The sequence below is a fragment of the Falco peregrinus genome, chromosome 2, assembly GCF_023634155.1.
Source record: "Falco peregrinus isolate bFalPer1 chromosome 2, bFalPer1.pri, whole genome shotgun sequence".
In the NCBI taxonomy this organism is placed as follows: domain Eukaryota; kingdom Metazoa; phylum Chordata; class Aves; order Falconiformes; family Falconidae; genus Falco; species Falco peregrinus.
The window spans coordinates 38,464,422-38,605,287 of NC_073722.1; the positions used below are offsets into that span (position 1 = coordinate 38,464,422).

Below are 140,866 nucleotides of genomic sequence, written 5' to 3' on the forward strand. Positions count from 1 at the left end.
TTCCCTGCTTTGTCTCCCCTTCACCGAAGGCTTTAGGGTGATAACCACGCTTTCTTCCCAAGCCTGTAGCTCTTGCTTTAAAAGAAGCGGCTTTTCCTAGACTTGATGCTCGGAAATCACCTGAGATGCCAGCAGCTCTGCAGTTTTAGATGCTACTCCGAGGGCAAGGTGTTGGCAAATGAAGAAAAAATTTGTTTGTTAATTGACTTGAGCCCTGCACAGCCTCCCCAGGTACACCCCGTCAATGGGGCTGGGGGCAGCTCTGGGTGCCCAAGGTGGGTGAGGGCAGCAGCTTGGGGGGCTTCATCTTGGCTGAGGCCCTGATGCCCACTCGTTGCCTGCCTGCTCCCAGCCCAGAGCTGGAGGCTTCCTGTGACCAGGAAGATGGGATCCAGCACCAGCTGCCATCTGGCTGCGCGGCAGTGTGGCTCTGGAGGATGGCAAGGGCTGTGGATGGGGACTTGGTCAGTAAATCCTATTTCTGCTCTGCATCTGCTTCCTCTTCGCTCGCAGCTCCCCGGACCCTGTTTGTGCCTGGCCGAGAGACACCAGAATAAAGACACCAGACGTTTATCCATCCTAGATAAAGCCAGGTAAGTGCTGCAGCATCCCAGGAAAAGATGCAGGAGTGGTGAGGGCTACTTAACTGGGAATTTTGAGGAAAAAAACATCCTGTCCCTCTCAGGGTGATATGGAAAAAAAAGTAGGAAAAATGAGATAAACCTCCCCAAACAGAATTACAGCACGAGCTATTATGGGTTTTCTGAAGTTTGCTTCCCAAAACGTGTGGTGCTGCACTTCATCCTGGGCCAACCAGTGCTGCAAACTGAGGTTATTTTAGAGCTGCTGGTAATTAAACTGGCCACGTGCTGTGTGCCCTGTCCACTTGGCACATCCATAGGGACGCTGCCGCAGGCGTCTTGGCTGCGGGTGCCTTGAGTAAAATCTACGAAGCTTTTGCAGCAGCGGTTTTTTTTTTTTCAGGATTTTTTTTCCCTCCCACTGGGCATCGCTGAGCTCAGCCCAGTGCTCACGGGGCGCCCAGCCAGGCGAGCTTATTTGAGGGTCTTGGAAAAGAAATAGTCCTTGTAGGGCTGGGATGGTGGGGTCTGTGGGTCTCTTGGGGCACCAGGATGGGGACTTAGATGCTCCTGGAGCCAAGATGGATGGACAAGGGACAAAGTGGCTTTTTCAAGGGATTTGTGCTAAATATCAGAGGGATGCAAAAGGAGGGAGGGATGGAGCGGCGGGAGGGGGATATGGGTACTGGGGGGGCCCTGCGGCTGGGCCACGCTGCCTCCTGTGAGTGCGCTCGGCTTTAATCACCACTGATAATTAAATTTCAGCTAAATATGATAACTCTGCTGCTTCCGGAAGGTTTCTGCTTTGGTGGTCAATCCCTGTGCTGGTGTCCCGCCAGGCATCGGTTGTTGGTGCAGTGGTTAGTGCCTCAGCAGTGCGAAACAGGTTTCAGGTTTAGATAATGTGAAAGAGGGTAAAGGGGAGTGATGCGGGTCAGCAGCCAGGGGGGTGCAGAGTGGGAAGAGGGGTCCTGGCCTGCCTGGGAGGGAGGGACCTCATTGAGCCCCTTGCTGGGAAACCCAGGGGTAAAAATAGCCTCCCTGAAATAGCCGGGTGCCGTAGCTGTCCCCACCTGTCACTGCACGGCTGATCACAGCTGTGCCAAAATGGGACACGTCCTTCTGGGGAAACTGAGGCAGGGGACGGCACGTGGGGAGGGTCCCCCCCCACCCATGGGTGCTGCTCAGCGCAGGGGTGGACTGCTTGCGGCGGCACCCCCGGACTGGGGGTTTGCTCTCATGGGAGGGACCCAGCTTTGTGCCCGGCTGAGGGGTGCCGCAGGGTTCACACTGAATATCCCTCGGCTCCCCCGAAGAGCCCACTTTCCCACCCCAGAGCTAATGTTGACCCCCCGGCCCTGGCCTCAGGGTGAGGGGCTGGGGCTGCACCTGGAGGCTCCCCAACCCGCTGCTTGGTGGGGGGGACCAGCCCTAAGCCCCCCCCCCGCCCTCCATCCTCCGGGGTCTCTGCCAGCCGCCCCAAGGAGCGTGTGTGTGGGGTCTCCCCCACGCCGCCCCGCCTGCGGGGCCGCATCCAGCCCCGGCCGCAGCCGTTCCCCTTTAAGAGGGGCGGGTCCCGGGGGAGGGGGGCGGTGGGTCCCGGGCGGGGGCCGGCGGGGCGGGAGGCGGCCGGGCCGGAGCGATGCTCCGCGTCTTCATCCTCCACGCGGAAAATGTCCGCACGCCGGACGCGGACATCAGCGATGCCTACTGCTCCGCCGGCTTCGGAGGTGCGGGGAGGGGGGGTCGCGTTGGGGGGGTGGTGGGGGTTGCATCGGGTTCTGTCCAGTCGGCGGGGACGGTGCTGGAAGGGGTGGGGTGGGGTCCTGCGTCTTCATCCATCCCGTGCCCGCCCCGCCCCGATCTGATGCGCCCCCCTCCCGCAATGTGTGGTGCACGCAGCCCCCCACTCCCGTGGGTCCCGTTGCCCCCCTGCTCTGTGCGGAGTGGATGCGTGGGGAGTCCCCCCTGGGATCCTTCCTTACTTGAGGGGGAGAGGGGGGCAGAGTCGCGGGGGGGCATAGCTGAGCGGTGACGGCACCCGCCAGCCGGGGCTATTTCTGGCCTCTGCTCGGCGCTGGGAGTGCTGATGGGCAGGCGGGTGCTGCCACGCTTGCCCGTGACCCCCATGGGCGAGGGTCCCACGGGTGCGTGGGGCTGGTTACATGTTGGGAACCTGCCGGACACCCACTTCCCCGGCCCCCCACCCCTCTGCCTGCACCCCCGCAGTTCTGACCCCCCCAGCCCTCTCCCTGGGCCGGGTGGGGGGGGTCCCTTTGCCCGGGGATTCATTCACAGCGCACCCACATCGCAGCGGGCCCTATCCTGCGGCACCCCACGGCTGAGCTGTTGCTTTGCCGGGCTCGGGGGGCTCTGCCGTGGCTCCCCATGAGATGATGGGGCTGGGCAGGGTGCGGGAGGGGGGGGCAGTGCTGGGCCGCTGTCTGTCCCTGGTCCCCTGGGTGGTGGCAGTGGCCGCAGGGGAGCCAGCCTAGGCTGGCTCCCAAACCCTCCCCGTGAGGGGTGGCAGGAGACTGAGATACCCACTGGCCCCTCGTGGCTTGTTTATAATGCTCTGGATATCTTTAGGGTGAAAAAGCACCTTTTTGGGGCTGTGTGTCAGCAGCTGTGCCTGGCTCTGTGGCTGGGGGGGGACTGTGACCTTCCTTCGTGGCACAGAGGTCCCTGCCCCACTGTCACAGTGTCCCTGTCTGTGGTCACGGCTGTGGGAAGCCTCTTGCCCACCGGGCTGAGCACCAGCTTTTCCCTCCCTGTGACAGAGGGACAGTCCCTGCCTCTGCTCCTGGGGACAGGGAAGGGGGTGACAGCAGGAATGTGTCCCCCGCAACCACTGGTGTCAGCTCAGCCCAAGGGTGCTGATGCTCTGCAGCCCTGTGGTGTGTCACCCTCACAGTCCCAGTGCTCCAGTGTTACCAGGGGCTTGTGTGTGTGTGGCATCACCCACATCCTGCTGCCTCAGCATCCCTGGAGGTGTTCCATCCCCAGGGTCCACTGCTTGGGCATTCCTGCAGCTCACAGTGCTCCCTGGTCCAGGTACTTGGTCACCCTGAACTTGCAGCATCCCCAGAAGCTTGTGCTTTTGCACCCTTGGGCCTTGCAGTACCCCTGGGTCTGGATGATTCACCATCCCCAGGGCTTGCAGCGTCCTTGGGGCCCCATGCTCAGGCACCCCCAGGTCCCACAGCACCCCAAAGCTTGCAGCATTCCCAGTCCTGGTGATTTACCATCCCCAGGGCATCCCTGGATCCCGGTGATTTGTTTACCATCCCTGGGGTTCACAGCATCCCTGGATCCTGGTGCTTGGGCGTCCTCGGGGTTCACAGCATCCCTGGGTCCTGATGATTTAATTTACCATCTCAGGGGCTTGCAGCATCTCCAGATCCCAGTGCTCAGCCATCCTCGAATTCTGCAGCATCCCTGGGTGTCACTAATTTATTTACCATCCCCGGATCCCGGTTCTTGGACATCCTCAGAGCCTGCAGTACCCCTGGATCCTGGTGCTCGGGCATCCTCGGATCCTTGCAGCATCCTTGGGTGTCATTCATTTATTTACCACTCCGGGAGCTCGCAGCATCCCTGACTCCCGGTGATTTAATTCACCGTCCCCGGGTCTCTCAGCATACCCGGCTCCCGCGTCTTTGGTAGCCCCGTGGCTCGCAGCATCCCGCCTCTTGCAACCTCGGGAGCCACCGCGCTGAGGCGCTCCGTGTCGCCGTCCGGGCAGCTCCTCCGGCCGCCGGGGGGTGGGGATGGGGGGTGGGTGGGAGGCGGTGAATGGGGGGCCGGATCGTGCCCGGGGCCGAGCCCTCTTTGGCTTCACCGTGCCCTGCTCCATCGTCCAGCCATGCTGCGTTGCTTGCTCCAACGAGCCAGCCACCTCCCCAACTTGGACAAGGGGGACAAACAAAGCGACCCTGTGGCCAGCCTGACTTTCCGAGGTGAGGGGACCCCAAATCTTGGGAGTGGGCAGGATTATTGCCTTGCTAGATTCTTGTTTGGTTTTACAGCTTCCTCCAGCAAAGCCCGGCTTATGCGGGGCGCCCGGCCAGGATGTATGTCCTGGCTGGATGCCCCGCAGAAGCCGGGCTTTGCTAAACCCCATCCTTGTCCTAAATCCTTGCAAAATTCCACCCCCTCACCCATATTGCCCACTCCACTACCCAGTGCACCGTAACCCCCTCCATCCCCACCTTCTGATGCATCCCGTGCTGACACGCATGATGCATCCCAGGGTCCCTGGGGTGGACTGTGATTTTTAATGCTCTTCCTCCGTGATTTTGGGGGTGTGCAGGGTTGTGGGGGACAGTGAGAAATGCTGTTGCCTCAGTGGGGATTTTTCCTGGGGGACGACGACAGTCATTTAGTACTGCCACCCAGTGTCACGGCATCTAAAAGGGGGTGAGCCGCGGCAAAGAGCAGGACCTGGCTTTGCTGCAGGGTGTCGCGCCTTTGGGTGCTCTCAGTCGCTCTTGTACTTTGCTCTCGTTAAGGTCTTCTAATTAATAATATGAGATTGACAAAAAGAAAGCTTTATCTAGGGGGTTATGGCATTGCTGTGGGTGTTGGAGGATGAAGGTCGGGGAAGGGAGCGCTGCATTTGCACCTCGAAAGTCCTCACATGAGGATGTCACTATTTTTTTTTTCTTTCTTGACAGCCATTTCCTGGTGGTGGAAAATGTCCATTTTTAGAAAAAAAAAAATAAAGAAAGGAAAGGGATGAGTGGCTTCTGACCTAGCCTTTCCTGTGCTGTGTGGGGTGGGTGGGGGGAATGGTGCTGCTGCCAGCCCCTTCCCTGCCGGCTCCGGGACCCCTCGTGTGTTCCACCCCACCGTGGGTGCTGGGTGCTCGACCAGAGTGGGCTCCATCCATCCCCCGCCAAGGTGCAAAGCAGCTCTTGGTGGCCAAATCACAGTCCTGGGAATGTGGGGGGAATTCCAGGGCTCTGCATCCCATGGGCATGAGGCATAAGCAGAAGACGTGCCTTACATCGAGGGTGTTATCTCTCAGGCTCGGTGACATTGTCCAGAGGTGCCGTGTTGGGGCGATGGCAGCTCTGCCTGCCCCCGGCCCCAGCCTGGCTCCCGCGGCCACTCCAGCTCCGGGCTGGGAGATGGAGAAGAGACTGGAAATCTTTTATCTGAAATGAGAGAAATCTTAAAATCTGAAACAGGAAAAGATTCATTTAGTGATGTGAAAACAACAACAACAACGAAAAAGGAGAATATTTTGAATGAGCGCCTCAGGCTCCCCGTCAGTCCTGTGTGCCATACCCACAGCCTGGGGTACCTATATATATCTATAGGGCGCTGCAGGGCGCCTGGCTGGTGTCCCCCGGGGTTTGAGTCACCGCTATTGTTCGGCTCTTCCTTTTCCTCTTCCCCCAGTCCCTCCCGTGATGTGGCCCCTTGGGGCCGGCGTTTGGCTGGTTTTCAGTGTAATGTGAAGGTCGCGGTTTCAGGGTGCAGCTGTTGTGGGGGGCTGCTCTGGCAGGGCTGGAGACCCCCAGCACCACGGCTCCTCAGGATGTTGGGTTTGTGCTGCTTTTAACTGCTGCTGCCCGACTCTGCGCCCTGGAATGGCTGCGGTCCCACACCTGGGGACCAGGTGACAGTACCCCCATCTGCGTCTTTTGGGGATGTTAGTGGGCCAGCCCCCCCCAGCCTGTTCAGTGTGCAGGCATCCAGCTGGTGGTCGCAGGGGAACCTGCCTGGGACTGTACTGAGGTCTGGTGTGGGGGAGGAGGATGTTTGGGTCCCCTGTGACATTTTCCAGCCCAAAATCCCACACAGCAGCCTTTGGGAGCCTCCTCTCCGCCCTGCTCATGGGGAATCTGAGGCACGGTGCATTGAAATGACTCCCTCAGGGTTTTCCAGCAAGGTTTGTGGCAGGGCTGGAGCTCAAAGTGGGGCTCCAGAGCCTATGTGTGCAAGGAGCAGGGCCTAATCCTGCTCCTGGGAGCTGCGGGTATCACTGGAGGCTTCCAGCCTCACATGCATGTGGTGGATGGAGTTTAATTTTGGGGTCTTGCCCCACAGTTAGGCAGGGAAGCTGGTCTGACCTGTCTGTGTTCCTTCCTGCAGGTGTGAAGAAGAGGACTAAAGTCATCAAGAACAACGTGAACCCCGTATGGAACGAGGTGAGTGTGTCTCCATCCTTGTCCCCATCCCCACAGGGACCAGCCTGGGCATGGAGGGTGCTGTGGGACTTGGGTGCAAGCCCAGCCAGGTGACCCAGGCACAAGGGGCTTGGGGGACCTGGTGATGCCCCGGGATTGTCACCTCATGGAGGGGGTTGGGGTCGGTCCCCATCACCCCACCGTGGACAGCTTCATGTCCAAGATTCTGGGCAGCAGAGGAGCGGAATTGAGCCAGCTCCATGCAGCCCTTTGCTCCTGCCTCTTCCCCTTCCATCAAGATCTTATCGGGGCTAGGCACGCACATTAAAAGAAGCTGTTTAAAAATATTGCAGCTCAAAGGGAAAACAAGTGTGTTTTATTCATCAGTCTGGCCCAGGGGAGGATATTTTTTTCACGAACCTTCTTCCTTCTAACCCTGACCTGTTCTTACATGGCTCAAAATTAAAAAAAAAAAGGGTTTTTGGTGAGCAATTAACACTGTTTTGGTGCAGAAATGCTGTGTGCCAGCTCCTGTTTTTTGCTCCTTCACTTTTAATCCATGATGAGGGGAAGGTGTTTGCCTGGGGCATCATTTTTCTGTGGGTCTGCTGGGAAATTTTGCTCCAGGCATGTGCAGTGCTGAGACTTGTGCTGTCAGTATAGTGACAGTGAAATGGGTCTGGTGTTTTGGTTCTCCACTTTCAAAAGACCCCGGAGGTGCTGGAGCCGCTGGAAGCTGGCATTGAGCATCGTGGCCTCGGCTGGCCACTGACCCTGGCTCCTTTCTTATCCCTTCCAGGGCTTCGAGTGGGATTTGAAGGGAACTCCCCTGGACCCGGGTGCTGAGCTGACCGTCGTTGTGAAAGACCATGAGACTGTGGGGCGGAACAGGTGGGTTTCTGGGTCAGATGCTGGGTGTGAGCCCCCTGCCCTGCTCCCACCACCAGCACAGCCTGTGCATGCACAAGGCTTTGCACAACAGGGCTGGGGAGGGGGCTTGGGCTCTTCCCTGGCTCCGCATGTTGCACCCCAGTGCCGGCTGCCCTTTGCCACGGTGGCGGCTGGTGGGAGGCGAGAGCTGCATTTCTGGGCTGCTTCGCTCAAGGGCTGGGGAGAAAAAAACAGTATTTGAGGGCCAGGAGCACATAAGGGACCCTTGTGCCCACCACCGCCCCCGGGCTGTCGCACCAGCACAGCTGCCTGTCCCAGGAGCAGTGCTGGTGCTGTGAGGCCATGGTGATGGGCACTTGGCTGGGGACTTGTGAGACGGCAGCCAAGCTCCTTTCCCAAGCATGCTGTGCCGGCAGAGCTGGAAAGGGCGGCGTTTGCAAAACAAACAGCCCAGGGCGGCTTCCTTTCTCACAGCAGTTCCTGGTGCCCCTCACGCCAGGGACAGCAGAGGTTTCCCCATGGATCTGGGGTCTCCCTCCTTGCAGTGATGGCGTTAGGAAGAAGGGTGAGAGCAGGTGGTGATGCCGCCTCCAGCCCCGGGGTACTCAGCCGGCAACCCACGTCTGCATGTCGGGCTCCTTTGGTCAGGATCAGTGCTTGCACAGGATAAAAAATAAAGGAAGGAAGTTATTTTTGGGCAGCGGAAGGTGGGAACCTGCTGTCCTGCTCTGGCTGGGATGGGGTGGATGGCCCTGGCGTGAAGTATACCATTTCCATGTCTGGAGCCGATGCTGGATTTGCTCTTGGGCTGGAGGCCAGCGGAGGTGGAAATTGGGTCTGGTCCAGTTCGGTGGCGTTGTGTGTCTTTATAAATAGCGAGGGGAGGATGGGAGAAGGGTTCCGGCTCCCAGCACAGGGAGATGGTGTCTACCAGTGTGGGGAGCAGCCACTCCGTTGTGACCCATGGGGACTGAGATGCTCTTGCGAGTGGTCCCCTCTCCATCACAAAGGTGACAGTGGAATTTCGCTTTTACTTCCTTTGGGAGAAAATACTGGCCTGACCACCCACATGGATGCTGCAATACCCAAATGGGGCAATTACCTGGTGACTGGCAATTAACGCTTGCTGTCTGAAGTCACAGAATCACAGCACGGTTTGGGTTGGAAGGGACCTTAAAGCCCACCCAGTCCCACCCCTGCCATGGGCAGGGACACCTCCCAGCAGCCCAGGCTGCTCCAAGCCCCATCCAGCCTGGCCTGGGACGCTGCCAGGGATGGGGCATCCACAGCTGCTCTGGGCAGCCTGTGCCAGCGCCTCGCCACCCTCACAGGGAAGAATTTCTTCCTAATATCTGATCTGAATCTCCCCTCTTTCAGTGCAAAGCCATTCCCCTTTGTCCTATTCCTACATGCCCTTGTGAAAAGCCCCTCCAGCTTTCTTGCAGCCCCTTCAGGCACTGGGAGGTGCTCTGAGGTCTCCCCACAGCCTTCCCTTCTCCAGGCTGAACCCCCCCAACTCTCCCAGCCTGTCCCCACAGCAGAGCTGCTCCAGCCTCTGACCATCCCCGTGGTCCCCTCTGGCCCCGCTCCAACAGCTCCACGTCTCTCCTGTGCTGAGGACCCCCGAGCTGGAGGCAGCGCTGCAGGGGGGTCTCACCAGAGCGGGGCAGCGGGGCAGAGGGGCAGAGCCCCCTCCCTTGCCAGGCCGGCCACGCTGCAGGGGATGCAGCCCAGGGCACGGGTGGCTCTCTGGGCTGCGAGCGCACAGTGCTGGGTCATGCCCAGCTTCTCATCCACCAGCACCTCCAGGTTCTTCTGGGTAGGGCTGCTCTCCATCCCTTCATCCCCCCAGCTGTGCTGGGGTGGGGGATTGCACCAGCCCAGGTGCAGGACGTTGCACTTGGCCTTGTTGAACCTCATGAAGTTCACATGGGCCCATTTCTTGTGCTTCTCCAGGTACCTCCTCTGGACAGCATCCCTTCCCTTGAGTGAATCACCTGCATCACTCAGCTTGGTGCCATCTCCAAGTGGCTGAGGGTGCACTCAATTCCACTGTCTATGTCCATGGAGAAGATACTAAATATTATTGGTCCCACTATGGACCCTTGAGGAACACCACTCATTCCTGGTTTCCACTTGGGCATTGACTGTAACTCTTCAGAAGTGGCCATCCAGTCAATTCCTTACCTAACAATCAATCCATCAAACCTGTGTCTCTCCAATTTAGAGTTATGAAGGTTCTTGAAGACCGTACCAAAGGCCTTAGAGAAGTCCAGGTAGATGTCATCCGTAGCTCTTCCCTTGCCCACTGATGTGGCCAGTAGAAGGTCACCAGATTAATCAGGCACAATTTGCCCATGGCGAGGGCACGTTGGTCATCTCTAATCACCTCCCCGCCTTCCATGCCTTTCGACATGTCTTCCTGGAGGATCTGCTCCACGATCTTGTCGTGCTGTTAGGACAGGAAAAAGTGGTCTGGGGGCTTTCCTGGCTCTGGGTGGCAGGAGCTGGGCAGCAGCACTGGTCCCACTCTGCAGCCAGCCCTGGTTTGTGGGGGAACTGGCACTGCTGGCTGGGGTGGGAGGTGGCATGGTGCAGGAAGGGTTGACCAGAAGCGGAGCACCAGGGAGATGCTGAAACTCAGTAGGGGAAAATCGGTTTTATGGTGGTTTAAAATCCTTCTGGATGATGGTGGCATAGGGATACCAGCCTTGGCTGCCAGCTTGGATCTCACCCACCCCTGGGGAAACTCCTGCCCCTGGCAGCTCTGCTTTCTCCGCTGGCAAAGGAAGATCCATCAGCGCTTTGGGCTGGGGCTCCTGGTGCCTCAGTGTGGACTTTTAATGCTTTTCCTTGCTAAAAAGTGGACAAAGCCCCTGGAGATGCTTGCCCCTGTTGTTTCATCTGGGCTGGCTCTGAGTCACCAAATGTCCCCTCGGGCAGCTGCCAGCAAGTGTCCCCCCCTGCCCCTCCCCTGTGGGTTGGTGGTGCGTGCTGGGTTGGCAGCATCTGCAACTCCTCAGCCCCTTCCCCCGCCCATGTCCCTGGTGCTCTTTGCCCCCAGGTTTTTGGGAGAAGCCCGAGTGCCCCTGCGAGATGTCCTCTCCTCCCCCAGCCTGGCAGCCTCCTACAACCTCCCCTTGCTGGACACCAAGAAGCAGAGCACTGGGGTGAGTCCATGCGCCCGAACCAGTATGAGCCATGTCCCTGCCAGCTACAGCTCCCAGTTGGAGACCAGTCTGAGCCATGTCCCTACCGGCTGTAGCTCCCAGTTGGAGACCAGTGTGAGCAATGCCCCTGCCAGTTGCAGCTCCCAGTTGGAGACCAGTGTGAGCAATGCCCCTGCCAGTTGCAGCTCCCAGTTGGAGACCAGTGTGAGCAATGTCCCTGCTGTGTAGCCACGGGACGGGGATGTTCCCGCTGGGTGTCCAGCAGGCTCTGCAGGGGAGCGCCAGGACCACCCCTTGCAGCCACTTAAATCTTGCATCTCCCTTTCCGCAGCTCCCCTCTCCCCGAGGGTTTCCCTGCCTCTGCCTCAGCATCTCCCTCCCACTCCCTTCCCAGAATCCAGCCCTGGCTCAACCCAGCCTGGGGCTGCCATCTACCGGGATAGGGGCTGGGTGGCCACAGTGCTGGGACCTTGCACCCCATGAGCCCTGGGGCACGTTTCCCTGCTGTCCCCCTCCTCCATCCCTTTTTCCCGGTATTTATCTAGCTGCTGCGGCTGTTTCGACTGCATCCTCCATGTCTGGGCAGAACATCATGGGTGGCATCTGGCATCGAGGCTCAGACCCCGGGAGAGCATTTCTGGACACTGTATAACAATTATTTCTTTTTTTCCAGGCTTTTCTCATCCTGCAGGTGTCCTACATCCCCCCACCAGGAGCTGTCCCCCTGTTTCCCCCACCAGCCCCTCCTGAGCCAGCACCGGCCACTGCTGAGCCCGACACGGTCACTGGTAACGAGAAATCTTCACGTGTGACACCAGGGCGGGGATGCATCCCGCCGTAGCATCACAGTTTTTGCAGCTATACCCCTCCCCCTGCGGTTCTGTGATGCCTGGCCCCACTTCGCTCAGTCCTTCATCTCCCTTCTCGCCCTGTGCAGAGACGACTGGAGAGGAGGAGACAGAGGATCAGGCAGCGACGGGGGATGAGACTGAGCCCTCCTCCTCCTCGGGGCCACCGGGGTCTGAGCTGCCCTCGCTGCCCCGCAAGCCCCCCGTGCACCATGTCCAGGGGCTGAAGCGAAGGAGGAGCTCACCCAAAAAGCCTCTATCCAACAAGCCGCAGGACTTCCAGGTGGGGATGAGATGCTCCCCTTGAACCCCCCCTCCTCATGTGCCCCCAGTGTGTCCCTATGGGGGGTTCATCACCTGCGAGGTGCCCCCCTGAGGTGCACATCCCAGGGTAGGACCAAGCCCATAGACCCCTGCCCTGTCGTCTTTCCCATCCCAGATCAGGGTGAGGGTCATTGAGGGCCGGCAGCTCCCCGGGGTCAACATCAGGCCTGTGGTGAAGGTGACGGCCACTGGGCAGACCAAGAGGACGAGGATACGCAAAGGCAACAGCCCCTTCTTTGATGAGGTGAGGGTTGGTCCCTGCTCCAAGTGTGGCTGGGGGCACCAGGAAAGGCTTGGAAAGGTTATGGGTCGGGGTCCTGAGTGATGGAAATTCCAGTGCAGCCCAGAGGCTGGGGTGTGGTGATGGAGACTGTAAAGGGAGAGCAGCAACAGCAGCAGGAAGCCACAGCGAGCTCTTCGGCAGGGCAGCATCCCCTGCCTTTGTGCAGGGCTTGTCTTGGTCACCTTCCCAAGGTGACTTGTGTCCCAGAGCTGCTGGTAGCATCCTGGTGACATGTTCTGGGCAGGGCTGCACAGGGTTGGGCAACACAGGGATGGGCATGCTTAGAGAGCTGCAGGCGACTTGCACTGGGGACAAGGCTGGGGACTTCAATCCCACCTTTTGGGATGTCCCCAAAGCCTGCTTCAACCTGCAGCTGTGCTTTATTTGGATACCCTCTAGGGGAACTGGTCTGGATGTGCTTTTGCAAACCAGCCCTGCAAAAGCAAACCGGAGGGCGATGCTCACCCAGGTGCACCAAAGTCACCCAGCACAGCCCCTTCGGAGGCTGTTGCTATTAACGGGGTAGGGTCTCACCTAACCGGAGGGGAAGAGGCTCCAGCCTGCGGAGTCAGGGACATGGGAGGTGTGGACAAGCCCTGGTGGGGAAGGCTGGGGCAGACCTTCACCTTGCACCCTCACCCCTCTTCCCTGCAGACCTTCTTCTTCAATGTCTTCGAGTCACCATCTGAACTTTTTGACACACCCATCTTCATCACGGTGAGCTTCAGAAAACGTTGGTCCTGCCCCTTGGGAGGGCTGGGGTGATGCCTGGGGCCATTGCCCTGTCTCCCCTCCCTGCAGCACCCTGGAAAACATCCCCCTATTTCTCATGCGGGCATGCAGCGGGGTCCTCCATCCTAGGAGGATTTGGGCTGGATTTACTGTTTTTCCTTATTTTCATCCTGCAGGTTGTGGACTCTCGGTCTTTCCGGACGGACTCAGTGATCGGGGAGTTTCGGGTAAGGCCACTTTCTCCCCTCTCTTGCCCTGTTTTCTGCCTCATTAATCCACGGGGTGAACACTGGCATTTCTTTTTCATTTATTACACAGATGGATGTCGAGACCATTTACTCCGAGCCAAGTGAGCACAGCGGGCAGTTGGGGTCTGGGCCAGGGTCACTGTGGGAGGTTGCTTTGGGAAACACTTTTTTGGGGGCCAAAAATTCAGGAAATGCACACACGTCACAGCTCTCCCATGTATGAACCTGTGTCCATCACCACCACCCATTTATCTTCCCTTTCCCGAGACATGTGTCCTTCAGGCTTTCGTGTCATTGTGCCACCGACTCGCTGGCAGAAAGCCCCACCAGTTCACTTTTTTTGTCTTGAGTCTGGCTCATTATTTTATCATTTAACTATTATTTTATCTCAAAGAAGATAAAAGAATGCTTCTAAAAAATGTCCTACCCTAATCACTGCAGAGAACAACTTGGTAATTTTGGCTGTAAAGATGGAGAACTATAAGGCAAATCCCTTGATAATGTGGTTTAACTTTTGGTCAGCCCTGAAGCGGTCAGGCAGTTGGACTAGATGATCATTGTAGGTCCCTTCCAACTGACATTATTCCATCCCATTCTATTCCATTCTGTTTTCATTCTATATTCTATTCTATTCTGTATAAAAGGAATGTAGTATTTATTATCAAAAATAACACCCAATGGCATCCTTGGAGCCATCTCCCTGCCCATGTGAGGACCAGCACGTAGGTCTCCATCTCTTTTCTCTCCCAGAACATGCTTTCCTCAGAAAATGGCTGTTGCTTTCTGACCCAGAGGACTTCTCCGCGGGGGCCAAGGGCTACCTGAAAGTCAGCCTGTTTGTGCTGGGGCCTGGAGATGAAGCTCCTGTGAGTACCACCCTGGCTGCGGTGGGGGGACCTTCCACCCGTGGTACTTTCCACTGCCCTGGGCCACCAAACCTCACGCCTGTTCCCAGGGAAGCTGCAGCTTTGATCTTTCTCCATTCTGGGGCCTAGGTGCAGGGATTTTGGGGTTTTGCTGCTCATCTCAGGACTTTTAGGAAGATGGGTAGTGTTTTCCTCTTGTCCTTTGTCCTGCAGCTGGAGAAGAAGGAGGTCTCTGAAGACAAGGAAGACATCGAGGGCAACCTCCTGCGCCCCACCGGGGTCACCCTGAGAGGAGCTCACTTCTGCCTGAAAATCTTCAAAGCTGAAGACTTGCCCCAGAGTAAGTGTTTCCTTTGCTGGGCAGGAGTGTGCCAGGTCCAGCCCCTGGCATTGCAGCGCGTTGCAATGTGCTGGAGAGGGATAGAGTCACAGTTAAGGAAACTTTATCCATAGCCTTGATCCAAAGGCCTTGCAGATACTGCTCAGCCATAATGTACTGGGAGATAAGTCTCTTACTGGTGCAAACTGGTTTTACCGTCCTGCTCGTCCCCACCTGGCTTGATGGAGATGCGTAGCCTGCTTGGTGGGGCAGCCTGTCTGGAACCGGGGCGTCCAGATGCTGCGCACTTCCGTGAGCTTTCAGCATCTCCTTCTCCTCCCAGTGGATGATGCCGTCATGGACAATGTCAGGCAGATCTTTGGCTTCGAGAGCAACAAGAAGAACCTGGTCGATCCTTTCGTGGAAGTCAGCTTTGCAGGCAAGACGGTGAGCAGCCAGAGCAGGGCAGCTCCTCCGGGTCCCTGGGGCTGGGATGGTGGCCGTGCACGGGGAAAATTTGGTGCTTTGCTGGAGCATTTGCAAAGGTCCCATCAGTCCTTGTCACGCCTGGTTTTCTTTCCCTCTGCAATGACACGTGCTGCAGCCCAGCTCATGTCCCCAGCCCTGTCCTCAGGTGTGTGCGGCAGGAGCGGTGCCACCAGACACGGTGTGCCGGGCTGCACTGGAGTAGTTTCTTTGCTGGGCTCTTCGTGGTGCTGTTGCATCAAAAATGGGGACGGGGAGGCCGAGCTGCTGGGGGAGGGCGGGTACTGCAGCAGTGGAGGGTTGTGCTGCTCTTCTTGGCACTGCCTGAAGTGGCCGGCTGGCTGTCCCCAGTGCCGCTGAATGTCCCCCCATGACCATCCAGGGTGTGGAGGTGGCTCTGCTGGCTTTGCAGAGCCGCAGCCTGCTCCCTTTGAATCCGGGTCTCCTCCAGCAATATGCCCAGGAGCTGCTGCTTGTCTTTTGATCCACAGCAGCACTGAAGGGCTCAGAGTCTCCTCTGCCCATAATTCTTTCCCTGGGGACAGTGTTGGGGTGGTGCCAGGGGCTTGGGACATTATTTTGAGCAACCACAGTGGGAAGGGGGTGAGTTTCTGGTGGTCCCAGGGTGGGGGGTGGGAGTGAGATCCCCAAGCAGCCCATAGCATCCTCTGCCTCCTGCACAGAGGGGTTTACCAACGCGATGCAGAGCGAATGGAGTGTGTATTTTGGGGAACCTGAGGCTTTCCAGCTGCGTGGATAGGGCATGTGGCAGCCTTGCTTTTCTGAAGTGAGCTGTGAGCACTGGGGCAGCACTGACTTTTCACCCCCCATCTCCCATCTCCAGCTCTACTCGAGGATCCTGGAGAAGAACGCCAACCCGCAGTGGAACCAGCGCCTGACGCTGCCAGCGATGGTAAGTGGGGGTGCCCCCCCCAGCACCCCACCCACCCCCACGCAGCTCACCACTCCTTTCCCTACCTCTTTTCCCAGTTCCCTTCCATGTGCGAGAAGATGAGGATCCGGGTGACCGACTGGTGAGTGGGGAGAGGGCTCACCGGAGGGGCTCCCTGTGCCTGCCTGTGGGCAAAGCAGAGCTGGAGGAGCAGGATAGGCAGGGGGAGGCCCCACAGGAATCCCCCCTCCCCATTCCGCGGTGTGACAGCATCACGGGTTGTGTTGCAGGGACCGTCTGACGCACAACGATATCATCGGCACTGCTTACCTCTGCATGTCCAAGATCTCGGCCCCTGGTGGGGAGCTGGAGGGTAAGCCGGGGGCAGCAGGACAGGATTTGGGGTGCATGGCCATGGAGGAGCACTGCATGATCACGGCTGGAGGCTGGTGTTGGTTTGGAGGATGTCATGGCCACGATGGTCCCTGCACAGTCACCAGGACGCGGTGCTGGGGGATGCTCTGTCCTGCGGTCTCTTTTCTGATTGGACCTGGCCCCTCCTGATTTGTTGTTTTGAGGATCTTTTTAAACTAAAAAAAGGGAAGATTTAGATTAGACATTAGGAAGAAATTCTTCCCTGTGAGGGTGGCGAGATGCTGGCACAGGCTGCCCAGAGCAGCTGTGGATGCCCCATCCCTGGCAGTGTCCCAGGCCAGGCTGGACGGGGCTTGGAGCAGCCTGGGCTGGTGGGAGGTGTCCCTGCCCGTGGCAGGGGGGTGGGACTGGATGGGCTTTAGGGTGCGTTCCAACCCAAACCATGCTGTGATTCTGTGATCTTCAGCTCCTCCCAGGGGTGTTGGGATGGGAGGCTGCAGGACCATGGTGTGCCAGAGGTATTGCTTCCTCTTTTCGTTGCTGTGCGGAGGTGGCTGTGATCCCCTGTGTGGTTGTTGGCAGGCAGTGGTGTCATTGTTGCTGGAAGATGCTATGTCCCACCTGTGTGTGCCCCTGTTTAGTGGCTCCTCTTTAGGTGGCATATAGTGGTTGTCACGAGGTAGGATGGGGGTTCAGGCCAGCTTGTGCTGAGGAAGTGCTGTTGCAAGTCCCAGGGGTTTTCCGAAGCAAAGGACCACTGCAGAGGTGCTGGCAGGGATGGGCTGGGTGACGCCGACTGTGTCACCTGTGCCAAGTGGGAGGGCAGGGAGCTGGGACACAGTTGTGGGGCTGCTGAGAACCAGGGCAGGGCCAGGAGCAGAGACTACCCTAACCTGCATGAGCGTCTCCCACTGCTAACGGCTTGGTGGCATGTGCAACCCCACTGGGACCCCCTCGCTCTGCCCCCTTTGCTTTGTGCATCTCTGAGACTCTTGGGTGCCCTGCAACCCCCCATCCCGTCATGGGCATCCCCACATGGTAGGGGCGATGGATGAAGCTGGCAGCAGCTACCAGGGCTTGAGCCTGGTGCGAAGCTCGTGCCCCGCAGCCTGTGCCCTTCCCAGTGCATGCAGGCATGGAATTGGGGTGCAGCACTGTTCTCCACTGTGGTGCTTGTGTGTCCAGCCCTCCTCTTCCCCAGTTAAACTGCAGTTTCTGGGCTGGTCCAGAGAGAGAGAGAGGCCAGAAAGGGAGGAGGTGCTGGAGGCTGCAGGGGGTCTGCCAGCACACACCACCACTTGATCTCGAGGAGGTGCTGGGGAACTGTGGCTCCATCCAGCTTTTGCGACACATGGAGCATCCTGCAAGGATGCTCAGATCCTCCTCTTCCACACCAATCCTATGGTCTCTGGGAGGGCGATAGGGCTGTGTAACAGCCTCCCCCTTTCTCTCTCTGTCTCTCTGTCAGCACCAAAAGCCCATGAGAGCATCCACCCTCGTTTCCCATAACCCTCCGTGCTCCTCTGCCAGCCTTTCCTAACCTCTCTCCTTTTCTTTGTGCCTCAGATGAGTTTCCTGCTCTCGCGAAGCCTCTGAAAGCCGCAGACCGTACGTCCCCCTTAGCCTCTCGGTTTGCAGTCGCTGCTTGGTAATCGTTTCGCTGGCTCAGTTGCTGTCAGGGCTGGAATGCTGCCCGGAGCTGGGGCAGAACCGGCTGTGTCACGCCTGGGCACCTTGGTGGGAGGTGGGGATGGCTCCAGCTCAACCCCACAGCGGTTTTGGGGTGTCCCTGTTGGGCAGTGATGTCTTTGCAGCCTTATGTGTGCTGAGCCAGCTGTGCAGAGCTGGCTTGGGAGCCTAGGGCAGGACCCTGCAAGCGATTTCTGCCCCTTTGCTCGACATTTTATAAAAACAAGTGATTCTTTTCCAAGCATGCTTTTACTGCCTTAAGAGGAGCATGGGGCCAGCTCTTTGGCTGGTGTAAATCCCCTGTGCTGGTTCGCACCAGCAAAGCGATGCTCCCCTTCTCTGGGGTCTCTTCCTGGGACTGGGAAGCTCTGTGATCCCCACACAGCCCCACCTTGTCTTTCCCCTGAAAAAAGGTAAGTGGTGGTAGGACTCAAAGGGGTTGAAAACTGCAGCATTTTTGTGGCCTCCAGCCGCATGTGTGTGGTCCCCATGGTCCTGCAGCAAAGCCCTGTGGGACATGTCCCCGAGGTGCCTTCGGGAATCTCTAACAGCTCTTTTTCCCTGCGGTCACCAGTGGATGATGGGCTCGGGTTCCTGCCGACCTTCGGTCCCTGCTATATCAACCTCTACGGCAGCCCCCGGGAGTTCACCGGCTTCCCTGACCCTTACGAGACGCTCAATTTAGGAAAGGTGACGTCGGCTTCTTTCCAGCACAACCTAAAATAAACTACCACTTCTCCTTGCCAAAAGAAAGCTGCTATTAACCCAAACCGGCTTTGTTACTAGGAGCTTGCACTGCATTTTCTGTCGCTGGCTATTCCCACTAGCTAAACACCTCCTGATGCCGCGCCGCTGCCCAAGTGCTCTCTACCTTGGAAGTGCTTGCAGAAATACTTTGCCTGATCTGCCGTGAAGCCCATTGAAAGCAAAGACAGAGCTCGCCTGTGGGGAGGGGGCATGGGGGTCCTGACGCCTGTCCCTGGTCTACCCCAAGGGCGAGGGAGTCGCGTATCGTGGCAGGATCCTGGTGGAGCTGGAGACCAAACTGGTGGAGCATGTGGAGCAGAAGGTGGAGGACATTTCTGTGGATGACATCCTGCGGGTAGAGGTAACAGGGTCTCCGTGGGGTACCCCGCCTTGTGGGCTCTGGGGTTGGCCCTCTGGCATGTGGGGCACTACAGAAGGGGTGTGGGTGTTGGTCCTGGGGGGTGGATGTCCCATGAGCAGTGGAGTGGTCAGTGAGCTCCTGGAGGGTGTCTCCTGCTGCGTTTCCATCCCAAGGCATCGAGCTCGCTGCATGGTGGCGAGCAGACCATGGTGAACATGGAGGGGTGGGAGGTTTGCATCAACTCCAGCACTATTGCAGATGTGCTCCTTTTGCTCGTTCCTTCAAGTTTAAACTGCATTTTTTATGGAAGTTCCTAGCCACCTCCTTTGTCAGGTGTTTCCTAAATATCACACCCCAGATTCCCTTGCTGCAATGTATGCTTTTCTTCCCTGCAATAAACCTCTCCATCTTGGAGGCCTCACTGAGCTGGTGTACACCGGGGTAGTGGAGGGTCTGTGTGTAGGACAGCAGTGGTGGTGTCTTCCCTGTGGACACAGTCCTGTGCCCGTTGCAGAAGTACCTGCGCCGTCGGAAGTACTCCCTCTTTGCTGCCTTCTACTCGGCCACCATGCTCCAAGACGTGGATGATGCCATCCAGTTTGAGGTCAGCATTGGCAACTATGGCAACAAGTTTGACAACACCTGCCTGCCCTTGGCCTCCACCACCCAGTACAGCCGGGCCGTCTTTGATGGTGAGAGATATGGGGGTGACCAAGCACTGGAATGGGCTGCCCAGGGAGGGTGTAGAGTCTCCATCCTTGGAGTTATTTAAAACTCAACTGGACAACCTGCTCAAGGTTGACCCTGCTTGAGCAGGGGTTGGACCAGATGATCTCCAGAGGTCCTTGCCCACCTCAACCATGCTGTGAAGGGGGAATATGTTCCTGCTTGAGCAGGGGTTGGACCAGATGATCCTTGCCCAACCTCAGCCATGCTGTGAAGGGGGAATACGTGTCCAGGGAGGAGTGGGGAAGCCAGGACTATTTCTCTCAGGTCAGTGCTGGCTTGAAGTGGTTTTTGAGCAGCTCCTTGGCACTCACAGTGCCTGTTTCTCTTCAAGGAAGAACCAGTGCTTTGGGGTGGCCTTTCCCTGGCCTCTGCGGGTCTCTCGCTCTGGCATGAGAAGTCCTCACCCCACTGGGGTGGTTGTTGTGGTTTCTGTCCTCAATGCTCTGCAGGAACTGCTGCAGCCGTGGAGGTTGATGCACTTCCCTTTGCACCTTGGTGTGCATTGCTCTGTTGCACATGGGGTTGGGGAACATAATTCTCATCCTCTTGCTCCAGAAGAGCCCCAGAGATGTGCTTCTGTCCAAGACACATGCCCCCCTTCGTCTCTGCTCTGGTCCTGAGGAGTGGGGTCCCCCATCACTCCAATACCATGAGCTCACCAGTGTGCTGTGCTCCCCAGGTTGTCAGTATTACTACCTGCCCTGGGGCAATGTGAAGCCTGTGGTGGTGTTGTCATCCTACTGGGAAGATATCAGCTATCGGACTGATGCGCAAAACCTTCTCCACCATGCAGCAGACAGGCTGGTGAGTGCCACGGTGGCAAGGAGCATTGTCTACCTCCTTTATGCATCCTGCCTGGGGGGACAGGGAGAGGACAGAGGCCACCTCCAGGCTTGGTTAGGTTTTGGGGTTTGATGACTCTTGTGCTTTGGAGGGGAACTCTGTCAGTGTCCTGGGTGCCCTGCTCAGCCCGTGGAGGGGAAGGGACCACCCTCATCCCCACTGGGGTGACAAGGTTGTGTGTAAAACGCAGCACTTTGCTGTCACCCACTTGCCTATTGATGCAGGTGCAGGAGGCATGGAGCTGTTGGAGTGGGGCCAGAGGGGACCACAGAGATGGTCAGAGGCTGGAGCAGCTCTGCTGTGGGGACAGGCTGGGAGAGTTGGGGGGGTTCAGCCTGGAGAAGGGAAGGCTCCAGGGGGACCAGTGCCTAAAGGGGCTGCAAGAAAGCTGGAGAGGGGCTTTTCACAAGGGCGTGTAGGAATAGGACAAGGGGGAATGGCTTCAAGCTGAAAGAGGGGAGATTCAGATCAGGTATTAGGAAGAAATTCTTCCCTGTGAGGGTGGCGAGGCGCTGGCACAAGTGTCCAGAGCAGCTGTGGATGCCCCATCCCTGGCAGTGTCCCAGGCCAGGCTCGACGGGGCTTGGAGCAACCTGGTCTGGTGGAAGGTGTCCCTGCCCGTGGCAGGGGGGTGGGACTGGATGGGCTTTAAGGTCCCTTCCAACTCAAACCATTTTATAATTCTGTGCTTCCTTCAGCTCCTGAGCTATTGGGATTTCTTGGTGTATTTTCTGTTGTTTCCCCTGGAGCTCCAACAGGAGCAAACCTGGAGGTGCAGAGCCCTGTTGGGACCCAGGCTGGAGTTTCTCATCATGAGGAGCAACCCGGGCCACTGGCTGGGAGGGTCCCAGACATGGGGTGGAGCTGGGTGCCAGGGGGTTCCCCGCTGTGCAGCTCCTCTTCCCCACCTATCATGCAGGAAGCGAACCTGGAGAAGGTCCAACTTGCCCTCAAGGCCAACCGCTTGCCAAGTGAGCTGGATGCCCTGGGTGCCCAGCTGATGGATGACGTCATTGCTGACTGCAGGTATTTTCTGCCAGTTTTGAATGTGAGCCTTTTCATGCCATTTATTGTGAGATCACTTATTTATTTTGGAAGGGTCAACTTTTTTTTTTTTTTACTTCCCCCCCCCCCCCCGCCCCCTCTGAAAAACGCCAGTCATTTGCTAATGTTTGCTTCAAAGGTTGCTGAGCCAAGGCACGGAGTTGAAAAGGTGACATTTAAGGCAAGTCATAAATTTCCAGCCTTCATGCAAGGGCTGCAGCGTGGCTCACCTGAATGAGTGGCATTGTGTCGGGGCAGGAGCCGGAGCCAGGCCAGCCCAGCCAGAGGGATGGTGGGGCTTGTGGAGTGAGGAGCCACCCACGGGGCTTCCCGGTTGAGTCTTGTGTGCACCACGTAGGAGGCACCCATGCAGAGCACCCAAAGGGGTTGTTCAGCTGTGCATGGGTGTTGTGTCCAGCGGCTGGACTGGGGGACAGGGATGTTGCAGGGCTGGATGGCACAGCCATCCCACCATCCCTGTGGGCGGCACCACCAGTGTCTGCTGCTGCTTTGCCTTTCTAAGCACTTAAACATGCGTTCAAGGGAGGCTGGCATGGTGCCACGGGCTTCCCCTCCCTGTAGCCTGTTTTTTTGGGCTGGATTGCTCTTCGTGGGGATGAGGACCCGCTCCAGGGAGCATCGCTACAATATGACCATGGCACTTTATCCAAAGGACAGCTCGGCTCTCAGGAAGCTGTTTCAGGGGCTGACCTCACCAGGGTCTTCGGGCCGTGGTTCCCCCTTCAGGTATGCCCATGAAGATGAGCTCCAAGTCCTGGCCCATGCCCATGCCTGGCCACGCAATTTCCCTGCAGCAGCTCCATGCCATCTGTTTGGGGAAGGGCCGTAGTAGTTGATGTGTTTTTAGCCCCAGCAAGCCCTTGCCAAGGGGAATGAAGAGAGCTGCTGTGCCTCTTGCAGCTTTCTTGCCTCAGGAGCTGGGTGGATAGCAGCCAAGCTGTGGAGGCAGCTCTGTGCTGGCCTTGGACACCCCACTGGTGGCTACTGGTGGCTGTGTCAGGTAGATGTCCTTGGTCACCAAGCTTGTGTGGTGATTCTTAGTATTTTACCTCAGCAGAGAGGGAGAATTTGGTTTTCTTGGCTGTCACTTAAGCCATCAAACCTCCTGGAACCAGTTGTCCCTGACCCCTTCCACAACAGCCACCAACCTGCAGGACCATGCCACTCTTTGCCTGGGCTTATGCCAGTCAGCTAAGGTTGGGGAGATGGTGCTGGGCTTGCTGCCAAGCCCTAGGTCTCCCTTTCTGTCCCCTTTGCTCTTTGAAAAGCCCAAGGAGAAGTCATGGAGGTGCTGGGGTGCAGAGGGCATGGGGTGCAGCCTTTCTGGGCCCTCCTGTGACACCCACATGGGACCAGACACCTCCTTCCTTTGGGCAAGGTGACCTTAAACAAGCTGACCCTGCTCCGCAGACCTCCTGGAGGACACGCTTAAGAAAACACACACACGCACTTACAACCTCCCTATTTATTTGCTTTTGAGCCTCATAAAGGAGATGTGTTTCATGCCCCCTCCCCCCCCTGCTGGCTCCACTGGAAAGGTCAGAGCCATCCGACAGGCTGTCAGTACCCCCCAGCTCCTGGGCATGTGGGACCTGAGGGATGAGCCATAGCTTTGGGTTTTCCAGAGATGCTGCACCTTCCAAAACAAATTCAATTAACCGGGAGGGAAGGGGAAAAATGTGGCTGTGGGATGTGCCAAGCTCGTGGTTCCTGTTGGCTCCTGGACCCTCTCTGTGTTTGGCTCCCATGGGATGCAGCTCCTGTGTCTCTGTGAGGGCTTGGTCTGGGGACCGGGGCTGGCTGGCAAGGGTGGTGCCCATGGTGGGGGCAGCTGGAACAGCCCCGATGGCTTTTTGGGGTGTTTCGCACCCCTCCATGTGCTCTGCTCTGCGGGGGATGAGCTGAGCCATGTAGCTGGACCTGTCCATGGCTGCCACCGTGCTGCTGCTGAAGCCTGGTCTCTGCGCTCAGCCAGGAGAGACTTCCTTTCCATCCGGATTTTGGAGGGATGGGAATACCCCTTGCCACTCTCCAGTGCTCCCCCATCCTCCTCCGGGTCAGGACCTCCCCAACACCTGTTCCCAGTAGGAAACCAGCGATGTGCTGCTGGCATCGCCTTACCAATGTTTTTCCCAGAGCTTTGTGTGAAGAGATGGAAGAAGGCCACCCTGGCAAAGAATTGGAAGTAGCAGACAAATGGACAAAGCCAGGGAAAGATGAGTCCTAGCAAAACCAAGTCCCCCAAATCTTGAACTGCAGCCAGTTCCTGGCAGCTCCTGCAGCTCCTTTGTGCTGGTGAGCAGCAGCACTGTCCTGGAGGGTGGGAGGGTGGGTTTTGTCTTTCCTCCAAGCTCCTGACCCTTTCTCCCATGGCACGAGGATTGCTTTGTGCTGGAGCTGGGAAGGGAGCTGCCTGTGAACTGAACCCTCCGCCGTTCCATGCCAGAGCTGGGAGCACAGCAAAATATGGAGGGGATGGCTGGAGACACCCTGCTGCAGAAGAGGGCCCGTGTTTTTGATTGTCCTTTTGTTCTTCCTCATACTTTGTCCAGTTCTGTCGTGCCTTTCCCCAGGTGGAAGCACAATGTTCACATGAGGATGCACTATGCATTTCTGTGCTGGCACGGTGATGTTCTCCATTCAGCCCTTTTGCTTTTTCCTAGTAATCCATGCCTGGAGTGGTAACAGCCAGTGCAGGACCCATGCCTGTGGACAAACTCAACGCTCCCATCTTTTGCCACCTGCCTTATAGCCAGCTTTTTGTCCAGGAGATGGCCATCCTCTTGGTCCAGGGTGGCAGAGCCCTTGGGGGAGGACAGTGCTGCCGGGGAGCCCAGGCAGGCTGTACCGGTACCCCAGCATCGCTCCGCAGAAGTCCTTTTGGGTCCAGGTTGTCCACCTCTCTGCTATTCTCTTCTTACTTGTGGTTTATACCAGTTTGTCAGATGCTAGAGTCAGGCTTGCTGATCTCAGGTTCCCCTGGATCCTCCCAGGTTTCTTTGAGGTTGCCATCATGTGGCTCGTTCCACTCCTCTAATCCTATTAATATTAACCGATATTAAGCACAAAGCTGCAGATCCCACCCAACCGCCCAGCTGTTTCCTACCTGAACTGCAGGTGATTTGCTGCTCAACTGATTCTTCCCAGTCCTCTCCTGGCTGCCAAGGCAGGACGGACCCCGATGAGGGCTCTGCCCTGATGTCCTCCTGGCTCCCAGCTTTTTTGCTACGAAAAAAGCTGCTTCCAGCTCTGGCTGACCAGCACCCATTCCTCATGTCATTGAACAGGGACAGTTCTTTGGATTTTATGCTTTTAATGGGGGCTCCTCCACATTTGTGCCTTTTTTTGTTTAACTACTTTGTGGTATTTCTACATTTCATTTGGTGGAGTCCGTGGTCTTTTCCGTTTTCCATTTGAGCCAAATTTATCTTAATTTAACTGTTGTAGTTGTTACAGGTCTGTCATGTGTGGCACCTATCTCCAGGAACAAGATGTCTTCAAACCCTTTCCATGCTGCTTGTATGATTTAACCCTTTCTGCTGATCTTTTCCACAGCTCTTTAACACATTCCCTCCTTTTTTGCTTAGTTTTATAGTTTGTCTTCCTGAAGTTAAATTCAACTGCAGTGGGTATATTTAGGGTGTTTTTTTTTTCTTTTTCTTTCCACGCTCCCTGTCCCTGCAAGGATATTGAAGTACCTCCTAGTTTCTGCCAGAGTGGTGTTTGCTTGGCGGGTGAGCAGTGTCCTTCCCGTGCACCGGTGACAGTGGAAGCCATGGAGAATGAGTGGGAGCTCAACTCAATAGCATCTGCCTCGTAATAAATACACGAAAAAAGCATGCAGACACAAAACTGAGTTCATGGAGTGCGATTGGTCTAACCATGGAGGGCTTGGGGCTGCAATCCTGATATGTTTTTTTTTTAAATTTTTTAATTTTTTTTTTTAATTTAGCTCTTTGCACAGGATGTTCCTGAATGATCAGGCTAATTACCAACACCCACAGCACTCCAGCTCCCTTTGGGAATAACAGCAAACCCAGTTCTCTGTAAAAGAAATGAAAGAACTAAATTTCACTGTCCTGGTATCAGCTGTGCATCCCTCCCTAAGCCTCCCATAACTTTGACTTTATGCAGAAAGTAGATATTTAATTTGCAAATTTGGCCAGACCAGGTCATTAACCTGGGACAACCTGTCCCAAGCAGGTACCGTGGTGTGCATCCATCCATGGCGTGTCTCGAAGAGTATAGCTGGGCAAGAGATGCTGTCCTTATTTATCATGCAATGAAAACAGGGCTTATGGAGCCCAGTCCCAGCCCAAGGGGGGAGCGCTGCAGCTGGCAGGGGGCTGCAGGTTGGGAGCTGGGAGAAAGAAGAGCATTTATAACAGCAGCACCATAATTTACTGCATTTTACAGGAAAACCTCTAAATGGCTTAGCGCAGCGAAGATCCTTCTGGACTCCCGAAACATTTATCCAGCAGCTTGAATCAATTTATATTAAAGTGTGTGTGTGTGTGTGCACGGTGTGCATGGCTCAGCCAGGGCCCCATCCTGGCTGCTGCGGGTGATGCGTGGGGGCTGCAAGTGTGGTTTGAAGCTCCTTTGCTCTTGGCATTGCTGTGTTCCCCAAATCTATCTTGGGCAGCTTGTTAATTCTTTGGAAACTTGCTGGAAAGGAGGAAAAAAAATTAAAAAGACAGCAAAACCCCACCAGAGGGTGAGCTGCTAACACCGCATCTCTGCCCACCCCCACAGCCTGGCCCTGCCCGACGTCCTGGGAAAGCCGGCCAGCACCCACCTGGACCAGAGCATGTACCGGTTCCGCAGCGCCAACTTGGAGGAGATCGTAAAGGCAGCCCTGAAGTTCAAACACGAGGACTCGAGCCTGTTGGCAGCCCTGGAGCAGGCAGAGGACTGGCTCTCCAGGCTGAAGGCCATGGCAGAGGAGGTAACGCTGCTGTGGTGGTGGCAGGAGCTGCCAAGGCGGGGGTGGGGGTTGCTCTTCCCAAGCCCTCCGCCATGGTGCTGGTTTGGTGCGATGGCTGTGAGCAGTCACCTGGTGGCACAGTGCAAAGCATCGATACTGCTCTCTGAAGTCAATCCTGGCCCCCCATGCAAGGGTGGCACCCATGCCCCCCCGCAGTGATGTCAATGAGGTAGGAAGGCGCTAGGTTTGGCACCCAGCTGTTGAGGTTTAGCCTGCTCATGGCAGAGCTTTACAGCACGGCCAGTGAACCCTCAACCAAAGCTGCTACAGTGACCTGGGCTGGCTGTGGAGGGTAGGGCTTGGGGAAACATGGGGCTTCTCTGCCCTGGCCAGACCAAGGTGGGATCTGGAGCTGCTGAGGTGGGATTTGGGTTGACTGGTCTCTCTCCATGGGCTTGGGTTGGCAGCGGGACCCGGGGCACGGCTGCTCTCCACCCTCCTGCATCCCTCTGCGGCTGATGTGCTAGTATGGAGCCCCCCTGGTTTTACGCTATGGCTTTTGTGTTTTCCAGCCCCAAAACAGCCTGCCCGATATAGTGATCTGGATGCTGCAGGGAGACAAGCGCGTAGCCTATGCCCGCGTGCCAGCCCATGAGGTCCTCTTCTCCAGAAACATCTCCAGCTGCTGTGGGAAGAACTGTGGGAAGCTGCAGACCATCTTCCTGAAGGTACATTGGCTTTTTGTATATGTGCATACCTCATGTTGATTTTTAAAATGTTTTCATCTGAAAAAAAAAAGAGAGAAAATCAAGCAGGGAAACCTGAAATCCCAACACAACCTTAACCCATGAGTGCCTGGGGCTCCAGGGACACCCAGCCCCTGTTGAAGTTGGCTCCTGCATGGCGGTGCTCCTGGTGGAGTTCAGCTTCCCTTACATGGTTCTGCAGCAGATCCTTATGATTATCTTCATTTTTGCAAGTTCCAGGGCAGTGAAGGTGGGCGCACTTTGGCCCACATAGTGCTTTTTAAAAAAATATGTTATATTTTTAATTTTTTAAATTTTTTTTTTATGTTACTTTATGTTTTTCAAAATTCCTGACCCTCTGCCACCCCAGGAAATTTAAGCTGCGGCCTCCTCTGCCAGACACTTTTCACATCTCAAATGATATTTCTTTGGCCTTTTGCTGCATGCCAGCTTGGGAGCAGACAATCAGTGCTGAACAAGCTCTAAAAAAATAAAGTCAAATGAAATAAACTGAATAAACCCCAAAACCCCAAGCCCAGCTGGCAGAAAAAGATGAACCAAAATATATATTTTTTTTCTGTACTTTAGCTCTGGATGGAAAACTAGCATCACTTGAAGGGGGAAAAAAGTGACTGAGAGAAAAAAAAGGGCAGTGAGACATCTCCCTGTTTATTCTTTCTATTTTTGCCGAAGTACCTTGCCTGGGTTTGGTGTCCTAGCCCTGGAGGGCGTCTCACCGAGACACAAAAGCCCTGACCACCAGAGCTTTGAAGCTCCTCAAGGTTGTCCCCAAAGTGCTCTTCATGCTGTTGATGTCCCAGTTCCCAGGCATGCTCTGTGTTCCACCTACCCAGCTGGGGCTATGGGGATTTTGTACCCATGCCACCAGCCTTGCACCCCAAGCATCCCCCGTTAATGTCCTCCCTGGAGATATTAACGGGCTCTGCCTTTGGCAGTACCCACAGGAGGAGGCTATGGGTCCGAGGATCCCAGCCCAGATCCGAGTCCAGCTCTGGTTCGGGCTGTCGGTCGATGAGAAGGAGTTTAACCAGTACGCCGAGGGGAAGCTCTCCGTCTTTGCTGAAACCGTGAGCATCTCGCAGGACCACCATGAAGGGTTGTTTTTTTTTTCTCTCTGGTGTGGGCAGCAGCTCCACCATGGAGGGGAAGGGGTGGGCTGGACCCCAGGTGAGGGCACTGCCAGGCTGGGGGTCACATCAGCCCCTACCCACTGTGAGAAGAAAGAGCTGTTTCCACCAGCATCCAGCCTGAAAGGCTGTGGAGGAGGTCGGTAACGAGCCATAAAGGCTCACTGTGGCTTCACATCTCCTTCCACCTGCTGAGGGGGGAAATGTGGGGGTGCCTGTGGGGGTGGGGTGGGGTTAGGCTCTTCCCAGGAGGTCTGTCCTCAGGATGGGGCTGGGGCTCTCCAGGAAAGAAGGGATTATTCCTGAGATTTCAAAAGGGGTTTTGTGCCTCCAATGCAAAGCCCTCTCTGCTTTTGCTCCCCTAGTATGAGAACCAGACCAAGCTGGCGCTGGTGGGGAACTGGGGCACGACCGGCCTGACCTACCCCAAATACTCAGATGTCACCGGCAAGATCAAGCTACCCAAGGACAGCTTCCGCCCCTCCGCAGGATGGACCTGGGCTGGGGACTGGTTCATCTGCCCAGAGAAGACGTGAGTGATGGCTTTTTGCAAAGAGCAGAGCCTGGGTGGGCTGCCCCAGGCACCTCAAAAACCTGAGCAGATGCTAAGTTGGTGGCAAGGTCATGCAGAAAGCTGGATGCAGGTCTGGGGTGCCGTGGGCATTCCTGCTCTGTCTGCCCCATCCTTGGTAGGCAGCAGTGTTAACACAAAATGCATGGTCTCTGTGCTGGGTGATGTTCCTGGGGTGGTGGGTGCTGCACAGGTGCTTGGGGAGGTGATGGTCCCAGCACCCAGCTCACCGTGGTGCCTGTGCGAGCCCCACGCTGAGGAGCTTTGGAGGTGGGATCCCAGGGGGGCACTGAGGGGGTGGGAGGGGTCGGTGGGTGCTCAGCACAACTCTGCTGTCTTCTTGAATTGGATTTACAGTCTGTGTCTCGGGCTTCACCTGGGCCAGGTCGCTGAGGTCCCGTGGGACCTTTGCTTGGTGCCTCGGGGTGGAAGATGTTCAGGAGGCAAAGCGTGTGCTGGAGTGGCATGGCCGGCCCTCAGAGGGGAGGCGACACGAGGCTGTGCTGCTGCCTGTGCAGGGCTGGGAGGGCAGGAGGGCAGCCCCTGACGCCGTGCCTCTCCCCACGGTGCAGGTTGCTGCATGATGTGGACGCCGGGCACCTGAGCTTTGTGGAGGAGGTGTTTGAGAACCAGGTCCGTCTGCCTGGAGGCCAGTGGATCCACATGACCGATGCCTACACTGACGTGGTAAGGGTGAAGCAGGTAGCTGGGGGCTGAGCACCACCCCAGGAAGCCCCCGGGGGCTCAGGGAAGACTTAGGCATCTGCTGGGCATCATTTGGTTGAAAACATCCCTGCATCCCACAGAACGGGGAGAAGGTCCTGCATAAGGATGAGATTGAGTGTCCTCCAGGCTGGAAATGGGAAGATGTGGAGTGGGACACAGATCTCAACAGAGCTGTGGATGAGAAAGGTATCAGAAAGCCGTTTTGGGCATCCATCCTGTTTTCATCCCATTTACCCTGCCTATCCTGGTGTTTCCTTCCACGGTCTCAGCCAGCATCAGGGATAACATCTTCATGGCTGTGTGAGCTGTCCTGCTGGCTCCAGGAGAAGGGGGTCAGGCCCTGGGGGTACACTCTCCCCCTTTCTCTGACTGAGGCTGGGGCTGTGGGGTGGGCAGCCACAAAGGCAATGCTTTCCTTGCTGTTGGAGATAGTCCAGGCTGTTCTTTTGGAAGATCTTACCTGGCTTCTGGTAAAAGAGAAATGGAAAGCATCATGGCAGAGAGCATCCAAGATGGTCACAAAGGCTGGGGTTGCCTGAGGAAGGAAGGACAGGGAGGAGAGTCCCCAAGCTGTGACTTTGAGCCAAGGGCTGGCAGTTGTTGTCTGCACGGACCAGCAAACTGGTACCTGGACAAACCTTTGCTATTAAAGCTGTTCCAGTCTGGATATACAAGAGAGGTCCCTGATGGGAAGCAGGGGCTCTTCTCCCGCCTTCACCCAGGTGTTGCGTTCTCTCCAAGGCTGGGAGTACGGCATCACCATCCCGCCGGACCGCAAGCCCAAGTCCTGGGTGCCAGCTGAGAAGATGTACCACACCAACCGGCGACGGCGCTGGGTGCGGCTTCGCCGGAGGGACCTCGCACAGATGGAGGCCATGAGGAAGGTAGGATGGGGGCAGGGAGAAGAGGGTGAGAGCGGGTTGGGGCCATGTCCCTGTCTCTCCATGTGAAGGTGGAGGTGCCTGGCCTTCTGCAGAGACCTGCTGTGCTTTGGAGCCTGGTGGCCCTGGTCTCCACGTTGGAGCAGACAGCAGCCTCTGTGGTTTCCACCATGGGGGTCAACGTCTCCCAGAGATGGAGACTACTCCAGGGGTGCTTGGTTGGGCTGCGGGGCGGAACAGGGACCTCCATCAGCACCGCGAAACAGTTCGGGGAACCAGGGCTGGCAGAGGTCCCTTGTCTGTTCCCTCTCCAGGTCCCGCTTCCCTCTAGGTGGTGCAATTGGACTGCATATGCCACCGCAGCACTGCTGCTCTTCCCTCCCCACAGCCAGTTCTCAAGACACTTGCCTCCCTTTCCAGCACTTTTTCTAGATAGTTGTGGTTGGAAAGCATGGAAAGCCCCTGCCGCCCCATTTGCCAAAGGGATGCAAGTGTCACAAGGAGGTGACAGCTCTGGGAAGAAAAAAAACCTTCATGGACTTATGACTGCTGTGGCTGATGATGGTGGCAGAGCTATGGTGGCCCTGCAAAGGATCACAAGTGGTGGCAAAGTGGAGGGAGGGCAGGCTGGGAAGGTGGAGGCACTGGTGCTACACAAGCCAGGGCAGGATGCAGCCCTCTTCTTGCTCAGCATGGCCAGCTCCCAGCCCAGCGATGCTTTTCCAAGTGGGTTTCACCCCAGGGACTGGATGGATCCCCAACAGTGGGCTTGGCAGTGCCGGGTTAATGGTTGGACTCAGTGCCCTTAAGGGTCTTTTCCAGCCTCAATGATTCTGTGATTCTGTTCTGTGATTCTATGCTGGAGAGGTCGAGGGAGGACGTGGGGTGGAACAACTGTAGCAGGCAACACCTTGATAAGACTGGACCCAGGTTTGAGTGGGTGCAACCTTGGCCCTGGAGAGCCCTGTGCACGAGCGGCTTTGCCCCTTGGCTGTGCCAGCATCCCACCGTGGTCAGCTGCAGAGGGGCCATGGGATGGTGGGACTGAGCCTGCCACGCTGAGCCCCGGCGTGTCCCTGTCTGGCAGCACAAGCAGGAGGAGCTGGATGGGGAGGGCTGGGAGTATGCCTCGCTCTTCGGCTGGCGCTTCCACCTGAAGCATCGACGCACCGACACCTTCCGTCGCCGCCGCTGGAGGCGCAGGATGGAGCCCCTGGAGCGCACCGGGGCCGCCGCTGTCTTCGCCTTGGAGGGGGCCCTGGTAGGTACCCACCCTTCCCCAAAACACTGCTGCCTGGGAGCGGGAGCCCAGTTGGGTCTGCTCCCACCCTCCATCCCATCCCTGGGAGTGGAGCTGGAGCAAAGCTCGTTATCTGCCGCTCATTATCTGCCACTCGTTATCTGCTGCCTGCACCCGCTGCTGTTTGTTTAGCTAATATTCTGGCTTTCTTAATACACAGGGTTTCATAATCCTTTGGCTTTTCCAATAACTAAATGAGAACCAACCACAGCAGTACAAAGCCCCTATTATAGGACTTCTTATTATTTTTTTTCCCCTCTATTTGGCTTTTTTTCCCCTCTTTCTCTGCCCTGTCCTTCCCTCCGTCCAGCGTTTGAACTCAGCAGCCCCTTTGGGACACAAGCGGCTCCATGGCATTCGCCTGCATAAGCCCTGAGCCCACACTAGCCCCATCTCGGGGGGGGGGGGTCTCGGCTGCCGCCCACCCCCAGGGCTGCCAGTGGCGCCCTGGCTTCCCCTTCACCCTGGCGCCTGTTGATGTGATTTTTTCAGCCAGACGCTTCATCCCTCTGCGTCCCGGCAGAGGCGATTGAGGAGGATTTAGCTGGAAAACCCTGTAACATGAGGTGTGTGTCCGTGCACACGTGCGGGTGTGTGTGCACACCCGTGGGGCTGTGCAGGAATGCCCCCTGCCCCCCACCCCCATCTCTGTGGGTGAGGGGAGGTGGGTGGGGGGTGTCTGCTGCTGGCTGCCTTGGGTCTCTGCTCCATCATGCGGTTCTCCAAGGGACTCAGCTGTGCCCTCGTTTTGCCTGTGTTGGCTTGCAAATGGAATGGGTTTGTGAGTTTGGCTGCTGATGGACCCGTCTGCTGGGAGGTACTAGGGGATGTGGGGGAGACCTGAGGGAGGAAAATCCCCTCCCCATGCATGTGGGGCAGAGGCTGAAGCAAAGGGGAAGAGGAAAAAAAATCCCCATTAAAATAGCAATTGTGGCAACGTGCCTGGGAGCTGCTGCTTGCTTCGCTCCCGGTGATGCTGACACAGTGGCACGGGGTTCCAGGTTGATGTGGGCATCCCCTGGTGTCAAGGGCATGCTGCTGAACCCCCACCTGCCCCAGGCTGCTTGGGCCTGCTCCTTTCAGCCCTTTACCCCCAATGCCTGTTAGATCTGATGGTACATACTTTGCATATTTATTTTCCAAGCATTTCTTAGCCATGTCAGTCAGTGCTGGAGTGCCCAGTTCTTAGCAGCCTCCCAAATCTCTCATTTAGCTTTATGCCAGAGTTACAGATGTAACTTCTATTATATTATCACATAAAAAATCCAGTTTATTGTTTTGCTTATTTTCTAACTGAAAACAATTCTAGCAAAAAAAGCAGTTGTTCTGTGTTGCCTTGACATGCCTTGCTGTGCCTTGCCTTGCCATGCCATGCCTTGTTTTTCTCTCTCCCCCTGCCCCAGCAAACACTGCTCTGAATGTCACTGCTGCCCCTGTATGGCCCCAATGCGGACATCCTGTTCCCTTATGCCAGGCATGAACCGTAAATTTTCCCTGCTTGAGTGTCAGCAAAGTGTGAGGGGAACGCTTCGAGGTGACTGCAGGGTCCCAGGGGGCAACCAGGTCCCGTTGCTGTAGGACTGTGCTGCTCCTGGGACCTGACCCGTCGCCTGGGCAGGGTGATGCCATCTGACAAGGAGTAGTATTTACATCAGACGCAGAGATTTTGGGGGATGCTGCCCCCACAGGGGACAGCTTGGGAGGGAGCAGCCCGGGAGAGCAGCAGGTGAATCCCTCCCCAGCCCTGGCTCTGGCACCCAGCAGCCTGGCGGGTGCAGGACCAGGCCACCCGCCCTTTGGGCTCCACTCACCGCATTCCCCTCCGCAGTAGGTCATTCTGGCTTGCCTTGGTGCCCTCATATTTTGGGGTTACTGGCCACATTTTCTGTGGTTGCTTGGTTTTCTGTGCATTGCTTTATAAACGATCTTGCCATACTTTCTGGTTTTGCAGCTTCATGCCTTTCCAGCTCTTCTTTCTCACTTGAATGACTTACATATTTTTCCAGGATGCTCCATCCCGAAATAATATCTAAATTTATCTGGCGGCTCCTCTACAGCAACCCCAGACCCTCTGGACCTGCACAGGGTCAAACCCTCCATCCACTGGAGCCGCACGTGGGGACTCAGCAGAGCTGGGAACAGGGTGGTGGGGTGAAATGATGCCAAGGATGGCAATGTATGAGCGGGTGCTGAGGGCTGGGAAGGTTGGGCACTGATTTTTTGCCACATCTGTTTTTAATGCTTTTTTAACACGGGCAGAGCAAGGCAGCTTTGGCAGGCTGAGGTCTCAGGTATGCAGAGCTGGGAAGGGCACCGGGATGGGGCAGTTCCAGCTGCTGCCACCGGCTCCCCTCAGACTGAAGCAGAATAAAGATGCTGTCAGGAGAGGGAGCCTGGAGCATCCTCCCAGCTGAGGTTTTACCCAGGCCTGGGGCCAGGGCTGCCACTGGCACGCCACCGGCTGCCGGAGCCTCCCGAAGCCCCTCCTGTCTGCTCTGTCCTGTTCCTGTTATCTGCCACCTTCTCCATGAAAGGCATTTGTGCAATTTTGTGGTTGTGGCATGGGTTGCCGTCCAGCAAGGAGCCGTACAGCGGTGCAGGCAAACTGAAGCGGAGGGAGGATTAAAGTGCAAAGGCAGACAGAACAAGCCAACACCCCAAGTGCTAATTCCCCGAGCTATTCAAAAGGGTTGGTTCCAACAGGAAGATAATACCAAATACGACCAGCAGGAATGCGTCTTGGATGCAGAAATGTGTGGATGGGTGCTTGGGTTTTCTGGGCCTCCTTTTTCCCAGGGATGCTCAGCCTGCATTGCTCCCGCCTTGCCAAAGTGAGCAGTGGTTGCCGTTTAGGCGTGCTGGACCCCAGCACCTCGGGGCCAGGCTGCCCCAGAGCTGGGAGCAGCCAGCACGCGGAGCCCCAGCGGGTTGCCCGGCTGCTGAGAGGTGTTTTGTAGGAGCTGGGGACTCCTTGGCAGAGGCTTTCCCCAAAAAATCCCACTCTGGCCATGCTGCCCCTGTTGAGATGAGCAGCTGCAGTCCCGGGGACACCTGTGGGGCTCAGCACCTTTGCAGGGTGAGCTCAGCATCTGTTCGGATGGACCCTGCAGGGTGTGAGCATGCGCTCCCAGCTGGCCTGGCTCCCTGCGGTGGGGGGGGGGGGTTGCTGTGTGACTGGGTCACCCCAGGTCCTGCCCCTCACCCATCCCCACTGCATCACATCTGCCCCCAGACCCACACATACTTGCATGCGCACGCGTGCACAATTTCTTTTGCCTGCTTGCTCTCCCCAGGCACGCGCTAACTCCTGCTTTTGCTTGCATTTTGCTGCTCACACATGCTCCACCCTTACCCTGACCCCAGGCAGCAGGGAGGCAGGGGATGTCCCCCAGTGCCCTGTCCCACAGGGAGCAGTGTCAGGGCCAGGCAGCGTGGATGCTCACACGGTGGTGCTGCCCAGAGCCAGGCCAGGTGCTGCTGCGAGGACTCGTGGCGCTGCCATGCGGCACTGGGTTTTGGTTGCCTGGGATACAATTAGCCTGATGGGTTTGGGGTGCCCGTTGGGGTATGTTGAGATGCCTCAGATGTTGCTTCCCACTGATTCACCTGCTCTTCCCTGCTGGCCCCAGCTGTGGGCTCTGCAATGCAGAAGGATGGTGGCTCTTTCCTTTCTGGTCTGCTGTTTTCTCGACAGTCCTTGGAGCCTTCCTGCAGCCACCCATGTCTTGGGACTGTCCTCGCATAGCTCAGGGTAGGACTCTGCTTAGGCAAGTAGACCTGTGGTGAGCCCATGAGCGTGCTGGGCAAAGCATCTTGTCCACTGGGTCACCCGCTTTGCCTCTGCCATGACCACCCTCTCCTCTCTATTGCCTGTGACTTGGCATCCCCCTCTACCCCCAGGGACACCCACAGAGCGCCTGGTGCTTATTGCTTCTCGTGATGGGTCCCAGCTGGCTAATGGGGAGCTTGAGACCAAGAAGCTGGTGATGCAGAAGGCTTTGAGCACTCTCGCCCATGCCCAAAACGTGAAGCCAGTGTCACGCCACTGCTTGCAGCACTGTCCCTCTGGTTTTGCCTGTATTCTGCCTGTATTTCACCTGTGCACCAATGTCCCCCCGTCCCAGTATGAACTGGGCAGCTTTCCTTTCCCTTGGGTTTGCTGGCTTGGCCATCGCCTCCATCATATTAGCTCGTTCCTAAGTTTCCCTCTCTGTGACATTGTGTCCCAGTTTTTTGGGATCTGCCATTTGGCAGCTCACTTCTCACTGACAGTCATTAAAAGAGAAGGACCGCAGGACATGGTGTGGCCCCCAGGCACCACTTTGCCCTCAGTCTGAACTGTGGGAAGCCCAGAGCTGAGCTCTGCAGCTTGAAGCTGTCTCCAGTTTCTGATGGAAAGCGCAGTGGCTTTGCCCTGGAGCTGCAAGCAGCCCCCCGACCCTGCAAGCCCCATTTTCTCCCATCCTTCTCCAAAATCAGCTGAGGGAAGCCTTTGGTTGATGGAGAGCTTTGGGTTTTCCATGCCAGGCTGGAAAATCTTGCCTGTTTCTGCCAGTGTGATGCCCCAGCTTTGGCTCTTCACCAAATGCGGTTGAGACACCACTGAATGGGTAGGAGAAGAGCAGGGACGTGAATTAGACCAGGGGGATGACTGCCAGGGTGGGCCTGTGGTGCCACCGGGGGTTGGCCAGGGTGGAAGGCACCAGTTCTGTAGCTTTGTGCCCAAACTACCAACCGGCTGCACCAAGTGGGGGGGTCCTGATGGGAGAGCCCAGCTGCAGAGGAGCCCTGCTGGGGGCAGAGCAGTGGGATGAGGGTGCCTCTGTCCCCCGGTGCTCCTACACCCACGGCACGTGGCTGCAACCTTGCCCTATGCACTGTGCATGGGCTTCAGCTGCAGGACCCAGCACCTGGGAACCCCGTGGGGACAGGGTGAAGGGAGGAGGACGTGGGGGTACTTCATCCTGCGTGCAGACCCCAAAGAGTAAACTACAGTCCTGAGCAAGAGCGTTTTCCAGCTTGCTCTCTCCAAGGCATGCTTTCCATGGTGTTTTGGGGTGTGAGGAGCCCCCCTTCCTCATGATGGACAGAGCCGGGGGGTCCCCAAGCCCTTGCTGAGGGCATCAGGGAGCAACCCCTGCCTGTCTTGGCTGCTGGTCTCCTCCACTTGCCCTTCCCCAGGCTAGCAGTGGATGCAGGTTGGGGGGGGACGGGACTGCAAAGACTGGCGGTCTGCTGGGCAGAAAGGTCATAAAAATAACTGAGGAGCTATTCATCTCCTGCGGGGAGGGGGGCGAGGGAGGGAAGGCAGTGCTGGAGGTTGCCTTGCAAACCCTCGGCGCGACCTCACCGCCGTAAATACAGCGCGAACCCCAGGGCTTCCTCTGCAGACAGTGTCATGGTAATTGCGATTCCTGCCTGGAAAGGCGAGGAGGGCTCTGCAGACCACCTAAGCTCCTGACTCATTTTTGGGACCAGGCGGCTCTGGAAACTCCATCGTGGACCTGCTTTTTTTTTCTCTTTTTCCTTCTTTCTTTTTCTTTTTTTCTCTAAATGCCCCTCCTGTCTCTCCCTAGCATTTGATAATTGAAAAATTTTTAAAGATCAGATTTACACTCGCCAGGAAGTTACCTTTACGCTCCTTTTCCTGCAACTAAATATTTCAAGCCAAATGTGGCAATTAGGAGGTGATAAAAGGCTGGCTCTCCCAGGCGAACACAAGAGGAGGGAATAGTGATGGCCAGGGTCAGCCAAGGCAGAGAACAGGGCATTTGGCTGCATTTGACACTGTCTGTATCACTGTTCACAAAGTTTATATTCCATTAATTTCCTCGCTAGGGGACTTAGTGAAATTGCTTTAATTGCTGACTACTGCTCTGAGAACGATGAACTTCATGGAGGTGCTTTTCTATGCTGGTGAGATGCTGGGAGGGGATGTGAGGTGGTGATCCTCAGGCTGCTTCTGTTGTCGTGTCCTGTTTTCTCTGGGGTCCCCTCTGCCCTCCTGGGGCAGAAGAGCCTGAGAGTCCCTCCATGGGCGGCCAGCAGGCACTGGAAGCCCAAAGTCCTCTTGGACACCAGTATGGATGATACCCTGGAGGACTCCATCCTGCGGGGAGCCCCCGGCTGTGGGGGTGGTCCTGGCATGACTGACCTTGCCTTGCTTTCTCTTGCAGGGAGGAGTGACAGACGACAAGAGCGATGATGGCAAATCCGTTTCCACCCTTAGTTTTGGTGTCAACAGACCCACCATTTCGTGCATATTTGACTGTAAGGGCCCAAGGGTCAGAGGGGAGGGTGAAATTCCCCGGCAGTGAGTCCCAGTGTGGGGTCTCTGCTTTGGAGACCCCATAGCCGAGCATTTCCATCCTCTTCCTCTCGCCCACCTTGAGTGCAGGTGGATGGAAAGGGGTGGGTGGGCAAGGATGGGGCACGGCTTGTTCTCCCAGGAGCATTGACATGCTCAGGGCTCACTGCTCACCTGGGGAGCTACGGGAAGGATTAAGCCAAGCTGCCCTCAGACCTGAGCCTGGGGCTGGTTATAAAAGCCCAGCTATACTCCTGGTGTGCTACACTCATCCCCAGACTCATCCCTTAACTGTTTCACATTCCTCTGTACAGGTGGGAACAGGTACCACCTCCGCTGCTACATGTACCAAGCACGGGACCTGATTGCCATGGACAAGGACAGCTTTTCGGGTAAGCCCTAATGCTCCTGTCCGCTTGTTTGTGCTTGTAATTAGTGCTGTAATGAATGCTGGGGAGTAGTGGGGTCTGTAAAGCTAATTTTGGGGTATTGATTGATGTGAAATGAGGGGTGTTGAGCAGCCAAACAACACAAGGCAGCAGCATAAGGCTTTCCCAAGGCAACCATATGTGAGAAACCAACCAGAAACCACAAGTTACCCAGGTCAGCCCTGAGTCAGAGCTGTTTGCTTTGCTAATAGCTCCTTCTCCGCAGCCTGAGGTGACGCTGGGTGGCAAGGCTGGGTAGCAGACAGCTCAAGGACATGACAAATAAAAACAGAGTGGCAGGCAGGGATGTTTACTGTGGCACATCGCCACAAGCCTCCTCGCTGGGCTTGTGAGCTGGGGGATCGAAGGGAGGACAGACAGCTCTGGGCTGGTGTCGAGATGATGGAGCATGGGGCAGAAACCGCTGTGAGATGTGCTCAGAAAAATTTAAAAGGGTGTAATTAGGACCTCAGAGCAAACAGGCACCTTCTTCTCTGGGATCCTCATGAAGTTTCTGGTTGGATTTACGTGCTCTCAGCATCCAGCTTGCTCCCAGCTGGTTGAATTCCTTGCAGGGCAGGAGGGCAGCAGTCTCCTGGGTCTGGGGCTTGTGGAGGGGATTTGTCCTGTGGTTTGGGGAAGGGATCAAGGCTGAAGAAGGGAGACCCTGTTTATTAGGAATGAAAGAATTGACTGAAAATGCGGTTGGAAAGGAAAATACCCAACAGTGGCAAATCTGTAAAACTGTTCATATTTGTTTTCATGACCAAGCATTAAATTGAGCCGCTGCTCCTCTGCTCTCCGTGCTGGAAACTTTGCAAGGGGGCTGGCAGGCAACCATTGGGGGGTTTCCTTAGGGGAGCTGATGCCTGAACTGGGCCTCCTTCAGACCTGACTGTAAAAAATGTCCCTTCATGGAAAAAAAGTGTGGTCCCAGGTGGAGATAAAGAGTGTCCTGGTCTTTAGGCAAGAAGCTTTCCATGTCCTGCTGCTCAACGCATCCCCAGTGCATCTTCAGGCACTTCTGAAACTGCCAGACTTGAGTTGATGTGGTCAGGATGTCCTGTGCTGAGCTCATACTTTCTGGGCTAGGAAATCAAGTCAGAATAAGTTATTTTATCTGTTGGGCAGCTCTGTTATCTTTTGGTGCTGAAGGGTGCTTGGGTGTAGGTGATTTGGTTTTAGGATCGTTTTGTTCGCAGCAGAGACCGAAGTGTGGCTGCAGAAGTGGGAGGACATGCCAGGAATGGTCATGTGTGTTTGACCTGAGCAGGGACCAGCCTCCCCGGCAGCCGGAGGATCCCACATCCTCTTCCCCATGGGCTGGGCCATCCCAGCCAGGTGGCCCCGCAGCTCTTTGGTGCTTGTGACCAAAGCTGCCTTTGCCAATGCCCGTCAATGCTTTGGAGGGTCATTTTGAGGTGGGAAGGCAGGATGGTGGGGATGTTGCTGTCTACCTCTGAGTCAGAGATGCAAAAAGCCCCTCCTCAGTTCATTAGTCTGTGGTGGGGGCCACATCTGAGATGCTAGCAGGTCCCAGGGTGGGTATCCCTAAAGCACCCCCACCCCTCCACAGTGCTGCCTGCAGGCAGGAGGCATCCAGCATCCCTCCAAAGGCTGTCACTGACTGGCTACCACGGGGATTTGCAGAGGGGCTGGGCAAGGGATTGCCCACCAGCGTTGGCATGGGGGTGATGGATCTCAGATGGGATATAGGGACAGCCCTCAAAAGTCGTGCAGTGTGGGGACTCACAGTGGGGAGCAGCCTGTGGGGACAGATGGGCATCGCCATGCCAGGCTGCAAGACCACAGTCCCAAGGGGCTCCTGCTTCCCCCAGTGTGATGAAGCAGAGGGGCTTGTCGGGGGAGTGGGCAGAAATGCCCTGGAGAGGTGCAGAGCACCCAAACAATCACCTAGTGTCTGCGCCCACCAAGGTCCCGTCTCCCCTCTCCTCCACAAAGGGTTTGTTGTTCGAGGTGGTGGGGACCGAGGTGATCTCATGGCCTGATCGGCGGAGCAGGGAGGGGAGTCCCTTCCCTTGGAAAAAACCCAGCCAAGGACAACATGAGTAACAACATGCCACAATGTGGAATTGTGATCTCTGCTGCCTTAACAAAGCATAAAGGAGTTCATTAAGGGGGCTTTACACAGTTATAAAAATAAACCTTGTGTGCACACGAGGGTCTAAACAAAGGGGCTCTATAAAGCCTCCTTTAAAAAGAAGGGGGGGGGGGGGGGGAAAGAGCAAAAAAGCAAATCCAAATCCATGGTTTTTTGTTTATTGTAACGCATTCTGCTTTCTGCTTTCCTCTTACTGGAAAAAAGCGCGTAAGTGGAAAAGGTTCTTCCCAGCGTGAATAGTGCTCTCTGCAGCCGGTCACCTCACGAACAGCCCCGGCTCATTAAACATGTCTGCTGTGGCACCGACGCTAAGAAAGAAAATACGTTTCCCTCAACCCACCCTGTCCCTGGAGGAGGGGAGGGAGGGTGGGGGATGCTGCCCTGCTCAGCCGGCCCCGCGTTCAGGTGTCTGGGGGATGCTCCTCCACCTCCAGGGTAGGCAGGACACCTTTTGCTCCCGGTGTCAGTTCCCAGGCTCCTGACAGCGCTGGGGTCGGGGTGTGCACACCGTTTTGAGGATGCGGGGACCTGCCAGGACTGTGGGGGGTCGTGCAGCACTGAGCACTAGTCGTTGCATTTGATAGGGTCTGCCACGCTCCTGGCTGCTGGGAGGTCTCTTGGAACTGGCTTTAGGATGAGCCAGGTGGTAACCCCCTGCTGGACTCCCATACAGTGTCTGGTGTATCTGTGTCTTGTGGTGGCACGTCACGCTGGGTGCCAGGTGGAGGAAGTAGCCTGTGTCCCTCCAGAAAGGCCAGTGATGCCTCCTGGCACCATGGAGGTTGGGCTTTGCAGGCAACCAGAGCTCAGGGGTCCACCTGGGACCAGTCGGGTGGGACGCAGCAGTCATGGAGGTCTTGTCCCTGATGAGGACAAGTAGGTGCTATCAGGTTATGAAGGTTGTTCAGTCTCCACGGGGTCTTACAATGTGATCCCATGGCATCTTTCAAGCCTCTCAGCCACCTTTGATACTGGTTCTGCCACCTCCCGTCCTGTCCCCATGCCCAGTGCCACTGCCGCCGTGGGCTGGATGTCCACAGCAGGTTTGGGCCACATGCTCTTTGAAGCTGTCTGGAAGGGAAGGTGTTAGAGAGGACTCAGGTTTCACGTTTTCGTTGTTGATTGATCTCAGGCTTCCTGTGTTAATTGCTTTTGTTGTTAAGGGAGGCTACTCCTCATAGTTTGGTGCTGTCTCACAGTGAGAAACCTCTGTTTTTTTTCCCAAGTTGGGGGTAAGGCATCTTGGTCCCAGCTCAGAACCTACAAACAGGGGTCTGATGAGACCCTGGAGTACCTGAGACATCTGCATGGGACTGGCAGATATGATGCGGCAGCCCTAAGGGTGACCCCGAGCCATCTGGTATGGTAGCTGGAGGCCAGGTGGGATAACCCGGAGAACTGGGAACCCAAAGCTCTCCTCAAGATGTGTGCTCAGCCCCCATCCCTTCTGGAGACATCAAAGACCCCAGGAAGGAGGCAGTAACATCTCAGTCACCTTCTTCATGGTCTGGTCTACACAGCAGGAGATGACCTGGCAAGGGTTTGTGCTCTCTGCTGTGCTGGGAGGTGGCTGTGTTATCTCCGTTGGAACACTCATCCTCCTAGAGTCACCTTTTGGGAAAAAAATCCACACCTTAGGGCAATAGGTGAACCATTTGTACTACCTGACTCCTGGTGGACAGAGTGAGGAGTCATGAAGATAACCTGGACCAGGATGGATCAAGCCAGACAGCGAGGAAATTTCTAATGGAGCAGTGGAGTGCTGGGAGATGTGGCTAGGGAAGGTCATGGCGTCTCCACCAGCTGAAGCTATCACAAGCCAGAGGATAAGGTTTACATGGTCTCATTGGATGTCCAAAAGGTTTTTGACAAAAAATCCTTCATCAAAGATTTTTAAGGAAAGGAGGCTGCTGTGGGGTGAGAAGGAAGGTCTTTGCATAGGTAGACAGCTGAGTTGTGTGGGTCGCTGTGCTTGCCTTGTCCCGAAATGAGCTGGAACGAACAGGGCTCTGGATTGGCCCTTTATGAGGAATAACTCCATAGGCTGAGGCTCTTCAGCTTGAAAAAGAGATGTTTTAGAGTTGGTGTGAGAGAAACCTGCAGAACCCCAAGTATCGGTGCAGGTGGGTAGGGGTGGACCGCTACATCTCTCCTAACGCAAGAACTGGGGGGGCCTCAGGGGGAAATGGAGGGAGCTGGGTGCTGCAGAAATGCATGAGGGGCTGGTTCTTCATGCAGTTTTGTGTCCTCACCAGAGGATATGGTGGGTTCAAGAGAGGCGGGACAAAGCCATGGAAGACAGCCCCCTGCAGGGTTGCTTAAACATACAGACATCACATCGTGCTTGGAAAGACCCTGAGCTGTGAATAACCAGTGTATAGGGATAAGTGTTGGAGAACTTGGCCTCATTCGCTTCTTAGCTGGGGTTGCCTGGGACGTGATGGGAATTTCATTGCTGTTTCTAAAAGACCCGCAGCTCCTTCAGCCTGTTCACAGTCCTCCCTGCACAGCCCACTGGCCCTTGAATGACTGTCAGTTACTTTCTCCTTCCTAGAGTGGTAGCTCTAATTCATCCTTTGCATCTTGTCTAACATTTCTTGCAGATCCTTATGCCATTGTCTCCTTCCTCCACCAAAGCCAGAAGACAGTGGTGATCAAGAACACCTTGAACCCCACCTGGGACCAGACACTCATCTTCTATGAGATAGAGATCTTTGGGGACCCCCAGAATGTGTCTGACTCCCCTCCCAAGATCGTGGTGGAAATATATGACCATGACACCTATGTAAGTGTGGCATGAGCTTGACCTTCATGGTGTGAGTGGGCTGGGGTGGATTCGACAAATGCATGGCACCATTCCTGCCCTCTGGAGTGCAATGCTGTAACATCTCCAGGTGGCTCAGATGTTGAGCTGGACACTCAAGAAGACAAGAATTCAGCAAACAGCTCTGCTAGTGAAGTCCTTGGTGGCCTTGCTGTAGTTACCAATGCTACCATCATGTTTTGCAAAGTGGCTAAATTAACCATATTTTCTTGTGGAAAAAGGTTGGGACAAGATATATAGTCATGCAAGTAGAGGACCATATCCTGTTGTTCGCTCGGCTGCCTGGAGGTGTCCAGAGTGCCTTGTAGTGGTGGCATCTGGGGGGCTGGTGAGATGACCTTGAGTCCTTCCTAGAAAAAACTGGGCTGTAGCCTGTCACAAGAGCAGAAGGGGTTTTGAACTGCGGGTAAGAGCAGTGCATAAGTGAAAAGGACTCAGGATACATTTCAGGAATGTCTTAGGAACCTCCCAGGAACCCTTCTGCCCTCCCTTCTCCAAAAGACACCAGCAGGAAGCAGGAAGGGCACCTGAAGATCTGGTTGCAGAGCAGTGAACAGGCTTTTGCAGAGCTGCTGATACTTACTGCTGTACTCGAGCTCCTGCTCTGGAAATTGTGTGATAGATAAGGATTTCACCTCCTGTTTAAGCCAAAATGTGTAAGATAGAGTGTATTTCCAACCCTAGTAGTTACAGGGAGGAGTTTGAAAACTTGAGTCTATATGGGCATCAAACTAATCTTTTTTTCAGAACTGGTCCCATAATGGTTCAAACATTGAGCCTGATTTTTGAGTGACAAGGGTCTCGGCTGAGATACGGGTGTGTGGTGACGGACTCCAGCGGGAAGTGGGGTGGGATGAAGGCTCTCTATGCCTGTGATTGCCTTTCAGGGTGCAGATGAATTCATGGGGCGCTGCATCTGCAAGCCCAGCCTGGTGCGCTCGCCACGGCTCTCCTGGTACCCAGTCATCAAGGCAAACAAAAACGTTGGGGAGCTGCTGGCTGCCTTCGAACTGATTCAGAGGGAGAAGGTAAGCTCCCCGTCCGGACCTGATCCTGCCTCTAATTGGAATGCTAGCTTCTTCCCTTGGAGCAGCATCCAACCTTTGCTCGGTGCTGAGTTATGTCCACCTGGGCTCTGCAGCTGCCTGTCCTCGGTTTCACCAGGACGGCTGCTCCGAGCAGACCCGGCCGTGCTGCTTGGTGCTGGCTGCACTGTGGTGCTTAGCAGAGCCGAGGGTAAGATGCTCGGTGCCGGACCGAAGCCTGGGCTGCCGGCAGGCACCGCGTGTGCCCTGCCAGCCTGGCTGGCTGTGGTGCTGAGCTCAGGGCCTTGGCACCTTTGCACCGAGGGTGCATTTGGCCCCGGATCGCTGTCCTTTGCCCAGCGTTAATTTCCGGAGGGGGTTTATGAGAGCCGAAGTGGGCGGTTACTCCTGCAGCAAGCAGCCTCGCTCGGTGCGGCCGTTCATGGAATGAGCCACGGGGGAAGGAGGCTGTGCTTCCGAGCCAGCCCGAGCGGGAAGACTCCTCGTCATGCCCCAGTGTGCTCTCATGTGCTTTCCCACACTCCCCGTCCCGCTGCACGCACCACCCCCTCGCCTCTCTCGTCTCCAGCTTTTCCACTGGCTGTGGCGCCTGGCTGCAGCCCAGATGTGCCTCAATGCCAGGGAAAGCGGATGGGCTGGAAGGTTAAATCTCCCTGTCCCATTCCTCCCTCCCAGCCCTGAGGTGCTAATTGGGAATGAGGGTCCCGCAGCTCCCTCCTCCGTCTCTCCGATGTAGGTCGCAGTTCTGCTCCTGGAGGGATGCTGCGCTCTGTGCAGGATGCGGCTGGAGCTGCTGGGGGCGGTGTGGGGGGTGTGTGTGCTGGGTGCAAGCCTTGCTGCATCACTGAGGGGCTGCTGCAGGGGGGCTCTGCTACCAGGACAGGGCACTGAATCGTCTGCACACAGCCTCTTCTTCCTCCTTACCGCCTCGCAGAAGTTACTGAACTGGGTGGGGAAGACCTTGGAAAGGGGAGCCCAGCACTGGGCATGGGGGGCAGCGCGTGGATGTTTCTCTGCCGGATAAAGCTGAGTTAGTACCGGGAGGGCAAATGGAAAGTATGTGTTTTTTTTGTCTCCATAGCCGGCTGTCCATCACATCCCTGGCTTCGAGGTAATGCCTTTCTCCTGTTTGCAGCTCCTAGGCTCTGTGCCCCTCCAGCTGCCCCCTTCCCTGTCCCTACAGAGCTGCTGGGTCCCAGCACCACCAGCTGCTCCCGCAGAGGTTTGCAGTGGACCCTCTTTGCAGCCCTGCTTCTGCAGGCAATTTGTCCATCCTGTCTTAGAGACTTATTTTAGGATGAAGGAATCCCCATGCAGAGATGCCAGTTTCCTTCGGCTGACGAGTGAGTGAGGCAGCTCACTGCTGACCCATAAGTCAGGGCACATGTGTCCCATTCCAGGTATAATTCCTCGGGTGTTGAACACACCATTACCTTCATGCCCTGCAACAGTTTCAGCATTCTCATTGCACAGGGCTTTGCTTCCCAACATCTCCAGCGTGTTTCCTACCCTGCAGCCTGTCTGAGCAAAGGCATTAACTGATGCTGGGTTCTGGATGGTTTTAAGTCACCTGCACTGATTTCTTCTCAAACCTCAGTGCATGGGGTGTGCAGGAAGTTGGAAAGCATCCTTTTTCTATTCGGTTATTAGATACAATTACAAGCCTTACGATGGGCATATGAGTGAAAATTGCTCTAAGGCTGTATTCTCCTTCTTTTCTCCAGAATGAGCTGTCTTCCAGCCTGGATGAGGTGAGTTGATGAGATTTAGTTGTCTCTTCATCTTGGAGATGGACAAAATTGTGCCTCCATGGGGCAGCTGCTTTTTTTCGGATGAGTCAAGCCAATAGCATCAGGATTTTAGTAACGTGAGTGATCACTGGCAGGCCAGGGCAGATGGGCTCCGTGCTTAACCCTGGAAGTGTTCCCGATGGCAGGACATGTTGGGTAATACTTAACCTTTGTGGGATGTGTGTGCATGGGGTCTACTGGCATTCAGCCCTTCCAAACAAAGCGTGCAAAAAGCCAGAATGCTGTGCTGACCTTTGGCTGGACCTCAACTGAAATCCCTGTTGAAAATTTTGCAGCTTTTCATGGGGAATTCACCATGAACTGGGGCACGTGCTGGACTGTTCTAGTTGCTCTGAAGGAAATACTGTCATCAGCATCCCAAGCTGCTGCTTGGGCAACCTGGCAAAGCTGCTACCCAGAGCTTGTGCATCCTACAGAGCAGATCACAGGCTGAACCAAGCGGTACCAGGGTAGGCTGGTGTCTTGGAAAACACAAGGCAGGGAGCTGAAGAAGGGGCACACATCTATTTAAGCGTGGTGGCCCTAGGAGCCAGCTGACCCCAAAGCCTGGGAGATGAGCTAGAGAGGGACCTGGGGCATGCAAAGAGCCTGGCCACATTTCCACGAAAGGTTGGATGGGGTAAACACATTTCTGCAAGATGGGTTTCTTCCACCCAAGCAGTATTTCCTGATGTTGTGGGGCTTGCCTTTGTGCTCCATTTGGGCTGAGGTGGATGAGCTCATGTGAACATAACCATCTCTTTGCTCTTTCTCCTCCATTTCTTGCTACTGCCATTTCTGGACGAGGCACTCCACAGCTCTGCACCCCTGCCTTGTTCTACGAAGGGCTCCTTCAATGGGTACCTTTAATGCTCAGACACTTGACTCTCCTCTGTCCCTTTGCCTTTGCCCAGAAACCAAGCAAAGTCCCAACATAGACACTCAGAGAGACCAGCTCCTTCAGATGTGGCTTGGCCTGACCCACCTGCCCTGCAGGAACCCCATCCAAACCAACCCACCAAGGCTGCATCCAAAAGAGCGATGCCAGCCTGAGGTCTCCAGTGCCCTGAGCAGTAAATAACAATCTTTATGGAGAATCTGGCTCGTACATGCATCATTCAGGCTTGTGATATATATGCATGACCAGGTTGGCACCAGATTCCTTCTACTGCATTTCTGTTTGGTGCAAATGGGAGCAGCTTTCTGGGGCTGGATCCCCTCCAAGCACTGGGATTTAAGCCCCTCTTGAAACAACATGGCCTAGCTGCTCACTCAAATGGGGAGATGTTTCCAGCCACTGTTTTGACTGGGCTGATCAGTGTTGGCTTTTACTCATCCCTCTTCCAACCCTGTATCAAAGTCAGGGTTGGACTGGACTATCTCCAGAGCTCCCTTCCACCCTGATTCCCTCTGATTTGTCCTTGTTCAAACCATCCCAGCTGCCCGCAGACCCCACAGGTCTTTTCATGGATGTCTTTCTCCTCCATCCATCCTGCTGTGTCTGGGCTGAGAGCTGTGTCTGGGAATTGCTTGTTCCCTGCTCCCACCCTAAACCCTCCCTGCTCCTGCCTCATCCCCAGGACTCGCTGCTCATTTCTGACCCATCTGGTGAAAGATTTAATGCTCGTGTATTCAGCTGAGACCCAGGAGGATGGCTGCAAAACAACCAGGAGAGCAGCAGGGATTGAGAAGGGCTTAGAAATGGCTAGTGCTAACTGAAGACATGGCAGTGCTGGAAGCCAAGTGTGTGCTGTTGGCTTTCAAAGCCATGGTTGAACCTGGCGCAGAGAGGGGACAGGCATGAGCTCCTTCCCCAAGGCTCTCCCTTGTTCCCACAGAGAAATGCCAGAGGATAGAAGGATTGAAATGATCTCTAGTCCAGTGATGATAAGGAAATGCAAGGTGTGATATTTGCATCAGTTAAGATTTAGGTGCCCTGTTAGGGAAAAATCCTCCCTTTTTGGGAGCAGACTGTGCAGCCATCTCAGAGGAGCCTGCCTTGGGGTTTGAAGACGGGCTAGGTGACTTCTGCATCTCTATCATGCAACTTAAATGCAACGCGAGCATCTTTAAAGCTAGAAATGAGCGTATGTCACTATACAAGGACAGACTGAGGCTCTTCTTGGTTCCATCCATGCTTAGGCACCTTGATGTGCTCTAAGTGCTGTGGGTCACAAACAAAAGTTGGGGATAGCTCTTCAAGGGCCATTTGTTCTATTCCTCCACCCCAAGGAAGGATCAGCTCATGTTGATGGTGCAGTGTCAGAGCAGCCTGAAATTAAGGCTCTGGGTAAGTAGGTGGGTTACCAGAAGTGCCGAGCACCCATGCGATGCTGGGGATGCTCTGCCTCTCTCCTCCTTAGGCACTCACCTCCCAGGTAACCTTCCCTTTCCCTGCTAGCACTAACCACTTCTGCGAGAGGGTGGGCCATGGTGGAGAGGACTGCCTGCCCCAGATTTACCATCTGCCCCACAAGGGAACCCAGACATCTGCCCCGAAATGGAGTTACCAAAAGTCATCAGCTAACAAGCAGCTTGATTCAGCAGCCACCAGCAATTGCCAATGAAAATTAAAGCTTAGCATTCAGTCTATCTAACATGCCACCATGAAAAATCCCTTTGTAGAGCATTTATATGCATACATATGTAAGGCTGAACCAATCCTATAATTGAAATACATATACACACTTAATTTAATGCAATAATACTCCAGCCTGAAAGGAATGCTGGTCTCCTAAATTGGTTCCAACTGCCCTTGGTTGAGGGTTGCATTTTTAGAGGTTTTGCTTTCATTCCTGCCTTTTCGGTGACTCTGAACTCGAAGATGCAGGTCAAGAAGAACCTGAGCGCTGGGAGGGCTCAGAGCCCGTCCTTTGCAAGCAGCCAGGGAAGTCTGGCTCCCTGCTTTCCTCCTCTGTGAAGGCAAATTTTGAATCCCTCACCTCCTGTCCAGATTTGGTCTCACCCTGAAGGAAATCTTTGGTAGACACTGTGCACAGGCAGCTTCGCCTGAGCGCTGTCCTGTGGCTGGCAGCTTGGCAGCTGCCAGTTATGGTTTATTGCTGAGCTGTTGCATGAACAACCGCCCCTTCCTGCATCCACAGGCAGTGCTTGACACCCTGTCCCATGGTGCTGCCCCTACTAAACTGCTGCTTTTCGGGAGCTGGCCACAGCATCTCACCCTGTCCAGCTCAAGGAGCTGTATTTCACTGTTCATCCCCCCCACTGCTGCTTTGTCCCCTCTCCGCATCCCACTGCAGAACTGTCTCACCGTGGTCCCAGTGTGGGACGGATGCAATTTCACCCCTTCCTCCCCTAAAGGGCGCTGAACCTTGATGGAGGGCAGATTCCTCTTAGCAGATCCCTCTTAGTTGCCTGGGGAAAGATTCAGAGATCGCTCTCGCCAGCAGATGTTTGATCTTTCCCAGGGTCAGATTAAAGGGACAGAAACAGTTTGCAAGTTCATTCAGCCTCCCAGCCCTCATCTCCCCCTGCCTAGCTGTTCCTCTTGCAGGGAGATGAGTTTTGCAGCAAGAAGGAGACTCTGGGTGGGGGACGCAGCACAGAGGGAGGGGTGTGATGGGGTTGGTGTCCCATCGTGGCGTGACCTGATGTGCTCTTTGCATCTTTGTTCCCTGCAGTCTGCAGACTCTGACCTGCCATACCCCCCACCCCAGCGGGAGCCCAACATTTACATGGTCCCCCAAGGAATCAAACCGGTCCTGCAGCGCACAGCCATTGAGGTGAGTGATGGGGAGCGCATCAGACCGCTCCCTTGCAGAATAATACCCTAAATGTGTGTCCCTAACGGGGGTGGGGATGAGACCCAGAAATGGGATCCAAGCGAGACTCTGTGGATACGGAGCCCCATCAGGGCTGGGAGCTGGTTCTGCTTATGGGTTATTTGTCAAAAAACGTTACCTGGCTGGGAAAATGAGTCTCACCAAGCAGTCAAGATCTAGGGCAGAGCACAGCTCTGGACCACACTTGCTTGTTGAAAGGACATTCTGCCTCATGCCAGGATGATATTTTTCCAAAACAGAGATGCTCCATTGATAGATAAGCAGTTGCGGACCTGGTATATTGGTGCATACACAGAAATGCTCACTGTGTGATCTGGCTTTGCCCAGCACCACCTGTCCTACATGGTTGATTCATCTGTCCTCCACAGTGGGCCAAACTTCAGGTCTACCTTTGTTACTGAGAAGCTCAGCGAGAGACTCGGAGGCAGATTTTTGGCTTAGTCCTTGCTGTCTGTTTTCCTCACCCTTCAGATCCTGGCCTGGGGACTGAGGAACCTCAAGAGCTACCAGCTGGCCAGTGTCACCTCGCCCAGCCTGCTGGTGGAGTGCGGAGGCCAGCTCGTGCAGTCCTGTGTCATCAAGAACGTCAAGAAGAACCCCAACTTTGACATCTGTGTGCTTTTCATGGAAGTGGTGAGGACATGGCCCCTCACAACTACCTGGCAGGAGGCTGTAGACAGGTGGGGTTGGTCTCTTCTGCCAAGTAACAAGCAACAGGAGAAGAGGAAACAGCCTCAAGTTGCACCAGGGGAGGTTTAGACTGGGTATTAGGAAAAATTTCTTCACTGAAAGGGTGGTCAGACATTGGAACAGGCTGCCCAGGGATAGGGTGGAGTCACCGTCCCTGGAAGTGTTCAAAAAACACCTAGATGTGGTGCTTAGGGACATGGTTTAGTGGTGGCCCTTGGCAGTGCTGGGTTAACCAGTTGGACTTGATGATCTTAAAGGTCTATGAGTCTATGATTCTCTGATTCTGTAGCAGAACTGGTTGGGAAGGACCTCTGGAAGTCCCATAAAGATGCCATAGGTCATCATAGGCATCTTCACTAACCTGTGGTGAATCTAATTCTGTCCTGCCTCAGTTCCCTTTGGGGAGGTGCAGAGCTGCTACCTCCATGCCCTGTGTAAGTAATGCGTTCCCTCCCCTCTGCCCACAGCGTTTACCCAAGGAGAGCCTTTACAGCCCCCCCATCATTGTCAAAATCATCGACAACAGGCCCTTCGGCCGAAGGCCCGTGGTGGGGCAGTGCACCATCCGCTCGCTGGAGGACTTCTACTGTGACCCCTACCGCGAGGAGACAGACGGTCCCCAGGAACACTCGGGTATGTGCTGCCATGAGGACCATGCTGGCCGCACACCCATGCCCTTCTCCAGGAGGAGCTGTGGGTCCCTGCATGCGTTGCTTTTAGCTCACCCCAGCTGTAGGTCTGGTACAAGAAGCTCAGGAGGTGCCAAGGAGGAGTTTAGCTCTGGGGTTGGTTGGTGCAGTGGGCTGTCCCTGGGTCAAGCTGTTCAACCCACGTGAACGTGAGCTTTGGCTGGTGTGAAGGCTCTGGGCAAGGCTGAGGTGGCTGCTGGAGGCTGGTCCCAAGGTGGCTCGGCTCTGGGGTTTCTAACAGCTGGATGTTCTGGTCATGCTCGTGCTTGCTGTGATTGCAGATGATGTGAGCCTCACGCCCAGGGATGACGTCCTAATTGACATCGATGACAAAGAGCCTCTTATTCCTGTCCAGGTATGGATGAAATCGCAGCGGTGGGGGGACACCGGTTTCTTGCTTTGCATGATACAGGGGAACTTGTGCAGGTACTGGGCTGGGGTAGGTTGTGAGGCAGATATGAGGTCGCGTCTGGTTGTAACCTTCCTTCTGCAGCTTCCAGCTCTGTTTGCACCCCCTCTTCTCCACCATGCCACAACAACCAACCACAAACTCGCTCTTCTGCCCCCTGTTTAATGTGAAGTGTCAGATCTGCCCCTGGGGGAGGGAGGCAACAGACTCTCTCCAGGTCACTCTTCCCTTCAGCGCCTCTTCCTCAGATGTGTGGTTTGGTTTGGGGCTGCAGGTTTGCAGTCATCCCCTTCGGGCTCTGCCATGTGGAATGCTCTCTTGGAAATGACAGTCACTGCCCCAGAGAGCTGACAGCCTTGAGGGGACTTACCCCAGCTCTGGAGAGGGTGAACTGGCACTGGCAGATGGGACAGTTTGCCCAAGGCCACGCTGGATGCAAAGGTTCCCCGAGGCTCAGTTGTCCTTACCACAGCCATGTGGCCAGGTTTCTTTTCCCCAGTTTTGCTCTTTGTTTGCAGGATGCTTTGCTGCTTCCAAACCCACTCGCTGCTTTTGGCAGCTCCAGTTACTCTGCAGAGGGTCACGGTGGGGACCGTGATTGCGGAATTACCCCATGGGGTGGGAGCTGGACATGCTTTAGCAGGGAAGGAGGGATGTGTTGCTGCTGCTTGAGAAAATCAGCTTCTCTATGCCACGAGTTTGACAGGTCTCAGCTGTCCTTTGTAGCTTGGTCAGGCTGGGGATGCCACTGGGCTTGCTGTTCTTCCTTCCTGCAGTGCAACTGGAAGGTGTCTGGCCACACTGGTGACAGTGGTCTGGGTGATGCTTCACATTTGTTATAGAAATGGGTTTCCCTGCCAGCAATGTGTCCTCTTTGAGGCAGAGTCCTGCCAGTGCTGACATATGCGTGTGATGCATAAGTCTGTAGGTGAGCCTGATTGCTCAGGTGCAGCTGAAAGTATTGTCAGAGGCATTTGGTGGAGCTTTTCATGGTCTCCTATTCCCTTTGGTGTTTTTAACGTGTGCTGGCATGTCCTCCCTCCCTGTTTTAAAGGTTGTGGGTGCTGCATGGTACCTCAGGCTAGAAAAGCCTGAGCTTTCTGCAAAAGATCTGCCTCTCGGGTCTGCCTCTTGCCTTGCCTTTCTCTGCCCATAAAAGCAAGATGTAGAATGTGGGTGTCAATGCTTCTGCCCTTTATTCATCTCCTTGGTGGCACCTCAGTGTTTCTGTTCAGGAGGACTTTACGATCCACTGATCTGTGCCGTCAGATAGCTGAGGTCATGTCCCAGGATGGGCTCAGGCTGAGGCCCCAGCATCAGGCTGTCCTGGAGATTCGGAGCTGGAGCAGCACCTCTCTCCTAGCTGCATCCCTCAGGCTACACCGTCTGCTTTAGGTTTGTGCCAGGCAAGTCCTGCTGCAGCCGAGCAGGCATTGCTTAAGCAGAGTGTGAGTTGTGGGCTGCAACCTCTGCCCAGTTCAAGGCTTTCAGGCGCTGGGCTAAGAAAAAATGAAGATTTTTCTTAGCAAAGGCTGTATGTGTGAGACTCCAGCCTGTTGTGGTCTTGACTGCAGCTGGCCCTGCTCATGCCTACCTATCCCAAGCACTGATGAGATCCAGGCTGGTGCTCTCAGGCAAGGTCACCCCGCAGTCCTTGCAGTGAGGCATGTCAAACGGTCTGGATTTTTGGGTTCCCCACCAGCTAAGAGGTGGGACTTTCATAGCCTCAGCTCCCTGGGATGCTGGCATCTTGTCCAGAGATGCTTCAGTATTGATTAGGAGCTGTACGGTGGGGTGTGAAAATGTTGGCCCAGGTGAACAAGTGTTGTTGAAAGGAAAGAGCAACTCCAGACAGAAAATACTACTGACAACCTAACTGACTTTCCCTTTGCTTGCCATTTGCGGATCTGTTGTAATAATTTACAATTTTGCTTCATCTTGTATCAGTAAAGTAACTGAAGCGTGCCTGTAAAAAACACACCAAAATGAGTCTTGGAAGAGGAACCTTTGCTTCTGCAAATAACCCCCCCTTTTCTAGCCTAGCACAGAAAGCACTTGGGAGAAAAGCAAGTGGGTCAGGGAATAATGTGCGTAGAAGGGTTGGGGTACAGATTGTGCCTCTACCTCTGGTGAGCTGTGTGATGCTGGGCGAGCGATGTCCCTTTGCTGCACCAAGGAAGCCAGTGGCACCCAGTGCCTACACCAAGACCCTCTGCAGAGTCAGCTGTGGGTGGGATGGATCCCCAGAAAAGGGTTGGAGCACCCAAGGATGGGTTTGCTGCTCTCACAGTGGCGGGCACAGACTTAATTCATGGGCTGGGAGCACTCCTGAAGGACGAGAAGGTGGTGCCTGGTGGCAGAAGCCACGTGGAGTTTGCTTTAGCTGTGGGCTAAAAAACCCCAGCAGAAGGTTGTTCTGGCCCCCTCCTGACGCACAGGCACAGATGGGGCAGTGATGGGTGGACTGGGTTTGTGTCTGCAACTCCAGCAAGCTGAAAAGGCAGAATTTCTCATTTTTAAATTGAGAAACCTACCCAACTTTCAGCTTGGTTTGACTACATTATTTTTTTGGGGGGTATATTTTGCAATCCAGCTTAAACTTCCCCCCCCCCCCCCTCCTTGCCTTCTGTTTTTTTTTTCTGGTCAGTTTTCAGTAAAAAATGGTGTTGCATAGCACAATAACAATCTGCAGCCCTTCCAACATGCAGTACTGCTCTTCAAGAGCATCATGGCAACGGTCTTCATGGCAGTCCTCTGCTGCCTTTTTCTGATGGCAAGCCCATTCCTTAAGCGCAACTGATTTTAGAAAAGGCTTCCTTTCCTCTGACCTTCATCTGCCAGTGCCGTTTCTCACCCGTAGGTGCTCCTGCTCCTTCTCCTGTGACTTTGGTGGAGGTAACAAGGGAAATGCAAGTTCCCTCTGGGAACCCAGGGTTTTGACCCAAATCTGCTTTGTCGCAGGCAGCCGGCACGGCTGGGGCTGGCTGCCGTAGGACGAGTCGGGTGCTTTTAGCCCAGTCGCTAATTACCCTTTTACTCTGCTTAGTGGAAATTTCCCTGCTTTGTTTTGCCAGTGCTTTATTAACCCAGCGGCTGCTTTTTTTGAGAGAGGGGAGGAAAATTTCCTCCCATAAATATCCTTTATGAGAGCCACAGGCTAAGGCTCTGCTGGGTGCAGGGAGGGGGCTGCAGCCACCGCAGGACCTCAGCCTGGGGGGCTGCATGGAGCTGCGGTCCTCTATGAGCTGGTGCTGAAGGTGCCTGGCCAAGGTTGCACTGGATGTTTGGGCTCTGTGGGGCTGGTGGGGCTCCCAGTTTGCACCGTTCTCTGCCTTTGCTGTCTGGGCAGGGTGCGGGGAGCACCCTGGGGTGCCCCCACCCTCTGGTGCCGGTTGGAGGGACTCCCTGCCTGCAGGAGATGCCTCTGCCCGATTCTGCCATGCCTGCTGTTGCGTGAAATGCTCTGATCAGATTGCCATGGCTTTTTAAGGAAAAGGCATCTTTTTTTTTAAGTTTTTTTATTTTCTTTGGGCACTTTCTAGAGGCAAAAAAACTGAGAATGTTTTTTGTGTTAATTTTGCAGCACTTCATTCACAACCCAGGGCTTGCACTCTTCTTACATCTGCACTCCAAAAATGGCAAAATTTCAAAGTTCTTTTGGCCTCCACCTTTTTATTGCAGTTAGTTTGGAAAAGAAAATGAAAAATTGTCCTTCATAGCTTTTTCCCCGCCCCCCATCTTTTGACCGGTGTTAACCATGTACATGCTTCTTGGTGGCAGGGGGTGTGCAAGCCAGAGACCATATAGGTGCCATGCAGACATATGTGCACCTGTATTTAAGAAACCGCATGTGAAAACCTCCATCACTGTTGAGGTGATGCTTTGGCCACTTCCAATTGCTGTGGGACCTCTTGGAGATGCTGAGCAGGGTATTTTGGGGTAGTTTGGGAGGCACAGAGGGATCATGGTATGCAGGGACCTCTTGCACGTGCAGCTCAGCACCATGCTGGGTGTTGATCATGTTGGCGGAGTGGTCAAAGGTGGCAGAAGGTGACAGGAGGGGTGGGAGGAGAGGGGTAGCCTGCTCATCCTCCGAGTCTGTCCTGAAACCTGCCTCTCATTAGGCTAATTTGGAGTGAGGCCAGAAGCTCTGTTACTGTGTGTATGCAGTGCCCTGGCACAGCAGGGCCATTTGAATGGCAAACAAGAATTAATCCCCTCCCAGATGTGGCGGTGCGTTGTGGGGAAACTGTTGCTTTGTGAGCTGCACCCCATCACCACAGGCACCACAGGATCTGGCCCCGCTCCCCCTATCTCCCCCCACCCCGGCACAGGCAGCTCCAGGCAGGAGCAGGGCAAGGGTGAGCATCACCAAGGGCACCTGTTTCAGATGCCTACGCTCACTCAGAGCTGGGCTGGTGGGTTTCCTGTGAGCAGGTTGTGACGGGGGGAGGAAAGAAGCAGTTTCTGACCCTCCTCCAGCTACCATTCTTTCCAAAGCTTTGCTCTGGATGCTCTTGTCCAAGCATACTTTCTGCTCTGTACCAGTTTTTAAAGTCAGTGCAGTACCTGAGGGCTCCGGCAGAAGCTGTAGGCACCTCTGATGGCATGCCAGATCCTGGTCTGCCTGTTTTTCTTTTGAATTACACCCTGCCACTCATCCTTCTTCAGGAAATTTGCATGCTTTCTGTCCAAATTCATGGAAAAATTCTCTTTCCCTGGTTCTGAAGTTTTTGCCTGAGACTTTGGGGTGCTCCTTGATGGAGGTCCATACACCATGGTAGGCTACACGGATCAATGTCTCATCCTCAGTCCAGCTTGCTCTCCATCCACTACTTGCATTGAAAATTAGGGCTGTTGTCATGTCTGCAGCAGGTTGGGGTCCAACCCAGGGACCCAGTGTGCTCCCAGCAACAGACATGTGATTCTACTAGAGCTAGAACTCTGCAACCCGGAGCTGGCCCTGGTGGCCAAGCTCTCGCCTGGCAGGAGGAAAGGAGGTTTCCTACTGACCTGCTGGCAAAAGAGGCATTTTTGGAAGATGACAACCAGAAAATGGGACCCCTGTCAGGGAACAGAGGGGTTGTTGGCAGCCAGATCCTCAGAGTTTCTCTGCTGCTGTTTGCTTCTTGGTGGAGCTGAGGACCTGCCACCACCCTGGTGATGTTGCAGAGCAAGGAAAACAGTTCCTGGGTTTGGGGCTGCAGACAGGGAAGATGGATCTTCCTACAGCATTGAACCCTTGCTTTGTGCTGCCAGAGCCACAGGCACGGAGCATCCCGTTGGAGTCCCACTGGGAAGCTGTGGTCCTAGCTGGTGTTGGGGTGGAGAAGTTGGTGACAGCTGATCCTCTGTGAGATCCCCAGAGCTTGTCCCATGGGCTACCTGTTTGACAGTCTCTCCTGAGCACTGCCTGTGGGTGATCCCAGGTATCTTCTCCCTCTTGATACTTGCTCCCCCAGGCAGCTTTTGGCTGGGATGTGGGGTAGATCTGCCTGTAGGAAACCCCAGCCCACCTCCCCATTCCTGCGTGCAGAACCTGTCATTAGGGGACTCAGTCCAACAATTAGAAAACATCCAGGAAGGCATTTATGGGCAGTGGGTACAGAGGACAGAGGTTAAACCTCTTCTGGCCTCTGAGGATGCCTGTGAGGAAGGAGGAGGGCTGTAGCAGTGAGTGATGGAGGTGAAGGTAAAGGATGGCACCTCCGGCCGATGTTGCTCAGCCTCAGGTTGCAGAAAGTGAAGTGAGGTGACCTCTTGCTCATGTATGACTTTCCTTTAACCAAAACAAACGACACCACATATTGCATTATGTAATTTATTTATTTATTTTCAAACATCCAGCAAAGGTCAGAAAAATATTTCCCTAGCAATGCCCCCAGACCTGAAGGCAGGGCTTTCTTCCCCAAAAATAAACGCGGTCAACAGAAGTAACGAGCCAGGTTTCCTGCGATGTTCCCAAGGACGGTACGGGTGGAGCAGCTCAGCTCTTCCCTCGGGGAAAACACTGAGGCTGACAGGGCTTTGCTGGGCTGCCTCTGTCCCGCACCTTTGCAGGCACTTCACCGTAATGTTCCCAAACCTGCTCAAACCAGCCTTTTGGGGACAAAAGCTGTGGCCGGGGGACAGACTCCCTGCTATAGGTGCGCCAAGCATCTGCTGGAGGGGGGCCTGCTGCCCGGTGGCGCTGGGTGGGCACGGGGGCTGCAGGGGGCCTGGAACAGGCAGTGACAGAGGTTTGCAGACCGAGGACCCCCAGCTCTGCCATCAGTACTTGGTCCCTGGGGTGGTCTGAAGCCTATTGGGAGCATCTATGGGCCGGGGTCAAACTGGGGGAACAGCTTAAATGAGAGGTGAAAGGACAGGAAGGGGGAGAGGGATATGGCAAAGCCAAAACACTCCACTGCAGCAGTTCGGGGAGGAAGACTTTGACATTTCTTTTACTGAAACAAACATTTCACAGACAAAACACCCAAGTTATTCAGTTTGACCCCAGATTAATTCTTCTCTGTTTGTTTGTTTGTCTTTCACCTTCACCCTTTGTTTGGGGAGCGGAGGAGGAGGGAGCCTGTTCCTGGAAAGCCAAACCAAAATTCCCACCGCGTCCCTCCCTAACCCCTCCGTTTCGGCCCTGAATGTTGTTCCTGCTGAGCCCACGCTCTCCTGGTGGCAGGCACGGCGTGGGGTGTCTGTTGCTTAGGGGGTCTGACACCCCGCAGCCACCGGGGTCCCTCCGCCCTGCTCTGCTCCCCGCCAGGGCCGGGTCTGCAGGGTGGAGGAGCAGTCCCAGTTGGCAGAGGCTAACTTACTCCTTCTCCCTGGGAAAGGGGATGGATCCCAGGCCAGAAGCCCATGCCCAGGGCTGTGGTCTCCATACTGCGTGCTCTTCCAGTGGTGACCTTGGAAGCAGGAGCCAGGATTGTTCCTGCTCGTGCATGGGTGTGTTTCATCGTGTGGCTCCAAAGCCTTTCTCCCTCCTTGCCAAGCCTGGCTTTGGTCCCTTCTCTGATGGATGACTGGAACAAAGGATCACTTTGTTGTCCTCATCTGAAATAGAGAAAACAAACAGATGCGAAAGCCCTCTGCTCTGAGGTTGTTGAATGTGTTGTCCCTCTCGTCCAAGCGGGGTGAGAAGTTCAGCCTGAGGTCTGTTTAAAACAAGTCTATGTGCACATGAACTGCAAACATCATGGTTGCTGAATGTGAAGAAAAGAAGCTCGTAAAACTCAGAGAAAAGTAATTTTTCTGTAGCAAGGTCTCCTGGGCTAAGCCCTCCCAGTTTTCTTCTTTGGGAGATGCCCATGGAGCAGGGTTTTGTAAGGGCTGGGCACATGCAAGGGGGTGCTGGATCAGCCTTTATTCCTGCCTGCTCTGCATCCTCTGCAGCCTCTCCCTGTTCTCCATGCTCTTTCCTGGGTCCTCATCCCCATGGGAAGCAGATCAGGAGGGACAGCCATGAGGTCCATCTGCAGCCCCAAGGGATGAGCAGTTTGTTCCTTCCACTCATGGATAAAACAGTCACAGAGAAGCTGTCTCCCACTAGCTTCCAAGAGTTGCCTGGGTGCTGAGCCTGGCGGAATCTTGCCCCCATGAAGAAAGCTGTAAATTCAGTGTTTCCACCTTGACCCAAGGTGTGATGCAGGTCTGGTTCGATGGGTCAAAGCAGAGCGTTTGGGGACAGTGCTCCCAGCAGCGCTGTCAGGCTTGGCCTGATGCTCAAACCCAGCTATTTTTTGGTGAGAACGTCACATTCCTCCCCCTTCTTCATCTCGAAGGAAGCACACTTTGCAAGATGGAAACAGAGCTGCTGCCCAAGGCAGGGATAGGTGACGGCAGCTCTTGGTTTGCCCAGGACAAGCTGCACTTGTGCTCAGCATCTTATTTGTCCCAGGGCTTGGTCCTGAGCTCCCCTAATCCCCTTCTGTTAAAAACACCCTGAGTCTGATCCCTCCCTGGCTTCTGTGATGAGCCTGGCTCACCGTGTTTGCGAGCCCTCATTGTCCGCAGGTGGAGACGCTGAGAAATTCTAACAGCTTTTCTGTAACCTGGGTTTTTCCTGCAGTTCTCCTTTAATACCCCATTTATTCTTTACAACCATTCAAACCCAGTGCCATTTGATGAACATCAATGAAAAGCCAAACCCTGCTCTTGTGCCAAGGATGCCTTGTCTGGGGAGACCTTATAACCCAGGGGAGGGGGAAAGCAGCACCGTTCGGGTTCATTTATTTTATTTCTCCTAAGTTGTGCTTTTGCTGATGTATGTTAAACACTGTTTCTCTAACCCCATTGATAACCAATCATTTTAATTTGTAGCTTGCGGAGGGTATGACCAGCTCAGCATTAATTAACATACCAGCTTCTTGGGCCCAGCCTCATGTATGTATTGCTTAATTTCTAACTTACTTGCTTGATTAATGGTTTTTATGAATGATATATGTGCATATATATATATATATATAAAGATCTGTAAAAATTTAGGCATTTCCTTTTGTGAAAGATGCCCTCACTGTCCTAGAGAAAGGGCAATTTTGTCTTGCTACAGGTGTGTGTGCATCTCAACATCATTTTCCTTCATGCTAAAGACAATGAGGTTGGTTTTGGGAGGAGGGATGAGGATGCTTCCTCCCTCTTGTCCTGGCAGAGCTGGCAGAATTATGTATGTGCTCGAGGTCTGATGTCTTCCCAACAGCTTCTCGCTTCTCGGTGCACAGCAGCAGAGCCTGGTAGCTCACTGGAGATGGTGTGTCCCGGATGGCTGCAGTGGCATGATTGAGGAGTTGATGGGGCTTCTGTGCTCCTCCATGTCCTAGCTCAGGGACCATCACAAGTCCTAGGCATCATGTCGGTGTAAGTTGAACTAAGATGATGTTGACCTTACATGAGGAGGAGGGTTTCACCGCAAGGAGGGTTTCATCTCATCAGCAGGACTTTGCACAGTCCTGGTCCTTGCAGGTATGCAGCCTGGTGCCCTCAGAGTGTGGGGATGAGATGCTAGGCAGTGCCCAAGCAGTGACAGTTCCCTCCTTGGAAAGTGTCTCCTGCTCCCTGTATGCATTTTATTAGGATATTAGACGTTAGGAAGAAATTATTTACAGCGAGGGTGGCGAGATGCTGGCACAGGCTGCCCAGAGCAGCTGTGGATGCCCCATCCTTAGCAGTGTCCCAGGCCAGGCTGGACAGGGCTTGGAGCAACCTGGGCTGGTGGGAGGTGTCCCTGCCCGTGGCAGGGAGATGGGACTAGGTGATCATTAAGGTCCCTCCCAACCCAAACCATGCTGTGATTCTGTGATTTTTTTCATAAGAAAATCAGATGTTGGGGTCTTCCTGGATTTTGTAAGAAGGGCAGTGAAGCTGCTTTGCTTTCTCCAGGCTGATGCTCCAGAGAAACAAGTCTTTTCCATGCCCCAAACTCATCCCTAGCAGGGTTGTGACCTTGGGGCTCTTCACCCCTCTTAGATCTCTCTTGATACTGGCCTATGAGTTACAGGAATAGTCTTCCTTTGAGGTCTGACCATGCAGGATGGAAGGAAAGATCAATGGGGCTTTCACTTGCTGAAAACAGAGTAAAAATCGAGCAAGCAGAACATATAAGAGATGGGTTGCAGCTTCACAGCAGCTGTAACTTTTGCATGCAGAAGTTCCTGATGGGCAACTTTGTAGGTCTTGGCATAGGGTTGGAGGCACATTTAATGTCCAGCCTGTCTCTCCATAATACAGAGATAACGTGCTTTGTTGGCCCTACGCGCATCTCTCCAGTACCCCCTTTATCCTCTGTACCTGCGTAACGTTGCTCGCTGATACAGCTTCCTTTGCCGCACAGGCGGATGGGTGGCTGTGCTGGGATGTGGAGTATGGAAACAAAAGCCCCATAAATAGCCTCCCCCTTCCCTCTGTTCATCAGCATTTTTCATTTACGTGAGTATGTTTTTGTTTTAGTTCAAATAAAATTTAGGGAAAAAAATCAGAAAAAAAAAAGACAAAAGCTGCAAACCATTAATTTAAAATAAAAGCAACACAATATTAGGCAGTAATAAACCCATTCTCCTGGCCTTCACCAGGACCCTACAAGAATGTGATTAAATGTAATAAACCTCATGTCACAGAGAGCTGCTGATGCCTCCTGGGGAAAACCATCCTGTTTTGGAAAGCAGGTCACCGAGACGGTCCGTGCACGTCTTTCTTCCCGTCTCCTGCTCCTTTATAGCTGGGGAGCTTTGCACGAAAGCAGGAGCTGTGGAATGAGGCATAGGGGCTGCAGCTGGTTAAATATTAGGAAAAAAGCTTTTACAGCCAAAAAAATCCAGCCCAGTTGTGGAGTGTGCGAGGGAGCTCCTGAACTTTGCTGGGTTCTGCCTCTGACCGTGGCGTTAATGACCTGGAGGAGGGGGAGCATGGTGGGGGATTGTGGACTTGCCCCTCATGGAGAGCTGAGCTTGCAGACCAGGTTGCCCATTTCTTGGTGAAGTCCACAAGAGTTGTTTTTTTTTTTTTTGTCCCTTCATCTCGAGCATCTTTTCTGCCTCCCAGCATGCTGAGAAAACCTTGAAAAACTCCAGACCCACAAACGGCTCTGGGAAATGGAGCAGGAATTGCTTGGGGGACCTGGTGAACCCCCGAGGTGGGTGGTGGGTATCACTTCTGTGGCATCGTTCCCCTGCACCCACCTGGGGGGTAAAGGCTGGGAAGAAGTGCTAGTGTGGCAGGGATGTCAGATCAGGGCTGCCAGAGCTGACGCTTCAGGCTCTGCCTGGAGCCTGCATGAATACAAGCACTTAATCTGCAATTGTTTATAACCTAGTTCATAAACCCTTTCTAATCTGGCCTCTCTTCGCACTCCTCTGGTGTTGCTGTTGCCAGAGTCCTCCTAGACAAAGTCAGGAGTTGGCCCTTCGTCCTTCTTTCGTCCCTCTTGAGAATCTTTGGCATAAGCGAAATGAGACAGTTTTGCAACAGCAATGTCTTGTGGATCCACTTCTCTGCTCCAGATCTGTCCTCTTCCCGCCGCGCTGAAATCCTGGCTCATCCCTCTGGAGTTCAAGTGATTCAATCATGTTCAAAGGGTGAAAGAGAGACTCATGACTTCTTAAAATGTCAAAATAAGCTCTCTCATGAACCATTTCCCCCTCTCTGCCTGGGAGGAGCACTCTGTCATTATCCACAAGACCCCCTCCTTGTTGTCTTGTAAATCCCCTTTTCAAACTGTCCGACCACCCCGAGAGGTTGGACACTGGGCTTGGCCAGCATCCCCTCAAAGCTCTCCAAGGACAGAGGTGCCATTGCCCTCCGTGTCTCTGCCATGCTGCCCATCTGAGCCGACCTGAGAGCGATTGGGATGAGGTCCTGGTGACCCAAGGGGTTTTAATTTGGGAAAACACAGGGGATGATGCAGGACAGAGGAGAGCCCATAGCCATTGTCAGCAGAAGGTGCAAGACACCTCTTGCTAAGATCAAAGCTTATATTTGTCAGCTGAACTGTGAGTACAGCTCAAGTAGGTGTGGTATAGATGCTGCCACCAGAGCTGGTCGCAGCAGGATCCCTTTACGAACAAGGGACTGTAAAAATCTCTATGGCTTTGGCCTCTTTTTGATATCTGCCTTAAGAGCAGGATTTAAATGGAAAATATATGGGGCAGTTTCCCATCCTTCTCCTTTTCTACGCAGCAAGCACAACGGGAGCCAAATCCCGAGTGGGGTCCCCGTGTTCTGTATTAGTGATAAATAAGAGTTATTAGTTCATTGTTAAGGGCAAGAGGAAAATACATCAACGCTTCTGAAGAATCACTTTAAAATGTTCGACAGATACGTCTGGGACTTACCAGAAAGCTGTTTGTGCAAGCAGGGAAGAAGGATGGGGTATCTGGGGCGGAGACGTTGCATTTTGAAGAGCCACCAAGGGGCTTTGAGGACCTTTTAGCAGGGTGTCCTTGTCCATGTCTCCGCTACCCTGCTCAGGCTCAGGATCAAAGGGGCAGACAGGCTTCTTCTCCTGAGAGGTACACGTGAGCTTTTGAGTCTGGATGAGTGAAAACGTGAGGTTAGTGTGAAAGGCCGGACGTGGGCGGCAGGTGGAGGGACCAAGGTCTGTAGGAGAGCTGTCCCTTTGCAGAGGACCCCCATCATGGTTAATGCCCATGCAGCTCCTGCATTCCCAGCTGTGATCCCAGCAAGATCTCCTCTCCACCAGACTTAACTTGCTGGAGCAGTCAGGCAGTTCATGAGCATCTCCCAGAGGAGAGAAGCTCATGAGGCGCTCTCAAGCACCTCTGAGCTATGAAGCTGCAACGAGGAGCCTCTGATCTCTCCTGAGAAGCACTGTAAGGTTCTTTCTATGCAGTTATTCGTACCATTATTTTAGTACCATGCTTTCGTTGTAAGAACTACAAATAACCCATCAAATGACAAGTTAGCAAAGCTAACCCAAGCCAAAACCAAAAAGTCAAAATCTGTAAACTATTTGGAATAATTGGTTATTTGCTGTGTTTGCTAGTTCCAAATCAGAGCACATATTTTACGGCTTATCCTGTTACTGTTAGCTGGAAGAGCTCTTGGTGTTGGATATCTCCTGCTGAAAGCGGTCGCCAACCCGCTCTGGAGCCCCGTGTCGCCCTTCAATCCTGCAGTCTGTTTTTTATCCCAGTGTTTCATGCACACTTGGGGAGGCACGGCACTGCCACGGACGATGGGTGAAAGCCCTCCCTGACCAATCTGTGTAGCAAACTGGTTTTCCACCAGCTTTCCACCAGCTTTCCACCAGGGGAAAGCATCCCCAAATATAAGCTGTGGGACAGAGGAAAAATAGTGGCAAGAAGGTGCGTGGGTGGCTGCCCCCGGGTGACCGTGGCTGAATGTAGGCTGGTTGAACAGGATGGGGAAAAAAACCCACTGAAAACAAAGAGTTTTGTCCACTTCTGAGCAAATTCAGGAGTACAGTAAAAAAAAAAAAAAAAAGGTGAAACAGCCAGAAATGGATAATTTCTTTTTATGAACATCTGCCAGTTCACACCTTGAGGGTTAACAGAAGGAGAAGCCAAGTCCTCTTGCAGCCTCCATGTGGGGGTGCTTGTGGTTTTCTCCTCCTCCCTCCAGCCCCGCTTTCTGCACGGTACAGCTCAGAGCTGCTGCAGATCCCTGGGACAGGCTGAAGGAGCCAGGTGAAAGGACCAGGTTAATGAACCCAAGGATAACCACAAGACCAGTCCCTCCTAGTGAAGAGGTTGGAGGTCAAGGATGGGGTGATTATTAACATGAAAAAGCCTTCCTCCAGCTCCCAAGGTCTGGCAGGTGCAATGTCCCAAGCCCAGCTGGTGGCACCTCCACCCTACTGTCTTGAGCAGAGCATGGCCTCCCAGCAGGAAAATCTGATTTTTCCTGCCTCCCAGGCACTTCTGCAAATTCTCCTGGTCTGCATTTGTAGGTTATGGAGCCCCTTGGGGAGTAGAGACTGACCCTGTCATGGGGATAGCTGGCACCTTGGCTTGGGTGGTGGCTGGCTGCTCGGTGGCAGAGCTGTGGCGGGGATGTCTCCCACAGCAGCGAGCTGCTGGGTTTCCTGCCTGGGCGTGCTGGTAGAGCAGCAGAGGGATTGGGGATGTGGTTGGAAAACCCCAAGGAGCGCAGCTGCGGTGTTTAAAGACATTTTTGTGTTCCCCAGCTGTTTGCCATGGCCTCTCTGCTGGAGTTCTCTGCGCCTGCGGGAGGACAGGGCTGGGCTGGGTTAGTTTAGGCGGGTAATGAGCTGAGCTGACCAGGCTGCCTTTGAGCTGGAGTAGATGAGGATGCTAATACCACCCTCTCCCAGAGATGCAGGGTGTCACCTCCTGCAAAAGCGTGGTAACAAACAGCTGGGGAGCTGCATCTATAAATGTCCGAGATGTTTCTAGAGGGATCTTCTCATCCCAGCTGCAAAGCTTTCCCATTGCAGGAAATCTGCCTCCCAGATGTGAGGTGCGAGTACATTTGAGTCTGAGGCAGTGGCTTAGCTTCTCTAGAGGCAGTATTTATTATTGCTGTAATTATATATATACATTCACACAGGGAAGAGTGTGTAATCGGTAGAAGAGCAAGCATAAGTATTAAGACTTCAGTTATCTCATGCCTGCTCTGCTCCTGGCTTTGCTGTCTGAACAGTAACATGTCTGTGCCTCAGTTTCCCCCACCTGTGAGGTGATAAGGACTAAGTTTCACCAGAAGCCAATATCTCCTTTGCGTGGCAACTTCTTCAGTTTCCACACCTCCTTTTGCTCCCGACTGAAATGACCATTTCAACATATTATGTGAAAACTGGGTTGTGCTGGCCAAGCCCAGACTCCATCTGGGAATGCATCCGATGGGACGGGCTTGCAGTCACAGCAAACCCTGGGCAGTGAGGAAAAAAATCAGTCTGGCTCAACCTCCCTGGCAAAAAATGAGGTTAAAACTGGTGCATTCTCTGCTGGATAAAACCAAATGAGATTGGAAATATCCTGAGAGCCGCTGGGATGACACAGGTCTGCATTTCGGGGTCTGGGGGACGGAAGGATTGGACAGCCCTGTGCATAGCCCTGGGTAAAAGTCCTACGTGAAGACCAGGCACGGCTTAAACCTCCTTCCCTGTTAGCTGGAGGGGTCAGTGAGCAGCGGCTGCTGGCTCTGCTGAACCCACCGCCTGATCCAGAATGCCCTTAAGGCTGTGTCTGAAGAGCCTCATTGACTTCAGAGGGATCTGCACACTCAATTGAAGTTAAGCATGTGTCTGAGTGCTTTTGCTATGTCCAGGCTGTAATCCCAGAAATGTTTCAAGTGGGAAGTTGCAGCCTGCTGGTGAAATTCTGTTTTTTAAGGCATTTTTTTTTTTTTAAATAAGTATCTGAATTCCTTTATTTTTGGAAACAACCATGCTTTTGGCTATAAGACATTCCTCCTTTCTGGGATGCCCCCCTGGAAGGGACTCTCCTGCTGCCCCTGTCCTGGATGCTTACAGAGGTGCTGAGAAACTGATGGAATGGTCCCATTCAGGCTCTTGCCTGGTGAAATGGTCCTGGACCCTCTTCTGCTGCTCCTGTGTTAAAAGTTGACTTTCCTGTTTTAGCAGAAGATGCCAAAGCCACGAACACTGGAGCTTGAAAGCTCTTGCCTTTATCTAAGTATGGAATGGGAAAATGTTTGCAATCCTGACTCCAGTCTCATTCGGCGCGCAGGTGCCAGCCCACATTACGGTGGTCCCCGCTCTGTGGGAGCAGTGGTCCTGAGGGAAGAGGGAGTGGATGGGGAGACAGCAAACCTTCTGGTAACCATGACAGCAGGTTGCTGCATCTGAGTAAGCTTCTCTCCAAGCTAAAATTTTAGGTTTCGGTCACTTGATGTTAAATTTATCTCAAGTGATACTCACCCATGGGTGCGTGCCCTGTTGTAGGGTCCAAGCAAAGCTCAGAGAGGGCATGAGGGATGCTTGAGGTCCCTCAGCCTTCTGTGCTAGGGCTCAGGGCACAGACCCCAACCCTGAGGACCCTCCTGTACCGTGTCCAAGGTGAAACACTGGAGGTGATGTTGGCTGTCGCCTGGTTGCTAAAGGAAACCCCTGAATTCAGCTGCTTGCGACTGGAGCCATTGCTTTCTCTGGCTTTCCCATTTGCAGGCAAATGGATTAATGTCCTTTGCTATTAACATTCCAGCTGCTCCCCTTGCCTCCTTTTTTTTAAAAAATTTTTTCTTTCCCTCTTTTTTTTGGTAACATCAGTAGAAATCAGCAAAAATATCTAACCAAATTCTTTGTCTTGGGGCTGCAGAAGATACCATGGGTAAGTTGTCAGATTAGTTTAAGTGCTTTCTTTGTAACTCAGTACCTGTGGAATGTCGTAATAAAGCCATGATGGTCAGAGTGTAGCTTTTTAAACAATAAAACAGGGGAAGTGATGAAAGGCAATTTTTTTTTTTTTTTTTTTCAAAAAAAGAGAGGCAGCAGAGGCCTCAGAGTTAATTTATGTAATATTTCTATTAAAAACAATGTCTATTCAAGACAGCAATTTAAAGCCTGTGCCGTTGGCTTAAAATATAAATCCAATAAACCTCTATTATGATTCCTCCATTAGGTCAGTGTGATGGAATTTTGTGGACTTCTAAAATAAGACATCATTATTTTTCAGGAATGTTTCATGAATCACAGTCAAAGCCCCTTCATCTTTGCTTGTATAAATTTCAAAAATGGTGCACTCATAAAATATATACATTTGCTGAAGCTGACAGCAGGCTTTCTTCTTGGAACAGCATCTTTGGAGCTGAAATGCAGTTTGTGTAGTAGATGAGGCAAATGCTTGTTAATGGTGTGACGGCTGTGGGCTGTAGTGGTGTGCACTGAGGTTGCGTGAGATTTGCCCATTTCTTTGTATAATATCAATGAGAAGAGAGTTATGGTCTTCCTGAGAGAGGTGCAGCACCTGAGGACCTTTTCTTTTTAGTGGAAGTGTATGGATTTTATGCATTCATTTGCCCATGTGCTTTGTTTGGATGGGGAGGTTGAGTGGTGCTGGGATACAAACCAGAAAGGCAAGCCCTATCCCCAAAGCCCCCCAAATCTTCCAGGCAAAGCCTACAGCAGGGGCCAAGTTTAAGAGCAGCCCTCACATCCCCCCTGAATTTCAGGCTGTCAGGACCATGTCAGCATGAGAGTTAATTTGTCTCATCCCCTGTGTGGTCCTGCACCGAGGTCCTGGGAAGATCACCACCCAAATGGCCAAAATCTGCCCGAAAAACACCACAAGTTTATTCTTGTGAGCTCATCCTCCCATGGAGAATCATCCTCTCTGCTGCCTGGTCCAGGTCTGTGGCAGCTCTGTGGCTGCAACAGCTGGATTTTGATGGGAAGCATCCCAAAACCACCTTGAAACCAGGGAGTGAGGAGCTGCAGGTTGGGTTTGCAATAGCTTCATTGTCTTTGCAGGACAGAGACCTGCCAAACCCAGGCTGTGCTGTGGGGCTGGCCACAAGTTCAGCTCTAGCAGTTACGGGAGCTGCTGCTGCTGTTGATCGCTGGGTTTTATTTGTGGAGATGTGTAACTTTGGTGTCCCGTGCTGCAGGAGGAAGAATTCATTGACTGGTGGAGCAAATTCTATGCTTCCACAGGAGAGAGGGAAAAATGTGGCTGCTATTTGGAGAAGGGCTTTGACACCTTGAAGGTAAGTGGTCTTGGCTGGGTCTGGCTCATTGGACTTGCACTCTCCATGATGTTTTTCCACAAGTTTTGATTTTTTTTTTGGGTGTTCAGGCTTTTTTTTCTTTCAGGTAAAAAAACCGCAATAAAAATACATCATTTTCCCCAGATAACAGGTAGTTTTGCTTTAAAAATAACTATTTTAAAAACTCAAGTTTCTTTGCAAAATCCTTTCTGGTAACTTTGCACTTTGCAGCTGTCAAGAAATTGTCCCTTCTCTAAGTGGCAGAGGAGATGGGGAGCTGCCACCTTGAACAGTGTTTGGGAACAACAGGGAAAGCCAGAGATTGCTTAGGAGAGGGGAGATTTAGGTACATGTTTATAAGGAGTGCTAAAATTAACACAGAGACCCAAGTAAGACTAAAATGCAAAAGACTGCCTGGTTAAGGAAAGCATTCCTAGCAGGAAGGTCTCTGGCTGATGAAAAACCCTCTGCAGCACCTTGGCTTAGTCTGTGTCTTCCATGATGTGCTGTTATATATTGTAGGGTTGCCAAAAGTCTGATCTTCATCACTGTCCCGTAGGTGCAACAAGGGTGACAGGTCCCAAGACTCTGTTCCTGCGGGTGGAATCTCCCTGGGACCAAGGAGCTTGGGTCAAGTCTTGTCCAAGATCAGTGGGGACATGCTGCTGGACCCCCTCTGCCCAGGAGCAGTCCCTGCCCTTGACCCTGTCTCTCCCTCCCCAGGTCTACGAGACGGAGCTGGAGAAGGTGGACGACTTTGAGCATCTCTCTGACTTCTGCCACACCTTCAAGCTGTATCGTGGCCGGTCGCAGGACTCAAATGATGACCCCTCAGTTGTGGGGGAGTTCAAGGTGTGATAGTCTCTCTACCTATGCCTGATCATGCAGGCCCCTGGGTGGAAGGTCTGGCTGCTAGAGTGGGATGATGTCAACTGAACTGGTTTTGGGTAGGACTTCAGTGAGAAATGGGCCATACAAGTAGACTACTGGGTCCAGTCTGAACAACCTGCCTGTGCAGGTCTGGCTGCTGTGTTCCCAACAGCGAGTGCCTTGCATGCTTCAAACCCAGTCCAGGCTGTGCCATAATCCTGGAGCAAAAACCCGTCTGAAACCGATGCTGGGTGTAAGCGATGGAGCATCTTCTTCCTCTGGGGTGGTGGTGGGAGCGTGTGTGAGGACTGATGGTCTTGCCACGCTGGTGCTGCGAACTCTGCCTTTGGAGATGTATGCCTGGTGCAGAGGAGCGATGCATCCTTTGCTCTTTTTAACCTTTAGTCTATTTGCAAGAGAAGATGCGGATTAATTTTTTCTAGCTTTTCTTTTTTTTGTTTTAATATTCCTGCTCTTACTCAGCACTCTCCTGACCCTAACAATATCCAGAGACTGATTCTTGACACTTCACTGGGAGGAAATCAACTCTGATGAATAAAACACTTGTAAATTTTTGCATTTTCTCTCTCCTCCTCCCATCCCTCTCTCAGGAACTAGCTGCTTTGTTCAGGAACCCTTAAAAATGTCCCTGCAGAAAAAGTCTCAGCCTAAACCTTTGCTGGGGGGCAGTTTGCATTGGCAGCAAGACCCCTTCACACCTCTTTAATAGCTTGAAGGCTCAAACAACAGTGAAGTAGAAGAGGTGAAGGATGAACAGGCTGAGGGGGCTCTGTGTTAGAGGTCTTACAGCAGGGGTCCTCAAACTATGGCCCGTGGGCCAGATACGGCCCCCAGGGTCCTCAATCCACCCCCCGGTATTTACAGAACCCCCCCCACCTCCCCCCCTGCCGGGGGTTGGGGGGGGGGGGAACCAAGCAGCCGCAGATGACTGCCTGCCACTGCATCCGCGCGCCGGCCCCCTGTTTAAAAAGTTTGAGGACCCCTGTCTTACAGAGTTTGCATTGATGCTCAAGCAAGTGATGAAGGATACAGGCAGCTTGCCACCCTGCTCCCAGCTGCCTGGATCATGAAAAGCCTGGCAGGACATGGTCTGGTCTGGCAGAAAAAAAGAGGGTCAGGATCTGGGCTTGGTACCTGGCATTATAGTAGTTGTAGTTGCCCCATCCCTGGAAACGTTCAAGGCCGTTGGACGGAGCCTTAAGCAAACCTGGTCTAGGGAAGATGTCCCTGCTTATGGCAGAGATTGGACTAGATGACCCTTAAAGGTCCCTTCCAACCCAAACTGTTCTGTGATTCCACACAAGCATTCAGACTGTTGTTGCAAGCCTGCTCACCTGAGACCCACCTGCACATGTGGGTGCGCAAGAACAGCTGAACACCTCTGTCTTTTACAGGGTTCGTTCAAAATTTACCCTCTCCCGGATGACCCGCGAGTCCCAGTGCCGCCTCGGCAGTTCCATCAGCTGCCAGCCAGAGGACCCCAGGAGTGTCTCGTCAGGGTCTACATCATCAGGGCGTTCGACCTCCAACCCAAGGACACCAATGGAAAGGTACCCTGCTGGGGAGAGCTCTGGTGGACCTCCGTGCTGGCTCACGGGGTGGGCTTATCCAGCACAGCAGCCCAAATTGATCAAAATCTGCATATATGGCTTAAAATTTAGAAACAATCAGGACAGCAAAAAGGAGAAAATCCACCCTTTCTTTCTGCCTCCATTGCAACATCTGGGAATCCCAGGAGCCAACTTCCTCCATTCTGAGGGATTTTTCAGTAAGGCTAGTTAAAATAGCTAAATGCATTTGATTTTTTTTTAAATTTGTTTTTTATTTTGGTGCCAAAGGAAACAAAATTGTGTCTTTCACATGATTGCTTTTTGCAAAGCTTTGCTAGTGCAAGAAAAAATTAGTGCAAAAAGAAAATTGTGTTTGTTCAAAAAAGAAAAATGTTCAATTTGTTTCAATTTGCAAAAAAACTCATGGAAAAATCCTTCTTAACTCTTTCTGTTCCACTGGAAAGTAGGGAAAAAGTAAAAAAAAAAAAAAAGGAATTATTTTGAGATGAATATAACAAAACTGCTTTTTAATCTGCCCAGTTTTTGAAAATGGACTTGGAATGCAAGTTTTCAATTTCTTAGAAATCTCCCACAAGAGACTCCTAAGGATCAAAAAGGAGGAGAAGAAACAATGCTGGTTTTTAAACTGAAAATTGAAACCAATCCAGCTTTGACCCACAGCCTTTCCCCCTATGCTGTGATGCCTCCTGAAACTCATCCCAGCCCAGGGGACACGAAAGGAGAGGCCTGGACACCCACTGCATCCTCACATGCAGACCTTCCCCGAGCACTGCTTTTCCATCCTTCGCTTCTTAAAACAATCTGCAGGTCAAGGAAAAGTGATGAGAGACTTGGCCTGGGGGGTTTGAACATAACTAGCCAATGTATTTGCCTTTTTTATTTTATTTTTCTTAATGTGAGCTAAAATGGTGGGTCCCTCTAGACACTGGACTCCAGCCGGGTGACATCTTTTAGGTGAAGCTGGCTTTTTTTTTCTGCTTTTTTTTATTTTATTCCCTTCCCCTGGTAAAAATGCTGACTTGAGTTAATTTAACCACTTTTCAAATTTATGCTGGTTTCCCAAAATAGTTTTACTTGTGAGAGAGAAGCTTAAAAACTTGCTAAAAATGTAAAAATATCTGATACAATTTTTAGATGCACAATGAGTCTTTATGTTAAAGTATGCTTCCATGCTTTTTTTTTTGTGAGCCATATTTTTTGAAACAAAATCTTTCCCTTTGACATTTTAGTCCCCTGCATTTGCAAAGCTATTTTTGAGTAGACCTCAAACTTAAAAAACGATGACCTCAATGGAACCCCAAAATAGGTGACTCAGATGAGAACAGGAACATCCTGAGCCCAGTCCACCGAAGAAGCCATAAGTAGGCTTTTTTCATGCTCTTTTATTGCTTTTCCATCCCAGTGGCCTCAGAAGGGCTTGGACTCTTGTCCCGCACTGCTAACTGGTCCTTCAGTCATCCGCAAAGAGGGATTACAGGTAGCTTTTGCGGATGGTCACAGGTTTGTAGTTAATGGTCAGACTGTTCTATCCTTGCAAATAGTCATTAATCAAGGGCGGTGGAACATCCTGCTTGCTGGGACAAGTAGAGGCAGAGTTATTCCTTTGCCATCAGTGATGCTGTGCAATCACTCTTTCTCGCATTTATTTTTATGCCCATCTTTAGTGCGATCCCTATGTGAAGATTTCAGTGGGGAAGAAATCCATAAATGACCAAGAAAATTATCTTCCCTGTACGCTGGAGCCTGTCTTTGGAAAGTAAGTTTTGATTCAGTTTGGAGTCCATGTGATTTTTTATGTCATACTGAGGAAATAGTGCTGGGCCAGACAGAGCTTCCCATTCCAACCTACATTCAAGACCAGGTTGGATGGCACTTGGATCAACCTGATCGAGTTGAAGATGTCCCTGCTGATGGCAGGAGGGTTGGACTAGATGGCCCTTAAAGGTCCCTTCCAACCCAAACCGTGCTCTGATTCCCTTGGCGTGCTCTCGGCTCATGTCCAACCTTGCTGAAGTGTGTTTGGCCTTGGCTTGACCACCGTCCTACCCACCATAGCTCATGTTCACCTTCTCCCTGAGACTTCTGAGCTGTGGAGCATGGGCTGGGGGGTCTGCTCTGTCATCAGTGGGTTGTTCAGGCTTGAGATTCCCCTGTGGAGGCATCTGCCTCATCCCACTGATGGGTGAGAGAGTCTGGGGAAACTGCTTGCCCCTCATTTAGGCACTTTGGTTAAATGTCTGAAGAGAAGACATGATGCGTGAAGATTGGTTTGATTAGGCTGTGGCATGGGATTCCTCAAAATCAGATGCTCTGAAAAAGAAATATCTATAAACATGATATGGACTGGTTGGTTGCCTCGCAGTAGGAGCACAAATGTGGTGAAAGGCAAAAGATAGTAATGTTGTTTTCAGAAAAGGGTATTTGTCAGAGCTGGAAAGCACTATAAGGACCAGGCAAAACGGAGGGAGGCAGTGGAAAACCTGGTGCTCGGTTGCCATGTGTTGACAGGACTTTGGTCTCCCAGAAAAGCTGAGATTAGATGTACGGGGCTATGCTTCAGCACAAACAGGGGTCACACCCTACTCCACAGGATGTCCAGTTGGTTTTCTTAGGTGGCTTTCAGCAGCCCAGGCTGCAATGCTGTGATACCTTCCCAACAAAGCAAGAAAGAGAGGGAAGTACACCATCTACAAGGGTAGAGGAAAAGGGAGAGGGATGGCGAGGGTGATGCTGGTGAGACCTTGGAGGACAGTGTGCATTAGACAAGCCTTTTACTCCTCTCCTTCCAACTGGAGATGGTGGCTCTGCCTTTCCTACGGTGAATGCAAAGTGGTTGCTCCCCATCTAGCATGAGGAAGCCCTGGTCTCCCGTGGGCCAGGACCTGCTGCCCCATCACAGAGCCCACAGCCAGACCCGGGTGAGCTCGGCTAGGCTGAGCAACTCCTCCTTTGCCAAGCCTGGCTCCCAGCCAGAGCCCGTCTAGACAGCGTGCTGCACCTCCCACCCGGTCTTTAAAGCAAGATGTAAAACCGAGGCCCTGGCTGCTGTCGGCTATTAAACCTCCCTTTTCACGAGCTGTTCCCTGGGCGGCTGGCTGCCGTCCAGCTTGAGCTAATTACTTTCTGCTGACCCCAGTTCCTCCTGCACTCTTAATTGGTGGCATAATCACTTACTTCCCCTCCTTAAAAGCTGCTGCAGGGTGGGAATGGGCATCGTGTTTCTCCCCGGCATTGCCTGCCTTTCAGCGGCAGGTGGAGGTGTTCCTGGGAGTGCTGGGTCAGACCTTCACCATCCTGTGCACCCAACTGTGCCACCTTCCATGTCGCTGCCATCCACGAGCACCAGCCTGGAATGGGGTGTTGTTCTGGCAGAGTCTTGGTGCTTTGTCTCTTGCTGTCCTTTATATGAGGAGGGAGAAGAAGGTTTGCTCTTGCTGTATTTTATGTCAGGATGTGGACTGTGGTGTAATGGTGGCAGAGGAGACAGCACAAAAGAAAGGTGCTTAGGACCAGGGGGAGAGGACAAGGAGGCTTTGAGGGTCAGTCTCTGATGACAAGCTTGGCCCGGGCAGGCTTGACTCCTGTTGTGGACATTTGCTCTTTGCACTCAAAAAGCAGATGGTTTTCGAAAGCTGTCATTTCTGCCCCTTTCAAAATCCATGGCAATGATGATTCCTGACTCTCGCCTGCTGCTCTTTTTCCTTGGATATTGCAGTGACCACCATCCAATTAGCAGATGGAGAAACTAAGCAGGGGCAAAGTTTGCTCAAGGATAATTCAACCAGGCAAAAATAACCCCAAAGCACGCTTGCTTAGTTGCGTACCTGCAAGCTAAGCCAGTACAACACAGTACTGACAGTACTGGACCAATGTGACAAAGATGCGTGGTGGGTGTACTGTCCTTCCTGGCACTGGTGGGTTGGGATGTGGTGTGGGTCCGTGTCCTGTGGGGCTCTCAACAGCACAAACCTCCATCTCATGGGCATATCACGGCTCCCGTTGTGCAGGATGTTCGAGCTGAGCTGCACTCTGCCCCTGGAGAAGGACTTGAAGATCACACTCTACGACTACGACCTCTTGTCAAAGGATGAGAAGATTGGGGAGACCATCATAGACCTGGAGAACCGGTTCCTGTCAAAATATGGGGCGCGCTGTGGCCTCCCCCAAACCTACTGCATGTAGGTACTGCTGTGGGCTTGGGTGGTGGGTCTCTGTAGCTGCTGGGGCTGTGCGGTGCCAAGCTGGGCATGGGGACCAGGGCGATGTCTCAGCCCAGGGGTCTGCTGTCCCCGGGCTGTCCCAGGGGCACCTGGGTGATGCTGTACTTCACCGCATAGGTGTGTCTTGAGACAGATTCACACCAGAAAAGCCCCACAGTTGAGGAACTTCCCTGAGTCTTGGCTCTCCTCCAGGACCATGAAATGCCTCAAATAACATAAGTGTCCTTGGGGAGATCCTGTTACGTCCCTGATGCCTCCTGGGCACACCATGGTGAGGACACTTGCCATGGGCACGGCCAGCTAAGAGGTGACATGGTGGGTCTAGGGGGGCTATCAGGGCACCCCAGCCCTGAAGACTGGGGCTGGGTGGGCTGTGGGACTCACAGCCCCGTTCACCAGTGAACGCAGAGTGAGCTGTACCTTCCTCCAACCAGCCCTCTTTGGTGTAAGGCTGCTGCTGCCCTTTGTTGAGGCTGAAAGATGCTTCATCACATGTTGAGCTGCTGTTTTTCCTCCTGTTTGGTTTCAGCTCTGGACCCAACCAGTGGCGAGACCAACTCCGTCCTTCCCAGCTGCTTCACCTCTTCTCCCTGCAGCACAACTACAAGGCTCCCACCTACAAGTCTGACCGGGTCATCTTCAGGGAGCAAGAGTACATCCTCTCTGAACTGGGTAAGGTAACAGGGCTGCTTTGGGATAAAACTTTTCTTTCTCCAGAGCAAGGGATGGAGCTGGAGGTTGTGAATGTATCATGGTGGGGGTTATCATGGAGACCATGACCAGGTAATGGGCATGTTCTCCTCACCTTGCTGTCCAGGTTGGCTCTGCACCTTTCCCAAGCTTAGCTCTGCCCCAAAGGCTGCAGGTTGCATTTGGACCTGCACCAAACCCTGGGTTCAAACCTAGACAGGCAATCCAGCCAGGTTAACTTTGGCAAACCAAATACATGCAGTCTGGGAGCTGCAAAGTCCATTGCAGCCAGAGAGGCTCCAGCCTGATCTCCCAGCTGCTGCTTGTGCTTGGAGGAGCAGTTGTGCTGTTTGCATCTCTGCTTTTTGGGGTTGGTGTCACTAGAGGGAGACAATATCATACACACCGTGACAATATCATACACACCGTGCCCAGCGTATCACACCATAACTCATGCCTTGAGGGGCAAGGTGTGTTCTAGGTGGGAGTGCAAAATCAGCCTCTGCCAGCAAGGAGAAAATATCACCAAGTGTTGGGGAGGCATCTTCTTGTTTGCACAAAACCCACCAACACTGACACCTGCAATATCCTGGGCATCAACTCATGCCCATCTGACCAGCATCCTTGGGGGCAGGAGTTCGCCTTTTAGAGATGACTCTGCTTCAAACCGTGGAAGGGGTGTTTTGGCCTAGGGAGGAGGTGAAGCCCCTCCGTACATGGCCCAAGGGCTGCAGTCTGACTTTATTAAGGCCACTACAGTATTGCAGAGCTACCAAGGAGGACTTGGCCTGCAGAGGCATGAGACAAGGCACAACCTAGGACTGATCCCTCTCCCTGCTCTTGGGAACTGAGGCACAAATTCATGGTTTTCCCTGTGAGGAGGAGTAGGAGTGGGGAAGCAAGGGCTCCTTTGCAGCCTCTCGTTATACGAAAGGTTTTCAGCAAGGGCTGGAAAGGTGTTAAACCAAGCGGGGTCTTCCCCCCTCTCCCAGCCCCTGCCTTTCACCTTCCTCTGCTTTAATGGCAATCAGTTCAAAAAACAGAACAAAGTCTGATGCTTGACCTCAAGGAGATCTGGAAACCAGCTGTGTTCGCAGAGCAATGTCAGATCTGAACCTGGCGGTATAAAGTGAAGCTATTAAACACGAGAGCATGGGTTTTACAAGCACTGCACCCGGACCATTATTCCATAACCCCCACATTTGTTGTTTTCTGAGAGGGGCTTTTTCTTTTTCCTGTGCATAAACACACACACACACACACACACACACACACACGCACACATGCCAGGTTTCCACTGCTTGGGAAATAGCCCATACGTCTGAAGTTAACCACTTCAAGATATTGCCAAGAAAGGAGCTGGGATATATCACCTGAAAGTTGCAGAGCTGTAATAATATTTATGGAGCGCATTTAATTTCAAAGGTCCTCAAAGGTGCATGGCCTTGAAACGCTACGGCTGAAAGGCAACTGTCTTGGGGGTGATGTCCTCCACCAGCTCCAGCATGGCATGTGGGATGGGGAGGCAGGAGCAGGCTCAGCCGAGGCCAAGTTGGCCATCCTTTGTACCTGGATGGATGTAACAGGGATCCTGAATGCTGGGGCAGAGAAAGCAAAAAATGTGCATTATTGATATGTCTTATCTGGTTCGTTTGTGGAGGGTCTGGTGTGGAGCGAGTGAGGAGGTGGAGGTGGTTTCAGATCTGCTCATGGATGGCTTGGTGTTTGGTGTGGCTGTTGTGTCCTGGCCCGTTTTGATGAAAGACCACACATACCCCTGTGGGCAGAACAGGGACTAGGACCAGCCATGGGACTGTGCTGGTGGTGCCTGCATGGCCATCCTTATCCTCTCATTTCTGTTTTTCACCCCGAACGAAACAGGGAAGAAACGGGACCCCATAGGGAGCTCACTCCCACTGCGCTCCCTTCTGCCCAGCTGAAGGTCCTGGGTAGTTCTAAATGATGGGACTGAATATCCATCACCAGTGCTTGCAAACAGCACCAGAGCAGATCCTTTCATCTTACTGCCCTGAAGAGCTTTGCTCACACATTAGATAAACCTCTGCTGGGGTTGGGAATGGCAACATGGCAGCATCATGGGCTGGAGGGCAGCCTGCAGCCCCAACTGCTGTGGTTTTAGGAAGCTTGAACCCTTGGGCATGTTCAAAAACTGGACTCTCCTTCCCATGTCCTTCAACTTGGTCCTTGCAATGTTTCACCTGCTGTGATTGATGGGGGGGGATTTGCACAAGGGTCCCCGCAGGTCCCTGTCCTGTTGCATGGTGATTTGCCTGCACATCCCACTGGGAGTGGGTTGCCCTGTGCCCAGGAGGGTTTGTGATGACAGTGGATTTGCAAATGGAGGCTGTGCTCCTCTGCTCACTCCTGGCTGCGGTGAGACTGGTGGGCTCGTGCTTGCTCCTGTGGAGCGGTCAGAATCCGGCCATGGCACGGTGTAACACTGCTCTTTGCTCTGTGGCAGAAGATGGCAAACCCCTCAATCCACACCTGGGGCCGGCAGAGGAGCGTCTTGCCCTGTATGCCCTGCGGAGGCAGGGTCTGGTGCCGGAGCATGTGGAGACGAGACCTCTTTACAGCCCTCTCCAGCCCGAAATCGAGCAGGTGGGTGGTGTGACATGTCTAGGACAAGACCAAGAACATCATCTCCTTTTGATCCGATGCTAACCAGGTGGCTGTCTCACTGCAGAGCTGTGCTGGGGATACCTGCCCCAGGAGATGGGCTTTTCCCAGGGAGGGGAGTCAGCTGTCAAACACAGACTGGAGCTCAGCTCCGTCACTGACTTGCTCAGGGTGCTTGGGGAGGTTGATTCCAGCCTCCTGTGTTCATTTGCATCAGCATTTGCTCACAGCTTTTTTTTTTTTTAATTTTTTAAATTTTATTTGTGGGAAAGCCATTTCTGATCGGAAAGTCTTAATTCTTCTGTAACGGTAATGACACTGCAGGCTCCTTTGGCAACACAGCGACGTGATTTCTGCAGCATGAACCTGCCCTCAGAGGCGTAAAGCGTTAGTGCTGCTGCAGACTGGATATTTTTAAGCCAAATGAAAACTAAACAGGCTTCCATCCAAAACCAATCAAAAGCCAGGTATCCCTGCTTAGCCTAACCCCTTTCCTTCAATTAACAAAATATGTGTACTTTATGCTTTTGGATCAAGAAATGCTGCTTCCTGCAGGACAGAATGATTAATTATCATCTGTCATACACATTCCAGTTGCGTTGCAAAGGCAGTTTCAGGAGACTGGCTCTGCAGCTGGTGTGAGCGTGCGCAGCCGCTGGCCCGTGCCACCGCAGCTGTTTCCCTGCTGTGGCTCATTTTTAAGCCGACCTCCTGTCCGGGGATGGGACAGGAGGGCTGTCGGCAGAAGTAAATGCACTGGCAGCTACTCTGAGCATCTTTCCATGTTAATTCACCCGATGGAAACAACAATTAGAGGGAGGAGGTGGCTGCTATCAGTTGACAAGTGGGTCTGTGCTGTTCTTAGAGGTACAGGTGTCATGGTCTTGTTGAACCAGCCATGGGGACTAGGAAGGGTGCTTCCTGCGTGACATGGGGTTGCATACAGGCAGAGCAACTAGGACCTGCCCTGCATCGCTGCTTCTGACCAAGAGAATCCCCGGAGGTGATGCTGGGTCTAGGGGATTAACCTGTGTGCCTCAGTACATGCTACATTCCGAAAAGCATGGCTCTGACCTGCTGCAGAGCCACCAAGCAGGCTGGCTCTGTCAGGCTGTTTGTAGTGAGCTAAAAGCCAGGTTGGGCTTTTAAAGTTTTCTGCTGAAATGGAAGATTTTCTTGCCAAAAAGTGAGCAAACCACAAACCCCTCTGTGATGGGCTGATTGTCAAAGGATGGTGCTTTTTTTTTTTTCTTTTTTTTCTCCTTCAACCCTTGAGACTGCACACTAAAATATTTTATTGGCACCCATTGGTGTTTTACAGTAAAAGACCACCTAAAAACAACCCCTCTGAGATTTCAGCTGCATTTCTGCTGCTTTCTCCCTGGCAGGATTTTGTGAAAGTGGAATTAGATTCTCCTTTCCTCATCCCATCCTCCACTCCCATGGTCAGAAACCCATCAACCAGCTGTCCAGCTGGTGGCAACTGGTGACACCATGGAAAATGAGTGAGCTACTTGCTTCTCCAACATCTCCTATGGACCTAGTCTTTAGTCTGTCCCTATGTAAAGATAGTCAGCTGTGGAGAGTAAAGACAGAGTGCATCTTCAGTTTATCCAGCTTATATGTCGCAAGCCATTAGCATACCTAGCTATCACTAAGATAATTTAAATATAATACTTAATGACAATTTTCCAATAAGAAAATCTTAGTTTTCAACTGAGGAATGCTGGAGCACTTGATATTTTCTCTCTCCACTGCTAGGTCTTACTGAGGAGGTGAAGGTGACCCGGTTAGGAGGCTCACCAGGCTTCATGTGTCTTTCTTTTCCTCCAGGGAAAGCTACAGATGTGGGTGGACCTGTTTCCGAAATCTCTGGGTCAGCCTGGACCCCCTTTCAACATCACGCCACGCAAAGCCAAGAGGTAACTTTTTTTTAAGTTCTTACTCGATGTGGTGCTGGTTCCAGCACCTTCTGTTTGTGAGGGGAGAGGAGGGGGCTTGGAGATGTCCGATGGGGAGACATTTGCCTGCCCAGCTGGGAAATGTCTGTGTGGGCTCATCTTCAGAGAATGATGACTCGCGTCTTAGCTCCTTCAGCTGAATATGTGAGTGGCACGACCAGGCTGCCTAGGCAGGCTCTGCAACAAGATTTTTGCCCTCTCATGTTGTTTTTGTTCTCGGGGCTGTCCAGGTTCTACTTGCGCTGCATCATTTGGAACACCAAGGACGTCATCCTTGACGACCTCAGCATCACTGGGGAGAAGATGAGTGACATCTACGTCAAAGGGTAAGCCACCCAGCTTCTGTGTCCTCCGGGTACCGTAGCCTGAAGGTGCAAGAGCAGCAGTGAAGGAGTTAACACGGCCCTTGCATCAACACTGCTGTGGTAGACATAAACCCTGCTGGGATGAGGGGGCTGTTCACACCTCTCCATCCATGGATCCAGCTTCTTGGCAGACACGTCTCTGCCAGGCTCAGAACTGCTTCATGATGTCAAGTTTTCCTTTGCATCCCTTGGATGCTTACATGACAGTATTTACATGTAGAGAGGTAGGATGCGGGGAAACAGCGTAGCCATTGGAGAGAGGGGCACGTAGCCTGCATTTCCACTGTCGGCTCCTTCCCAGCTCCTCTCCTGGGACAGCCATGGGCTTGTTCCATATACATAGGTTGGCTTGTTTGCATAGCTGCTTTTTTTGGAATTCCCTTTTTTCCTTGAAACACACAAAAATGTGGCAACCAGCAGTAACTCTGGCACATTCCCTTCTCTGCCTGACTCCATTTATGTTTTGTCTTGTGTAAAATGGTGCAACCCCAGCCAAGGGACTTAGTTATTTTGTGCGTTCTTTGGATTTACGGACAGGAAGAGGTAGGATTTTGAAACAGACTGTAAATCCCTTTTTTGCAATCCCAATTTTCCTCCTGTAAATCCAGAATGTGCGCTGCTTACCTGGTATTCACATCAAGTGCATTGTTATCAGCTTCAGCTGAGCTGCTCTGTGCACTTCAGGGCTCTGAAGTAGTAGTGCTTGCAGGGTGTTACTGGGAAAGCAGGAACATCCACTGCTTCCTGATCTCCCTCTCCTGGCTTTTAGCACCCCCAATGACCAAGCAAATCTTGCCATGCTGTAAATGAATTCAAAATCTTGCTCAACTACCTCATCTTTCCCCACTGGCCCTGCCCCCAAATGGCTGCATCATTAGCATCCCTGCGTATGGCCTGAAAAATCCTAGTGGAGGGGGAAGGCAATGGTCCTTCTTGTGCTTAAGCATCTGCCCTACAGACCAGGGATCCAGTGGGCAAAGTGACCTTCACCACCATGGCTTTGGTGGGGACACTTCCTTCCATCTGCCGCTGCCTCCAGAGCAGGGGCTGGAGCATATTTCAGGGTGAACTCGGTGCATAAGGAGCTTTTACCTTTGGCTTTCCTTTGGAAGATCTCACAGCACTTCTTTGAGGAGACTAATTGCCAGTTTATTCTCTGTTTTACCTATTAGGCAAGACCAGGACTGGAATCTCAGTCTCTAGGACATTATCTTCTACATAATATGTAAATTTGCCTGAGGCACAACTCAGTTGCTGTTTATTTAATTTAATCAGTGATTTATTGGTAGTCTTACAATAGCATGAAGAGGTCTTAGCCACGTTTAGGTGGTGCAAGGCTGAGTGCAGAGAAACCTGCCCTTCCTAAAGGCTCGGGCTGCAGGCAGACAAAAGAGTGGTAGTGTAGCGAAATCATATTCATTAAGAACTGAAGATGTTTTTTGGGCTTAACAGCTCTCTCTGTCAGTGTCATAGGTGGAGGATATTTTTGTATTGTTTTCATAGTGAAATTTCCAACAAAAAGTTTTCCTTCACCAAGAGGACGGACCAATACTGAACCAGGTCACATGGGAAGTGGGAGGTTTTCACTCATCATCTTGCAAGTTTTTCAAGGTATTTCATGGTAAAACCGGTACCACTTTGAGCCAATTGGACTAGAAGTTTTCAGAGTCGTCTTCCAACCAACCATCCCTGCTAAGATTTATGTGATATTATGTGGCATCTTTAAAACTCATCTGCATCCCCTTTTGGGTTCCTAAATCAAAGGATGGCCTGGGTCCTCCAAAATCTTGCACCCATGCTTAACAGAGAGGGAGGTGTGCGAGTTATAAGAACAAAGTTGCCTCTTAAATCTAAGAACCTAACGCTGGATGTGGATATTGCAAATAGCTTAAGCCACGTGGATTTAAAAAATACTGGATGAACTAATGGGCTAAAAATCCATCCAGTCCTGTTAAGTACAAAACCATTATCCAAAGTTCAGGAAATCTGTGACCTGCAAGTTACTGGAGGCTGGAGAGGTGTGTTGGGAGGGTATCAGGGTGTGCTTGCCCCAGTCCTGTACTCTTACCTGGACATCTGCTGTTGGCCCTGGTCAGGGGTGGGATACTGGGCAAGATGGGCCTTTGGATGGTCACCACGGCCACTCCTACATTATGTTTTTAATTCTGGGGCACCATGACTTGAATGCTTTTGATTTCTGGCATCTCTTTCCTGCAGTGGGGAGGGTGCAGCAAATTCTGCAAGGAAAAAAACCCACCTGTGCATCCAAATCAAACCATTTATTTGTCCTTTTGTTTGCCTGCAAGGAGAGGGCGCTCACACTGCATCCTCTGAGGGTCCCTGCCAAGCTCTGAAAGATGTGGATAAACACACAGGCTTGCCATTTGCATCCTATCGCATCAAATCAAATAATCCAGCCACAATTTAAGCATTAGTGTAACCTCATCACACAATTCCCACTGCCACCAAGCCCTCATTTCTGTGTAGCACGTGTGTGTGATGTGTACTGTAGGATGAACTTGAGTAGAGTTCCCTTCCCTGTCTCCCACAACACATTTGGGGTGGGTCATGCACTCCTCTCGAGCACTTGAGAAGAGGGAATCATTTGTATAGCTGGGCAAAAAACCTCTTATTTTAATTTAAGTGGAAAACAATCGAACGAGGTAATCGTTTTCATTAGAGATTCTCTCTGAATCTTCTGGCTTTCCCCCAGCAGGGCTCTAAATACACAAATGGATGTATTTTGTTGCTTTGTTTTGTTTCGTTGATTGCTGAAGACTGAAGAATCTTGGACAGGGAAAGAGGGCAGAATGAAAACCTGATAGTTGCAAAACTCACAGCTGGAAAAAAGTAGTTCTTATGGAAAGTTTTCGGTTTGCCCCTGGCCTGGTTGCAGAGTGACCACAGCCAGCTTGCTCAGACCCAGAGGGGAATGGTGCTGCATGGAGCTGTCTCTAACGGGAGTGGCTGGGGACCACCCTGGCCACAGCAGGGTCTGGCACTCTGGGGAAGAACCTCTTGGCCATTTAGGACTTTCAAGTAATAATCTTTGAGAAATTGACAGAGAATAGAGGGGAAAAAATGGCCCTGTGGCCCTTTAGCATGGCTGCCTCATCAGCAGGATGGGCTTTAGGGGCTGACTACAGGGTCAGTTTGTTGGGGTGGCTGCAAGGGGGAAAGGAGCTCTCACCAAGGCAGGTTAGAAGGTGATGTGTGCTGGTGGATGGGTAAGTGACAACGCCGAGCCAGAGCTGAAGGCAGCACTGAGTCTTTAAAACACCCATAAAACTCAGGTGAGGGAGGAGAAGGGCTTCTCAGGCTGCTACCACCAGCATTGGTTCATCTCCCAACACTGCAGGCACTGTTGCATTCCCTCTCAAGTCCCCTACGGGCTCCAGGTTGCCCCTACAGACAGCAGCCACAGGGATGAGAGACATTTTATTGCCTGCTCATGGCCTCTGTGATGCTGAGGGAGCTTCAAAACCTTGGTGTGTTTCTAGTTTTTCATGCAATGTGTTTGCGTTTTGCAGCTGGCTGGTTGGCCACGAGGAGAATAAGCAGAAGACAGATGTGCACTACAGGTCTATGGGAGGAGAGGGCAACTTCAACTGGAGATTCGTCTTCCCCTTTGACTATCTCCCTGCTGAGCAAATGTGTTACATCTCAAAAAAGGTGAGTATCCCTGGACAGATGTCTCTACCTCTTCGTAGTAGCTCTGCGGTGAGATGTGCTGCACGATCTAAGACCTGCAACACTGCACACATGGAGCTATTCAAGGCTCAGCCTCACCACTGTGGCATTTGAAATGCAAAGTTGGGGGCAGGTGGGGAAATCGGTTTAAAAAAAAATAATCTACGTTTTGAATACCTCTGTGGGGTCAGAATTAGAGGTGGCTTTGTGTAAAGAGTCTGGAGATCCTGACTCCCCAGGAAAGACTTCTCTGGGCTGGAAGCAGCTGAATATTGGTGTGGTGGTGTCTAAGTACTATCCAGGTGTCATGGGACTTCTGAGGTGCCTACTCAACAGCAGGGTTACTCCAAAGATGGAGATGCATTTCCATGGGGATGGTTAGGTGCACACCTCTGGTCTCCAGTGTGGCGTAATGGGCATCGTGCTGTACGCTAACTTCACAGAAGGGCTAAATAAAGGAAGAAGCTGCCTCCAAGCGCCTGAAGGGTTAAGCAGGAGGAACATGTAGAACATGGGTTGGGATGTGTCACTGGTGGAGAGATGGGAAGAAAAGCTTTGGTTTGGGATTCAGGGTGAACATGCCCTTGGTTTAATAAGAGAGCTGTGTACTCACTTGGGGAGGTAAAAGTGGATGTGGTTTTAGCCCCCTCATTCCCACATCTGTAGCTGGCTATTGCTTCTGGTGCTCCTTAAGTTAGTGCAGCACGATGATCAGATGGGCTGGGAGCTGCACAGAGGGAAGGAAATAGGGAAGGAGTTGGGGTGAATACGTGGAATAACACTGGTGCAAATTGGACTGGCTCTCCAGGAATGCCTTAGGGGAGGGAGATCTATTGGCTTGAATTTCCTGCTTATCACCTGGAGACTAAAAGGAGTATTGTTGGGTCTGTGCGGACAGCAGGGATGATCTTTGCTTTTGAGACTTGGTCCTGTTCCGTGACATCTCCCTGAAAGCTCAAACCCCTTCAGCTGCCCAACACCAAGCCTTCATCCCTGCTCCCTGCCTTGCCACCGTGAACTTGACTTGTTCATTGATATTGGGGGTGCCCAAAGACACCTAATTGTGGTGGGACCATCTGCATCCACAAAGCTCACCTGGGACACCCATCCCAGCTTGCTCTGTGGGGCCAGCAAGGTCCCAGTGTGGCCTGGGCTGGAACTGGTGTGGTGGTGGGGAAGATGCTGAGTGAATTCCCCATCCCTTGAGCCAGACGATCCCTGCGAGGAGGCCTAGCTTCAAAATGAATTGCTGGATAGTTAAACTGATTGACAGAATCATAGCTGTACCCATTTCACGCTTCATGTTAAACAAATCAAAAGTACAGTGTGTACTACATTCAATTATCCCCCTTTGAAAAAGCAAAGACCCCCCTATAAACCGTTTAAGAAAATACATCCCACTGTGCTGATATTGATTCTCCTCCGACCACATGTCTGCCAACACTGTATCAGAAAATAAACAGCTTGTAAAACCTCTCTGTAAAGGAAAAAATAATGAATGAAAAGCCATGCTTTGTGTTTGTGGGACACATTCCGCTCTGGCAATTTTTGATCTCGCCATGTGCTGTTTGAACTCCAGGTTCATTACTGCTGCTGTAAAAGCCCATGCACCGAACTTTAAATGCAGGCGATGGAAAGTGGAATTTAAATCAAAACGGTCAGATGGCAAATTCTGAGCTGCTAAAAGCCACCTGCGCCCAGCCTTGCTGGTGTTGGCCCGCGGAGAGAGCAGTGCTGGGAGGAAAGCAGCTTTCAATTTGCTCTCCTTTGTTTGGTCCGCTCACCTCCTGGAAGACCAGAGCTCCCATTAGCGTTGCAGGATGGACTGCAGGAATGGGTCACCCCAACCCGGATTGCAAATATTCTCCCAAAAGAGCAAGGATGCCCCTGGGCAGGAGGGTCTCCGTGTTGTTTAGTCCTGGTGTGTGCATCTGGGGTGAGCTGGGAGCCTGCAAACCCAGGGAAAACCCAGGTGCCACGTGGTGGAGCTGAACTCCAAAGCCTTAGGATGGCCAGTGGTAGCCAGGAGTGTTTAATCCTTGCCACAGCATGGAAAGTTTTGGGAACTCCATCTCCAGAGCTTCAAAGTGCTGGGATTGCTTGGGGTTTCAAGGCTTCGGTCTTCCCATGGGGCACCTCAAGGGAAAGCAGGAGCCTGTAAATCCTGTGAGCAACAATTCAATTTACAGATTGGAATTGTAGGCTCTTATTCCTCCTTTTCTAAGCGTTTTAACCATTTCAGAATGTTTTTCCCATTTGTATCTTCACCTGCTGCAGTAATGTTATAAAGATTTTGCTTCTCCTTCTGAGAAAGGAATTTACCTTTTCCTTTTCTGAGTTTCCAAAAAATCCCCATGGAAGAAGAAGTTAATCTCTGGGACAGCTCTTCTGAAAATATGTAAATGCTTGTTTCTTTAATGTCCTCTCTCAGCATTTATTCAGAATTTCCTTCTTTTCTCTAGCAACCATGGACAAGTCAGGCCACGTTGCTTGCATGGCCGCAGCACACTTGCAGCTCGCTGAGTCCTGCGAGGAGACGGTTTCTTACATTGCAAATCATGCTGTCATTTTGGTGAAGGGGTCAACACACAGTGCATGTGGGAGTGCTGTTATTTCACAAGGGGAGCTAGGGTTGAAAGGTAGATTCAGTGCCGCTGACACATTTGCATGAAATTGCATATTGAATTAAGTAGGCGAGGAAGAGGCAGGTCCAGGTCCCAGATGAGTGCAGTGCTCTGCTGCCAACCAACAGAGGGGAGCAGATGTCTGTGGGGTTTAAACTTCAGATCCCCAGGTCAAAGCCTGGCAGATCTTGACTCTTGGAGACAGTGTTATCAGATGGTCGTGGTACAACCAGAGTCTATGGAGAGCAATGCTGAGGTAGGCTGGCTGTGGATCACCTTTCACTGGGCACCCAGTCAGGGAGGCACTCCGCTCCCCCATCTCGCAGGCGCTGTGGAGGTGGAAAATGCGTGAAATTGATTTTGAAATGTTCAGCTTTAAGTGCCAGTTACAGCGGTAGCTGAATATAGCTGCCAAATCTGAATTCTAGATATCCTCTAGGGCAGAAAAAGCTTCACACGGAATGCCGGAGCAAAAGTCATCCACATAAATGAACATTCAGGGTAGAATTTCAAGAGCATCTCAATATGCAAGTTAAAAACTATTGGTGCTTGAGTGGACCTGGAAATAAACCACCAAGCTGGAGCTTCCAAGACTTGGCTGGGTTGTTCATATATCATCTGAAAAGCATTCCACAAAAGAAATTCCAGAAAATGAACATGAGTATGGGAGCATTGCTGGCAATGTCAAATCTGTGTCGTGCCATGTCACTGGCAGAAACCAGACCAAGGAACATAGCTCTTGTCTTCATACTTGTGCTGCTACTAGACTTCAGTGTTAGGTGTCAACAAGAAGACAAAGTATTCATGCCAGAACACAAAATGTTCCGTTTTCCAAAGACCAAGAGAGCCATTAAGAGGACCCATCCCACTACTGTAGAAGAAACTGCAAGCAGCTTTCTGGTTTATGCAGTAGAAAGGTCAGAGTGGTTGTGGTGAGGCTCGTTCTCAAGGAGCTCTTACATTCATTTCATTCCTTCCACTTTGTGCTCTCAACTGAAGGGGCCCATCCAAGTTTTAAGCAGATTAATTGCAACCTGCCTGGGTACAAAACCACACTGACTTCCAGCTGGAGGTCTTCGGACATCTGGCACCTGGCAGTGGTGGGTGCATGCTGCTCGCAGGGCTAGAAGTAGGTGATCCTATAGGAGAATCCAAGGAATAACCCTGTGGCTGTGATGCTTGCACATCTCTCCTTGGTGATGCTTGCACATATCTCCTTGAATAATTGAGACCCTGCTTCTGCAAGGCGCAGCTGAAGTCTCCAAGTTTGCTGGCTCCAGCATTGAATATAACAACAAAACTGACATTTGGAAGGTTTTTTTGTGTAACTGATGATCTGGTGGCATCCCAGAACTCATTCTAGAGATAGGTCTTCAGGAGTGATATGAGAAAGAGGGATGTTTGGGGTCTTAAACCCACTTAGAGAGAAAAGTGCAAAGGCAATCTGAGGGAAGAGCAGGGAAGAAGGGGCTGTAACTCACAGCTTGTTTTGCTCTATTGCTGAGTGGAGTTGAGAATAAATTCCTCCTTCCCTGGCACTGAGGCTTTCCCAGCTCCATCTGTTTTCATCGATTCTGGTTGCTTTGTCTGCAAATTCATTATACTATCCTGACATCTTCCTGGTACTGACAGTTCCGACCTGCCATGGGCCAGCCCCTCACCTGGGGCGGATCAGCCAGTGCATTCCTCCACGCTCAGCATATCCACACCAGCTGGGAATGAGGAGTGGGTGCAGTGGTGGGGCATGCGGGGACATCCCCGCTGCAATGGATTTTCCCTGGGGGAGACTCATGCCATGCAGTGAGGCCCTGTAGCATGATGCTCTAAATCAGCTGAGAGCTCGTGGGCAGCCTGGGCTTGGTGTATTTGTCAGACAGGGCAAGAGTTGACCCTGGAGGTAAGCGTGTGGCCTCTCTGTTGTTGGATTTTTATTAAAAAAAAATAGCCAGAGGTGTGAGGTGTCTGCAGCTCGGTCCCTGTGTCTTCCCCTTGTTCTGTTATGGTCGCTGCTGAATCTCCAGGGTGTACATAGAAATTTCTGTGCTCCAGCTGGTTTTAGTTTGACATTTTGACTATCAAACACTGATTTTTGTTAAAAACAGTTAATAATTTATTAGATGGAAATGTTCATTCCTCTTTGGTGTCAGAAAACTAAAAAAAAAAAAAAAAGGCTATTGCCTTTTTAATTTTGGACTTTTTCCTCTCCCGTTTCCCGTCCTTTATTGTGTCCTTCCCTGTTTTTCTTGGTGACATCACAAAGCAAAGTAAAACACAAAATGTTCCTTTTCCTTCCACATTTGGCCAAAAAGCAGATTTTGAATGGGCTCCAAGTACGGGGTTTTTTTTCTGGAGGAAGGCAGAGCTAGACAAGGCAGTCATATATTATGTATTTTAATGGGACTGCAACAAGCAGATATGACACAACTGTCTTCTCTAATGGGGCAGGGACAGCAGTTGTGACCTGGGATGCACCGGCAGCCTCTGTGATATTCAGACAGGAGTTACTGTTGTGAATTTTGCTTTTTCAGTAGAGTCTGTAGCAATAGGACAAGGGGTGATGGTTTTAAACTAAAAGAGGGTAGATTCAGATTAGCTATTAGAAAGAAGATGTTTACTGTGAGGGTGGCGAGGTGCTGGCACAGGCTGCCCAGAGCAGCTGTGGATGCCCCATCCCTGGCAGTGTCCCAGGCCAGGCTGGATGGGGCTTGGAGCAACCTGGGCTGGTGGGAGGTGTCCCTGCCCATGGCAGGGGGTGGGACTGGGTGGGCTTTAAGGTCCCTTCCAACCCAAACCGTGCTGTGATTCTGTGACTCCAGTGTATGTATGGGAGGGGATGACCAAAGTATGGCTGTGCTGAGAACTGAAGGTCCAACAGTGTTGTTCACAAAGTGGCCAGGACTGGGACCCCAAAGCTTGGAGTTCCCTAAATGGCAGTGGGATGGCCTCATGTCCCTGGAAAAGCCTGATAAACTCTGTCAGAAGGAAAGCATGGGAGGCTGAGAAAATAACATTGCAGTGAGTGATTCCAGGAACTGAATAAGAGTATGTGCCCCAAGGTAAATATTATGACTATTTCACACTTATGGTGTGGTGACGCCTGGAGTCTTCCTCCAGATACTGGCAAGGCTGTGCCCGAATGCACAGCACATGATGTACACTTGGAATTTTGCTCAGCTGCCATCCTGATCAGGAGAGGATGCAGAAAACCATGTGCCACGAGACCTGCAATGCAGTTGTCGGACTTGGCAACAGCAGGGAGATCAAAGAGGCGAGTCAGCCCAGTAGAAGTGCAATAAAGAGCACTCTCACCTGTCTGCTTCTTCTGAATACAAGTAATGTCCCCATGGGATGAGGTTCAGAGAAGCAGTTTCTCAACACCTTGATGGCTGGCCCAGCAGGACAGCTTGTCCTGGCTTCTGCAGAAGAGGCTTTTCTTGGCTGACCTCTGAGGGGGGGTCTCCCGCATGGCTGGGGGTCCCCAGGTGCTGCAGGGTGAAGGACCTGATGGTGTCTCATGTGCACATGCTGCAATGGGACAGGCTCGCTTGAGTGTGAACATGCTGGGGGCTCCCTGCCTCCCCCAAAAGTAGGGTTGCTCCTTACTTTGTATTCTGTAGCACATAAGCAACCCAGAAGAAATGCAGCCCTGTCAACACTTTCCTAGTGATATGAGCTTATTTTTTTCTCTCCCTCCCCTGCTGCATTATTCACGACCGTAAAATATTCACCAGCCTCCCCTCTCCCCCCCACCACTGCAAAACAAACCCCCAAACAATAATTCAAGCCCCCTTCCTTCCAATGTCTTGCAAAAGGCTAGGAAATAAATTTCTTGCCGTGGGTTTTTTTTTATAGTGAACTTTCGTAGCTAGATATAATCATGGAGGCAAATTTCACACTGCCTTGAAATGGACCCATAAACTTAGCTCAGCATCAAATTCCTCCTTCCCCAGCCTGCCTTTCCAGCTCTGCTCTGCCGTGTCCCTAGCTTCACAGGGCTCCGAGGAGGAAAGCTTCTCCACCAGCCAAACCACATTTACAGTGTTTTTCCACAAGAAAGGCCAAAGCTGTACGGATCGTGCTAGTGTTGTATCAGCTCCGCATTGCCACCCGGAAAGGGTCGAATCCTGCCTGAGTCATCCTTCATCAGGCAGGGAGTCCCCAGTGAGCCAGGGCATCGCTCTCAGGAGTAGGAGTGGTGCTGGGGATGCAGGGGGATGCAGCGAGCATCCACTTGGCCAAGGTGTGGGTTTTGTTCTCTTTGAGTGCGGGCAAGTCCTTGGGCATTGTAGTGGGAAGGAGGAAAGGTGGAAACCCAGAGTCCTGCATGTTTTCCAGCAATTGCACGGTCAGTCCTGAGGGACACTCACCCAGTTGGGATTTGTTGTGTGGAAGATGACCATAAGGCACCACAGCACCCACTGGCTCTGACCTGGGTCCAAGACCCTCTCCTCCTGCCCTGGGACAGCTCAGCCAGCACCACTGATGGGGAAGGAGCCCACCAAGAGGGAGGGGGATTGCTGCAGAAGCTCAGAGACTGGGGCAGTAATTTGGGTCTCACAAAAGCCCACTCCTTTTCCCAGTTCCTCCACTTTCCTCATCAGGGCAGTCATGGGGTTGAGTCTTCCAGCAAGGCAGCACCTTTGCCAGAGAGAAGAGCTTCCATCACTGCACCTCCCTTTCAGAGGGGCTGATCCAGTGCTAGGTTTTGCTCGTGTTTGACTCCAGGTGGATGGGATGGTGCAAAGAGAAGGTCCAGCGTTTGCTTGGAGAGGTGCTTCAACCCAGGCAGCAGCGTAGCAATGCTATTGGAGCATGGGTGCACCTGAAGAATGCAGATAGGATGAAACTAGCCTCTGAGCCAGGGACTTCAGTTATCACTGGAGAGGAAGAGGCACCTCTAGGACATGTCTCATCCTCCCTCAAGCTGAGCATAGCTGGAGGTGCCTGAACTGCCCCAGCAAGGGGCAACGGGAAGAAGCCTGTGGTGTCTCGCGGTGGTGTGTACCGTGGGAAATAGGTCTTCCTCCACCTTGCAGACCCCAGATGAACCCTTCTGACCCATGGTGAGCTCATCTGGTCGCCGCCTTCTTTGGGCATGGGCACCTGGATCCTGGGGTCTCTCATCTGGATGGCTAACAACCCTTCTGCAGTGCAGGACCCAGCCAGTATATGGGAAGGGGAAGAATCACCATAAGCTCTTTCCCTTTTTAGCAGTTTTAATTTAAAATGACTTATTAGCTGGGAAAACATCCCCGCCACTGCCGTCTTGGATAAACATACATTTTAATACATTGCAATGAGCCGAGGGGGGGAGATGGAAGTTTCCGTTGACTTTATTTTATTTTTCTAGATTATAAAATATTTAAAATGCATAAATAAAATGCTCCATTGCAAGAATGCTGGCGTGTTTTTCCAAAGCAAGGCGAGGAATGGAGCTAAATTGAAATATAACCGTCCAGGGTGATCTCTTAAAGTGAAACCAGTTTCAATGGGATTTAAGTGCCCACAGTCTCCCTGCTTGAATATTTATGTTCTTATGGAGTGTGACACATTTCCCCCCCCCCTTTTTTTTTTAATATTGCACGATATAATGAATCAGGTCTTGTAGCCACCGCAGTGAATTTATGGTGCTACGTATGTGTCATGAATAATGCTGAAGTTTCCTGGTTTTAATTAAATCTGTTCCGTTTATGATACTGCCATGTTGCAAGAGTGCGGCGGGAGGCATTGCCCACAGGACACACCTCTGAGCCTCTGTCAGTAGACACCGATCGTGACTCTGCCTCCTCTTTGCAAGTGTTGGCTGGAGCCAGAAATAACAAGAGCTCAGCTTTGTGTGCGTCTCTGTCTCTCTCCCTCTGTCCTAACACTTCTTAGTCCTAACTCCCAGGCATCTTGTGGCATCCCAAAAGTGGTTTTAGATCCCTGTTGGGAAATATTACTGGTTGCAACCACATAAATAGCACATTTTGTGGCATAGGTGCATATCCACTGTATATTATAATGATGCAACCGCAAGCTCATTGTCACAGTAATGGGATTCAGACCCTCCTTGTTAGTCTACTTTGCAAGTTCCCCCTGACTGGCTTTTTGGGGAGCGTTGGTGTGACTTACCCAGAAGGCAGCCCATCTGCCTTGCTGCTGGCCTACCCACTATAGTAACCGGGCCACTGCAGCTGCAAACTTCTCATGGGTGAGTGTTTTATAAATCATCTCCTCTCCAGAAAGCAGGAATTGCTGCCTCATCCTGTTGCTGAGCTCCCCCGTGGATGCTGTCTCCCAGGCAGTGGCTATTCCTTATTATTGCCGCTGGGTTGCAGAACTGATGGATGATAGCTCCTGCACTGCACAAGGGCTTGGTAAACGATGGTAATTAGAGGGGATGTTCACAATGTAATTTTCATTCCAGATGTGATGCAAATAACCTTCTGGGACTGCTGCAAAGCCTTTCCACAGGTTGTCACAGCAGCTCCGGTGGCAAGGAATAGATAAAGCCATTGCCCATCTAATAGAAATGAGAAAGGCATAGAGATGGTGCCAGATCTCGCATTATAAGGGCTGAAATCAGGTGTCATAGTTTCCCTGCATGACTGGTTGTAGAGGCAGCCAGGCTGTGGTCATCATGACTTGCTGGTGCTCTGGAGCTCTCCTTTCTTGAACTTAGATGTAGTAATAAACATGGCAAGCATGTATGCAGCTTGGCAGCAGCCCAGTGTAATACTGGCAGCAGATTTACTGGGATACCATGTCCAACTCTAGCATTTACCCATACGGAGAGTGAAAACCTGGGAGATGTGCACAGAAGGTAAACAAAGTCAACTGAGAATGGAGGAACCCACTGTGCAGTAGGCTGGTATGAAAGCACCAGTCCCTTTCTTTACATATTCATGTTTAGTAGGTAAACTTGGGAGCCAGAGGTTACCTGCAGGTGATGGAGGCGTTTGCTGGTCTCGTGTTGACCACTGCACACCCGAACTGCTTTCCAAAGACCTGGCGGCAGATCAGAGCAGTGGTGGACTCAGACTTGTGCAGGGCTCTGGCTGCTGGCAGAGCTGGGGTGAGAGATGGGCAGAAGGGGAAGGGATGTATTTGAATCCGCCTACCATAAGTGCTAATTTAAGTGTTGTTCCTATATTTTTCCATTAGTTAAGAGGAAGGTGAAGTTTGGCAGCACTGGCACTCAACACTCACTGCTCTCTTCAACTTGGAGAGTCAGCCTCATCTAAATTATGTGAACGTGATGCTGTCACTCCAAAAGATCCTATCTGCAAGCTCAAGATGTCTGTTTGTTAAAATATTGTCACTAAATTCAGGTACAAATTGATACCAACCAGCCTTCTTAGGTTTTCCATTGAGCATCCTTGCCCAAGAAGTGGCCAGAGCCAGCGCTGCCCTCTGGCTCTGGCCCTGCAGACCTGGAGCAGGACACATACTATGTTACAGGACTTCCAGTGCTGTGAGGTGAGAGTAGCCAGGCTCTGCCCACTTCTGCTAATGAGCCTCTTATTTTTCCCTGGTTGCTTCTCTGGTGTGATTTCAGGAGCACTTCTGGAGCTTGGACAAGACAGAAAACAAGATTCCACCACAGCTTATCTTCCAGATCTGGGACAATGACAAGTTCTCTTTTGATGACTATTTGGGTAAGTAAGTCAGGAGAGGTTTTTGCCTCCATCTCTGCTGATGCAAACAGGAAGGAAAAAATTCTTGAATCCTTCCAGGATATGAAGAAAGCACAACAAGACCAGTTTAAGTCACTGAACAGGCTTCGATGTCAGCATAAGTTCAGGGCTGATGATAAGTTGTTTGTATTAGGCAGATTTCCAGTCTGAGCCTGCAGTGGCCTGTTCCTGGGCTGACATGATGTTGAGAGCATCATCAAATCCAGCAGAGCCATCACCTTCCAGGAAGTCCCCAGTTCTCCGTGACTCATCTGAGTCTGTGCTGAGATGTGCTCACTGGGGCTAATGGTGTATTGGAGCTGAGATGACCAGGAGGATCACTGACCTGCCTTGCCTTATCTGGGCTGTTTAGACAGTTTTCAGTGCTAGCTTCATTAATCATCCTCAGAAATCTAGGTTTAGCTCAAGAAAAAAATAAAACAAACCCCTGTAATAGGGAGGATAGCAGAGCCATGCAGCAGATTAGCTGTGCAGAAGCTGGAGGCTCCAGCATTATGATTTTCTTGGTCAGATCTTGTTCTACCTTTCTTCTTGCCATTCGAAAAAAAAATATTCAAACATCAAAAGCTTCTCTGAGGAAGTATGTGATCAAGATCCTTTTAAATCCTGTTTTTGATTAATTACGCAGGCTGAGTGCTGAAATAACCTCGCCAAGGTGTGTTTTCCATTTCTGGCTCTGCACGTCAGGAGCTCTTGACTGCCAACATGAATTCTTTGCAAATTCTAGCAAATAAGAGTGGTCTGCAGCTTTTGTAAAGCACTTTTCATCCATGGGTTTCAAAAGTGTTTCACAACAAACCTGCTCTGTGCTGCTGTTGTCACTGGTGGCAAGAGCCTGTGGCACAGAAAGGCTGCAGTGCAAACAGGGTATTAAACGTGAGTCGTCCACAGAATGTGGAAAGCTCCTGTCCCTCAGCTGAGCCATGGGTCCAGACCCTGTGTGCGTTCTGGGACGTTCCCAGCTGTCAGGTAGTTTGGTGTAGCAATGTAAATTAAATGCAGGCACTTTCAGCTGACACTTGGAGAATTGATCTCAGGTTTCCTAGGTAAATGTGCTAATTACTGGATCACTCTGGCTGAGAAGGAAGCTTTCAAATTGGGGGGAGACCCTTCATATTTAGTCTGCTGCAGTTACTGGGTGGGGCAATAAAATAGCCTGTTTGGAGATCTGCAAGCTTCCTGCCTGATGCTATTCTACTGACTGCGCTCTGGGTATGTACAATTTGAGCTTCACCTCAATCCCTTAGTCTTCATTAAAAATCTCAGCCTGCCTGGCTGACCTCAGGGCAAGTCATCCAACATTAGAGCTGTGTAAGTCAGCAGGTATTTTGCAGCATCTTCTAGAAGGACTTCATGGCTCAGGCCTTCCTAAGCACAATGGTGATGGCAAGCCCTCCATTCCTAGGAAGAGCTGCTGGCTAAAACAAGCATTATGCCTGGAAATGGGCTGCATTTGAGCCTGCTCTCCCCCTTGCTAGGTGGGTGTGTGCCCAAGCTCTTTGAGGTCAGGAGGGTGCCACAGTGAGTATTTCGTCAGGGAAAGAGTCCACGTTTTAAAGGACCTGTTATACCGAGGTGTCTTCCCAGTAACATTCCTCCTTGCAGGCTCCATTCAGATGGATCTTAACAGGATGCCCAAACCTGCCAAGACTGCTGAGAAGTGCTCCTTAGAGCTAGTAGATGAGACCTTGTCTTCAAGTCGCTTTGTGTCACTCTTTGAGCAGAAAACTGTCAAGGGATGGTGGCCCTGTGTTACTGAGGAGGATCAGAAGAAGATCCTGGCGGTAAGGTGGCTTCTTCAGGTGTTCTTTTGGGGACTTTCTCATTGGGGAGGGACGTGGCTGGGCCAAGGATGTGCAGGATGCTGTGGCAGAGAATGCAGTCTTGGGCTGCAAATTTTACAAACTGGACCAGCTTTTGTCAGCTGGCCATTCTCCAGGATTTGTCCAGCACCATACAAATGCCTCAGAAGAAGTTATTTGTTCTGTGGGATTTTTGCTGTGGCTTTTGAAACATGCCACCTAATTTGACTCTGTATCACATCTATTCTTAATGATATTGTGTTGTGACAAGTACCAGGGAAAGGTTCCAGCTGTCAGACTGATATATGTAAATGTAAGTGTCTGGGCTCCTGTTCAAGTCTTTGGCGACTGTTCAATACAGGTGAGGGGGTCCAGGCAGTGAATGAAGTCATTCAGCAAAAGACCCCTGAGCTGGTTGCCTAAACCTGGGTGTCACTGACATTTGAAATGTCCTGGAGTATCTGCTGAGAACACTGTAGTGGGCAGGTGAGGGACCTGTATGAAAGCCACTGTTGCTGGGTTCTTTGTGGTCCTTGTTGGTAGTGGTTGGGTTATACTCAAAGAGGTTTTTCTTTCTCTAATCAGTATTTTGCATCATACATTCATTTCTGACATCTCCGTTTTTTGTTCTGTTTTGTTTATAAGTTTTTTTTTATTTAACCCACACAGGGCAAATTGGAAATGACTTTGGAAATCGTGGCAGAACAAGAGCATGAAGAGCGGCCAGCTGGCATGGGTCGGGATGAGCCAAATATGAACCCCAAGCTGGAGGACCCCAAGTAAGAGCATTTTGAATGGAAAAGTAACCACCGGGGCACAGATCTCCAGGAACAAATTGAAAACCAGTGTTCCCAGTGTGAAGTCTGCTGTCTGCAAAGGGCTTGCTCCCTTGTAGGCTCCGTTTTGAACTGCTGATGCTCAGTGTATGAGCTGAGGGAATCTGGGGTGGCTGGGAGGCTGGTCTGGACTACCAAGGAGGGCATTTGCCATAGCTTACCCACCCAGAGCAATGCGGGGTTACAGGGTGAACAGCCAGTTTGTTACAGCAGGGCACACTCATGGGGTTTGGGGATCCAGGAGGGTGAAACTACTGTGGAACTCAGAAGTGACCTCAACTTTGTTTGGCTTCAGGCGGCCAGAAACCTCCTTCCTATGGTTCACCTCCCCGTACAAGACCCTGAAGTACATCCTGTGGCGGCGATACAAATGGGTGGTGATCCTGGCCATCATCCTCTTCGTTTTGCTGCTCTTCCTGGGGATCTTCATCTACGCCTTCCCGGTACGATGGGTGTGGGAGAGGAGGGGGGGGCCTGACCAAGGTCTTAGGTGTTCCCTCAGGTCTCTGTGGATGACCTGCCTCTGTGGTCACAGAGATGGTCCCCATGCACGTGGCTGCAAAGTTCTGTGCTGATCCCTGAGGAACAGCCTGGTAGATCATGATGGGTCAAAAAGAGTCTGTGTTTCTGGGCTCTGCTGCAGACCCACTGCAAGGTGCCCACCTCTTTGCGACCAAGTTTCAGTTCGTGTCTAATGATGCTGAGGTTAATTGATTGCTTTCAAAGAGGTTTGAGCAGCTGGTGTTGGAGATGCTGGAGGGTCGGTGGGAACACTGCAGACTAATTAGAAATGCAGCCATTTCCCAGGGCTGAGCAGCAGCAAAACCCACATCGCTCTGTAATTGTTTAAAGATGCAGGGAGCTCGAAGGCATTCAGGCAGCCCCATCTCTTGTTATCGAGGCTTGAAGCATGTTAACCAATGTAATGTCTGAAACGAGGGGGGGGGGGTTCACCTCGTTCATCAACAAAGTGGCTTTTTCTTGCCTTACTGTCAGTTCCAATGGCAAAATAAAAGAAATAAATAATGGAGCCTTGGCCTTCCAGTTTGGCTTAGGATGGGTTTTAGTATCCTCCTCTGTTCCTACAGCACTGGAATAATTCATGCTGGCTCTTGGATGCCGTTTCCCCTCCTCTCAGACTGATAAGAAAAATGACCCGCCTCTCTCTCTCTAGCACTTAACAAATTCTGCTCCTTGTATATGTGTGTGTTGGTTTTTTTTTTTTTAATAAAAGAACTCATTGGAGTAATTTATAACTTCATGCGGGAGAATGTGGCTGCCTTTTGCAGATGGCTTTGTGTGCTTGCAATGTGCAACCGAAAAGCAAGGTGTGGAATTTCTCCTTGCCATCGTAATCACTTTCAGATGATTTGAAGTCATGCATGCTCGGTTATTCCTGTCGAGAAAAAAAGAGGATGGGATTAGGTCATGGCTCACTGCGTCCCTCCATCCTCATACCCATGGGAAGGGCTGGGATACTTCTCCTGCTGGAATAACAATTCCAGAGGTGCTAAGTAGTATGAAGGAGGAAATAATTGTGCAAGTGAAGATTTGTGCTGCATTGCCTCCTCCCTGCCCTGTTGCCGGAGCCATTCCCGGAGACTCCTTTTTATGTCAAGTAGCAGAAATTAAGCCTTTTCAGCTGGGAAGAACTCAGTGTTTCCCTGAAGATGCAAGTGGCTTTGCATTCGTTCCAGTGGTATCATATAAAAACAATGCTGAGATAAGAAAAAAATTGCAAACTATAAATATTGATTTACACTCATTATTACTTGGTATTTTTCCCTGTTTCCTAGCTACATGTCGTTGTATTTAACCTCATTTTGGTTGAATCAATTTTTAGTCATATTTTGAAAAAGTAAGGCCATGTTTCATGGAATTTTTCTGTTTTTATGCATTTGGCCAGCTTCCCCTAGATTTTTGAGGTCACTGGTTCTGTATCTTGTTGGAGATCTAGTTCCTTTCCTGTTTCATCAGGCACTAAATTTGGCAATTGCCCTGGTGCTGGTTTGCTATGAAGAATGCCCCTGGCGTCTTGACCTTTGGCAGGGCTCACCATTACATCCCTGATTAAATGCATGGAAAAACAATTCTTCCTCACTTCTGTTCTGACTTGTGTGCCAGGAGCACCATCAGGTCCCATTTAAAGTAAGGACCTTACACAGTGTGAAACACAGAATGTAATCTTGCCACTGCACATGCAGTTTCGAGGTCCCATGCTGCAGGCAGAAGGTTTTGTCCTGGGCAAAGGGGTGAGTGATGGGAGGAAAACCTAAAGGGAATCCTGTTAGGGCATGTGAACCATCAGTCTGAGCAGGCAGAGGGTAAGGAACAGGGATGCTGGATGCTAAGGGGTGCACACAGAGGTGAAGTTACTGTTTTCCTGCTTCTCTTGCTGTTTTTGCTTTGGCCTTGCATGCAGAGCTCTTCCAGAGCATTCTGCTCCTTGACGCCTCCACAGGGACCTTCAGGGTCCTTCCAGTCATTGCTTTTCAGCAGCTGGTCCGTGGCTCAGCAGGAGCCTTGGGTGCCCCTGCCTGCATCCAGCCTTTCCACCTGGGAGCATTGGGTACTGTGCACCAGATGCTGCCAGAGAAGTCTGAGCCCTGGCCCCAAATTTTGTCCTGTTTGGACTCAGCCTGAGGACACTGAAGGAAGATAGCTTTTACCTGAGAAATATCAGTCCACAGCGTGCTGTGGGAAACTTAACGGGCCCCTGAGCTAAGCTAACCCTGCTCAGGTCACCCTCCATCCCAGGGGGAGGGGACTCTCCCCTGAAAACGAACCCAAGGCATTTCATTGGCTCTTGATATAAAAATAAGTGGGATTTTTTTATTTATTCCTATTCCCCATACAGTGCTGAAAGGTTCCAACCACAGTCTCAGCTTTGCCGTCAGAGTAGCTGGAGAGTAAGAGCAAATTGAAAAGCTGTCTGCGTCCACCTGACACTGCAAAGGGCTGTCTGGGCTTCCCAACAGTAGTGCCCAAAAACGTTGGTTCCCAAAAGCTCAGGCTTTTCAGTGAATGAAGAAGCTGATGTATTGGTCTTGCTTAGAATATCCATCAAGAGATGCTTTACACCCCAGGGAAAGGCTATATAGCTATATATAGGAAATATATATATATAAAAAATTATAACATATATATCTATAACTGAAAGGCTATATTGCAGAATTTTCTGCAAAATACCTTTTAGGACTACTTCACGGATCAGAAACCTTGGAAGATGTGGTGCCTTTGTACTTCCACTGTCCTCTGTCCTCAGGGCACACAGTACATGTGATGGATCATGGGCTGGAATAAAGAACTTCCCATTCTTCCTCTTGGGTCCTCTTCAAAGGCTTTTTCCAAGGAGAGCTTTGGGCAACCAGCAGTTGTTTTGCAGCCAGGGAACTTGCCATGGCTGCCCCGGTGGGAGCTGGGGTCCCTGGAAGGAGCAGGGGGAGACCTGCAGAAGTGGGGAAGATTCTGGAAGTGCTTTGGAATGAAGAGAAGGTTCCTCAGGATCTGTGAGGAGTTGGGAGTGTGGCAGTATGGGAAATTTAGGCACAAGTCCATAAGAAATCTGTCATCATTAGTGCAACTGTTTACAGAGCAACTTGTTTTAGTCGGTGAGAGGCCATTTCCAACTGGAAGGCCTTTTGGTTTTGGGTGGAAAACTGCATGGCATTGCAAATTTTCATAAAAAAAAAAAGTTGTCTAGTTTTATAAAAATGGGAAAAAATGTTTAAAATCTGATATGCTGAGGTTCTTTTATTTTTTTACTTGGGCTCTTCCACCCAGTCTTAGTGTCAAGTTACTTGCTGGTTTGCCTTAGCTTTCTTTGCAGAGTGGTTGTCATTATGGTCTATACAAGCTAGGACTCTGGGAACAGCATTCCCTGGATATTTCCTATATGATTTCCTTAGACGGTCCTTAGATTTAACTTGACATCAGAAGATTCTTTAAGCAACAGTCATAAGTATAATGAGCTCCAGTAGCTGGATGTTAAGTTAGAGGAACCATTCCAGTGGAAATAGGATGCTAATTTTTGAGACGAAGGGTAATTAACTGTTGGAACAATTTGCCAAAGGTTGTGGTAAGTTCTTTGTTGCTTGAGGCGTCCACGTATCGAGATTGAGTGCTACAAGATATGCTCTTGTTCCACCCTATGCTCCTGTCCAGCAGCGCTCATTTATGGTAGGCTGTGGGGCTTTTTGGAAAGGTCCAGTGACTTTGAGGGACTTTTCATCCAATACTGCCATAGCCAAGAAGAACTCTGCCTTCTGCTATGGGAACAGTTGAGTGAGAGTCGTGGGCTGGACACAAAGTCAGAAGAAAAGGTTACAAAAGTCCAGCCTGGGTTTTTGCATCGGTAACATGTAGGGAATACAGCGGTGAAGTTATCTCCCTGAAGCAGTGATTATTGTAAAGGTTTTAGTGGCTACCACCATAGAAAAATGTAACGCTCCTTCCAGCTGGAGTCAGCTCTGCTTTGCAGCACCATGAAAATGTTTACTACCTTTTAAAGCTCTGTTTGTGTTCTGCAAGCCCAACGTTGCTTCCATTGCCATTAATTCTAATTACAGCTCGCTTTCGACACTGATTGATAATCCTGCTTGGCTTTCAACACTTTGTTAATACAAATTCATAGCTGGACAGAAAACTTGCTACCCTCCAGTATGCAACCAGTCAAATCATAAAAAATAGGAGTATTTTGAAGGATAGACTCCAAAAGACAAATGGATGGATAATTAATTCGAAGGTTATATGTCACTGGAGGCTTTTCTAATGACTTCTGGTAAACTGCCCTAACGTTGCTTGCTTGATTTATGGCATTATTAGAAATCCTCAGTTGGCAAACTGCCTTATATTTTGCTACACATTGTAATTTATCAAGATGCCTTTGGTCAGACTTTTGTTGTGTGCTTTCTGCCCCCCATTCCTCCAAAGACCTTGCTGGTAACCAGCACTATACTTTGTTTCCAGTTGCGTTTTTAAAGTGACAGAGTGATAGAACATCCTGTACCTATTAAATTCAATATGCTTGGGAGGGACTTCCAGACTGGCTAGTATGTGGTTACGGGGGTTTGAATCAAAGCTACTTTAAAAATAGCTCATTCCAAATGACCTAAGTATGCATCTTCGCCTGTATTTTCTTTGTGGTCTTGATAAGCAGCATTTACTCAGCTTATTCTTTTTCACAGTGCTGTCATCTTCTTTCAAGGAAGCAATTGCACGTATAATAGGCTAAAATAAGGTGACACCTCATTTTTCATGGCAGCCCTGCACTTCACTGTGCAATAGCAGGGACAGTCGAGATCCCAGAAAACAGGCACAGGAAGGTCTTGCCTGGGATGTCTGCTCTTAGAAGCGAAAACCACACCAAATGCTGATGCTGAAACAGATGGCTGAGGCATTAAGGGATGCAGACAAGGCAGAAGAAAACAAATCAGCAATAGGTTTGCTTTTCTTGATTGCCTTTGGCAGATTCTTTGGAGATAGTCCATGGGCCTGCAGGCTAGGTTTGTACTAACAGACTGCATCAGGACGGGGCAAGGCTCGAGAGCCGTCCTCTTGCTGTTCAGGCCAGCTGATTGTTGGTGTGATCCTGGGTGCAGGTGTTGGCCTGTGGAAAGCAGGACACTGCAGAAGACATCATGGCATGGCTTGGTGGATGCTCGGGGACTGGGGCCAGGGTCTGTTTCCAAAGGGTCTAACCCAACAGGCAGAGTGGGTGAGGTCACCAGTTTTGGGGGGGCTGTGGGGAGAAGGAGCGGTAAGGATGCCAGGTCAGGGCTTGGGTAGTGTCTACAGCCTCAGGGGCTGTAGGGGAGCAGCACAAAGAGAGGGCAGGGGTGAAGGGGCACCGGGAGCCAGGGGACAGGGGGAGGCTGCAGCGACTCAGCAAAGAGCTGGATGAGCAAGAGCAGGAAGCAAGAAAAGCAGGTGGGCAGTGGGATAGTGCTGGTGGGGAGATGCCGAATTTCTTACAAGGGTACAAAGAGGTGGAAATCTGTCTTACAAATGCGTGGAAGGAGCAATCAAAGTCCAGGAGTGACTGTTGGTGCTTGTGACCAGTAGCCTCTACTCAAAGAAGGCAAGACCTGTTTTCTTACGCATCTGGGTTTTTCTACCATCCTTGCTAGTGGGAATGTGCTTTTTGCTTGGATGTCTCTGTGGGCTGGGAGCTTGGCCATCATGCCTGCCCTGAGTGAAGCTCCATCTGCAGTTCTCTGACGTACCCAAGAAACTGCTTTAACTTCCACACGCTGCCCTGCCATACCCGCTTCAAATCAGCTTTTCTTTCCCTTGTTTTTCCATCCCTCTAGAACTATGCTGCTATGAAACTGGTGAAACCTTTCAACTGAAGCTGTGCTGGAAAACTCCTGAAAGGTCCAGAGAATCTTGCAAAGAAGCTGCAGCTCTGCAGTGGATCACATCAGCAGGTGGAGATGGGGAAGGAACAGCCTCGCTCAGGCCCTAGGCTGCTGCCAAAATGAAGATACAGCTTACCCTGATGCAGTATGCAAATCCCACCTACAGCACTTCACCTCGGAAGCAGCACATAAACAATACCCACTCTGAAGTACTCTGAAGTATTTCTTATTTTACTTCCTTGTCTGTCCTCTTTATTTTTTATTTTTTTTTAAGCTGCTCTGATTGTAAAGCTTAAATACCAGTGCAAAACTGCAGGGGGTGGAGAAAAGGACCTTTTCACATGTAGTCTGTGAGCATTCAGGCATGTGGCAGACCTTAAGGGAGGAGTTGCAGGCTGCTGGCGTAAGCAGCAAAGTGCCAGCCAAAATCTGATTCTGAGCACACTTTTCTTTGCGCTCCGAACAAGCCTCCGTTTTCCTTTGCTGTGCAATGTGTCTTATCTGGTTTATACACATATAAAGTTTACCAAAGATGAAATGTGCTGCACGGCCTGAAGCCCTATGCTGGTAAGTTGCCTTTCCAGAAAAAACGCAAGCTACAGGACCCAGGGAAAAGGCTGAGACACAAAACCTGGGCAGGAGTTGGTGGCAATTGCTTAAATCAAAACACCCATTGAATTTTGTGCTCATGAAGGACCGGATGGTCTGGCTCATGTGCTTTGGAGCTTGTTTTCCCTCTGAGCTGCTCTTTCACCTCTACAGTCCCACATGCCTTCCTTCAAAACCAGTGCAGAAAGCAGAGTTGGGCTGAGCCCTACTCTGAGCAATCCCAGGAGCAAAGCAGCACGTGTGGACTTTGCTTTTCTCCTCTCCTGCTCTATGCAACCCCTGCAGCTGCAGTTCGGTAAATGTATTAGTCTTTTTTGTTTCTTCTTTTTTTTTTTTTTTTTTTTTTCCCTTTTTTTACCTCCAAACACGCTTAAGCAAAAACAAGTACAAACCAGAACGTGATGTGAGCCACGAAGCTTGCTGCTGCTGGGTGCCAGCAAGGCAGATAACCTGCACCTTTGGAAGCAGGCTGGTTTGCTTTCTGCTTTGCAAACCAATTATGATAAGACGATTCCTGCAGGTCTTGCTCAGCCTCCCGCAGAGCAAATGGCAGCTGTGACAGACTGGGATGGCACTTTTGGGACATTTCTGCTGGTTTCTATTCCCTCCTCCTGTCTGCCTGTTGCTGCTGCTGCTGCTGCAATCAGATGGAGCGATATGGTCTAAGGGGATTTCTAGTGCTTTGTAGTTCTGGCTTATGTCATGAGAGGATGCTAATCAAAACAGCATTAGCTTCGAATTTTCATCCTGCATCTACTCATCCTGCAAGGAACCATCTCCCAGAACAGGGGCATCAACCATGAAAGCAAATGTCCCTTTGAGAGAGGCAGTGGTCCTGCTGCTCTGGCACCCCGTGGCTTTTGTTACAGTCCCTTTGACGATAAACTGATCCTTCCCCACTGCCCTTCAGCAGGATGAGAGATGTCTTCCTTGGTTTCATTTGTCCCCTGGAGCTGTTGCTACTCAGCATGACATGTGAGAGCAAGTAGCAGTGAAAAGCGATCCTGGGGGATCAGAGTTCCTCAGGACAAACTGTGCTAATGTAAGCTCCTGGCCTGCTCCAGCAAGGCACTTAAGCCTGCACTTAGCAGAAGGCATGGAAAAAAAGCACACGCCTAGTTGCTTTGCTGGATTGGGATGTAATGTGTTGAGCATGAAATCCCTTATTGTTCAGTACTGTAGCAGCACCCAGATTGCACAGGGCAGCTCACTGCTGCGTATGAAGACAGTGTGTTTGACATGGAGAACATGCAGCTATAAAAACCTGTCCTTGCTGCTGAGGTTTGGCTGATCCAGCCTCCCTTTCCCAAAAGCTTGAGTGATGAAGTCTGCTTTGGGCTCGTGCACCCCAGGGTGGGTGTTTCATTTTACCGGCACAGTTAAATGCTTCATTTATGCATTTGTTCAGTTTTTCCCTAGAAGCCTCCCAACCTTATTTGCACCCACACCCCCATTTATTTGCCACTATTAAACTACCAAGTCTTGGTCAAATTTTCCATAATGCTTTCTCCTTGGGGATCTGATGAGAGGAGGACAAAAGTTGCTTGTGTTTGCACCTTAATGAGTTTTGGGTTCTATATTTTATGAAAATATTGGTGTGGTTAGTCCTTGCACCTCTTCCACCACAATCGGGCTCTGCTGGGGGGTGTCTGGGTATCTCACTGAGTGTTGACCTGCCTTTCTCTCCTGTCCACAGCAGGAAATCAGCCCCATTACTTTACTTCCTTGCTTTGGTTTGCAGAGATTGTGGAATTTCCCATCTTGGCATTATTGCTCTATCTATTATCTATTGACCCCTATCTATTTCAGAAACAAAATCTTGGTGCCAAGGGCCCCAGAAGGGATGACTGACCCATGCTTTGGATGCAAAACACTGCTGATATCTGGGTGCTCATCACCCATCCTATCACAACAATCGGTGTTTATCCCAGCAGAGGCAAGCAACCCTACCAAAACACATTTGTGTGTTACCTCTCCAGAGCATCTCCCAGTGAGAAATCTTATTTTATTCCCCAGCACTTACCAACAGCTCTTCCCTGACAAACCAGGACAGGTCATTAGTGATGGTAGAGCAGGATCCAGGGCATTCAATTGCCTAGGGATAAGGAAAGGGTTACATCCCTGCATGCAATCTCCCAGTGCTCCCAGTCCAGGCTGCAGGGCCAATTTTCATGTCAGAGAGACTCCGTGGGACTGTGGTGGGTAAAAGCAGGTCTGAGTTCTGGAAACATCAACTCAATCCCATTTGCATTGCTGCCCTGTGTAGCTTGGTTGTGTCTCTCCACCAAAGCCAGCCAGGAGGTAAGACTTCTGTAAAGTATTCCCTGTGGCTCCCTGCTATTCAGGGGTTTGAAATAGCCGGAAGACATATGTATCACCTGTCTATGCCTTATATACAATAACGAAAAATGCACTGTGGTTACAAATGAAATGCTCTGAAACCTTCTTCTTCCTGGTGCGTTTTATTGTGTTGATAGAATTACGGCACCTTCCCTCTTTGGTGTGGGAATGCAGAAATACAGCTGGAAGGAACAAGAACGGGGAAATGGTGATTGCTGTGCTCCTCTTTTCTCACCCCTCTGCTGTTGCAAGGGAGCAGAAAGAGGAGAGAATGGAAAGCGTGGAGGAGGGAGGACAGATGTGTGACTGGGGTTGCAGTGCTTGTAGGTAATGCAGCTGCTCGTACCTCTCCCAGCTGCATTTTCCCTGGAGACTCTGCACTGCAGAATAGCGAATTGAGCCTGCTGTGGTATGTACATGTTCCTTGGTGCTCTTGCGAGTGGTCCCCTGATCCAGGACACCATGCAGGATTTATGTGGGAGTCACACACCTTGTCCCATGAGCTGGGAGACCTTGCACACTGGCTCACAAGGCTAATTTGTCATCTGGAACATCCCATATGCCAGGAGGAGGAGGAGGAAGCACACGCATGTGAGTGGGGTGGATGAAGGAGCCGTGGGAAGCTCCTGGCTTTGGGCAGCCACCCTCCAGCATTTTCCTGGTGAGTCACTCGCAAAGAGGTTGATGCCCACTTCATTTATAAACCTGAACACCCAAGATACGCCCATGGAAAGCCAGGAGTGGCTGGAGAGAGGTGGATGGCTGGGGAATGGGAGAGGGCAAAAGAATCCCACAGATTTCACTCTCCTGCTGCAACAGGGAAGGCAGAAGGAGTTCACCCCATCCGGCTGCTCCGTGCATGTATGCACATCTCTGTGCAGATGCTGATCAGGAGGGCCTGAGCTGCTGGAATGTGAATCATAGGCTTATTTAGGTTGGAAAAGACCTTTGAGATCAAGTCCAACCGTAAACGCAGCACTGCCAAGGCCGCCACTAAACCATGTCCCTTAGCGTCACAGCTACATGTCTTTTAAATAGCTCCAGGGATGGTGATTCCACCATGTCCCTGGGCAGCCTGTGTCAATGCTTGAAAGTTATCCAGATCCTTTTCAGAACCCAGTCCCTCTGGCTCTTGCCTCAATGAAGCCCCTTCACCTGCTTGTCTCTGTTCCTCTTGCATTTCATTCAAAGAGCCACCGAGTCCCTTTGGGTCTGGGTCTCTTTCTTCCCTAGAGGGAAGGACTCATCTGGCCAACACAGCCATCATCCAGAGTGACCCGAGGATTCATTCTCTGACACCTTTTTGGAGCTGTTCAGCACCAACAGGCTGTGTCAAGGAGATGCTCCAGGTATGCAGAGAGGTTTGCTGGTGAGATTGGGGCTGTTTGAGCCTGAACCCCCAAATGAGGTTCCATTGCTCTGGCAAGGTGCAGATGGGCACTGCCTGCTTTGGCACCGGAGACCCTCTCCACTGCATCACGTTTTGGGATGGTTCCTGGGATCTAGGATGAGAAGACCCCTATGTCCTAGGCTTAATCTGAGGAAGATGTAGGGGGCTGAGCAGGTACCCTGAGCTGGCATTGTCCAAACCCAGTTTTTCTAACCCCATCACAACCTCTCCTACCCCACACATGGGAGGGAAGCCCCAAAGGGCACCAGCTGTGACACAATGCTGACAGCATGAGAGAGATCATCCTTGCTGAGGAGGAGTGGGCAGCAGGAGACAAGGGGACAGGTCTTGCCTGCATGCCTGCGCCTGCCCATGCATGGGTGTGTGCAAAACTTATTTGCAAAATGTTATGCTCCTTGAACACTTTCGTGATGGTTGTTTTTCTGTTATTTCCTCAGCCTCCAACTTGATGTTGTGTGTAATTTAAGGCTGGAGTTATGAAGTGTGTGAGCTCCTTCGGGGACGCCCTGACAAGACCCCGTTGTGTTTCACGCTGCCTGGGCTCAGCCCCACGAGCCTGAGGGCAGTGAGACAAGGAGCTGGAAAGCTGCCACCCCGCACAGGGGCTGAACTCCCTTAACCTCCAGCAGACTCACTGGCACATTCAAAAACAAAAAAAAAACCAACCACCCAAAGAACCTGGCAAAAGAGCTGAACGGATTTTTTTCTTCAATAATAAATATTTTGTATTCATTGCCTGGTCTTGTTTGCTCAGAAGAGAGAGGTTTTCACCCAGAAGGGTGTCTTGCAATGAAGGGCTTTGAGGGGCGGGAGGTGGTGCAGGGCAAGGGGGATGAGGGATGGGAACCAGGTCAAGGCGCTGCCATAAAAATGCTTTGCAAAGCCGCTTGCAGTTGTGTTTGTTGGTTTAACTCCTGCAGGCGGGGCTTGCGGTCAGTTTTGCTGGTTACCTGCTGACAGGATGGGAACACGCCTGGTGCACGGAGGCCAGAAGGGTTGACCTAATGGGAAGATCTGTAGAGAAGACCATTGTGGCCTCCTGGTCCCAAAGTCCATTAATTTTCAGGTAGGAAGGTGGAGATAGCCCTGGTCCTGAGTGACACAACTTATTTCAGTCTTAACTTGAAGTCTAACTCCTTAAAACACTCCGAGGCACAGAACAGTGTTTTCTGGTCCTGGAATGTCCTCCCTGCTAGAGGGAAGCATAGAGAGGGTTATGATGAGTATAAAGGCTGCTCCGTTGGCTCTGGATCTCCTGCACTGATAGCCTGAGCTTTCTATCAGCCTCCAACATGGACAGCACTGTGCCATCGCTGCCGGGAGAGCCGCCAGCCTTGTCCGTGTTGCTGCCGTCTGTTTTCATTCCAGACAAGCCAAACACCATGCGCTTGGGGGATGATTTGTGGTGATCTCTGCATCGTGCCTTCTGGGCTCTGCTCCGCACTGAGTGAGGATGGAGGCACCCAGGCAATGGGGCGTGAAACTGCTGTGCCTTTGTCTCTGCCCTGCATCAGCTTCCAGAAGGAAAATGAGCTTTTTAAATTTTTTTTTGGCCCCTTCTGCTTTTCCCATTCACATCCCAGCCTTCTCAAATAACCAATGCTTTAAACACGCTTTGCAGCAGAGCAGACTCAGTGCCACGAAGCTTTCTTTTGCCTTTGAGTGCAACTTGGTCTCTGTTTTGGCCTTTGGGCTGACTCCAAGGAGACTCCCAGGCTGCTCAGCTCCCTGGAACCTGGCTGCTATGCCCCTGCCTTGGAGCCCTGTCAGGGTTCCTCGTCCATCAGGAAGAACACCATCTAGTTGTACTGACTACCAGGTGTGTCGAACAGGGTCCCCTGGTACCGCGTGGTGGATGTCCCAGCTTTTCCTCCTGCAGCTCCTGGGATGACAGCAGCCTGCTGGTCTCCCATGCTGCTGGTGAAGTCCAGGGTTTGCTCAGTGCTGCAGAGCTGTGAAACCAGCACGGGGGTGGGAGCAGGCATCTCTTACTCTGTAGATGGCTTAACTCTGCCATGGGCTAAAGTTTAAGGTGTGAGAGACTGTTTCTACTGAAGCCTTTGGGTCCTGTACAAGTCCCTGGTAGGGTGAGGAGGCAGAAGTGCACCTTAACCAGGATTTCTGATGGAAAGCTCCAGATCAGCACCACTTGAGGTGATATTATTGGGCACTTAAAATTAATTTTTACAGTTATTGATGCTGTGATAACAATGCAAACAGTAACGCTGAAGATGCTGGTGTTACCAGGGGCTCATTCAGGCACCTGTGATGCTGGGAGCTGTAAACACTGCAGAAAAATGGTCACTGTCTCCATGAAATTAAAATAATCTGTTTCTCTCAGGCAACACTGTGAATGGGGATTACAGTAAGCCTGTGTCACAACCATGGCTATTTTTCTCCACAGAGGTGTAAGGTTTTATGGGTTATATATCTTCCCGCTGCTCCCAGTGGCACCTCACACAGGTACAATCGTGCTGCCAGCTCTACCTTTGCACCATCCCTGGGGGATGTCCAGCAACCAGCTGTGCCTGTGCCCTCAAGATCTTGTTTCTGTTCGTCCATCCTGGCTGCAGCTACCTGCCATCCCAGGCAAAGTCAGCGTCTCACAGCTCTGATGCTGCCTGGATTCAAAGCTTGACTGCAGAGGAACTCAAGTTGAGATGCTACAGAGAAGGTTGCAGCAGTTTTGCAATGCAGATAGAACCAGTCGTAATCTCTTTCAATGCTGAATTACTTGCTTGAGATGAATTCAAGGTAATACTGAGGTTGGTAACTGTCACCAGCACTGAAAAAAGCCACCAAGGCTCAGTGCTCTCCTCTGTGCTCTGCCCCGTGACTGCCTCCTCGATTCCCAGGTCTGCGGGGGGCTGTTCCTCATGCACTATACTCTTAGCAACCAGCCTGTTGCACTGTGAGTATGCAGGCGCTGGCCCTGCTTTCCCTGAGTGTCTGCTCAGTCTGCCATTGCATGCATCCATACCTGTGTGCTGGATGCCTGGCTTTAGTTTCAGGCCATATGCTCGATCATCCAGACTGTGAGGTTATAAAATAATCCCAGTAATGGGTGCCTGTGGCTGCTGCTGCTTTGCTGAGCCAGGATTGAATGACTGTCACACTGCCTGAACCTTGTCTTTTGCCCAGGGCAGTGGGCACAGACAGACCGTCTGCTCCCTTGGCCTCCATGGAAGGGGGATCAGCATTGGGAGTGGGGACCATATTCCCTCCTTGCAGCATTTGCAGTGTTCAGCTGGTGCAGGATCAAGACGTCAAAGTGTCTTGTCCCGCTTCACAGTCCTGGAGGACTTATTTTGTGTTCAGTCCTTAGGAGCTGATGGGATGCAGCTGAGATGTTTATTTGTGGTCGAGTGAATCCCATCAAGTCTGGAGAACATGGACTGAAAATATCTTTTCCCCTCAGACTGTGACTCAAAGACACTATGACCGAGACACAACAAAGGAAGAAAGCAAACACGACTGTGGTCTAGGTTGGCATGCTTGCACCCTCGTGTGAACTTGTAGCCACATGACAAAGCAGAATCTTGGAACAGGACCCCAAGGGGAGCTGAGCATTTCTGTGCAGAGCAAGGACTTTCCCCATTAGGTTGATTGCAAAACATGCTATACAAGAGGATCAGTGCTGCAGGGTTTAACACGCCCTTTGTCAGTTCTCTGCCCTCCTTCTGGATCAGAGGTGGATGAGAGCAAATGGTTCCTCAGGCCTGGAGGGTGCTGCCCACATGCCATGTCACAAAAAAATTGCAAACAAGACATGGACATCAATGAGTGAAGGTCCCACACTTTGAACTGAATCAATACCACAACAAGGAGAGGTGCCTTGTGCTCTCTTTCCATCATGCCCACAAGGTCTGAAGGCACAGAAAGGTCTCAGCCCCATCTGTCCCACTGTGGTGGTCACAGCGTCTCCTCCCCTTGTCTTCAGCAATGCCTGCCCACTGAGTTTCGAGAATCATGTGTTTCCTGTCCACGCTGTGGGCTACAGCTATAGTACAAAGAATCCATGGTGTTCCTGGAGTAGGATCAACCAGGCTTGTTCTCATCAAAACCACGTCCACCCAGTCCACGGGGAAGAGACTGAAGCTCTCTGTGTTTCGGCTCCCCACTGTGGAGTGCTGAGGTTTTCAGGCTCAGGCAATGTTTTAGCAACGACGTAAACATGGTGAGTGTGGACAGAGGGTGATCCTGGTCTGAGGGATGAGCTGGGATCTGTACTAGGCTATGGCAGTAGACACACCTTCAAATCCTGGGTCCAGGTGGTTGATGACATTGGAACCATTCCTCTAAGCTGTGTGTGGCCAGGCTTTACCTTCCCTTTGCTTTCCCCCTCTCTTTGGTCTTTTACCCCTCTCTCCTCCATCCTCTCCTCCTTTTTCACTTGTGGTTTGCCGTTGATTTGTGTCCAGACCTCCTCAAAGACTGCCATCCCAGGAGGAGTGGAGAATTACACCCTCACAAATTAGGAAAGCCAGCCTCTCTCTCCCTCTTCGTCCTTCTTCTCAGAACATGTGTGAAAGAAATTCACCTGTTCTACCTCCTAATGATGAGACCTTTTTGTGGTTTTCTCTGGAAACAGCATAATCCCATGTTTATGAAAAGCACAAAGCCAGGGCACTTAAACTGGATTGAGTGTGTGGGGCCAGCTCGGCAGCGGGTGGAAGCGGCAGCAGCCTCTCTATCCCCTTATTTTTTCTCCTTTGGAGCAGACTCAAGCTTGTACTTCTGTCTGAAGCAAATAAAGACAAATAGGATTTGGTGTATATGGAAAAGGGGAAAAAAAACCTGAGCAAGCAAGAGATTTATGGTTGCTGTTTGCCAATGAAAACACAGTGGGAAGAGTCATCTGCTTGCAATGTAGATGGCTGTAGGCTGGAAAACAAAGCCTGGATTGATTGTCTTCCTCTGTAGTCAACAGAGAACAATTGGCACCTGTCGGGATGAGTCACTGCAGCTGAAGACAATGTCTCAGAGTGGTGGGCTGCATCCGTCTGGGGACTTGGAGCTGCCCAGTGACTCTAGAGGGACAGGAAGGTCATCGGTGTGGCTTCACAGTCTACCTCTTCAATGCTGGAAGTTTGTCAAGATGCCACCTAGCTCAGGTCTGGTGGAGCTCCCCTCACTGTTGCCCATCCCGTCTTTGTTACCCTAGGGACTGTGAGCAATCTGCAGTCAGGCCCCTCAAAATCATTACTTTTTTAGAAATTATGCAATCTGAAGAAAAGAAAATAGAAAGAATAACATAAAGGCTGCCTTCCCCCCCTCCTCGCCCCCCCCCCCAGCTGTTTGAGTAATCAGGGATTTGAAATTCCAAGATTTTCTTTACAAGAAAAAAACCTAAAAATACCCCTGTTTTCATATGAGAACTGCCATTCTGACATTTCCTTCAACTCCAGCACTGTCTCTTTTAAGAAATACCAGAAAACACAAAACTTATGGGCAATGGAGACAGCTGGCATCATCTTCCTCATGGCTTGAACACAGGAAACCACACAAGTAATGTTGGAGACCTTTACTAAATCTCAAACGGTTCATAAAGAATGAATTCTTGAAAGGATAATCTCCTCCTTTCTACCTCCCCCACCCATCTCAACCGGGCAATGGGAGTAATTAGCACAAACGGAGGGCTTGCCCCCACACATAGTCCATTCTGGGCTACTTCAGCCTTCCTGCAGAACTGGAGAGGAGGAAGTTGGCCAAGGACCTGGACCAAAGGCAGGGAAGCGATATGAGGTACCTGAGAGAATGGAAACTCCTTGTAGGAAGAGATCAGAAGACAGGCTTGTTTAGCCCAGCAAGAAGCAGACTCAGAGGACTCTGTCTGACAGCCACAAGACAGACTGGTGTAAATCTCAGCCAAGCAGAGGAGCTAAAAGAAAATGTTAGCATAAGAGATAAAATAGAGAGAAAATGGCTGTGGATACATTCAGACTTTTATTGCAGTGAGAGCATCAGTTGAGGTCGTACTGGGTCTTGACCTTCCCTCAAGGTTGGACCCTCATCCATGATGCTTCATCTCCTCATGCCTCAGGCTTTCCACCACAAAGGGTTTGCTGCCTGAGGCTCAGCTGTGATCTGTAAAGCCCACAGCTCCTGCTGGGTTCACCTGGTGTAACAAGATCTGCTTTTAAGCTGCTCAACAGCTCCAGCTGTCAGTTTTCTTTTCCGTGTCCCCAGGATGCTCATTACTGTCTCCAAAGGAAAGATATTCTGCTAAACATGGACACGCTCACCATAAATCTAGTTCCAAGCATACAACAAGATTGGATAAAAGCAGTTTTAACTATGGTGCTCACCTCCTTCTAGCAAACCAGGACCTATTGGACACTTCCAGTCTGAAAACCACTACCACATAGATGGCTCAGGTGGCTGTGACTGGTGGCACTGGGACCAGCTCCACTGTCTGTGTTTCACCCAAACTGAAAGGCCATGAAGGACTGGTTGTGAAGTGTTAGCTTTATCTGTCACAAGTGAAGTTCGTGAAGAGCTAAATGTTGAATTTGGACAGTTCACAACCTCACTGGTGAGGGCAGTTGTCCATTCTATCCTTGCCTTCACCATGGCATTGGGAAGATTCCCCTTTGATGATCTCTGGGCTCTTCTGAGTCCTGCTCTGTGGACCCAAGCGAAGCCACAGGTATCACACTGGGCTGTGCAGAAATTACAAGCCCTCAGGTCCAAGTCCTTTCCAGTCTCACCCTGCCAAGGAGAAGCAGAGACTAGAGAGGGTCTGTAGAAGGAAATCCATTACTGGTATGCTGGTGGGTGTGAGACATGCCAGCTGCCTAATTCGGTGAGGTCTGCTTGCTATTAAAGTGCAGGAGATCAGCTGAAGCACTGGAGGCCATTAAGTGCTACTTTTCAGTAACAGGCTTTTGAAACTGGCTGTTTATTATGATATATGGTGAGCTGTGCAGTGAACGCTGCAGAATAAAAAAAAGCCAAAAAAAAAGCCTTCTAGTTGGTTGCAGGATGGAAAACCATCAGACTATCAAACACGTCTTCCCTTCTCCTACATCCCAGTCATGGAAAGCCCCTTAACAGATATATCAGCTTCTTCATCACCTCGACATAATGGAGTATCCAGACTCCACGGTTGAAATGTCAATAATTTGTGGAGGGTGAAATGTGTTTTTTAGCTTACCTGGAACAGATTGCCTGGAGCACGGCTGACAGTAGGCATATGAATCCATCCTGCCACCTATAAGGCTTCAAAACAGGGCTCAAAGGGATGAAACAAACCAAAATGGTTGGAAACCTTTCAGTTCCTAAAGGGGAATATTTGCTGTGGTGCCAAGGATGGGGCTGGATGCTGGGACTCTGGGTTGCAGCAGGTCCCTTTCTTCTGCTTTTCCAACACGGGCAGATGGATCATCTTTAAATCAAGCAGATTTTTTAATCCCAGAAGCCAGCTCTGCTGGAAGGAACAAGCTGTCATGAAACAAGGAGCACACTCAGGCAGACCGAGAGAGCAGAAGCAAACACGGGGACAGGTGAAAAAGCCCACGCTTTCCCTGAAAATGTGTGAAGAAAAAAAACCACCACTGAAAAATGCTCATTTCACTCAGAAGTTCTCATAGGAATTTGGGAGGCTCCTGATAGCAAAAACAAGCTGTTCTGGTTTAAAACAGAATAAGGAAAGGTCACATCTGCTGATTTTACATCACCCTTATTTTCTCTCCTTGTCTTCTGTGGTAGAAACAACAAAACTCAAAATGAAAACATGCAACCAAATAAGAACTGTCTGCAGCTATTCTTATTTTAGCCAAATCAATCATGCTATTGACTTCTTCTTCTTCTTCTTCTTCTTCTTCTTCTTCTTTTCTTCTTCTTCTTCTTCTTCTTTTCTTCTTCTTTTTTTTCTTCTTCTTTCTTCTTCTTCTTCCTATTTCTATTACTATTACCATTACTATTACTATTGCTATTGCTGTTACTATTACTATTACTACCGCTGCTGCAACTAATAATCTTCCTTCATGTATTTTTCCATCTGAAGAGTAAGGATAAAGCAGTTCAGACCAAATATCTATCTGGCCCAGGTAGTTGCTGCTTCTTGTATGGCACTTGATAGGCCTTTGTAACTACAGCTGAGATTTTTGTTTTTGCTTGGTGAAACAAAGAGTATGAACTTTAAACCTCACTGCAGATTGGCCAAATTTTAAACTCAGTGTTTTTCTCAGTGAAGTGATTAAAGGAATGAAAAAAAACCCTTGCAAATACCTCTGCCCTGCACTTCAGATTGACTGAAAAAAAATAATTAAAAAAACCCCATTTAATGAAAACATAGCTAAACTTTAAACTTGATTAAACTTAACTTATTTAAACAATTATAAACTTTAAAAGGAATAGATTCCAAATGCTGAAGTTAAAAGCAGAACTTAAAAAAACTGCTCACAGGCAAATTCTGAAACAAAAGGAAATATTTGAAGGTTTCAATTTTTGTTAAAATATTTTTACTTTCTCTGCTCCCTTCCCATTTGCCAAAGCTGTGACTGACTGCATTTTTTAGGATAACATCTGAGGGACCCAACAATGATGGAATGATGCTACAGTACTTTGGTGGCAAGGGGAAGCCTAGAGAGGTAAGCTATATAGTGATTTTACTGCGTGGATGTGTAAATGTGGAGGAAGAGCTCAGCCTCTGGATATCAGAGCCAGATGGACCTGGGGGAAGGAGATGCCAGGAGAGGGAGAGGGGAAAATCTGGAAAGACCCTGAGGATGGGTTGTAAAGAGACAGAAAGTAGGTGGTGGCCATCTCAACACCCCGCCTCCCCAGAGAGGTTGGGCTGGAAGGAGTCCCAGATGCTGCAGTGGGAGGGTGAAATAGTCTTGAGAATTGTCCAGACCCTGCCATTGCCTGCTTTAGCCTGGGGTGAGGTTTAATTCTGAGCCATGACAATGCTATGGCAAGGGAAAGCTGGCCTGGAAAGTGCCTTGGGTGTAAGGCAGAGGATGGTGTCAGGGCTGATGTCTGAGGAGTTCTCTCTCTGTCAAATGGTCATTAAAAGCCATCAAAAAGTCATTAAAAGAGGTTTAGATGACTTCTGAAGCTTGCCAAAATCTGGATTAATTGGATTTTTGCTGCCATTTGACCAGTTTGTGTTCCTCTGCTGGCACCCACGCTGGTTGCTTGCCCCATCCCATGCAAACACAATGTGGAAAGGCTCAGCAAGATGGAAAAAAATAGATGTTGTGGCTGTAGTGCTGTCACTGCGATAAGGGATAGGTCACTGAACTGCTTGAGCGAGCAGGAAAATACCTGAAAGCCAGAGCCAGGGTAAGAAATGGCAGTGGTGGGACACAAAAGGTTGTTTCAGTGGCTGCTTTCAACCCACCATCTGCTCTTCAGCTCCAGGACAGGGTGTCCTTCTGTTCCTGTCCCATGAGTGTGGTGGAGCAGGAGGACATGGGCTCACTGTGAACTTCTTGCAAGTCTCGCTTGCTTCTTACCTTCCTACCAAAACCACCCAGTGATCTCAGTGCCAAGGGAAAAGTCAGGTCTGTGTTGGCAGCAAGAGTGAGAACAGGGTGAAGGGGGGGATGAGGATGGACAGGGAAAGGGGAGGTTTATTGCCGACAGAGTTAAACAGTTGAGACCTTTCCTCTACCTCCTTGCCAGACCATTCCAACACAGTAAATCACCCAAACCTTGATGGGAAGAGAGTTGCCAACTTGGATAAAAGACTAATTGCCATGATAGGAGTCCAGTTGTTCCGACTGGGGATTTGGGGTAATGGAAGTTGGGTCTGGGTTTACATAAATGTTATGCCAAGTTAATGCATGAATGAAGATCTGCCTGTGTGCCTTTATGAGGTCTGTGATCCTGCTGATGGGCTGCCAACACCACCGGCGCTCGGACCTCCAAAAGGAGGGCTGGGGGGCCCCTGAACCCTGGTGTGTTTTACAGTAACAATAAAACCCCTTAATGAAGAAAAGAAAATGTATACTCTTTGCATTGATTGATGTGAAAGCCATGTACACACATCTTGACGGCTCCTAGAAGAGGACCGACAGGGAGGGAAACCACTGTGGGGCTGGCAGAGCAAAGCATTTTGTTCCTTGGTAGCAAACAGCTACTGTTAAGAGGAGCAAAATATTTGCTGGAGGAAGATAAAAAGAGGCAGATACCACCCAAGACAGACCCTGCTGTGGCAGACTGTGGCTGCAGCCCTGGCAAGACCTTGTGGCGCTTCCCACTGGGTCAAGAGGGAGTGGGAGGTGGCCCGTGCCTCTTTCGATGTCTGGACTTTGCTTGGGAGCAGGAGATGTGCCATCTGAGATGCAGAAACAACAGGAGACAGCAGAAGGAGGAGGGAGAGGAGAACCCATCTGGGATGCTCACTTGGGGCAGGAACACAGCCTGGCACAGCACTCCCATCCCCAGTCTGAAATGGTTTGAGATGTGGGACGTCTGGTTCTCATTAGCTGCTCCGTGGTCTAATAAGAACAGATCTATTTCTGTGTGTTTTCATTTCCAACAAAAGTATTTTTTCTTCTTTTCTCCCTTTCCCTTTCCCTTTCCCTTTCCCCTTCCCTTTCCCTTTCCCTTCCCCTTTCCCTTTCCCTTTCCCTTTCCCTTCCCCTTCCCCTTCCCCTTCCCCTTCCCCTTCCCCTTCCCCTTCCCTTTCCCCTTCCCCTTCCCCTTCCCCTTCCCTTTCCCCTTCCCCTTCCCCTTCCCTTTCCCCTTCCCCTTCCCTTTCCCCTTCCCCTTTTCCCTTCCCCTCTTTTTAAAGCAACTGATTTCCAGAAAAACCCTCTCACAATATCTGTAGCCCACAGAGACCAGCTCTGGGTCGGTTTGAGGGAACCAGGACAGGGGGTCATCGTTAGATGATGACCATCATCAGATGATGACATTGTCAACCATCACCAGACTCAAGGAGGTGATGGGCAGAGGGCCAGGCTCTGCAGAGCAAAGTGAAAAGCACCCACCCTCTTGGGAGTGATGTTTCAAGCCCCAGCTCCTGGAGCTGTGCGATTGTACAAGAACCACAGCTTTGGTGATGTGCTGAAGACATTTCTGCTGTTTCTCCACCTTTCTTGACACTGCAGCACCACTGGTTTTTCACGGGTGGCTTCTTCCTTGGTGCTCGTCTGCATCCCTTCATCCAGGGGATGGAGCAAACATGTCACCGTGCCAGGCAGGGTAACCCCAGGATCCTCACCAGCCTTCGCAGGCCACTTGCTTTGTTTTGCACATTTATCATTGTCCCCTCTTTGGCAGAGAGGTGCTCTGGAGGAGGCAGACAGTTGTCCCCACTGCTGAATCCCCTGTGCCTGTGGAGTTTTACCATCTGGGTAGGTGTTTTGCCCGTCAAGTCTAAGCTAAAACATTTCATACCATGAGTGATCATGACAGCTTGACTGTTGTGGTATTATGCCAGGGCTTTCTGTTACCTTGTGTTCTGCTGAAATCCAGCTCAGCAGCCTCTAAGCTGCTCCTTGCCAGCAACTGACAAGGTCTGTCTGACCGGGAGACAGCTCACCCTGCCTGGACCCCCACTTTTAAATACTTCCCAAAGCTAGTTGGACTTGACCCCAAACATACCAGCACGTTACCACTTGTGGCAGGGACATAATCCATCACTACAGTTGATAAAGCATCCTTGCTGGCTTGACCGTGCTGGAAAAGGACTTCACTGGCATGATCAAGCCATCCCCCTGCTCCTGTATGTGGTAGCCCATGGGGTACCCCCTCCCCAGTGGGCTGGGCTGTAGTGCTTAGTGAGCCCAAGCACAAGTGGCAGAGGGACTCCCACTGTTTTCCCACTGGAAGCACACTGGGAACACATGGATATACTCAGTGGAGGGGTAAAAGAATAGATGGCAGCTTGCAGAAGAGCCTCCTCCTCTCTGAACTCATTTATGGCTCCTTTGACGATGGCCTTGGAGCAGCTCAGGCTCTGAAATGATGAATCCCTCCACCCCTCCTGGAGGGAAGGTCTCAGCCAGTGCCAGGCAAAACATTGGGATTTGCTTTTTTTTTGGTAGCAAATTAAAATTTGGTAAAATACAGATGTTCTCCAAATAGAGTTTGGTGTCACCAGACTGCTCTTTTGGGAAAAAAAGCTTAAAAATAAAACAAGGGGGAAAAAAAAAAAGCCTATTTGAAAATATAGAATTACTTTGTTTAGACCTTTTTGGGAACAAAACATTTTGATGTCCTGATGTGAAGCAAGTCCCTGTTTTGAAATTTCCTCCAAGTTATTTTAAGAACACGAAAAAAACCCCCTGTCTTGAGATTGAAAGAAAACATTTCATTTCTGGTAGAATTAATTTTAAAGAGTGGGTTTTTTAGAATTGCTGGTGAACTGGAAAATTCATTATTTGTTCGACTTGCCTTGTTGCCCCTGTGGGAAAATACAGTCCAGGGACATGAAACAATTTATCCAACGACTGTCAGAGCTGGGACTTGAAATCATGTTGTCAAAATTCTAGTTAAATATACTAGCTGGGAACACATGTTCTTTGATCCACATATTAAGCTTGTAGGTGAGGCATTGCCTTGCCATTCACACTAGGCTGCCTTGCCATGTCTTTCTCTTTGGCTGTTTGGGGCAAATCAAACTCTTGTGGTGAAGCTTTATCATCTGAAATGTGGGTTTCAATTTGGTTCCTCTCCTTTTATATAATGAAGATGATGATGATGATGATAATGGGATCCTGAGACTTTTTAAAACCTGTTAATTATTTCCATCTTGTTCACTAGCTCTGAATAATAATAATAATCAGCAGCAGCAGCATCATGATATCAATGGCCCTGGGGCATTTCCCTTGGCCTGTGTGATGGCGGGGACGTTCCAGAGTTCAGTGGAGCCATACAGTACATTGCAGTACATTTCCTTGATCTCCCCCAGTAGCTTTGATGGGAGCCCTGTAACGAGATGAGCCCCCTAGCACCCCAGTGTGTCGTGTCATCCCTGTCGTGTGTCGTCCCCCCCCCCCCCCCCCCCCCCCCCATGCTTTGCAAACCAAGTGGAGTAAGATTTTCCTCAAGTGGAGCAACCTGGCCACAGGTAAAGTGAAACGACAAATTAATTACTCAGTGAAGATGACAAGGCCAGTGCTGCATGGTTAACCTTGTTAAGCTGATGAGCAGGAGAGCTACTGTGGGCTTCTGGGGTCTGGTGTGGTTGGGGTGGGAGCAGGGCCCTGCCACCACTGGCATTTGCTGCAGTGTTGGTTTGCTCTTTGCCTGCAGAGGCGAAGTCTGGGATGCTGCTGGGAAAAATCTTCCCTCTGAGGTACCCAGGTCTCTGCAACCCTAGGACCTATAAAGATACTCCTATGAGATGAAAACAAGCACGGGATCAGCCAGGACTTAACCTTGGCATGATTCAGATACATTTAGCTGAAGAAAAAAATGAAAATAATGATGCTCTTGGGAGAAGAAAGCATCCACAGTCTTCCACTGGCCTGCTTTATTGCTGAACGGCTTCATCACTTCTTTTGGCATCCACAGTTGAGTTTTCTGGAAGTTTTTGATACTGATGTCCACGGCATCTCCTGGAGACACCGGCTGCGCATGGCTGGGGCGGGTGAGCTCTGTGCTGGGCTAGGGGCTGGCTGCTGGCCGAGCCCACAGCGCGGTGGGGAACGGAGTCCCATCCCGCTGGCACCGGGCACACGGGGAGTCCCCAGGGCTCAGCGCCGGGGCCGGGGCTGTTTAACGTCTTCACCGACGGCCCGGCCCAGGGGATGGAGCGGCCTCAGTCAGCCGCAGGGGGCACCAAGCCGGGGGGAGCGTGGCTGTGCCGGGGGCAGGGGGCTCTGCGGGGGGCTCCGGGCAGGCCGGGCCGAGGGGCCGGGGCCGGTGGTGTGGGGGTCCCCAGGGCCGAGTGCCGGGCCCTGCCCCCGGGTCACACCAGCCCCCGGCAGCTGCGGGCTGGGGGCAGGGGGCTGGGAACTGCCCGGCGGGACAGGGCCCGGGGGGGCTGGGCGGCAGCGGCTGGGCATGAGCCCCCAGCGTGCCCAGGTGGCCCAGGAGGCCAGCAGCGTCCCGGCCGGTGTCCGAAACGGTGTGGCCGGCAGGGCCGGGGCAGCGCCCGTCCCCCTGCCCTGGGCACTGGTGGGGCCGCCCCGCGGGGCCTGGGCTCAGCGTTGGGCCCCTCACGGCCAGACAGACACTGAGGGGCTGGAGCGTGTCCAGAGCCGGGCAGGGGCTGGGGCAGGGGCTGGGGCACCAGCCTGGGGGGGCGGGGGGGTCAGCCTGGAGAGAAGGGGGCTGGGGGGGACCCGGTGGCTCTGCAACGGCCTGGCAGGAGGCTGTAGCCAGGGGGGTCGGTCTCTGCTCCCCAGGAACCAGCGACAGGACGAGAGCAAACGGCCTCACGTTGCGCCAGGGGAGGGTGAGATTGGGTGTGAGGGAACATTCTGCACCGAGAGGGCTGGCAGGCGCTGGCACAGGCTGCCCGGGGACGGGGGTGTCATCATGCCTGGGGGTGTTCAAAAACCATGTGGCTGTGGTGCCTGGGGACATGGTTCAGTGGTGGCCTTGGCAGTGCTGGGTTAACGGTTGGACTCAATGATCTTAAGCATCTTTTCCAACCTACCTGTAAAGGTCTTTTCCAATGTCAATGATTCTATAACTCTGACGACACACACAGACACACACACACAGAGACACACGCGCGTGCGCATACACACAGGCTCTCTCACACACGCTCTCACACATACATTATTCATTGCTAGAGAGGCTTCACTTTCTCTCAAATGCGGGAGCTAATGTCCTTACTGAGGTCCTCGGGGATACTCAAGGGGAAATTCAATTCTGCACCCACCGTGGGTAAATTATGAATGGTAGCAATCAGCCCAGCATCCCCTATATTAGCTGGTGTGATATTAAAGTCAGCATATTTCACACATAATATTGGAATGTGCTGCAGAGTCTTGGTTTTAATTGGAAATGCTGTGTGAATATTGTGGAGATGTGAAAAGGTGTGTATTTTGGCCCTTGAGAAGGTGTGGGAGAGAACCTGAGATCTCGTGGGAAGCGCACAAGCTGGGCTTTTCTGCTCGAGCTACCAGTAACAAAGTGGGTACGAGCAACCTGTGAGCAGCCTTCACTGGGTTACTGTGCTAAGGAGCAGAACAGGTCCATTCACACCTCTTAAAATCCTGTTTCTGGGCTGTTGCACCCTCTGCTTACGATCACAGGCTCACATTTTCAAGGTGCCTTTGCAATCACGAGGGCAAGAAGTGTGAAAAGTGGGACTGTCTGCGGGCGATGGAATTTTAAAATTTGTGAAAGTCCTCGAATGTGTTCCCTACAGTGTTACATGTTCTTAGTCCAGCCACTGGGTAGGGAAACAGGGGTTACCTGTATGTAACACATACCTGTGTACACACACACAGACATAATATATTCATATGTATTATACAAATACATGTTATATATTATATATCACATTATATATCTGTACATAATCTGTAACTCAACAGTAGGCACTGAATCTGAATCAGTTTTAGTTTAAGTGGAAGGAGGGACCACTGTGAGTACTGCGAGTGCATACAGGTGGGTATATAAAATATATGAGAGAGCCAAGGGGCAGGCCCCTCCAGGCACCGGGGAAGTTACCAAAATACTTGGGAAACAAATGCAGCACAAATCCCCACAGAGCCCTTCACCAGTGCTGTCCAGCTCCATCCCTCTTCTGCAACTCACCCAACACATTCCCAAACCAGTCCTTTGGGTTGGCATGTGATGCTCGGTCCTCCAGTGAACCAGATCCAGCAAACGCATGGATGCATCCCTGGTCCATGCATCCCACCAAGCAATGATGGAGAAAAGGGTAGATGGGGGGGGGGGGGGGCATCGCTGCTTTTCTGCACACCACAGCATCCTAAACAAAAACACGCACCATGAGCGGGCAGCAGGTTTTCAAATAATGGTTTATGAGAAATGTATGGATTAGTATCAAATGAGCTCTTCTAGCCAGGTGGGAAGGCAGAGCTCATAACCTTTTATTGCTGCTGCCCCAGCATATTGTTCTCTCTCACTGCTGGGCTCTGCTTTGCAGCAGCAAGCCATCAGGAACACATTAAACCCAGACCAGCCCCTCTAGAGGACCTTCCTCTCTCTACCCCTGCTGTGCAATGACCTTTTTTTCTCCTGGGATGGAAGAACCTCTCTAGAAGTACAAGCATCACCCAGAGAGCTGATCCTGCTCCTAAAATGATACTTGGGTACAAGTATGACCTGGAGAGCTGCCCCTGCTACTAAAATGATGCTCAGGGCTTGCTGATGCTACGGATGTGATGAGTTTCATATAATGGTGACTGAGCTCCTCAAAACTACATTGGGGTACATCTCCCAATGTCCCCAGGGAAGCCCAGGGAACTAGTTCACATCTGCCCTGTGGAGGTCTAAAACTGTGCAGAACAATCTGTTTTTTGGTGCCAGGAGTCTGTGTTGTGAGAAACCTGAGTAGCTGCAATCTCACAAATCAGACATTTTGACATAAACCCACGCAACCTACCCAAGTCTGGACTCACCAAATAAGATCCTCTTCTGCATCTGGGCCATAATCCACCTGGACATGTATCTGCTTTTGGGTGCCTCTCTCCCAGCTGTTATACCAAGGAAACGCCAGCACAGCTCGAGCTGGTAGAAGATTTACATGGGTAACGCAGCTCAGCATCTGTTCCCACTGATTTCCCGCAGTGACTTCTCCCATTCACGCCCTTCTCTGCTCCAAGGAGAGCAGATTTCCCTTCCCTCCCTTCAGCAAGGCCCTTGGAAGAGCAGCATGGCTCTTTTTACAGCACTACAGCCTCTGCATCTATTTTTAAGCCTCCTGAGGATGAGTCGGTATACATAATAGAAGCCCAGCTGTAAGGGGAAACCAGAAAAGAAAGTGCCAAGCAGACTTTGGTCTCAAATTTATGCATAAAAATCTCTCAGAAATTGGTTCCAGATTAGGGGTGACCTACTCAGCTTGACAGCTGTGCCTAGAACAGCTGCCACTGCACCAGCCCCGAGTGCATCCAGATGTGCCACCCCCCCCCACACACTGTGGCTAGAGCTATGAAACTTTCCACCCTTACTGTGCTCCCCAGCGCCAGAAGCAGCCTGGGACTAGATGTGCTGACATGATGGATGGCTTGCTGCTTCATCCCAGTCTCTGGAGAGGTGATATTTTTGGTTGTTGAGAACGTCTTGACAGTTCTCAGCATCATGACATGGATGTCAGCTATCTGGTTGCTCCAGATTGACATGGGCCAGGCTTTCAGAAGACTTTCTCCATCTTCACTGCTAACTGTGCGGAATGACTACTGTCAAGCCACCTCTCTCCCTACTGCCTTGGTGCCTTTCCATCTGTCTCCTCTGGCTGGAACTGCAACTTCTCTGAGGTCTAGACTCTTGCACCTCACACCTGGGGGAGCTTTGGCTTGGGTTAGAGCATCTAGGAGCTACTGTAGAATAACATGAATGACCTCATCTGGTGGGCAACTACCACACAGCAGTGGAAATAAGTCTGCGTTAAGGAGATTACAAATATTTTTGTGGTTAAAAATAAAATAAACACACCATAAAAGACAGCCCATCAAATAGTCATTGCTAGAGATTTCTGCCATATAAGAAATGCTGCTTGTTTCTGCTTCCATGCCATATTAAGCTGACTCCTCTTTCTTGAGCTTTATTTCATCGAGAATTGTATGAATTCAATGTATTGGCCTCAGAGCCAGCCAACACCAGGTCTCACTGTAGAGCGAGACCCTGTACACGTTTGGAGAAGGAGCTGCTCTGCCCCAGATCACAGAATCAATAGGCAAAGCATCTGAGTGCAGGAACAGCAGTTATAAAGATGGCAGATGTCAAAGTGAAGACTGTAGCATGCAGCAAAGTCATTTAGTCATCAAAATCTTTGGCTTAAAAATAGCATTTCTCCCGATGCATGCTCCCCAAGCCATTTCTGCCCACAGCCTCATTGTTCATGCAGCAAATGATATTTTCACCCTGGTTCTGCTCATCTGACTGAGCATAACTCCAAAGAAGCAGCTCCCAGTCTAGTCTGCTTGTGGTTTTAGTGTTGGTGCGGGGAACAGTGGGGCAGACCTTATAGAATCATGGAATCATAGAATAGTTTGGGTTGGAAGGGGACCCTTAAAGGCCATCTAGTCCAAACCCCTGCCACGGGCAGGGACATCTTCAACTAGATCAGGTTGCTCCAACCTGGCCTTGAATGTTTCCAGGGATGGGGCATCGACCACCTCTCTGGGCAACCTGTGCCAGTGCCTCACTACCCTCATAGGGAAGCATTTCTTCCTTATATCTAGTCTGAATACTAGAATGAATAGAATAAGCACTGGGAGGTGCTCTAAGGTCTCCCCGCAGCCTTCCCTTCTCCAGGCTGAACCCCCCCAACTCTCCCAGCCTGTCCCCACAGCAGAGCTGCTCCAGCCTCTGACCATCCCCGTGGTCCCCTCTGGCCCCGCTCCAACAGCTCCGCATCTCTCCTGTGCTGAGGACCCCCGAGCTGGAGGCAGCGCTGCAGGGGGGTCTCACCAGAGCGGGGCAGAGGGGCAGAGCCCCCTCCCTCGCCCGGCCGGCCACGCTGCAGGGGATGCAGCCCAGGGCACGGGTGGCTCTCTGGGCTGCGAGCACACAGTGCTGGGTCATGTCCAGCTTTTCATCCACCAGCACCTCCGGGATCTTCTTGACAGGGCTGCTCTCCATCCCCAGCCTGCAAAGATACCAGGGTTTGCCCCAACCTGGGTGCACCTTCTACCTGGTGACCCTGCGCAACAGCTCTACATGTTCCTGACCATCTTTTAAAGCCTCTGTTGTTGCTTGTGTGATGATGTTGCTGCCCGTACCCCAATTTACAGTCTTGAAGGTGGATCTGGCTGGTCAGGACAAGATTGTAGGCAGGTCAGGTGCAGTTTCCAGACCAGGGGTGTGATGTAGGACTGAGGTTTTCCAGGCTCAGATATTCCCTATTATCTAAGTTCTGTAGCATGAGTCCCTTGGGTCTTAGTTGTTCAGTACTTTGGTTTATGGCTTACACGGTAAGGAAAGTTAGCCACCCTGACACAAGGGGGACACAAGTCTTTTTTCTAGTGAGGGGGTTGTAACGTAATTAGGTGGAATACACTGAAAATTCAGAAACTTCACTGCAGACAAGGCTTCCTAGTAGCTGTTTTCAAATGTTCCTGCCAACAAATTAATCCATGAAAAGGGAATACAAAATAGTCCTCAATAAGTGGATTTTATATAAATATTGGAATACAAATTAAAATGTGCAAAAAGTCTCTTACCTACATCACCCCAAGGGCTGATAGTTACACAGCTGCTGGAGACAGCAAAAGAGAAATGTCTCTTCAAACCATTATCATCCAAAAATGAGATATTACCAGTTCTTCAGGTCTCCTTGTAAATCTTTTTGCCTTGGAAACTAGAACAAAAATCCATCCAGCATTTAAAGTCTGTGGCTTCTTAGCTATTGCCAGAGGAATGGGAAAAATGGCACATAGAGAGAAATCCTGCTCTCCTGAGAAAAAGAGTAGCAGATAAATTTCACCAGAATGGAACAGCCAGGAACTGTGGGAGGAGACATCCTAGGCAAGGCTCCTGGGTGTACTGGTATACTTAATAGGAGCCCCAGTAAAGCATAGTCCCCCTCTAGTGTTGAACAGACCATAACAGCAAAAAATAGCTTTATCTGCTGTTGTAGCAGAAGACTCTATGCCAGCTGGAAGTAGCTGGGTTTCATCCAGAGGCTCGTTTCAGCTCTTTAGGCTTTAGGACAATCCCTCTCGGAGCTTCTGAACAAATGACCTCCCAGCTGATAGTATCTTTTGAGAGAGATCATCTGCCATAAGCCCCCTGAAAGTATTTGTATTCATGTCAGCCTGTCCTTGAGTCTGCTCAGGGGCATCTTTTATGCCTGTCCTGGTCTTACAATCTGTCTGGAACATCTGCTTTTGGTCACAATGAGAGAGGAAACACTGGGCTAAGAGACATTGAGTCTGACCAACACATTGGTACTTACCTTTATGGTGCTTCAGTTCCTGGTGTCTGAAAGACAGACTCTGGTACTAGGATTTGGGTTTTTTTGAAAGCTTGACCTTAGCTCATGGAATGCCTTGGTTTTCTTATCTTCTAAAAGTATCAGGAGACCTTCTATTTGCATCAGCACATCAACTGCATTTCCCCTGTACTTAGTGCTATACTAACCCACAGACCCAGATCTCCTGTACTAGGCAGTATTACTCCTGCTTTGCACTGCCTCACCATTCATCATGGTCCTCAGCCCCTCTCCCCCTTCTTTCACACACAATACCCCAAACCAGCTGAAGGCCTGGATTTACAGGGGTCAGCTACACCACGCTAAAGCCACACTACCTTTTCTGGTTCAGAATGAAACCACTGCTCAGTTTGGCTGGGACCCAGCCAAATCCCTTGGCAGCTACCTGAAGCCTCTGCAAGAATATCCACATAGCATCATCCTGGTGGCTGCCTGTAACAGGGGAAGAGCTTAATGCTACTGAGTGCCCACAGGACTCTCAGCACAGCTACACCCTTGATCCAGCTTGCTCTTGCAAAAGATTGCTGCTGATTCAGAATTAAAATTATGAACTCTAATGTCTGCAGAGACAACTGTAACCCCAGGGAAAACACCCTCCTTCCCCCCAGGCTTTTTAATCTTCCTCTGTTTATTCCTTGCTGATGAATGTTCATTAGCAGCATTGTTAGCAGCTGTTGGCAAAGGGCATTGTTTGTCTGTTTGCAGCAGGGGCTTAAGATGAGAATGAAAAGCAATGCCTGGATTTAATTTAAAGCAAGGCCATGAGGCATCTGTGACTGTGGGTACAGTAGGCAGTTGCTGGTTGTAGAGGGCTTAAGTTTCAAAACAGCCTTATGGTGCAGCACGTTTTGGAGGCCTGCTTGCAATTTCACCCCCATCCCCCAAGAAGAAGAAAAGAATGTACTCTCAGTGTAATTGAGATTTCATATGAAAGGCTAGATTCAGCCCAGACGACCTGTGGCAAGTGGTATCTTTAATTGTGTATGGTAATGTAGTTTTAAATTCCGCACACACACACTTTTGCTTTTTCCCCGAAGGGTCATAGCCTGTGAATAATCACAGTTGGATACCATGGGAATCTGGCCCATTTTTGAGCCTGGGTGCCATTCCCTGCTGCTTCATAAATACCTGTTGCAAAGTAAATTATGGGGTAAACTTGCTCAAGAGACGCTTTGAGATAATTCCCACCTTTAGGCTGTTTCCCATGCCCTGAGCATGACCTTTGGGAAGAAGAAAGAGGAAATAAGGGGGGGGGAAAAAAGAGAAGAATAGAGACAAAAAAACCAGCTTCTCTCCTAATAAAATGTGTGAAATATTAAATCATCACTGAAGAATCATAGTGGTTGATTTTCTTCTCATTAAAGCTTCCTGGAGGAGACCGGAGTCCCTGTATTTTGCAGCTGGAAAAGAGCTGCTGCAGTCTCTGGGATGCTGTAGCATCACTGGTCTCATGGCAGCTAGAAGGGAGCAGCAGGAATAATACTGGTAACACTGGTACAGTCTTTGCTTTGCCTGATTTTCATTTCCTTGTGCAACGAGGACTCCTGTTTGATCAGACAGGCATTGGCAGTGCATTGCCCCAAAAAGGGGGAGCAACCTCCCTGTGTCAGACTCTGTACATCCATTCAAAATCATGGTCTTTGCTCCTAAAATTTGAATGAAGAGCCCTGGGGCAAGCTGAGCTCTGGGGCGGTGAGCAGCCTTGCTCAGGAATGCATTCATCACTTATGGATGTAGGATGGATTTGAGGTCCATTCGTTCCTGCAGTAATACTTCACCCTGTGTTTTCCTTGACTTAAAAAAAAAAATAAATCAACAAATTAAATGGACATGCTGGAAATTGAAGTATTTTCTACCTCTTTCCTTTGTGAAGGCAGTGTCAGGGTTTCAGTTCTCCCTGCATGAGTTCTGAATCCACATCTCACTTTAGGACCTGACTTTGGCAGCTGAGAAGTGAAGTCCCAACAGTGGTCAACACCATGCCCAGTCCTTATTCCGGCACCTCTAGAGTGCTCATGCATGCAAATTATGTTTGAAAATAGTGATTGCGTCCCAAAATCACTTGGGGAAATAGACACAGAGAACCGCAGGCTCTGAGAATAACGAATCTCTCCTTAAAGATCTTTGATACGAACAGTCTTGCAATGCTTCAGAAAACCCATGAATCTGTGAGCTGTGTTTCACAAGAAAGCTATTTTTAGCCCTGCAATAGCACAGCCATGGTTGAGGATCATCTGTTCATGCTGGATTTTGACTTTAAAAACCAGAACCTCTTTCTATCTGTGCTTCTATCTGGAATCTGATTTTTTGGCTAAGAAGGCAGGCTTCTTGACAGTGTTTTAATGCTTACTTGACCCAAATCCAACTTCACTTCATCTTGGCTTCCTCAGTAAGAGTTTTCCCCTCTCTGCTCTGTTTTATATGGTTTCCATGCCCTGACATGACCCCCATTAATTTCAGTATAAAAAAAGTTTGTCTGAAGACAAGAGCTCCTCTGGCTTTTTTCACCCTTTTTTCCTCCAAACCTCTGTTTCTGGGCTAATAATTTTTTACGAGTTAAGTGATTTCTAGTGACTAATTTGCAAGCTCCATTCATTATTTCCATGTTGGGATTTTATTGGCAGGGAAGGTAAACAAATAACATTTGTTGCCATATAGTCCACAGCCCCCCCACTATTTAGTCTTTACCTCCGAGCCTGGCTTCTGTTTGTCTCATGTCCTGTGGCCATGTGGAAGGCATGTCGACGCCGACATATTGCCAATCCTTGCTTTTCTGGTGCTGCATGCAGACAAGGCGTGTGATGGTGGAATGGAAGGAAAAAGAATTATTTTGGGGCCACGTCTCCATGTTTGGGGGGGGTCATCTGCGTGCTGTGCACCATGCCCTCGCTGGTGTGCGCTTGATGAGCCTGGTATGTGCTGTGTCACCAGGACCACTCATCTCTGACCCATCGTAGGTGATAACCAAGCTGGGTTAAAGGCACAAATTCCCTTCTGTCTCCTACTCTTTCTCTGCTTTTCCTATGGGATATCTTTTCTTCCAGGACTAAGGCTGCTACCTTTTTGCACAAGAGTTTAGCCTGGAAAGGTGTTTTCCATCATCCAAAATCAGAGAGGCTCTGGGTTGTCCTTGAGGGGAGCCAAGTTCAGTTCTTGGCTCTGCTGTCCCTGCTCTTTTCCTGACCTACAGTGCAAGGAACATACTGTTTAGGTTCATTGTACCTAAACACAAAGGCTAGATAAGCCACAGTTTAATGCCACTTAATCCAGTGGAAATATAGTGATTATTGTCACTTAAAGAGCATGCTCAGCTCCCATCATGCTGCCATCAGAAAGCTTTCAGGCAGGGAATTTTCAGTACTATGGCCTGGGTTAAGAAAAGAGAGAAAAAAAGAAAGAAACCCCCATCATTTGGTGCTTTATAACATCTTGAATACGTTTCTTGGAGTGACTGATATGTCCAAGAATCTCCTGTCTTACCACAGCCCTTTTCATATTTCATATGTGTATGATTTCTGCCCTTTCTGGAGGGTTTGGCATTTACACTACAGCATCGCGTTTGGACGCTGGCTGCTGTAATGTAAACACTCTTGAGCGATGGATTTAATAGGCTGTGGGCAGTGCCAAATGCCACCATGGGAAACGTGTCATAGCAAGCAGAAATGCGTCCCAGGCACCACGGTATGATGCGCTTGGTGTACGTATGCTGAGCCCCTTGTATTGCCACCGAGGTATGAGACAGGAGGCTCCCAAGGATGCTGAGCCAGGTTCAGATGCTGCCCGCTGCTTTGGCAGGAGGAAGGAGCTGGAAAGCTGACATAACTCTCCTGGGGATCCCAACTGAATGAGTCCAGTGGTCCTTGAAATAACCCCCTCCCTGGTTCCACATGGCCAATCAATCCCAGATTTCAGGGCTGCTTTTGGGAAGTGAGGAACGTGAAGCACAAGCTCAACTTGGAGCAAAGGGATGACCCCTTCCTCCCTGTAAGCCATGTGCTTTTCCAGCCAGGCTGGAGGGGTGTGGATCCACCCGCTGGTGACCTCGTGTTCAAGGGTCCTGGGTACTGGACCCCAGCAGGCTCCAGGTAACTGGTGCAAGTAGGTTTCACCTCCCCTCACTGGGACTTGGGCTGGGTTGCCTTGAAAGCTGATGGACAGAAATGTCCACCTTTTAGACTGACATAATTATTTCAAAATTTTGTGCTCATGCTCATTGCACCTAGTTTTTTCAGCTGAGAAAAATGTAGGTAACGTTTTTCCCTTCTCCTTTGCCTCGTTGTTACTTGCTTTAGTTCTGACATATCAACAGGGGAGTTTGGCTGGGGAGTTTATCCAACTTTATCACCTTGGAGGCTCCAGACAGCCAGAACAGCAGCCCTGGCCTGAATGGGAGTTTTGGAGAGAATCAAAGGGCAAAATTTGACATTACAGAGCAAACCTCTAATTTCTTATTCTTTTCTTATTTTTATTCCTCCTTCAAATATTTGATTGTTAGGTGCTGTTGAAAGAATTTTCTGAGCTGTTCTACCCTTCCTTTATCCCCACCTTTCATATCTCTGTAGCTTTTGACTTCTTCCCCTGCATCTCCTCCTATCCCATGTCCCCTCCTGTGCCCTCCCACCAGTTTCCTACCACTCCTTCCCACTCCCCCCGAGTACCATGGCCATGGGTGGGTTTATTTGCTCACCCAGTGGGATAAGGAACAAAAAGAGGAGCTCACCATGCTCCCAGGTTAGATCTCCACAGTCAGAACTTCTGCTGTGGGTTTAGAATGAGCTTGCACACTCCTTGTAACAGCAAAACCTGGTCTGGCTTGGAGGGTTCTGCCTGCAAATCAAGCCAAAGAAGGGAAAATCAGCCTGCCTGGAGGGACACGGCGGGGGAAGCAGCCATGGCACGCAGGGTGTGTGAAAAAATTTGTGCAAATGCCCGGTTTTGAAGCAGTCCGAGAATGTTCATATTCTTCTGAGGAGTGGTGTAGTTGATTTATAGTACACAGAGATAGGCAAATAACGAATCTTTCTTTTCAGCAAATGACCTGAAAATTTGGGGGCTGGAGTAGATTAGGAAATTTGATTTTCTGGTGTGGAAAACAAAGAATCTTTTTCAGGTTTATTGAGCCTGAAAAATGAAACAAAACAAAACAAAAAAAGCATGTGTGTGTTGTGTGTAATGTAGCACAATATTTGGTTTTGACTTGAAACAGTTCCTTTTTCAGATTGGTGGAGATAACTCTGCTTGAAAACCTTTATTTAGTTTGCAAAACGAAAATGTAGATTCTAGTTGTCTACTCTGAAGTAATGTGAAAAAAAGAGTGTGATCCATTGCAAAAGGGATTGCATAGCGTAGGAAACCGCAGGAGTAGGCTCTGACCTCCACCAGGCTCTGAGCCACACCGATTCCGCTTGGTTCCTCTTGCCTGGAAGCTGCAGGAACAAAAGCTGCAGATCTACTTTAAGCCTTTGGCCCTCTGAAGTTGCTGATCTCTCCCACTGACCATAGATGGAGGCCAGACAGCTCATATGGACTATTTTTGATAGTTAAAAATAGGTGAAAATTTACCAGTCATCTTGACTAAATTAAAGGGGTTGGGTTTTTTGATTTCCTGGCCATGCAAGGTGCATTTCTCAAGCTTTGAGTCATTGTCCTTTTCTTGATTCTCCAATAAATTACTGTTCCTGGGCAAGGAAGTGTTACAGCTCGGAGATGACACATGGGGACCAGACTGATTTGCCAAGCTCAATGGCATTTCCTATTTTCATGAAAATAAGGACAAAAGTGCAACTGTATTAGGTTAGACCAACCAGTATTAGAGTAATATCAGGGTAAGCATAGAGGAACGTATCTGCAGAATAGTCTCCTTGACTCCAGTGATTTGCAAATCGGAGTATTCCTATGAGAGAGATCGCATCTTTATATTTAACAGACTTTGATTTTTTTCCCCCTCCATGAACTCGTCCTGCAAACCCCAGAAGTCATGTAACCTTCTGGTTTTCAGAGCTCCAGTGTAGTCTTGACTCTCGTGTATGAAGGGCCGTGTCCTTGGTTTGCTTCATGTAACCTTCTGGTTTTCAGAGCTCCAGTGTACATCTTGATTCTCATGTATGAAGGGCCATGTCCTTGGTTTGCTTTCAATTTCATGCTACTTCCAACAGTCAGCTTGCCCATTTTCTGTATATTAATGGAGATGGCAATTAGACAATGTTCTAAATGAAAACTCTTGCTTCATAAATCCCTTACCTGAGGTGAAGGCCAGGTTATTGGAGGACGTAATCAGAAAATGACCCATGCAATATGTGCCACCTTCTGAGCTTCTCTCTGCTTGCATCTGTTCTGGCCTCTGCAGGGAAGGGGATGTTGGGCTAGGTGAATGTTTGGTCCAAACTGTTACAGCTCTAATCTTACTGTGCTAGCAGAGCAGGTAAAGGAAGGTCTTCAGAAGACAACATTTCTTCTTTCATCCTCCTGTGCCTTGACCAGCAATTCCTGGACAGTTGTGTCTAGAAGCATGGGACCCCTCAAGCCTGTATAAATACTAACCTGAAGCAGTATTAAGAGATTAAACTGATGAAGTTTTTCCCTAAGAAGCTCATGGAAACCTCCAGTCTCATTCTCTCTGCAGTGGATGTCCATGGAGTTTGACCAACCATAATTGCTTGGTGAGGTCAAGTTCCAGGCACAATTCAATTTTTCTCCCTCTCCTTCTCCACAACCCTGAGGGCATGTGGTGCTTACTGTAACTCTGGCCCGGCTTCTGCTGCTGTGAACAGATGGAGTTGTGTCTGATATCCTCAGCAGTGCTGGGAGTCACATCAGTCCAGACCCACTTTTGACATTGCCATTCAAGCTCCGTGTGTAAGAAGGCTACACCATGAGCCACCACCTCACTAGCCTGTAATTGCTGACCTGGGTAACCCCATACATTTTGTCCTGAGGCACACAGCATCCTAGAAATAGCCCCTAGGAGACTAGTATTAAAATGGGAATTTATCAGTAAATGCTATTTTTAGAGCCTAGTAGCTAAGCTTGATTTTAGTATTTTTTAATACCCCTGGCAAGTAGCCACGCTTAAATCAGTCTTGATTTTAAGCTAAATAAAATCACTGCACATATACATCTGGCTGCTACAAATCTGTGTTAAGATTTTACCTTTTCATTATAAAAAATAAAAGCAAAGCCACAAAATTGCTCTTATTAGTGCTTTATGGTTTATATAATATAAAAGTCTTTGCTCGTATTTATTCTGGATGGTAAAGGCAATAACTGTGAACCACGATGGAGAGCTGTTTGCACCTGTATCCTAAACTGTCATGGAAGACTCAATACTTTGCCTCCTCTTCTCTTGTTACAGGCAGGAGAAACTGAGGCAAGGGCAGTACCTAAGATGAGGAGAGAACATGCAGAGGCACTGATGTTCTACTATTGATGTTATTTTATTGCTACAGCCCTGAAATCCTATTACACCTGAAGTGCGCTGAAATCCTGTTACCTGGATCACCCTGGAAGAGGTGATGGTTGACCTCTGCTACCAACAGATACAGACTTCGGAAGGAATACTGAGGGACTGAGCAAACCAGTGGTGGATCTGGCAATGCTCTCCATGGAAGGCACAGGAGAGAATGTGAGTGCTTTCCCAGAGGTGGGTCTCCAAAAATTCCCCTAGTTTATTCCCTGAAATCCCTCTGCAAACCTTTCCTATGAAAGCCCATGGGTTGCTGACCACTGCTATTGATGCTGGCTAATGTGCTCTCTTTTGTGTCACTGTGGTCTTTGCTCTCCTTGCTGAAGCCTCTTGTCTCAAATACAGACTTGGCTGTCCCCTGGGCAGAGCTTTTATATGGCACCAAGCACTATGTACCACCTTTAGGCTGCCCATTGTCTCAGCATCAGCAGTTGGAGGACCTGGAGGAAGACTTTTGTTCATCTAGTTCCTCTGGTCTAGTGTTTGCTAAGCAATCCTGCCCCCACCACCACTTGCACTGAGGAAGTGAATTTACATGTAAAATAGCAGTTTCTTGTCCTTGCTGTACATCTGTGCAACCCCAGATTCTGCAGCCCCATTTCCATCCCTTCCCTTGGGGAGGATGGCGCCGTGAACATCTCTGGGAAGATTTGTCACATTAAGCATTGGACAGCACAGCTAAGAAGTTCATTGCTCCTAAGCACACTTCCTTGGGTTAAAACCCAGCTAGATGCATGGAGGGACTCACTGTTCCTCAAATCCCAGCTCTACCAGCTGGTCAGGAAGGTCATCCAACCTTAATCCGGTCTGGGGCTTCCCTCTTCATAAGAAAAGTTCTAGGTAGGACTAACAAATATTGTAAAGTAGGCTGAGCCTCACCCAGGACCCCCAAATCATATCTTCCACTGCTCGCTGGGCTCACCCTGCCTGTGGTATGAAAACAGAAACTTTCACAATGAACTCAACTTTATCCCACTTGTCTGTGAGCCAGGATTTAGGCTACACTATAAATTATGATCCCAAGTCAGCTTGTGCCAGCCCTTAATTTGCAGTAACTTTATCCCATAAATGCCCCCATTGTTCAGTGAGGTGACACTTTTGCTTTCATTTCTGTATTTATAACTTGGTTAATATCCCCTTTTACATACGTTTACTTGGATAATAAAAGTCAGCATGCTTCTCTCTTCCTCTCCTTCCCCAACTCACCTCAGCTCTCATCACCCTGCATAGGAAAAATACCCAAGAGGGAAAGAAAAATCAAATGCAGAAGAAGAGGTGGCTCCAGCCTAGTAGAGACCTGAGTTTTCCTACGTGGCGATGCATATGAATATCTGCTGCATATAGAATCATCATAGAATTATAGCACGGTTTGGGTTGGAAGGGACCTTTAAAGATCATCTGTATAAAGGTCATCTGCATTGGGAATGTGCCAACCCACCCAGGTAGCTGTTGTTATCTAATGCAAGAGCTGTTATGTCCTGGGAGCAACCAGAGACTCAGCTCCGCCACTGATTTACCACCCCCATGGCTCTGGGGGAAACTCAGTTCTCCATTTAAGAGTCAGAGAAGGCAGAGCATCCCTCAGGGAGATCTTGCCCTCACAGCACAGTGGTAGGTTTGGGGCTGGGTTGGGTGCTTATGGGCAAGGTGACACAGCACAGCCTTAAATCAAAGGCTCTCCCGCCTCTGCAACTGTATAAAGCTCTGCTTAGAGCAGCTTGCCTTGCTCCTGCTTAGCTTCAGCAAGACTTGATCTCATGTTGCCTTTTTAGCAATAGGCTTGGGACCTGTGTCATCCAAGCTGCCTTAGCTGCAGCACTTGGTTAGAGTCCCAGGAGACCATGGAGACCCAAGTATGGGGTGCATCCTGGTGCTGAGGGGTGCATTAGGATTGCCGTCACTGGATTGAGCAAGCTATAAGTGGAGAGCACCCGAGGAGCAACCCCTCCTTCTGAGGCTGGTGAAACCTCACCTCTCAGTGCCTAGGGAAAACATAGTCTAGGGATTTTCCTCCCCCTCAGCTGAGTATGTTGTCTACCCCTGAGTCTAGTCCTTACACCCTTAAGACTTTGGTTAAACTTTTAATCAAGGAAACCCAGTTGATTTTGCCACTCCCTTTTCCCATCTCCCTCGATCCTCCTTCAAGCTGCTGGTGTTTTGTGTGCCAAAACCTGCCCTCCCACAGACTGACGGACACTTAGTGAGTCTCATCTCGCCCAGGGATGTAGGGAGGCTCCTGTTGTGATCCCAGTTTCATCTGGGAATGAACAGGAAGGGGCTGAGCTGCCGTTCCTAGGCTGGGCCAGGTTGAATGGGTTCACTCCCCGTGGGGTAGCGGATGTTTGGCTTCGTACCTCTTTGCCTTGGTGCCTGCATCTGGTTTAAGTGAGTTGCATGCCATCATCAGAAGTTCATGTGGACTTCATATGTCTGGCAATGCCTCCTGCTGTTGGCTGGTGACTCACGGCTGTGGGGGATTTCTCCTGTCCGCAGGACCCTTTCCAAAATCCAAAGGCTGATGGATGCATCCAGGCTGTGGCTTCAGCCAATGTCACTTGGACGATTATTTTTCTCTGCTGACATGAGAAAGTCAAACAGGACACAACAACTCCCACCCAATGTGATGGAGGCCAGAAGAACACCCAGAAGGCCCAGGAGAGAGGCTGGATGTCCTACAACAGTCACTCTCCCAGTGTGTGGGTCTTGGGTCTCTGCTTTAAAGGCAGTGGGTTTGAAACCCAGTTTGAGGGAAATACCAAAATTTTGCATCTAATTGATGCTTTTTCTTGGCTTGCATTCAGTTCTTATCACAGCTCCCTGACTTCCCCTTGCCATCTGAGGACAAAAGGTTTGTGTTTCTTGTGTATGGAGCCACACCAGTTAAGGTCTGGCTTGGCCCTTGCAGGTGGGTCCGATGGAGCTGTATTGACCATGCTGCTGCCAGGCTCCACCATTATGAGCTGCTCCTGTTTCATCATCTTTTTTTTTTTTTGGGGGGGGTGGGGAAGGGGGAAATAGAACAGGTGAAATGCTGTTGACCACAGTGTGAAAGAGTTTTGCAGGCCACCTGCCCCTCTGTTGTGTTTTCACCATGGGTCTTATGCTTTATATGCATGTGGAAAATGCATCCACATGCACAAGCACACATGCCTCTGGAGGAATACATGCAGGCGGATGTGAATGTCCAAGCAGTTAATGTGCAGTGTCCTAAACTAGAGTATGTCTCACCAGAAGAACAAATCCAGGGACTTCAAGTATGTTTGTCTCCTGCTCATTTTTTAATTCAAAATTTTCCTGCCTGCGTAAACAGCTGCTTTAACCTTTCACTCCTCTTAGAACGGAAAAACAACATGCAAACGCACACACAGACAGACATTCACACACAGGCAAACCCTCTCCAAGATGGACTGCTGCTGGTGTGTTGCAACACAAACCAGACGCTGGTGGTTGAGCAAGTCCATGGCAAAGCTGCAAAAGAAGAAAGTGCTGCCTGAGAGGGCTCCCCGTGCGAGCATCCTTCCCTGCTCCCCTTCCCCTACACCTGCCTGCTGAAGCACCCCTCTCATCCTTTCCTCATATGGATCGTCCTTTGGCTTTTCTTCTCCTCTACCCAGGTACTAAATTTTGTAAGGTTTTCTAAAACAAAACTGCTTTTGGGACTTCCACTCTTCCAGCAAATGGGGTTGAATGTGGGTGGCGAGTTTGATGGCTCCAGGAGGCAGAAAGTGCTGCTGAAATTAATTTCTTGCTTTAGCAAAAGAGTCTAAAACTAATCATGCCCTTTCCCCCTGGCAGGAGCCATCAGGCATGGGTGATGCCTGTCTGCATTGGCACTGGGCACTTTTTCCCCTGGTGTGATAACTGTCAGTTCGAGCCCTGCCTCAGTGTCTTTTCTCCCCCAGTCCCTGAACCCTGCCCACCCTTTGTCCTCTTCCTCTCCTTTTATCAGTCTTCCCACCCCCAACTTTGACCACAATTCCCACTTTCCACCTCCATTTCCCACTGTGTAATCACTCTTATTTTAAGCTTTCTGGTGCAGGAACACATCTTTCTGCAAAGTCCTTCCACAGCCCCTTCCCCAGTAGGACCCAGGCCTTGCTCACAGACTTTGACATTACTTCAGTCTATGTAATAAACAATGATAAATCTCCCTGATTTAATAACTTTGTTCTGCTGGTTCTTAACAAAGATTTTTCTCCTTGCCAGAGGAGAAATAGAAAAAACAGAAAAAACAGGATTCTTTTTTTTTGTTTGTTTTTTTGTTTGTTTGTTTTGAGGGGAGGAAGCAATCTTTTAAGCTTATGAGAAAATAAAAAGACTGCAAGAAGAATTATCAAAATCACGTGCTTCATAGCACTCTTCTATTTCCTATGACTGCAATTTGCCAGAATAGACCTGGGTTTGCAAACATTTCCATCACCTGCCCATCCTCCGACAGGCAGGTTGCAGTGAGGGCTTGGGTGAGCAGTGATGGCAGAGAAGGGACATTGGCATGAGACCTGAGGGTGTGTGGGGTCACATAGAT

General features: G+C 51.2%; 1 protein-coding gene across 15 annotated transcripts; it reads left to right on the forward strand.

The window, feature by feature from the left end:
- Positions 1–2,207: 2,207 nt before the first annotated feature.
- On the forward strand, positions 2,208–106,585 carry DYSF (dysferlin). Of its 15 annotated transcripts, none has more exons than XM_055796232.1 (57): positions 2,208–2,311; positions 6,684–6,739; positions 7,518–7,609; positions 10,674–10,779; positions 11,453–11,567; positions 11,717–11,910; positions 12,067–12,195; positions 12,889–12,951; positions 13,143–13,193; positions 13,285–13,315; positions 13,965–14,080; positions 14,294–14,420; positions 14,743–14,846; positions 15,730–15,798; positions 15,876–15,919; positions 16,068–16,150; positions 17,719–17,760; positions 18,416–18,531; positions 18,836–18,949; positions 19,464–19,641; positions 20,358–20,482; positions 21,441–21,547; positions 26,342–26,534; positions 27,086–27,241; positions 28,216–28,347; positions 28,773–28,939; positions 29,551–29,665; positions 29,785–29,890; positions 30,446–30,588; positions 31,673–31,846; positions 38,062–38,155; positions 38,507–38,584; positions 43,346–43,527; positions 44,454–44,594; positions 45,694–45,723; positions 46,337–46,363; positions 47,221–47,262; positions 50,044–50,145; positions 50,677–50,838; positions 51,363–51,528; positions 51,866–51,939; positions 60,310–60,372; positions 69,049–69,147; positions 69,871–69,999; positions 71,433–71,588; positions 73,274–73,365; positions 75,617–75,787; positions 76,359–76,501; positions 79,002–79,141; positions 80,993–81,081; positions 81,351–81,446; positions 85,016–85,157; positions 95,340–95,439; positions 97,084–97,262; positions 97,950–98,059; positions 98,412–98,559; positions 104,428–106,585. In XM_055796232.1, the coding sequence occupies exons 1-57, from the start codon at positions 2,224–2,226 to the stop codon at positions 104,464–104,466; spliced, it is 6,330 nt and encodes a 2,109-aa protein (XP_055652207.1). In that variant the 5' UTR covers positions 2,208–2,223; the 3' UTR covers positions 104,467–106,585. The 15 variants fall into 15 exon arrangements, with proteins under 15 accessions (XP_055652207.1, XP_055652212.1, XP_055652209.1 ...); XM_027789732.2 differs by lacking the exon at positions 2,208–2,311 and adding an exon at positions 4,402–4,540; XM_055796231.1 differs by lacking the exon at positions 2,208–2,311 and adding an exon at positions 4,402–4,540 and having other exon boundaries at positions 79,005–79,141.
- The last annotated feature ends 34,281 nt before the right edge of the window (positions 106,586–140,866 follow it).

What these genes read in the sequence shown, in the direction of transcription:
- DYSF (XM_027789732.2), top strand. Translation starts at nt 4,447, where the DNA reads ATGCTGCGTTGCTTGCTCCAACGAGCCAGCCACCTCCCCAACTTGGAC. An exon ending in GGCCTGGAGATGAAGCTCCT is followed by an intron (nt 14,081 to 14,293) that starts GTGAGTACCACC and finishes TTTGTCCTGCAG; the next exon opens with CTGGAGAAGAAGGAGGTCTC. An exon ending in TTCATCTGCCCAGAGAAGAC is followed by an intron (nt 28,940 to 29,550) that starts GTGAGTGATGGC and finishes CCCACGGTGCAG; the next exon opens with GTTGCTGCATGATGTGGACG.